General features: G+C 39.9%; 1 protein-coding gene across 4 annotated transcripts; it reads right to left on the bottom strand.

Moving 5' to 3' along the window:
• Positions 1–43,952: 43,952 nt before the first annotated feature.
• spop (speckle type BTB/POZ protein) lies at positions 43,953–140,339 on the bottom strand. Of its 4 annotated transcripts, XM_080300135.1 has the most exons (13): positions 140,208–140,329; positions 125,075–125,158; positions 123,547–123,682; positions 103,994–104,188; positions 93,115–93,318; positions 89,566–89,687; positions 85,672–85,823; positions 75,873–76,000; positions 57,889–58,066; positions 52,120–52,175; positions 49,020–49,142; positions 47,184–47,326; positions 43,953–44,552 (listed from the first exon to the last, which is right to left on the bottom strand). In XM_080300135.1, exons 5-13 carry the CDS (start codon positions 93,199–93,201, stop codon positions 44,408–44,410), a joined length of 1,134 nt encoding a protein of 377 aa, XP_080156261.1. In that variant the 5' UTR covers positions 93,202–93,318; positions 103,994–104,188; positions 123,547–123,682; positions 125,075–125,158; positions 140,208–140,329; the 3' UTR covers positions 43,953–44,407. The 4 variants fall into 4 exon arrangements, with proteins under 4 accessions (XP_080156261.1, XP_026020011.1, XP_026020010.1 ...); XM_026164226.2 differs by lacking the exon at positions 103,994–104,188; XM_026164225.2 differs by lacking the exons at positions 103,994–104,188; positions 125,075–125,158 and having other exon boundaries at positions 140,208–140,339.
• Positions 140,340–144,179: the final 3,840 nt, after the last annotated feature.

Here is a 144,179-nt window from a genome sequence, read left to right as displayed (position 1 = left end):
ATTGCCTAATCGTAGCATCTCCTATTATTAGTAGCACTTAATATATAAATAGAATTAACACTGAGCAGAAATAAGTTCAGCTTCTTGGCCCCAGTTTCTCATGCGCCCCCTGGAAAAAATAATAGCCCACCCCTACTCTAAATGGATTTGTTCAGTGCAAATATAACGTGATGGTCAATTTAGTTCCTCCTTTATTTCACGTTGAGACATCAGTGTAAACCACCTGCAGCACAAAACTTGAATTGAAGCCATTTCAAGTGAACTTTCTGGCTGTGCAGCGCACTGTAATTACATTTCACCTTTTTCTACCCGAACTACTTCAGATTTTATGTGAAATTAGTGCTTGCAAACTATTACTTTAAAAAATACAGTTAAAAAGAACTTACATAAAAGTCTTCGTCTGTGTTGTTTTGAATGTATTTTCCTGCCACCGGCCTTCTGTGGCTTCTGTAGCTTTGCTAGCTCCAATGTTTATCATTGAGGATTTGAAACTACATTACTCTGATATAAATGAGGGAATGTCAGCTTGTCATGGTTGTCTGGCACACCTGGCACTGTCTTTTATTATTGAAGATTGCTTGGTATAGAGCAGGAACAATATCTGGCTAACAACACTCCACTACAATACAGTGAGAGACATACAATGACAGTAGCACAGATGACGACTGAGGTGACAACACAGGTCAACAACAATGGATTCTTTGGTAAGCATCAATCAAGTTGCCGACCCTCTTGGGGTGTGATCGAGTGGTTGTGTGTTGTTGTTGAGAGGCTAGTTGGGGATGGAGGTTGGCGGGGAACTGATAATGGGCTTCAGTGAATCACAAGAGATGAACCCCCGATGAGAGATGGAAGAGGGGGAGGAGATGAGAATGAAGGGGGAGAGCAGCAGGGAAAAGGCAGCAGACAGCAGAAAAGGAAAGGATGAGAAAGAAAGCTCAACTTGGCCGCCTCCTCCAAATATTTTCCCCCAGTCCCCTGCTGGATGACCAACACGCAGACAGCCAGGCACCATGACGGACATTCTCCTCCTCTAATGAGTCCCAGTCACAGCTGAACACACCGCTGTGCTTAACAGCACCAACAGAAGGGCCTGCCACCGTGAAAAAGTGAGTGCCTGCTACAATCACAAACACAACAACAACAAATGCACAATCAAATGAGGTCCTCCTGCACTAGATCTCCAATATAATTAAGTTTGTTTGTGTCGCTGAATGTGGGTAAGGACCTTCTCTTTTCTTTTTTTCACTCTCTCATCATTGCAAGGAACCAGGACACCTGCTGTGTGTTCTCAGCACGCACACACTCTGCTTTGCTTTCGCCTCTTTGCCACCTGTTCTGACTTCTTCCTGAGTGGAGTCATCCAAATGCCTACGCCAGATAGCAGCATATCACATAGGCAGGCTCCTTTGTGCCAGGAAGGGAAAAGAAAAAAAAAGTATCATGGAATGCTCACTCACATTTCACATTTACTAAATCCATTCAGTAATCTTCTTATGCGTGTGACGTGGTGGTATCAGAGGAGGTTGTTGAGGTAACTGTCAGGGAATTTGATGCGAGTTCCCTTGTCACAGTCACTTTGGCTCGCTCCCGTCACTCAGCCTGCTGTGCCCCGCGGGGCCCGCTGACAAGAGCAGTATCAGAAAGCAGACGAATGGCTGTGAAAATGTCCTATAGAGGGCACTTACTCTAGATACCAGAGTCACAATGCAAATCTGCCATTTCAGACAGGAAAGGCATTCGTGCACATTCTGCTCTGGCTTGTGTAAACAGTCTTTGATCAAATAAGTGGCATTGATTTTGTGGATCCGAGTCCTTGTTGCTGTACGTATATTGATTTTGCCCGTCTTTGACAGGTCTGACGGGTGGTGAGCTGTAATGTGAAAAATGACCACCATCTCTGCCAGAAAGCCAATGAGGCAAGGCCAAAACACAACAGGGAACTCTACCATTAAAGAAACACCCTCTGCTCATCCACATTATAGTCTATTATTTTTAAACTGGTGTCTCTTGATGCAGTTGGCACTCACAAAAAAAGGCCGTAGCAACTGCAGCTCTAATTTTTCTCAACACCCTTTACGCCTCAACCCCTAAAACACATAAACACACGTGCACGCATCTGAGTGTGTAAATGTAATCTAGCCTTCACCCAAAGTCTCCTGTGGGTGTCTGTGGTTTGCTGTGCCAGTGAAATGAAAGCAGGCCTCTCTAATAACAGTGAATTTAATACCAGCACTAGTCCCTTAATGAGAGTGCCCTGTGTTTGCTCTAGGCTCATATCCGCAGCACCAGTGGGAGAGAAGGCGAGGAAGGGAGGAAGGAGGGAAATGTAGTTAAAATCTCCCATTAGCATCACCTCCAGGGCAAATATGCGCCCTCCCCAGGCGGCGGTGGGGGCAGCGGTTTGCATGTTGAGCGTGTGGTGGCACAGGGGGGCCACGCGATGCCCCGTCCTCGTCTGTGCACAGCTGGAGCTCGCCCAATGACAGCGTGTGCCACCATTAATAACATACAGAAATTACTGTAGCGCTTATTAGAAAACAGCATGACACTGGAGATCGGATGAAAAACAATCTGCTACAATAAAGAAGAGAAGCCCTCAGAACGGACAGGAGTGATAAATGATGTGAAATGAGGAAATAGCAGATAAATTCAATGGTCCTTCGTGCTATCTGACAGCGGGTGAGGACCTAGGCATAAAAGATCAAAGACGACTGTGGGAGAGTGAAATCATTCTGAGAGCATGCATGTGAGTATTCTTGGTGGGCGTGTGGAACTACATGTAAACAAGCAGGAGGGAAAAACAAATGGGGAACGTGCAGATGAAAGTGTAACATTCCATCAGGTGAAAGAAACGGTTCCATGATGGTCAAACAATTAACGAGCAATGCTTTTGCAATTAGCACGTCGGCCATATCAAGGAGAAAAAAAAACCTAAACAAAAACAAACTATTGCAATCATCTCTGCTTTAATAGTCTTGGTGAGGTCCCCTGAGTGTTTACTGAACAGAGTGATTGCAGTGGAGATTTGAATATTTAATAACAGGAAGAGATTGGAGAGGAGCTGTGTCTGGGGAGAACAACAATCCGTTTGGATTCACTGGGCAAATGAGGGAAACTAGGCTGAGCTCATTGAGTTTGTCCCTGTGGTATTAATGAATTTTAAATGAATTTTAGGGAATAGCCATAAATACACTTCGAAAACAGTGAGTGGAAGTGCTACTCTGCTTCATATGGTGACTGAATAACTGTCTCTTTACATTAGAAACTGGTGCTCTTTACAATGAAGGTGCCCTGCAACTACAGCTCTGGGTATTAGGGAGCAGACAGACATATGTAAGACTTATCAGGATTGGAAAAACTCTCCGAGGTAGATTTGATAGAGACATTTGTTCTCCGCCAGCTACAGTCGAAAAGCCCTCTCCACTGGGGCACACATATTTTCAACTCAATATATTCCTCAATCCAGCACATCCATCATGTTGGCCAGTTACAGGGATCAAACTCACCTACACATGTAAACTGAGTTATAAAAAACACCCCACCAAAAACAAAATATGAAGTTACACAAGTTTTAAGTTCACAGTTCTTTTTGAACTCCTATCAGACCAGCGACAGATCCACGACACCCATTAAAACATCAAAACACCGCCAGTGTATAATGTCTGCAATCGGAGGAGAGCTCTGTACCTTTAACCTCAGTCCAGGGATGTTGCCATAGAAACGGTTTAGATATTTTTTAATTACATGCAAGTGCCTCGCACACAGATCAGCACAAGAAAAGGTCATGCGTCGTTCTATTGTGTTTTCAATTTAAAACTTCTCAGCTTTTAATAAATCACTTTAGAGGGAAAGCATGTTTTGACAGTAATTAAAATCAACTTACAAACATATTTGCACATTATAGTGCTCGAAAACAATCTATTCCATCAGTATTTTTCACATTTTCAAACGCACCTTAATGGTAATGTTATGACATATCAAAGGTGTTGATTTGCATGTACTGTAAACTGGAAGATTTCCCACATAGTCTTAAAGTTGCTTTTAAGTGGATGTGACCAAGTTTGCAGTTATTCATAGTTTTCAAGTGATGTCACATTGTTATACAGAAAGAGAATGCTGTTTTCCCCCACTTTCTTCTTCATTCAGTTTCACAACTTCACGGAAAGAACTTCACAAGAACCCATTGCGCTTAACCCTGACATGCAGGTGCGCACTCAGCTCCTCTACGTCAGCAACTCAATGCCATCAATGCTGGGTCATTTAAACTGATACTAGGTATACATTTGTCATATAACGTATCCCCTGCATTGTACTGGACTGTCACCAGTCCCAGAGTACGGCAAATATAAAATTAACCATCCACGATAGCTAGCTAGCTTTAGCTAATAAGCGCTAACCATTGATTTGATACTAAAGAATATCTTACCGTTTATTTTCCAAAAGGCAAATGTTGTATTTTTGAATGGTTTCTTCTGATGGCAGTGAATGGGGAAGACTCTTAACAATATAAAATATATCCATGGTGAAGTTCAGGCAGGGATTGCTGTTTTCAGTAATCAAAATTCTGCAGAAAGGTTGCATTTGGCTAGCAGGTGCTCAGAACTTGCAGACTGCGACATATCCTTATTTTATTTTTTATTTTTATCTATTTATTTATTTTTTGACGTTATGTAAATACAACCAACTTAAAACAGTTGAAAAATCACCAGAAGCTTGCATTGAGGAGTGAATACAGCTGCTGATCTTCTGTATAAAAAGGTGCTTCTGACATCTAGTTAGAATTCTTCCTGGAGCTTTCCTGTGCACCCCCAACTGGGAGGTCACCCTGGAGTACACCCAAAACTCTCCGTACACATGATATTTTTGTCTGGCCTGGGAATGCCTCAGGATTCCCCAGGGGGAACTGGAAAGTACTGATGAGGGAGGAAGACATTTGGGATACACTGCTTGGCCTGCTGCCCTCATGACCAAACTTCCGATAACCATAAGACAATGGAGGGATTACATAAAATACTACCCTTGAATTATTTCCATTAACAGGGGAGAGCCAGCATTGTTATATATTATCAGTAACCTTTATAAATCATTAGTCATTTCAGTAAATGCTCCAAAATGAAATATATTTATGTTCAGGTGGTAGTAATACCTATGATAGGAGCAAGGAAGGAGGTCAGAGCTCAACGTGACACTATTACAAAGCTATAATGGTCAGGTTAGTAGAGACCAGTGTTTGTTCCCTGTTCAAACCTAATCCACCTGTAGGGTGGATTCATAGTTGATGCACTAGAGTATGGTGACATATAGCTTTTGCGTGGTCCATACGGTAACAATGCATTAGAGGGCTCAAGGATATCCACAGGGAACCTCTCATTCATATTCCCTCAGGTGCTGAATGCATAACACCAGCTCCTATAACCATAAATTAACATTTAGCCAGTGTTTATTACTGCATGATCACGACAGCCCTCTAAGCTTATCAAAGCTCTCCTTTAAACACGTGGAGCATATCTGTTGCTTCCAGAAACTCAGACAGACGTTGACTTTTAAATAACACAGATTCCAGTAAAACACAGTTAAATGTTGGACGTATGAACAGCACACACTGCCATATGTGCACAAACACATACAGACAAATTCCATGCACACACTCACTCACACACAGAGTGAGGCGATTTCTTGCAAGCCCAGTCCAGGTCTATTAGTCAGGCATCAGGCATTCGCTGTGGGCCAGGTCTGGCTGGGCTCCCAGGTTAGAGGACGTCTCCTCCTGGCCCTCTCTTACCATCTGCTCTGTCCAGAAGGCCTGTACCACTGGGGGAGGAGGAGGGAACTGCCCCACCAGATACAACCCAGAGGAGGAGTAGGGAGGGATGGAGGGTGGTGTGAGGAGAGATAGGGATGGAAGTGTTCAAAGGGCTGGAAAAGGGCTTGGAGGTGGTTGGTGGCAAGGCAGGTGGGGCAGGGCAGGGCTCATGTGCCATCAGGGGAGGCACAGGGTCGTCTGTTACCTGTCCACCTCTAACTAAAGCCATCTGCTGCAAGGAGAGGGAGGAGGTAGGGGGCAAGAAGCAGACACCTGGAAAAAACTGGTGAAAAGGTGAAAAAAGGTGCTGATGTGAGATCTAAATTTGTGTTAGGCATTTAGAGTTTAATTGGTATTTCATATTGTTCCCAGCCTTTTCAGCCTTTTCCGTTTTTCTAACAAGGCAGGCTAATTAAAAAACAGAAACGTAATTGAGAACGGGAGGAAATAATATTAATGATGGATTGAGTGGGTGAAGGAGTGAGGGGAGGAACAAGAACGCTATTATTCTTTCTGCATGGATATGAGAGTTTAATTGGACACTGTGCTTTTGACTGGGCAGATGTAGGTGCGGATGCTGACGCAGGGAGTTTTGGAAAAATTGAGTTTGAAACAAGAGGCAAATTTCTTCGCTGAGAGATGGAGTGATATGGGAGAGCTAACACCAGACAAAGAATCAGGCACTGCACTTCATCTGCACATTACTTTCTACCCACGAGCGGATTCCCATTCCAAATTACATGCACAGAAATACACAGAAGTAGCAAAAAAATATGACAGTATTACATACAGGCATCTGATTTCTCATCCACATAATTCACGCTTCAGGAAAATGCCCATCTAAAGAATGTACACCTTACAGCTGTCTTATCCTATTGTCCTGCTCATCTGGGGCACCGTCTAAGTCGATCACAAGGTGATGGTTTAAACTGATACCAAATACGAAGCTGTTGAAGCCGTTTAAAAGCTTTTAAGATCTGCATTGCTGGAATGTGTAGTTATATTCCTGGGAATATATTCCCACCCTCTACTTGGGGTACAGAGCTATGGTGTAAGCTACGCTACAGTTTTAACACAGTATTATAAATCAAGCATTAGAGATTTAGCATTTAGCCACTCATCCATCTAATACTTAATAAGTTGACATTAGAAAAGCATTATGTCCTCTGCAGTGACTGTATTGTCATTAGTGTTTACATAAACTTCCCTTTTATTATTTTAATTTTTTCTTTCAAAAGGCTGATTTCGCAAATACAAGTATGCCACATGTCACACAATTTGTAAAATAAAATAAATAAATACATTAATCAGTCTTGTTCGTCTTCTCTTGGCTGGTCCCTGGTATCTGCCTCCATCTCATCCCTCCTCTAGCATCCTCTTCTGTCACACCAGTCCTCTACATGTCCTGTCATGAATCTTCTCTGTGGTCTTCCTCTTTTCTCCCAGCCTGGCAGCTCCATATTCAACATCCTTTGTCCAATATATTTACTATCTCTCCCCTGCACATGTCCATGCTATCTCAGCCTTGCCTTCCTTTTGTAAATACATTGGCTAATAAAACAAAAATGTCACTGGTAATAGAAATCTGAAGAACAAACATAACAGAATGATAGCAGGAAAGCTATCTAAATTTCTTCAGCAGCTCAGAATGCAAGTATAGCGTTTGTGTGCAGTTCTCATCATGGCTGCAGACATCATCACAGTTTTTTTTTTGTTTTTTTTTTGAGGAGCAGGAAAATTATGTGGCGTGTGTGCCGCTGTCCCTCCAAACCTGATAGACTGGAGTGTGACAGGACTTTCACTCACCAGCCACATTACCACAGGCACTACTTCTACCCATTTCTCTAAAAAATGAACAGACATTGATGATACTCTTTGAAATGAGTCCCAAGAGAGATGTTCGTCATACCATTTATCATCATAGGACAATTTTTGCAAAAAAAAACCCTCAACATGCACAATAGCATTCATGTTGCAGGAGTGACGATCATTTTTAAACAAGTAAACATGATTTATTCTCATTTTTAAAGCATGCAGATTGTTGTTGTTAGTCTGCACCAAAACAATGGCTCTCATTTACTAACACTGCATACGCACAAATCTGTGATTTATCAGTAATTTTGTACTTGAATTTTCTTGCACTGAACTTTACAAGCAAACTCAGAAAGGCCTCTCATTACACATATGAACAAATGAAGACTTGGCTTCTTTTAAATTAAAACTACAGTACTAATAATAAGAAGCTACTTTTGGCTGCACACTTCATTTGCCAGGATTTTTACACTGGATGCTCTTCCTGACACAGCAGAAAGCAATCTGTGGGCGTGGCAGTATGCAGAGTCTATGCAGAATGCCAGGGCCAGTTCAAAATGAGTCTGGTTTAGTAAAACACACACAGTGGTAAGAACAAAACAGGTCATTGCGCACATTTCATAATTCCAACAGTAATTTCGTGTACGCTCTTGTTTGCGCAGGGTAAGAATGTTTCCACGCACATAGTAGTAAATGAGGTCCAATGAGCCTCATTCCCTTGTATTTTGTATGCAAATTGCACGAGCTTGTCCACAGCTTGTGCTCAAGCACAGATTTGTGCCTACACGCTGTTTATGAATGAGGCCTAATGTAGCATGTGTGCAAAACGGGTCACCATGGTCTGTCTTATTTTGAGAGTCTGATGATCTTATTTTACCATGCTGTCATGATTTCTTTTTCATTGATGTCACAGTTCACATACTTATCTGCAAAGAATAGAAACTGACTATATTAAACTGTAGAATAGTCTTGGGGAGCAGCTGGGAAGTCAAAGCTTGAGTCAGCATTCTTCTACATCAGGTAGTTAGAGTGGTTTGGTGGCTGAGTTTTAATTGGCCACTTGAACGCCCTACACAGTGAGCTTTTATCTTCTGAATAAAAGTTTATTAGAGAACAACACAGTGTAGAAGTAGTTTTGTTCATGAAACAATACAATTCTGTGCCAAAGTCTTGAGCTTCTCCTCATTTCTGTAAAAAATGGGAAATAGTTAAATAGTATGAGACTAACAAATAATTACTACTTAATAAGCTGATTTATTAAAGCATCTACAAAAATGTATGGAAATACAGTATATAAGGCAAAAACTGAATTTCTACAATTCTAACCAGCTTGAAAGTTGATATTTAGTACAAGGACCTTTATTTTTCAAGAAATTTCTTTAAGTAGTTCTCAGGAATAGTTCTCTATGATTCTTTAAGGACATTCGAAGCTCCCCTTGAATTGTTGGCTCTTTTTTGTTTGTTTTTTTATTGGCCAAGATGATCCTGCAGTACTGCAATATTGTTAAGGTCCAGGCTCCGGGGAGGCCAATGCATTACTGATGGTGTTCCACTGTGTGTTCGTCCAAGTATGCTTTTACTGCGTTGGCAGTGTGTTTGGAATCACTGTCACGCTGAAACGTGGTGAAAGATGAAATCAAATACATTCCAGATGGTGGTGGATCAAAATCTGATGGTATTTTTCTGCATTCATAATTCCACCAGTTTTAACAGGATCCCCGACACCAAAGCGTGATCGAGCTTCTGTTATGTTTTACAAATGTAGACACTTACTGTTGTACTCTGTTATGACCTCCTCCATAAATACTGATGATAGTTTGAACCATAACATTCAGATTTGGATTCATCATTCCACAACACCTGTTTGACTGAATAATACGGTGGCCCTGAGAGGCCAAATGGACTGCAACTTAAGAAAACACCAGCAATAAGAAAAATGCTGCAAAAGCACACAAAACACAACAGAAATAGGAAAAACGACAATGGAAATAGGAAAAAACGGATTTCCAAAAGCACAAGGGAAGCGTTTCTGGGGAGACAATAACGCGACGGACCAGTTGCATGAACCCAAAACATGGTAGGTGTGTTTTATTATGATTCATATAATACCGATGATGGATTTTTAGGCTAATAGTTAGGCTAACACACTTACCTCTCATCTTTTCCTTTCTCACAAAACCAAAACCTTCTTTTAAGTGTCTCCCAGCGCAATTCTTAGCATATTTTGGTTACTGCAACTGGTCCGTTTTTGTTTTTTCCTATTTCCGTTGTCGTTTGCTTTTTCAGCGTTTTTCTTATTGCTGGTGTTTTCTTAAGTTGCAGTCTTTTTGGCCTCTCAGGGCCACCATAAATTAATTGATTTTCAGTCCAGTTCTAGTGTAACTTGGTGTACCTCAGTCTTTCTCTCTGGTTACCTTCCTTCGAGGGTCTTCTTCACAGCCATTCCTCTATTGAGACCATTTGTAATGAGGCTTCAGCAAGCAGTAGGAGTAGCAACTGAAGGGCCAGATGTATCTCTCAGGTTTTGCATCAGGTCTTTGCTGCATTTTCTTCCTGTTTCTTAAGAAAATGATTTTCAGACACTGTTCCCCTCTTCCAGCCCTTTTGAAAACTTTAAGGACATACTGCACACCACTCCAAGATGTGCTGCTGCAAGTTTTCAGGTAATAGCTCTTTGAGAATCACGTCACAGAAATTTGAACAAATATGTTTCTGCAAAAGCTGTTAATACCAAAGTGCCCAAAGATACAATTAAAAATTGGTTTCTGTTTTGGTTGTTGTTTTTTTATGTACAGACACAACACTACCTTATCCCTTGAATAAGGTGGCTGTTTTTGCTTGAATGAGTCATACTTCATCGTGAAGTGGTTTAAAATTCTTCTTAACGTAGTCTGGTACGAGGTCTGAGCTGACAATGAGTAGAAAAGAAGCCAATTTTGAAAGAAAAACTTTGAAAGCCATTTAAAAAGACTACAGAACTTTTGCTCAAGACCAGTTTAAAAATCTTTGAAAAGTTTGGGGGTTTTGCAGGCTAAATACAGTGGAACCCCGACTTACAAAAGACCCTCGGGAACGAATTAATTTCGTAAGTCGAAAATTTTCGTAAATCGAAGCACCCATCGCGCCTTTTGAGTGAGGCGATGCTGAACGATAGGCTATAGGCTAATTGCTAACTAGAACAACAATACGTCGTTCAAGTGGAACAGCAAAGCGCAAGCACGAAAGCCAAGGGGTTGTCACATGATTCGGAAGGCACTGTGGGCATTGTGGGTTCGGCCAATCAGAGCCAGCAGATTCCGTAACACGGGCATTTTGCCGTAACACGGGCAGAAATATTGCCGTTCAGTCCCTTCGTAACTTGAATTTTTCATTTAACGGGGTATTCGTAAGTCGGGGTTCCACTGTATAAAGAATTTTGCACAGTATTATATATGTGTATGTGAATCTTTTGTTTTAGTTATATATTTTTATTTGACCTTTTCTTTAATATACTGAGATGTTCAGTACCTTGAGTGCTTTTGCATAATGCTGTATTATGTTGGCTGTGTTATTTGTAAAATGTTTACCAGAGGAGGACTCAGCGACTGCAAATTAAATCTACTGATAGGTACAAATAAACCAACTTGAACCTTCAGTTAAGCAAGTGCAAGTACAAATTGGACTGGAGGTGCTCTTAAACTGCTTGAAAGTTTCTTTTTCTGCTTTATTTCCTGGAAGTAGCATTAGTGATTTGTTTGAGATGCACATCTGCTTTAAGTGACTCTAAACTTAGTCTAATATGCCATGTTTCTCACAAAAAATTGCTTCAGAAGAAATATGTTTATGGATTTACTCAAAATATTTAGAAGTTTAGGATGGTCAGGGATGGGAAACGGCACTGAACAGTTAAGCTTTAACATATTCTTCACACTCGTAAAAAAAAGAAGAAGAGAAAAACAGCATGAAAATTGGATTTTACTTCAGCCTTTAAGGTATTCAAAGACTTGATTTTCCTCCTCATTAATCTGTGATGTACATGTTTGATTTAGATTTTTGCATTTTCAAATATCCAAAATTCAGTGGGCAAAGGTGGAGGTCATAAAGAATAATGTGTAGGCAGAGGTCAGGCCTTTTGATACTGCAACTCCCAGTGATCACCAATAGAGGTCAATAACAGGCATATTTCATTTAATGCCCAGTTCAGGGTAAAAATCCATCAAATGAAAAGTTTTTCAAATATTGCACAGGTTAGCACTCTTGAGTTTAAGTTTTATTAAAATGAGCCTGCAAAGAAGTAGTGGTGACCCACACAAATGATTTTTTTAAAGTCAGAGCAACAGAAGACAAGTTACAATATTTAGTTTCAAGAATGCATCAAGGTCGAAAAACAGGGCACTATGAGTCCCACCGTGCAATTTAGAGAACTTTAACTTTCTTTACTAAGCATCACATTCTTAATCAATAGCCATTTTCTCCCATGCATCAAGTTAGCAACACAGTCTGTGGTTCATCTGGACGCCTTCTTGTTTGGTATTTTTGGTAGGTAAATAGAAAGATGGGGGACGTGAGTAGAGTGAAGACCAGAGGTTGACGACCAAAGGTCTACCTTTGACCTTTTTTGTTTATATCTCTGAGCACATTAAGAGGATGTGCAGTGACTTCAATTTCACTTTGGGAAGGCTGCAGGTTGTAAATAATGAAACCAACTTTTCAGCAGTGTTTAGTGTTAAAACTTCTAAGACACTACTTCTGTGACCACAAATCCAAAAAGTCACAGCGAAGTGAGGGAGATTTGATTTTTTTAGTGATTTTCATTGCAAATGTGCAACAGTTTTAGTATGAATTGTCCCTTTAGCCATGATACTTATGTAAACATTGTTTTTCAGGCTGCCTTCCCAAACACACAGAAGTTGAGTCAACTTCCTGATAGATGTAGCTAACAGATGAGGGGCCATGAGCCTCTCAGCCGGCGGGCAGTGGCATTGCCAGGCACGGCTGGTGATATCCAGTTTTTAGCATCTCACCCCTGCCGTGCCACAATTAGCAGTCATTAGTAGCTCTGGGAAACAGGGGGGGGGGGGGGGGGGTGTAGGGGATTGGGGAGCACCGAGGTAGGGGACAAACTCCAACAGCATGACAAGATCTTACAGCGCTAATCAGGTCTGCTTCTCCATCCCTAAATGCTACTCTTTCACGCCCCCACAGCAAACAGTCTTTTGATGTGTGTCTGTGCGGTCATGAATGTCCACAGAGAAGCATATCGCAGGCAGTGCTACACACAAATAACCAAGAATGTACACACACACACACACATACACAGTCTATGTCTGTCATGTAAAGATTGAAGCCAATGAGATTGAGTACTTAACACAGTCTAGAAATCCCACAGGATCAATACTTAGCCAAAGTTATTACTCAGTGTATTACATTTGTAATGGCACCACAGCTTTAAAAAAAAATTACTACCCAAGATGAACCATGTGAAATTGATGTCAAAGGTGACTCCACACCCAAAGAAGCATAAAAAATAATGAGGAACTAAAAGCAAATAAAAGCAGAATGCAGACGACAGGTTAGCATCATCAGTATAACGGAGCAAACATTGATGGCCGTTCTAACAGATAAATACTCATTCGATGGCCATACACAACAAGTGAGACTGTGAAAATGACATTGAATGAAGGTGCAGAAGATGAGTGCCTTCTCTTCCATGGCAAAAGACTGGCAGCTTGTCCTTTTGCTTGGCCCTCCCTGGCTCTCTGAGCGGCGGGACGGCACCATTTCGTCTATCCTGCTGTGATTTGTGCATCCGATCACAGAGGCAGCCACTTTTACAGCTGCTATATTGTCAGGACTAAGCAGGATGTAGCATGTGGAGCCACTGCTGTGTGTATTTCTCCGTGTGTGCCGTGGTTGTGTAGCTATTTGTGAAAGGAGAACATTAATTTGCTGTATCATTTCATGCTGGGACAGTCACCCCCCCTCCTTCTTCCCCACACTTTTTTCTGCTCTAAAGCTATAGCATGGCTGGCCTGTCTGCCATAATAAACAGCTTGTGCTGGAGAACTGAATTTAAACCAGGGCCATATTGCATATTTCTGTACATGAGAGGAGGGGGGCTGAGAGAGAAACACATCAATAAAGATGACACCGTTTAAGAGGCAGACAACCTTTACAAAAGAGCGGCGGGTTTAATGGGCTGGCCGTGTGGCTCATAAACCACAGCCGCATCCAACTGCAACAGAAACCAAGAGCCAGCTTTACTCAAGGCTGCAGCAGAGAAATGGTACCACTCTAGATGCTAGACCAGCTGTTTTTCTATGAGTCAGGCAGCTGGTCACAACTTCAAGCTATCACACAATCAAGACCCAAGTAATACCAAGCTATTAGCCAGGTGAAGCGCTGCAACTGCATGTCTTGTGTGTGCTCAATTCAATTCAGTTTTTACTTATACAGCAGCATAGCTAGATTTGAGGAATTGTGGACAACTTAATACTGTTACCTTACTGCATTTCTACAAGTAGAAATGAGTATAGATTATATCTAAAACATTTAGGCTAAACTTAATCTTCTATGCGTAGCATGCTAAAATCAGCAATAAAAGTCAATGTTTTAGCATTGGAGAAGTTGACATTTAAAATAAAATTTCATCTAAACATTCCTGCTCGGTGTTGCACACGTGGACAGAGAGAACCTTCCAGGCACGCATAAATTTTGAATAACTGCCTTTGCTTGTTCTGTTTTTTGTTTTTGTTCAGGAAACACAAAAACACAAGCACATCAGTACAACGTGACTGCACTCTGCAGGCTGCCTGTGGAGCAAATGACACACATAAATGTTCACGTTCCTTCAGAACTGTATCCTTGTAAATCCACTCACACGGGCAATATTCTGCACACCCGAAAACTGGGATTCAGGATATCCAAGTTTATAGCAGGATACAGATTGTTACACTGCTGGTTTTCTTATTAATCAATCACTACTTGAAGCATGTTTGACGCAGTATGTTAATGTACATCGTAATGTTGTTTTCAGATTTGTGATAGTACATTACTCTAGGACATGTTGGTAAGCTTGTACATCTTTTTATCACTTCTGCTCACCTGGCAGGCTGGCATAAAAAAAGAATACAAGCACATCAGATCAATATAGCTGCACTCAGCAGGCTGTCCATGCACGAAATGATACAGCCCCCCTTAAGCTGCCCCAAGTGCCTCTATAAGAAAATCATAGGTAACCTACTAAAATATTATAGTTGTTATTGGAAGAGGTCAGCAGGAGGCTGTAATGCCAGCAATGATTCCTAAAATTATGTCCCCAAATAATGAAGCTGCATTGCCAGTGGAAACACATTTTGTAAATTATGAAAATGAAGTTTAAATTTAAAATATAACATAACAAAGTGAACACACATTAGCTGTATTATACATTTAGCCAGGGTTTTGTGACTGGCCAGGTGTATGTAGTGTGGGAGGTAGGTAAAATGAGATGAGATTTTGACTGTACTTACTTATCTGCTGCTACCTTGATCTGATGCGCAAAGCAAAATTAATACAGTTTACTGGTTTTACATTCTAAGACCAATACATTATCGTAAAGATCATCGCTGATCATTTACAGCCACTCAAGGTTTATTTCTATAGAGAGGGACATTGCTACATTGGCCAGAGTCATCTGATAAGCCATTTATAAAAGACACAGTGTTTCTCTGTAAGTGACAAAAACAACAAGGGTTTTTACAATTGGGTGATCAGTACATAAATTCAGATAATTGAAAAGGAAACAGTGGCTGCAAAAGAGACAGAAAGCCACTGGAATATCTGCAAGTATATCACATCATTTAGATGTAAATGCATGCAAATACATGCAAAACCAGACACTGACCTCAACTCACCAGACACAAGAGCAGTAAATATCCAAATTTCCAAGTTTTAACCATCTTCTGCTTTGCCACCTGCCAAAAACACTCAACATTTTTTCTCATTAATATGCAAATGTGGGGAATCAGATTTGTGTGTTGGATTGAATTAATCCCCGCCACCCCTTCTGCTTGTGCTGTAATCACAAATTACAGACAGGCGTCTGACGGTAGGCTAAAGCTTTGAATCCTGTCGGAGGGTCTTTTACCTCTGGGGAGAAATCCCAATCAACACAACTGGTCAGACACACAGATACGGCAGCAGCATAGTAATTTGCCACATCCGCTGTCAGTTTCAAAGGGATATTAATTTTCCCTTTTCTCTTTTCCTTATCTCTCTGTTCTTGTAGCGTCATTGTGGTAACAGCTACAGTAGGCCCACGCTGTGGCCAGTTTCCTGACGTGTTAATCAGTGGACAATTTGTTCACATTTAGCAAGGGGGATGTTTGAGGAGATAACATACCACAGGATTCTCAGTGCACTTCCTTAAAATTCAACATTAATAAAGACAGTGCATGTGAAAACTTATCAGATTATAGAGACGTGCATGCTATTCATCCTCCTTCAAAGTTATCCAGACAATCCAGATGCTCTTAATTGTGTGTTTCTCTTATATCACCGGTTGCAAACATATTCATAACATATTTTGATCATTTTGTGAATCCTAATTCAGCTGAACATGTGGATATTGTCTCTCTTTAGGAGTCTCTCTCAGACCCAGATGGTTGCATGATGAAATAATAAATAGACATGAACATCCGCCTGTAAGAAGAGTGTAAGCTGTGCAGACTGCTGAGGCATTCATAAGCAGAGTCACACTGAAGAGTGAAAGTGTGATGTCCCCCGTGAGCAGCATCAGTAGTTACATCTGTGAGAGAGGAGACACAACAAGAGGGAAAATGTAACATGCCTCATTCAGATGACAAAGAGGGACAGACAATGGGTGAACAGGCATTATTTCAACTCCCCTCTGACAGTACTCTAATTTAATGAGGCGCACTGTGAGAGTGTGCAGGTGAATCTCTGTCTCACTTTGTCTGAAGCAAGGTCAATCTGCAAAAGCAAGGGCACGCAGAGGAAATAACAACAAAACAAAGCCAGGCCTTGTAAAGGGAAAAAAAAGGAAAAGTCAGATTACAAACCACCAACAGTGCAAACAAGAAAGCCCGCACTGGCAGCCCAGAATATCCCAATAATTAAACTGTAATAGCAGACATGCTGTAAACAGCGTTTGCTGTGCAGAGAGTGGTAATAGCATTTTACAGAGAAGCGGACTGGGCCAGATTATTAAACAGCGCTGTTCACCTCCCCTGATGTGCTAAAGTGCAACCCTGCAAACACAGCTACCACAGCCGAAGCGACAACAATCTTCCAAACAAACACACGCACAGACTTGGAGAGACTGTAACTCCAGCCTCTTGGCTTCACCACGTCCTTCCTCTCTCCATCTGTCTGTCACCACAGACACGCACGCCATTCTAGGCAGCAGTCGCCTGGCAACATGGCTCAGCCTCTGAACATATTTCCCAGTTCGGGTAAGATATACACTTTCAGCTACAGTGTTATTTCATTAGAACAGAGCATGTGGGTTTGTGTTTCTGCATCTCTGTCTCCAGCCACCTGCTTTTATTGGAGCCTGCCCCCGGAGTGTTTGCTGGGGGAATATTAAAAAGACGACTGCCGTTGAACGGGATATTATAACATAATTAGCAGGGGTTCCGGGCTGGCACACCACACAAAAACAGATGGCCTGCTAATTCTATTAGCAGGGCAAAAATGACCGCATAGCTTTTAGCAGTACTAGAATGCTGTGACCTTCAAGACCCTGGAAGAGGACCAGTGCGCAGAGCCCCAAACCATTACAAGACACTTTCAGTGACCCCAGACACTTCCTATTACACTTTTTTAGAAACTGGCAGTACTTGCGTGGGAAAACCTTTACAGTGAAGAGAATTTGAGGTCACGTGATGTAGTTTTCAAGCTGTGTTATTCATAAAGGTTTATGCAAAGATAACTAATACTTTCTCTAACAGACTAATTCTGCTCCACTGCCACAAAGACCGATAAAGGAAATGTTTCACATGTAAGATAATCTTGTTCCAAATGTTCCAAATAAAGGATAAATAAAGGATTTTTCTTTTCTCACCCTTTAGCAACCTCTTCTTGTTCTTATGGCATCAACTAATGCCATACATACTCTTAAAGCCAGTGGCATCTCACAGATACACACAAGGTGTCACTTGGAAGCTGCGTGTTGTGACAATACCAGACTATGAGAGCAGACAAAACAAAGTTTGCTTAAGGATGCAGGGGATTTGGCAATATCTTAAATCACTTTTCTCCATAGGGTGCCTGGGCTCAGCCTTAAAGATGCGGTAAGGATGTCGGACATCTGGAGAAAGCTTGGAGGAGATGAACTGCTCCTCTGTGTCAGAAAGAGCCAGTTGAGGTGGTTTGGGCATCTGGTTTGGATTCCTCTGGGCACCTCCCACTAGAGGCTTTCTCAGCATGCCCTAATGGGAGGACACCCGAGGGTAGACCCAGAACTTGGTGGAGAGATTACATATCTCATATGGCCTGGGGATGCTCTGAGATCCCCCAGGTGGAACTAGGAAGTGTTACGGAGTAAAAGGACATCTTTCTACTTAGCCTGCTGCCACTGCAACCTGACTTCAGGTAAGAGAATGGATGGATGGATGTGGTTCTGTGTTATGTACGGAACCTTTGTTTTTACATTCACTTTCTGTATATTTTCTTGTGTTATTAAATGTACTGGCTGGTTGCCTGTCATAATATTGATTGGCATCACTGTCACCACTGTAATCCACACAATACTTATTTTCACCTGTCATTAAAGACAAAGCACAGGTGTAACTGAAAGCATGAATGGTGGCTTTGTTCATGTAGTACATGAGATGCAAAATAGAAGTTTGCAGCCAATCACAGGGCTAATGGTATTATTTAGTGCTGCGCGATACTGCACATTTAGGTATTGATCTTTAAAATATTTTGCTTCCAAGGACCCAGATTTTCATGTCATTTTTTTAAGTGTTGTTGAGCAATAGTTCTCCAGACTTTCTGAAAGTCTTTCCGAGTTTTTCTTTGGACACTGGCTGCTTTTCCACTCATTCTCAATCCAGTCCTTGTACCTGACCATTTTCAAAGGATTTTCTTTTCCTCTTTGTTGATAAAGCTACCTAACATTGACCTTTCCGTCCATCAAGCCTTAAAAAAGGCACCGAATCCCAGGGATGAACCAGAATTCCAACTTTAAAGATCAAACTTTAAATTGTGTCTTTAGGCCCTTTTTTAATAGCAGCCTGTTGCAAAAAAATATTTCTTTAGTGAAATCTATAAAAATACCATAAATAAATAATAGACTGTATAAACTCTATTTATATTCATAGCCAGTTCATCACCTATATGTCATTTTCATTTTAGGAAAAGATAAAGAAATGAGTTGTAGCTCAATACTTTATATACTGTTTGTTCTTTGTTTTAAAGTAAAACAATATAAAATGTGAAACAACTGGTTATAGCAATTTGAGCACTTGGATTATATTACAGTAGTTTCTCCTGTCCATTCTCTGACAGGTCAGCACCATCTCCTGACAGTCAGCAGCACAAGATTGTCAAATCAACTTTACCTCCATGAAAGGAGGACGCAGTGATCACAGAAGCTCCTGCTCAGTTAGGATGTGTCATCAAACTGATGCGACACGCCTTCTGGTAATGCTGATAATTTGCTATTTTTATAATGCGGCTTTAAAAAAAAAGTATAATAGGAAAGAGAAAGCACATGGGTTCATCTATTTAGCATAAAAATGAGCAGTGGAATTACATATTGTATATTACCGCTGACATTCCTGCTTCTCAATATATTTAATCATCTTTCTTCACTTTAATATCCCCATTTTGGGTCACAAAAGTATTAAAAGCAGAGCTTTAGAATACTATCAGACCATGAACTATTACATAAAAAATATCATCTTTTATGTTTTTATTAAAAAAAAAAAAAGCGCTGCAGACGACATTCATGTGCATGAATTTTTAGAAACACTGCCTGAGCCTGGTCAAAGCATTTCTGTTTCTATATTCAAAGTACTGAATCACTACAGTGGATCCATGGTTCTAAAGCAGCTGAGCGCCATTTGACTGCCCAGATCCAAACCTCTGCTCTGCCCCGAATACTGAGGAGCTTCAGCCTTCGACTGTCATTCTCACACCCACTCACTTTTCATCTCTACCTCAGACTTAACGTTCTCCCTCCCAGGTTTCAATATGCCGTCCTTCATCCTTCATTTCTCAGAAGATTCCATTTACCTTCTCTATATATTTCACTGACACATTTTCAAGCCCTTTTCGCTTTTTCTTTCAGCCCCCTTCGCCACCCCCTTCGCTGTCCCTCTCCCTCTAAAGCAATCATCCTTCTTCCTTTCTCTCTTTATTTACATGACACCAAGGTTCTCTCTCAGGCAGGTGCGGATGGCAAAAGGCAGGCTTTTACAAAACGGTTCAGGTTTAATATCTTCCCCTTGCTTTTCATCACCACCCAAGAGCTTCATAGCAGAACTAACAGTCCTCTCGTAATCGCATTGTCCTTCTGTAAATATCATGGGCCCAGTCTCATCTTTATTTTATTACCACCTCTATCACTAAAGACCCCCAGTGAGGACCAATATTGTCTAGGCTTGAGGGCCAGTCGACGTCAATCTTATATCATCCACCCCTGCCCTGTATGAAATATTGCATGTGAAACACAGACGACTTCTTCAGTATGGCACGATCTAAAGGAACGGTTATCATTAAAATATCACCCAGATATGAAAATAAATAAAAGTGGTTTGGAGAAAATATTTCCTGTCAACTTTTAGTTTAAAAACATTTGTATTATCTGACAGCTTGTTTGTGACTCAGTGTTTGAATGGTTTAAACAATGCCATTCATTCTTTTTTTGAAATGCACAGCTGAATAATCCCTCAAAACAATTACAGAGTAGAAACATTCTCCTCAGACTACTGCTCAATTTACAAAGAAAAACACAAACACTGTGGGAAGGCATTTTTTTTAATCGTTTATGGCACATTTTGTGAATAGATGGATTGGATGGACTGGGCACTTTGGCTCCACAGGTAGACTGTGCTATCTACTAATTGCACAGTTTTCAGTTTGATTTCCAGCTTCAGATTTCAAAGTATTTTTTTAGCAACTTTAGACACAGAACGCCAACAGCTCTCGATGCTTACACCAGTGCCTTGCATGGCAGAGTATCATTGCATGGATTTTTGAACACTTTAAATGAAACAAAAACATAAATACGGCCCATCAACAGCCTTTTAAACCTCTGAAATTGTATTAGATGTTGATCAAATACGTAGATACATAGGCTACCCTGCATTTGTGAAATGTAATTTTGCTTCTGTATCTTTGTCACATTAAAGAAACAAAAGATAAATGTAGAGCTATATATTGAAATGAAGATGCTTCTTAGAAAAGATTTTTAAAAAAGTTTTCTATTAAATAAGCTTACAGATTGTGTGGTAAAGAAAAAGAAAATCAAATCAGCATCTGGTATTCGTGACCTTTAACTAAAGCAGCACTCATTCTCATACACTTATGCAGATTTTCAAGAAAGTTTGTTCCAACCATCTCGAAGAACTTTACCCTGTTCGCCTGTGGATTACAGCTCGTTCAATATCGTTTCACGTAATCATCAAGTGGTTTGATTAGAGTTGCAGAACTCCTTCTTGTTCTTTATTGCAGATAGTTAGCTCATTAGTTCTCTGGCTTCACTGTTATGTTTTATATTTACATTGTGACATATCAGATGCATCTATTATGGCGAAAATCCAAACCCCTAAAGCACTTACAACTTCTGCATAGCTCCAAGTTTTTATGTTACAGTGTCAATATTGCATCACATTATCTTAATTTTAATGCATAAATATTCAGGCTGTAAATGCCTCAAAGTCAAATATCAGACTTTAACCAAGTCGGGAATGAATGATCTATGGCGTATTGAAGTAGAGCCCAGTTTGACATTAGCTTTTGTAGAGTAGTCACAGTCATTTTCAGTTCCGTTTTTAATTTTTCTGTGAGAACTAAAATGACCATTTCTGTTGGATCAGACACAGGGAGAGTAGCAAGTGGTTCACTCATGCAGAAACTTGGCCTAAACTTTACCTACTGGAGCAGACCATGAAGGTCCCAGTGCACACTTTTTATTCTAAAGGAGGTTTGGGAGTCTGCAGCCATTAAGTCTGCAGAGCGTTGGTGACTTTTGCGTGCTACATGCCTCAGCACTCAGCCACCACTCTGTAACGTTATGTGGTTTGCCACTTCTTGGATCAGTTGGTGTCATTCCTGCTTCCACTTCAGAATAATCATGGAAAACATAGCAGGGAAGAAATTTTACTGAAACTGAAATTTTGTTATCCTATTACAGTACAGTGCTTGAATTCAGTGAGCTCTTTAGAATAACCCATTCTTTTAAAAATGTAAAGACAAAATGCATGGCTACGTATTTGATCTTATACTTCTGTGTTAATGGGGCTGGAAACACCTGAGTGGGGCCCAATATTTTTGTCCATATGCATGTCTGGGTACTGCTGGGGATGAAAGACTGAAAATAACCCATTAAGTTACGATCACAAAGGTCATCTGGATCATGAGTCTTCATATTTTTAAAAAAAAACAAACTTCATTCTGCTGATTGGCTTCAACTCTTTCCCCTATAATGATGACTTTGATACCTTCCCCAGTACCCTTATTGACAGGTTTTGACAGGTTCTTTTAAAGGTAGTCCTAGTACACCGTAAGGCAGACATCACCCTCATTAACTTCTAATGCACACCCAGTCAGTTTGTTCTGGAATGACGCCTTAAATTTGACTGAAACTACTCATTTCTGAAAAAGGAAACAAGGGTTAACTCTACCTGGCATCCAAGGGGGCAAGAGTCAAATAATTATTTAATGTAATAATCATCTGGAGCATTAATAGGGCCACATATGCAAATCCCTGTGCATGTGCCATTCAAAACTAACTTGTAAATAAAAAAACTGCACATGCAACACTCACAAGTTTTATTTCATACTCCTCCTGAACTTCCACAGAGGCTGAACAGATGTTTAGTCCAACAGAGATCTGAGCTACATCTTTTCCTTGACACAGAGGAGAGGAGGAGGAGAAAAAGTTGGAAGAAAGCAGAGAATCCCCATCAGACTCCATGTAAGCTGGCCGTTCTGTAAACAGAAACTACTCACACCCACTACTGGCCATCTAAAACACAGCATGCCATTATAGGTAACTTTTTTCTTTCTGAGAGGATATATATAAAATATCTTTGCCAGTGTGCAGTCATGAGATATGTTTCTGAAGTAGCTTTTGTGAAATCCTTCATTATAATCAACCAGCACAATCTCTCCCCACCGGTTCTGGTTTATAGCGTGTGTCATGTTGTCAGCTGTGTATTAATGGATTCCCACAGGAGCAGCACTGATTGCCGCAGCACAAGAGCGATCCAACCTACTTAACGCACTGACAGAGGCGAGGCTGCCGGACACTGGCGCCACCGGGCCCTCTGACCACCACCAGTAGGCAAACATGGGGTTAGTATCTTGCCCAAGGATATTTGGCATGCAGCCAGGAGGCAGCCTGGGATCGAACCACCGACCTTCTGATTAGTGGCTGACCTGCTCTGCCACCTGAGCTACAGCCACCCCAGAGCGCTGCAGCACATTGTACAAGGCATCATGTTCATAGTCATTAGCTGAAGCGACAGCACAATGATTATTATTATTATCCCCATCATTGCACACATACCTTTGTGGATCTACTGTAATTCATTTATTTTTCTTATTCACTCTGGATTTCTTAATGATGTGGTTCATTAGCAGAACGCAAATCACCATGCATCACGTTTTAAAATAGAGAAAACATCCCACAGAATGACAGGCCATGGAGACATCGTAAACTAAAATGAAAGTTTGCATGAGCACACACCTGCATGGTGGAGAAGTCTTCATTCAAATGAAAAAGAAATTGGAGTTTCTGAGGGAGAGAAGAGTTTGTTTCACCGTCATAATCTGCTGCTTCCATTGGAATGATTTTTATCATGAAGCGCTTTGAAAATTGTTTTCTATGTGAAGCTTATTATCCATGTTTTGACCTAATGAACCTCGACCAAAAAAAGACAAAAACATGCATCTGTCTTTCTGTTTCACATGTAATCAGAAGGAAACAGAAGCACCATGGTATTTTTAAAAGATAATGGAGGTTGTTTATTGGGTAGAACTTTATAATAATGTCACACAGTTAAGCATTACTAAGGTATTAGTAAGTGCTTAATTGATCATTTATAAAGCATTATTCAGCCTTAGTATATAATTTATAAATAAATGTATATATAAATGTTTATTCTTGATTAATGAGCTCATATATAACATACAAGTTTAAATAAGTGATTAACAAAGTATTTAGAAGCACATTATATATAATGATTAAGATATACGGTCAGTGTAGAAGTATTAATATTGTAATTTATGGTTAATTCAGGAAGTTACAAGTTGTTAGTTAAGTATGGATATGTTTGCATCTGCAATAAATATTTGTATATTCTGTATTTGCACTTATTCCTGATCATGCGATGGAAAATGATTAGCTATGTGATCTGCAGTAGAAGGTAAATGAGACGGTCCTAGTGCCAAAATGTAAAACAAAGTTCACAGAAACAGACAGATTGTGTAATTGGGCCAGTGCAGATATGATATTTGGATTTTTCCCACTGAGAAATAACTGCACCCCCGGAGCACTCGTGAGAGAGGGAATGAGTGAGAAACAGAGAAAGACAAACTTGCAAAGCCTTACAAGTCAAGATAATTCTCAAGTGCAGTAGGGGGGAAATTGGCAGATTGAGGAGGTATAAGTGAGAATGGCAAAAATCCTTTGCATTTTAATGAAAACTTTGAAGTGAACGTAAATAAAGGAAGGAATACAGCGGTATATAAACAAAAGAGGAGAAAAAACTCAGGCAAAAACCGCATCAGCTTTGGAGGTTTTGATGGAATTTTTAACCGAGCGGGAGAGTGTGTGTGTGTGTGTGTGTGTGTGTGTGTGTGTGTGTGTGTGTGTGTGTGTGTGTGTGTGTGTGTGTGTGGGGTCGGGGAGTGTTACGCTGTCATGATGAGGAGGACTGACACACAAACTCACCTCACCCAAGTGTGAGGAGAATGTGTGATGACTTCAGCTTGGACCCATCAGCTCACCTGAATGATCGGGGACTTCTGCAGAAGAGGGCAATCGGGTGTTTGAAGAATTCATGAGGTCTCGACAGCAGCTTCTCATAAGCAGCAACTATTTCACAGAGTCAGCTGGACAGAGATATTTTACAACTAATGAAGGGTAATAGCCAAAATGATGGACCAACATTCCTCACAGTGACCTTTCAGGTACACAGAGGCTTGTTTGTGAGGTTGTGTGTATGTGTGCGCGCGCATGCATGCGGGTTTGTGTGTTGAGGGAACAGCAAGCCTGATAAAAGCGGTTAGAGCAAAGCTTCTTGAAGGACGAGTGACCTCATACATCATGCTGGCATTCCTCTGCACAGTGGTGAAATGAGGGATTTTCTGTCCCACTCCCTTCTCTCTTCACATGTGAGCACACTCTCTCACACACTCACACACACACCAAACAGATTCCTCTATACTTGTGGGGATAGTCATTAATACATTCTCCTGCCTGTCACTAGTCTCCCACATGGCTAACCCCAAAACTTTGCTTCAACCCAAAGTGAACCTAACACTGACTCTGAAATCAATTTTACCTTCCTCTTTACTGAATGTCATCCCAGGGCTTTAAATGCTACCACTCAGTCAGATGCTGCCGGCTTCACAGAGATACAGACAAAGTGCACTTTGCCACCAGCACCTTGACACACTGGCCAGGGCAATATTAGACACCAAGAGATCCCAGCCCTCCTTAAAGAGCTGCAGTCAGTGGTTGAAGGCTGGAGGGGTGGAGTAAGTCACAATCTTCCCACCTAATAGAATAAGGTTCATACTCTCTTAAGAATCTCCATTGCTATGTTTTAATTTACTTATATGTTTTAAGTTGCTTTTTACTTTCACTTTTACACACCAGTTTGGTATATATAGAAAAATCTAATTGTTTAGCAAAAGGTTGTGTGTGTTTTTTTCCCCACTTTTCAATGTTACAAACTGGGCGGAACATCCATGCCAAAAAAGATGCACACAGATGCCAATTATGAGAGACAGTTTAAGTTCATCCCTTTCATTTAAAATAAACAAACCATGGTGTGTGTAGTCAGTACAATTAGTGGTATAAATGAGCGCATGGGTGAACAAGTGGTGTAAGCAATGCTGTTTAGTGCGGAAAACAAAGCCAAAAGGGTTTCTTAGAGAGGAGAGCCATGCAGAAACTGATCTCTCGGGGCTTTTAGAGAGCACTGGCACACTGGGCCTGGGTGTGGCCAGTATTAATGATGAGAAATGAGCCACACCACCCCTCCAGCATCTGCAGTTGGGACCTGCCACATAAACTGGCTGAAAGGAAGGCAGGGTGGATTGGGTCATCACACCCAAAATTAAATCTGCGTGGCGTAAAATCATGCTTACCCACCAAGTTTAACTGTGACATCAAGGGGTCCTTTATAAGCATCTATATGGGACTAAAAGACCAGAGGGGTATACTTCGAACAAAGTTCAACACAGCCAACATTTTTATAATAATTGGCTCAATAACTAACACCTAAAACCCCAGACAGAGATAACGGGTATTGTGACGATGGTTATCAACTTTATCTGTTATGCTGGTTTTTGCGCTACAGGCTCTGTGAGTGCTCAAATAAAAAGGGGGCGTTTCAGGGGTCACATGACACTTTCTTGGCACAAAGTGATCCCTATGAGTGCCGCCGACTTCAGAGATGTTATCGGATGACGATCGTTATAAAATGGTGATTAAGAATCTACAGTATAAAGAACATAAAAATAATAACAGTAAAATGCAACACTGTTGCAAATAACAAGAGATGAATGCTTCAGAAAATCGTTAATGCTGAGATTTATTGCACAGAGCTGTAAAAAAAAATAAAATTAAAGTTTATGTATCGCTGAGCGCACTCTCAGTGCTGCTGTTTATTTCTAAAGTGACAGCTGCATGTTAGAGCTCTGAAACTCTGAAAATAGACACCTTTAAACATTAAACGTTACTGTCCTATGGCCTAATAAAGGAGATATGGAAATCCCTTTAGTTGTTGGCAAGTCAAAGTGAAACTACTTAATAGGTATTCTGTATTCTACTTGCAGCAACTCCAGCAGGGTAAAAGAGACTTAGCAGTAAATCAGAATAAAATATTTAAAATAAATTTAAAATAAAAATAAATGACTATTAAATGAATACACAAACATTGCCATGACAATGTGACACACACTTTGCACTTAAGTGGTTTTAGAAAGGTACCACTTAACATCTTGCACATTAGAATTTATAATGCACTTAAAACATGCTGTAAATGAAAGAATCTGTGAAAATGTGCAGCTTCCAGCAGATTTTAAACTGAACTCAGAACATAACCTGCTGCCAACCCGGTTAAGTGTTACCACAGTGATTTAGCCCAGTAAGAAGAAAGCCACTTTCATATCACTGAAAACTCTGACTTTAAGCTCGACGTAGTTTGCCAAGCCATTAATCTTGCTTCGTAGTACACAGTCTGTTGCACTGTTACCTTAACCCAGTGCATTAGATACCAATGACAAATGACACAGCCTAATAAAGGAAACTTAGTACCAGTAATATCATTGTAGAATAAACAAGTCACATTATGAACAATGTTGGGTTTCACTTTAACCTCTTTTTTGTTTGTTAATGCAGGCATATAGAACATTACAGCTACAATTATGTTGTTATTGGCATTACAAAGGATCCTCAATTATCTTCCTGATGGTGAGACAGAGAAAAGAAAGAGAAATTACTTTTCTCTTCCAACACACTTGTGCCCCAATCAGTTGATTTCAGTTCATGTGCAGAGTGAAGGAAAATGGAGTGGACACATTTGAGGGGTGGAGACAGAAAGAACTGCATTATGCTGCCAACACAACTTCAGCTTGTTGCAGATATCTTCACAGACAGATGTTTGCACTAACACAAAGCTAGCAAAGAGCCCAGAGTGATGTTAAAGCTTAGTGTCTGCCCACCACAGCCTAGCATCCAGAGCCTCATCTTCAACAGGTAGTAAAGACAGTGACGAGCAGTCAGACTTCCTATATTGTAGCCTTCATTTTTACCTCTACAGTGGAGTACAGTTTCTTTAGGGCTGGTTTTCAACGTTGCTTTGTGTTGTCAGCTGTGAGTTCAAACCTAAACGCTAAAAGAAAGATTGCATGTGTGTCCTCTTTAGGACAGGGATTTGTGTCAGTGTGTGGGAATGTAGCTTAAGGTTTACACTGCAGGATGCATTTCAGTGCATATTATGGAGAAACCAAAAGCAATGTAAAGAATAGTGTAGGGAATTACTTTCTTCGGGGAATAATTAAGCTACATAATGCATGAAAAGGAAAGAAATGTTTAATATCTCATCTCTTTCCTTTTTTTTTTTTCTGTTACAACCCCACATTGGATAAAGGTAATCCTCGCTCTGGCATAACTGAGCCACCAGATCCCCCACTAAAGAGGCCATGGATTTTTTCCTTTAATCTGTCACCCGTGCGGTATGCTGAAACCTCAGACAATTAAGAGGCCGCTGGTCTCTGCCTGTTTCCATGACACTGCCAACCTGCGGTCTGCCCTCAAACCGACTATATTTCATAAAACCATAAACACGTCCAAATGACTGTGTAAGTAAGTGGACGCACGCACACATACACACAGAGATTAATCTGTTTTGTCTCGTCAATGAAGCTGTGTGACATTAGTGTGCAGTGTTGCTATCTGTCAGTAATCTGGAGATGTAGCAGGCAGCTCAGCAGTACTTCATCTGAGAAAAAACTGCTGATTAGCACTGGAATTATCCCATTAACAGAAATGATTTCACAAGCTTCAGCATACAAATGAGTCACTTACAAAACTTTCATCTGATACAACTGCAAAACTTATTAGATCATTTAATTGTGAGATTAAAGTGGGCTAATTTGACAAACCAGCACTAATCACAAATGACAATAGGACGGCCTCGAGGACTGAGCGGGGAGCGTGCAGCCTTGTGCTTATTTATATATTTCTAATGAGAGTGACTAAAGGGATACAGGGATGTCGGAGAGAAAATGAGGTAAACCAAACAGCTGAAACTGCAACGAGGAAGAGAATGAACAATTAATAAATGCTTAAAGGGAAGAAGAAAAAAAGAGTGTGTTTGGTTGACCAGTTCAGAGCTAAGCTCCGAGACAATCACAATAAAGGCTCAATTGCTGCACGGTGAAGCAGACACACATGCTCAAAACAACGTGAGAGCCAGAGATGGTAACGCTGGAAGTAGCGGACTGTGATTAATCAGTGACAGCTAACCACTAATTACAACCCCCAATCAATTACCTCAACGCTCATTATCTAGTCAACACACCACCTGGAGAGCACTAATGCGCTTTACTTGCTGTGGGCAGAATCAGACTATATACTTGTTTTTTGAAAGCACTGACACTGAAAGTGAAAGCTAGCTTTGCTGAAGAACAACATTTGACAAGTGTGCAGTTGGTGTGTGTAATCCAGTGTGTTCTGGTAGACTCATGCTTGAGTAAGGGACCAAATGCATAATCCCCTATATGTTTTTAGTGCACTGTGTCTTTATAAAAGAAGGTGAATATGCAAACGTGTGTGGTAAAGGGAAAAATCTCTGCTGTGTCCCAAAGCCTCCGGCGTTTGCTTTACATTTTAAGCGAGACTAAAGATTAAAGCTCTTCTCCCGGCAGTTCGCTTATAGAGAACAACCCAATTACACCTCACCAGACCTGCACCTACAACCAAAAGGGGAAGAAAGGCAGAGATGCACAAGAAAGAGAAAAGAGACAATGAAGATGCTGGAGACTACAGGGAGTGATAAGTGAGTTGCAGGGGGGAAAAAAGAAAAAAGGTAGATGACTGTGGAGGGGAAAAGGACACGGGAAAAGATGTAGTTTATGTGAGAGAAGGGCAGTGTTGAAGGAATGAGTGCAATGCAAAGGAAGGTGTTAGAACAGAAAGTGGGAAGGGGGATTGAATAGAGAATATCAGAGGCGAGAGGAAAGCAATGTCAGACGTCTCCTTGGGGGAAAAAATACTGTGTCCAGTTAAAAGCTGGGACTCCGAATGACAGAAAGAGTTAACTACTTGAAACTTCAAGACCTCAAAAAGCATGAATCATGCAACATGACGTCAAGAAGTAGACAGTTTGCTCATGTTTCAAAAGCCAACTGGTCTGTTGGCTTCAGGTCACGGCTTGGAAACGAGAATGGACCCACAAAATGTGCAATGTTCATTTCTTTCAATTCTTTGTAAAGCTGTTTTATGGGTATAACTCTAAAGATGGCAATCTCTGGGTTTTTATTGGATAGATTGTCATGAGGTTTTGTGCAGATATCCAAAGTGCACTGCTAGCATACTAAACAAAAGGTAAAGGTGAGGGAACGGATCGCTATTCAGATCATACAAGCATGGTGATATTGGCATATTATTCAGACAACTGCAGTAGAGCCCTCACACAGCAGGATCGCTCTTCAGTTTTTTTCTGCTCTTCTTTCGAGCTAAACTGTTAAATTGTAAAAATGAACTCTACACTATTTTAGTATACATACAGGGGAGAGACAGAGGCCAGACTTTAAACAGGGCACAGCCTATCTTTCCTTTTTTCGTTGAAAGTATACATTTCAAGAAGCGCCTTTTTACTGCTATTCCAAATTCATCAGTAAGCAATTTATTCTGTGTGCAATTACTTTCTTGACATACACAGCATCTATCAAAACAGCCACGCATAATTTATTTAGCTGCAGTTTATCCAAATCTGATAAACTGTAGCAAGGCTAATTTAGATATTTAGTCTTAATAAATACCACACTTAAATGAAAAATTGCATTAACACAATATTTTGCACTCTTGACAGAAATTCCAGGCTTAGTAAATATTCCCCTTGGTCTTGTTTAGTGGTGCCCCCTGGAAGTCGATGCTTCGAAGCATCAAGTGTAGATCCCACATGGCAAGCGCGCTGTGCTGGGGGGGGGGGGGATTGATTCATGAAAGAAGATAAAATCTAAGGCAGAGTAATACTTACCAACTGAGCCCTTCCCTTTAAGGGACCCATATGAGACATGAATCCAGTGTTGTAAGGAGTGAGTAGTAATGTTACCAGCAGCAGGCCACAGCCTTTGTTAAAGTCAAAAGTTTCCCCCCCAACTGTCACCTAAAACATATTTTTTGCATGAATGGGACCTTTTCTTTCCTGTGTTTGTGTGTGTGTGTGCTTAGGTGTGTTTGTGTTGTAATACAAAGGCTCAAATGAGGTAAAAAGAAGAACACAAGATATTTCTAAAAATGCAATCAGGACAAAGAAAGGAAATCCGTTGCTCAAATGAAGAAAAAACAATTTCCTACTATATCTACATTAGTCACCATTTTCAGCTGAATAAAGCAAGATAACTCTCTTCTCTTTGGTTGGCAAAACATGAAAAAAATATCACTCAGTGAATCAGATGTCAAGAAGGTAGGTCAAAGGAAGGTACCTGAAGTTAAAAGAATTCAATTAAAACATGCAATCATAAAATAGTTTGGATTTCTGATGCTGAGAACATTTTTCCAACTGAATATGAGAGAAACGACACTCGCTGTTTCTAAAGCTAAAATTTCGTGTAGGCAGCATGCTGCAGACTGAATAGACAAGCGTGATTTTATGAAGAAACCCATTTTTGAAAGTGCTTTTTTTACAACACAAATCTCTAAATTCCAATCCAGAAATGACAGAAACCTCCTCTTCACTTTCCCCCCTCTTAACATCCCCCCCAAAAAAATGTTCAGAGTAATTATGCAGGTGATGATTGTAGCTGTCAAAGAGTTTTACACAACAAACCCAAACAGACAGAGAAGAAGTTGAAGAATAGAGATGAAACACGGGGAGAGATTAAAAGTGTGCGTCTGCTGTCTCCAAGCTTTACTTGCTTCTGGTAACAGCTATTCTTTACTCAGAGCCAGCAGAGTTTATCTGGTCTTCTGTAGCTGACTGATGATGTGAGTTTTTAGAAGCCAGCACCAATTTATCCCTAAAGTTGCAAGCTGGCCTTCATGTGTTCCTGTGAGCTGGATGAACATTTGGACCCTGGAACACAAATGGATTGAAATCAGATGCTTTAGAGTTTTTGGGTAATACATGAAAAATGTGTATAATTTAACACACACACACACACACACACACACACACACACAAACATTTCATTGTTGTGATGTGTGATGCAAAAAGAAAAAAAGTTTGTATTTCATACAAATCATCTTCAATTAAAGACTCAGATAAATATATTGCTCGGCATTCCACCTACTGACTGCAAGCAACCTCTTGCAGCCACTCGCCAGTCAGGTTGGGGAATACATAATTTTTCCTAGCAACCGACTGTTACCGGGGGCCACTGAGCTGAGCCACTGACTGGGGCCTTAGCAAACCTCTAGCAACCACTCACAACTGGTCAGAGAATGCAGAGATTTCCCTAGCAACTGGTGGTTGCTAACGGTACAGTCTGCTGCAACTGGAAGCAGTCACAACCCAAAAATAAGGAGCCACTGAAGACGACTGCGTAATTCTTAACGGTTTCCACTGGTTTTCTCACAATCTATAATTCCTTTCACAGCTTTGATTCATTCGATTTATTCTGCAAACAGATATAATACTACTGTGTCTGTCTCATTTCATTTTAAATCATAAATCAGACTTGAATAAAAGTAAAGTAAAGTAGTAAGGATTCATCCTTTTTTTAAACCAAGGAAAAATAATCTCATAGATAATTTGAGGCACCAGTGTGGATCAAAGTGAAGGATCTCACTTTGAGACATGTGGCCAGCAAATATTGATTAGTACAACTTTAAATATTTGTTCAGCTACTGGCATATGAGGCGATTGACTTTCAAATTTAGGTGCGGATAAATCTGACCCCGTGAAGCTCGTCTAGACTTATAGACGACTAAAACCACCATTTTACTGTAAACTGAAGTGTTTTGCTGCATTTGAGTTTGGTCGCTGATTTCTGACTTAATAAATGTAGTGGTCCCAGATCTAGGGGTGAAATTAAAAAAAATCAGAGTATAAAATTAATCAGCGGAAGCTATTTGAATACGGCTTATCAAATAACTTAAAAAAAAAAAAAAGAGAGAGACAGCCATTGCAGAATCAAAGATGGAGGAGGATGCTTGTATTATACATTCAGTGTATGAGAGAATGAATCAAGATTTTCTCTCCTCCCTCTATCTCAGCAGAATCCAAGCTAAAAAGCTAAATAAATAAGGAATGGCAGTGGGGGTCGCCGAGCCGTGACCTTTCGGCCCATTTGCTTTAAGAGTGCAGGAGTGCAGCCTCAGCTAGACGCTCCTCCAAACTCTAGAGGGTAAATTTTAATCAGCGCCGTGCCAACGGCCGAGGCACTGCATCATGCTTAACGAGGCTAGAAGAAGGCTCTCATTTACCCATGCACAGGTAACAAATGGACCAGTGCTCATAAGACAACCCCGTTTCCCCTTTTTCTGTGATGTCCTTCAGCATCTCTCTCCTCTCTCTCTAGTTATGTGCTCACTTTTCCTCACATTCAAAAGGTTCATACTCTGTAACCACACAGTTTGATTTTTCTTCCCCGTATTTTTACCTGAAAACATCTGCTTTAACTCAGATACAATTTTCATTTTATTTTGAGCAAAGCAATTCCGGAGTCTGCCATTGTAAGGATTTATCTGAGCAAATGCTGCATCCATTTCCTACACATTTGTTTTATGTGCGTTTTCCACGTTGTGAGTTACACCCAAAGAAATCTAAAACAACTGCCCTCCAAAAGAAATCCTACCGCCTCAAACTTTATACATAAACTTTATGTATAGTTTGTATTTTTTTTAACAGTAAAACTTTACATTAAAAAACATAAAAACCTGCTTAGTTACTAAAGTGGGAGTGAGAAATTAATATGAAATGACCAGCTCACTGCCTTAAAAACTTCTCGATCTTATATCTCAATATTTGATGGACTGCTGTAACATTTGATAATGGCATTCATGTTGGATAAGCTTGTTTTTTTATTTGTTTTGTTTTTGGGGGTGTGTTTATCTAGTATTCCATTTCTCCAGAACATTGGCTTATGATCAATTCAATTAAATTCAATTTTATTTATATAGCGCCAAATCACAACAAAAGTCGCCTCAAGGCGCTTCATAGATACAGAGAAAAACCCAACAATCATATGACCCCCTATGAGCAAGCACTTTGGCGACAGTGGGAAGGAAAAACTCCCTTTTAACAGGAAGAAACTACGGACAGAACCAGGCTCAGGGAGGGGCGGGGCCATCTGCTGCGACCGGTTGGAGTGAGAGAAGGAAGACAGGATAAAAGACATGCTGTGGAAGAGAGACAGAGGTTAATAACAGATATGATTCAATGCAGAGAGGTCTATTAACACATAGTGAGTGAGAAAGGAGACTGGAAAGGAAAAACTCAATGCATCATGGGAATCCCCGGCAGCCTACGTCTATTGCAGCATAACTAAGGGAGGATTCAGGGTCACCTGGTCCAGCCCTAACTATATGCTTTAGCAAAAAGGAAAGTTTTAAGCCTAATCTTAAAAGTAGAGATAGTGTCTGCCTCCCGAATCCAAACTGGAAGCTGGTTCCACAGAAGAGGAGCCTGAAAACTGAAGGCTCTCCCTCCCATTCTACTTTTAAATACTCTAGGAACAACAAGTAGTTCTGCAGAGCGAGAGCGAAGTGCTCTAATAGGGTGATATGGTACTACAAGGTCATTAAGATAAGATGGGATCACATCAGTATGGTACTGTAGAGCTGTAATTTTTCCACTCTATTCTTTGTATTCACTGTGTAAAAACCGAATGGTTCCTGTGAAACACTAAGGCACTACTCTTCTCACACCCTCTTTTATTTTCACTCATCTCTTCTTCCATTATGCTGTTCATCCTCAGCCTATTTTTACAGGATTAAAAGTCCAGTGGAAGATGGGCAGCAAAACATTGTCCATGCTACTTACGTATTGAGCTGATAATTCTTGGTGGAATTTCAGTTATTGCTAAAGTAGACGATGTAGCTGCAGAGTAGAATTTAGGTGGAAGAATGTTAGCCCACTTACCAGCAAGATTTTAGCTCTCTTGAAAACATGGTGGGTTTAAACTGGTTTGAAACCCCTGATTAAAAATAGATCTGAGTAAATTTAAGGCTTCTGACAGCAAAGATCAGGTTGACAAAAAGTGTAAAAAATACATCGCTTATTAACCTAAGAGTTTTGCACCTATTTTCTTTCATACCATTCAGCTTAAATCTCTCCCTCTCAAAGTCTCCATCACTTTTGGCTCCACAGGTCTCATTAGAGCCAGGCCAGTAGGGGAGATTCTAATGAACAGATGAAGGGGACACACACACACACGCACGCACGCACGCACGCACGCACGCACGCACGCAACCTTGAAAAAGATTACACCAGGGACAAGCACAAAATAAAAACCTTGCACTTGATTATTTCACGTGAAATAAATCACAGCCCTCAGACACACACTCTAACCTCAAAGCAAGAAAAATGGCGATACAATAACATTTGCCATGAGAGCACGAGCAAACATGCAGCTATAGATGACAGCGCTCCTTGTTAAGGAAAAAAATGAATGCATACACACACACACACACACACACGCGCATTCAAACACACCCTTGGATAATGAAACGTATACACCCATGCACCTTCCTCTGTTGCACTGTGCACAATAAGTCTTGCTTCATTAAAGCCAAATCTCATCCACTATCAGTTTACAACCACAGAAGTCGTTTGAACCGCCAGGGAAATACAATTCCATTCCGTTTCAGGGTTATCTTAATATATGAGCTTGTCTCCACCACATTGGTCTGCGGTTATGAGCCGGGCAAACACCCACAGCAATGCAATATTGCACCGACACATTCACACGACAGATTGGAGCACACAAAGCAATTAGCAGCTCATATATATGTGTGTAATTGTGTCCGCGTGTGACTAAACTCCCTTGTCTACTTCTTATTTTACTCTAATTTCTACATCCGGTGTTATGAGCAAACAGTTCATTATGGATTGCAGTTTATTTGTTTGTGTCCTTCCCGTAATCCTGAAGACAACTTTCAGAGCAGAGGATTCACCGAAAAGGGCAACTAGTTACATTATGCAAAACTACACTGCTGCATTGTATCATCAGAGCTTTATGAAATTTAACTCGCCAAGACATGGTTGAAAAGAAGAACCAAGACAAATGGCGTTCAAAGAAGACAAATCTCTCAACGCTGTCAATGTCTGAGGTGCTTTGGCCATCCATCCTCGATCTCTCCTTCATTCGCTATCTGTCTGGCCCTATCCCACCTGTATGACACCCGATCACTCTTCATCCCTCTGTACATCCATTACCCCTGTCACTTCATCCTTCCATTTCTCTGGCCCAAGGCCTGAGCTTCCCTCGCCTGTCACAGATGATACTATCAGTGTGGATTACTTGGGATATCATGAGGAATATATGGTCAAATATCCCCTTGCAGAGGTCATAATATGTTAAATAATGACATTGCTATTTATAGGTAGTGTTGTTTTGTCTATATTTTATAAAGTGACTTAAAAATTCTGAGTACTGACTTACTATAAAAGAAACAGTGAGTGAGTGAGTGAATGATATTTACACTTTTAATAAGCTATTTATAATACATATTAATTATTACCAAATCATTGAGAGCTGCTCAGATACTCAACAGGTCTTTTTTACAGAAGATAAATAATCATATTTTCCATTATATAAATATTACTCATACTTTAATAGCTGCATATACAACCTGATATTTACAATGCAATAGTACAGCTGTCATTGTTTTTTTTAATTTTGTGACTCTGCGCATGTAATCGCAGTAAAATGTGTTTGGGTAATCATGCGCAATCATGCAGTTTTAAGCTCTTGGTCAAGTGTTTGTGCGTCTGTGTTTGTGGACAGACTTTTTCCAAACACTAGCATCAGGGAAGGATCAGCCTGTTGTGTGTGCTTATGCACCATGCAGCAGCTCAGAGCAGTCAGACTTCCCGCAGTCTCGGGTGGCCTCCTGAAAGGATTCCATCTGGGGCACCAGATTTCAGCTGTAGCGATAGGGCGAAGAGCTTCGACATCCAAAACAAGTAGGCAGTAGAGCTGCTGGTACTTTGAGTCAAACACAGCCAGCTGAGTCAAGCTCAGGTGGTTCGGGAATCTGATTAGGATGCTTCTTGGGTCTTTTCTTTCTAAGGCTTTCCTGGCATGTCCAGCTGGGAGAACACCCCAGGGTACGCTCAGAACTTACTTGAGGGATTGCACTGCTCCTCTGACCCAGGAATGCCTCAGGATCCCCCAGGAGGAACCTGGAAACGTAGCTGTAATACCCTGCTTTGAATTAAGGAAAAGAGATAGATGGATGGATGTGTAGCATAAATTCTTCCCCTAGGGTGAGACTGTCAATGAAGACTTTAAAATTCAGTGCAAATAACCTGAACCATGAAGCGTGCCATAGTGCACAGCACACAGTTAATTGAAAATGCATATATTTAGCTCTAGTCATAGACTTGGTTCTCGGCGACTTTGTCCTCTTCCCCAAAATGAAATTGAAGTTGAATGTGTGTGATTTCAATACAGTGGAGGAAACCTACTGATGCAAGTGAAAGTGGTCATGAGAGAATTTAGGAGCAGTCAAATAAAGGCAACCACACTGGAAACTGTGGCGCTACTCAAGGAGATAATGTAGAAGGAGGAAGACTGACCAAATTTAAATAAGTAAAATAATTGTTTTAATAAAAGTCAGTTGAACATCCTATTTTAAAACTGCTGCCATGTGTGTATAAAGTCAAAGGCACTGATAAACAAATAGCTGAGGTTTGAATTCTAGGCCCTTAAACTGAAAAGCCCGACAAGGTCTGACCCCCTACTCGACACTTTACTTTGCTATCTCCTCACTGCTATCCATCCTCCTTCCCCTCCTTCAGGCCAGTGCAGACCAGCAGGCATCAATCTCAGCCTTGATCTTCCTTCTCTTTATTGATGGTGGGGTGACACAGATGCAGAGCTTGTTACAGGCTTTCACAGCACTGACCTGCCACGCCTTGCTCTCCTTTCTCCTATAAAAGGAGTGAATGATGGGGAAGCGAAGGAAGGGGGGGCGACAGACTTATACAGCATGCATAACAACTGAGTACACCTCTCCACATGCATCATGCCATCCATCGCCCCCTGACTGTCTCATCTGAGGCCAATGGAGGTGCACACACACACACATTTACAAAGACACCGAAGGTTGGCTGCAAGCTGCTACCCAAGCTGACTATCAAAGCTAAAAAGAAATCACACCCTGGCGCCTCAAACTCCAGCTCACATGAAGAAGGTCACACTGACAGGCTCGACTCCAGTTAACAAAGGCTTTTCCTATCTCAGGGACATTCCCCAAAAAAGCAAAGTGCTGACATGCACGCCCACTCAGAGAGAACCATATGTCTGCGATGTTCGCACACTCTCAGTCCGACACACATGCGCACACACACCGTGACCTTTGCAGCAAAATTCTCAAACTCTGAAATATTGGCTGGACAGCTTATTCTGAGGGTTATCAGGCAATATAAAGTGTAAACCATCAAGTCTTGTTCTCCACTTTTGGCACGCAGTTTAATTCTATAGTGCTATACACCAGAGGTGTGGACTCGAGTCACATGACTTGGACTCGAGTCAGACTCGAGTCATTAATTTTATGACTTTAGACTTGACTTGAAAAAATGTTCTAAGACTTGTGACTTGACTTGGACTTTTACACCAATGACTTGGGACTTGAATTGGACTTGAACCGGTTTACTTGAAAAGACTTGATATTTTACCCCAAATATAAAATTTAACATGCATATTATATAGAGATTGAAAATGTGACGTCATTCACGGGTAGAACCGCAAAGGATTCTGGGAACTCGTGGCAAGCGGTACTAGCACACGCAGGCTTTCAATTAAAATCAGTTATACAGCGATAAAAAGAAACACAAAAATGTCAAGAAGCTGTTGTATTATTAACTGCAATAGCCGGTCGCATGACAGCCACGGGAAGCCGACGGGTAAAGAGATCAGTTGTTATCGGATTACGTCGTTGAAGAGAAATTGTTCGAGCCATGTTTCCGAAGTAACAACGAGGTGACAGATGGCCTGGATTGCAGCCATTCAAAGACCAATTATAACGTCCCAGAACCCTCCAGCTCACAGGTTAGTCTGCTCCAAGCATTTACACGAAGGTCAGTGTTTTTTAGTAGTTAATACGTCATTTTCATAACATAATTAGTGATATAGGTTACAAGCAAGTCTGGCGCTGAACAGAAATTGTCGCGCTATGCTCCTTTATTTATTGTGCATAAATAGTGAATTGTCCTGACACAATATTGCGTTTCGCTTCTGTTATTATGGTACATTGACAAAAACATATACTTTTATTCACAGGATAAAACAGTTGTTTTGTATCACTAATTGCCCAGTACAATTACAGCATACAGTATTATTGTCACTGCTACATTTCTGTGATGCTACCAGAAATGATTTCCACTGCTAATTAATTACCATTGAGCTCAAAGGTCCTATTAATAAACGGTTAACGAATGTGTATTTATGACGACGATTTGTGAGACTGGTAAACATGTGATACTTACGATGGTCTTTACTTTCTACACGGTGCATTTCAAGGTCCTGCACCCATCCGGCGGTAAACTGTACCTGGGCTTGTTGCAGTGACCTGAAGTTACTAAACTTCATGAGTGTATGCACTCACTCCAAGAAGCGTATAATTATAAATATGCATATAAATATGCTACGATGAGATAGCTGACTTCATCTAACTAGCAAATGTTGTCCAGGCTACGTTGGTGATACAGTTTTTTTAATGTGTATGATATTTTTGTCATGCGATTTTAAAGCCGGTCCTACAACCGCATCCAAGAATAACATGCAGCTTATCTCAGAACTGTCGGTGAAAATTATTCTTGGAGCTAGGTTTAATTGAGCTGCATTTTAAAGAGGTGCAATTTCACAATTTGTGTATATTTTCTAAGTTCACTATTTTGTCATGTGTTGAGAAAAACACAGATTTAAAAATTACATGGTCTAATATTTACATTTAGCATAACTGCAACATTATTTTTTCTTTTTTTTTTTTTTAAAGACTCGAAAGGACTTGAAATTCAAAGTTTCAGACTTGTGACTTGACTCGGACTTTTACACCAGTGACTTGAGACTCGACTCTGACTTGCCTGACATTACTTGAGACTTGACTTGAGACTTGAGGATAAAGACTTGAGACTTACTTGAGACTTGCAAAACAATGACTTGGTCCCACCTCTGCTATACACATACACTGCACCACAGTGGGATAAACACATACTGCCAGGTCTGAGGTTTAAGGTGGCATTCAAACAAAAGGCATGTTCTCCAAGGAATATAAATTTTATAGGAATATTTATTTTATTTCTCCGACTTCAGAACCTTGAATCTGAGAGTTTTGCAGACTCTTGTTATCAGCATTTCTTTAAAAACAGAAATTTCAGATATTATTCCTGGAATTTGCTGGTGCCATTCATTCAGTTTTTCGGTCTAATTGCCCCCGGGAATACTGGACGTTACCTTACACATCTGTTCGAGCTCTTCGTTCAGCATCTGGTGATTCTTCATCTCCTTCCTTCCTTTTGGATGTTACTATCACCTGGGATTGCCACATCTATCACAACTGCCCTCTTCTGCTCCGAGTTACCACCACTATATCCGGTTGGTTAGCCAGCAGCTGTTTGTCAGTCTGGATGCTGCAGTCCCAGAGGATCTTAGCGCCGTTTCTCTCAGCACCTTTAGGAGGTGTGCCTCATGACGACTTCAGATCCATGGGCAGTACAGATATTTGTGAACACTAGCCAGTTATTTTAGTCCCAAAAATATATCTGCATTTGCAAATGTTGTAAATATATTAATATAAAGAACATATCCTTTTTGCCTTAACAAAAACTTGACAGCTTGAGAAATCACACAAAGCACAAAGTGACTGGTTAAATACAATATGCAAATTTAGAAAAAGAAAAAAAAATTGAGTCTATGTTAACTGAAAAAGGCACCCAAATGACCCAGTTGTATAAATTACTTTCTGGAAGTAGGGCTGTGCGATATGACCAAAATCTCAAATCTCAATATAAGACATTTATCGTCCTGACAACGATATAAATACAAAAATTTAATATTTTCTGTAAATTCTGTGAATCTCGGGCAACTCTATTTGCATGAAGTTTTTCCAGCTGGGCGTCCTTTACCTGGAATCGAGTGTTTTAACCACCTGACAGCTCTTTTTTGCTTCTCATCCGTAAACTCTCTGCATGCTCTTTCACGTGATTCGGTTTATTTTGAAAAGTCTCAACAGGATCTTGAGCTTTATTGTGAAAGGTTTACGTGAAAAACAAACGAGCGGCAGCGGAGCCATGGTTTTACGTCATTGTTGCTAACGACAACACGTAAAAACAGGCGCTTGTCCGTCTGTAGTGTAGTTATATTAAATATAAGAGAAAGAGAGAACTTTAAGAAATTAATATAGCCACTACAGTCTCCATCAAAACGATGAAAAAAAAATATTGCCGTAAACAGTTTATTTTATGACACCACGAAACAAACGATAGCGTAATAGGAAACGATAGATGTTTTTATATCGTCATCGGATATCGTTATATTGAACAGCCCTATGTGGAAGTGCTTTTACACACACAGATGACTTTGTTCACTAGTTAAGATCATAACATTTATGCATGTATTTGTCCAGCTCTTCTTCTCAATGCTGGTTTGTACAGATGATGTGTAATAAAAAGCCTGCTAATATAAAAACTGTCCATTTTGAAATTATTGCTAAATAAATATTTTCTTTAGAGAATGACTCACAACACAATAAGAACCACCGAAGGTTCATGCGTGGATTGTCTCCTTACAACTCTTCTCATTTTTATACTCGCACAAACACTACACTCACATAAAAGGCGTAAAATTTGTTCACCATGACTCATAAAACTGTTACATAAACTTGCATCATAACTTGATATCTGATGTATATAGTTGAATCAGTTCTACTCCCATGTGCCCAAACATTAAGCCCCTGTATACTGTCTGTATCACAAATAATAGCCATTTGTGTGTTTGATGAGCGCCAGCACAATGCCAGATTATCCCCAAAGACCGGTGGCCACGGCTGACTGTTTGATGAGGAGTGATTTAAAGGGCTCAGGGAAGAGCTTCCCTAAAGCTCGGAGGGCCTCTACTTTGGTCAACACAAAGAAATCCCTGTTAAAATACAGTCCGAGACAAAGGTCTGAGTCTCTGAAGTGATTACAATCTATCTGTTCTCTAAGCAAGAGACCCAGTCAAAGAAGCCTGAGAGGTAAGTCTGCATGCTACACAACTTGGTATGAGACCCATGTGATCTGCTAAGGTCGACAACATCTGCACAGGAGATTGAACACTGATCACAGCAGGATTACACTTGAAACTAAAATGTGACACTGAAACACAGTGACCTAGCACCAAGCTGAAAGAAGCTGTGCATTAATTAGCCAGTAACCTGTATATGTGGTCAAACTGCATAATTAGAAAGAAAGAAAATATGAAGTATTAGAAAAAAAGACACCAACATGCTGGGAAAAAATTCAAAAATATATGTATTTTACAGTTTTAAAGGGCAAGACGGTGAACAAGTCAAGGGAACACATTAAGGCATGAGATATACTTGATTTTAATTATACACATGATGGTGAGTGTTTGGAGCTTCAGTTGTGAATGTCATCAAAAAATAAAAATATGTGTTTCAAGAAGATTCAAGAAGCACTCCAACGGTAAGTACCAGAGTCTGTATAGGCATGCTGGCATCTCTATGATGTGCTGTTGCCTCTGCACAGAGACAACTACACTTCATTATCAGTGTCATCTTAGGTATATGTAAATTAGACATAGGAACAAACAACTCTGATCGTTTAGTGGTTTGCTTGCCAAGCAAAAGCTCGCTGGTTCAATTCTAGCCAGAGAGACAAATTCCCATTGTGGTTGCATGACGAAAAACATCAAGCACGATCAAACCATCAAAGCCACCCGCTGTGGCGACCCCTGTGACAAGGGAGCAGGGGTAAAACAAAATGAAGACGTTGAGCTTTATCAATTGAAGTCCCACTGAGAATAAATTTCTTAAAAGAAATGGGCTGCCCTGATATTTACTGTTTTAGGTCATGCAAATATGGAAGCCCTCTGGTGGAATCCTCCACTAACACGTGTAGTAGGGAGTCAAGCACATAAAATGTTATATCATCACTGCAAGCGGATGTTTACGTTACTGCATGGTTAAAAAGCAAGTATCTCTTGCCTGAGGTCAACAGGTTAATGTAAAACATGTCATGTTTTGAAACTGGCAGATACCTTCTCTGTTGTGTTAGCTGGCAGCGCTCTCTTTTATTGGCCTTTCCTACATTTCATTTATGCTTATGTATCGTATGGCTCAACTGACCAACAGCAGGAGTGTAACAATAAGCAGCCAATTTTCTCAAGTGACACTTCCAATACAGTCGAAACGAATAAAAAAAATAAAAAAACGAAATAATAGGACTGCAAAACTGTGTTTAAAAAAAAATGACAAAAAAGCATTATTTTGTGCAATTCTACAATGAATGAAAAATAAGAAGACAACATAAAAAGAGCAAATACTCTGTGGCTGTATGGTCTGTCAGCTTTGGAGCACAGTTAATGTCACAAGACAACAAATACTATGCCAATTATATTAAAACACTGCCCACTAGATATTAAAATATTGCCCACTAAAACATGCCCACTATAGATTACAGTGAATACTTTGATCGGACTCTTGTAAAATTACTGTCATGTCCTCAGTCACCCAAGAGCCGTACTGTTATCGATGTTATTATTCAAACAGAGCGACTGCGCCTCGCGCTACTTGCTAAATGACAACAATCTGGCAGAAGTCTGTCACTATTCGGAAAATAGTCAAAATCTGAGCTAAACATCTCGATGTGCCTGCCTGATTTTAATAGTTAAACAGTTTACATTTGTATTCTTTCATGGAAAAAAAATATAAAGACAATTGTTCAAGCCTTAGAAGAACAATAACCTGAACACCATTAAGGTCTCCAATAATGGGAACAACAGTCCTTCACTTTCCTGTTGGTTGATCCTCTTCACTTGTCTCTTCACAAGCACAGTTTGGGTCACAACACTGTAGAAGTCAAGACGTCACAGACAAATATTTTCAGGGACTCAACATTGACTTTTCACTTTCAGACAGGAGATCAGTTCTTTACGTGCCTGACAGGCAGAATAGAGTTGTAGCCTTCCAATATCATTGATGATGGATATGGAATAAGCAAGGCATTGGGCTTGCAATCCTTAAATATCCAGGTCCAGGTCTTATGGTATTCACTCAGTTCATCTTACAGTGATGTGTAGTACCTCCTCTATAGCATTAGTCCAATAATTCTCTGTGCTGCCCAGCTGTATAGCTGCCCTAGCTATATATGTACCCAAGCCCTAGGCGTCAGTTGTGGGCATCTTGGGATGCTATAGGTACAAAAGTAGGATTGGGAGAGAGGAGCAGTGAGGCTGCTGGTACGGGAGGAAGCAGCAGGGTTAGGTCGGGAGAATCGCTCCCGACCACTAGGACTGTTTCAGCCGTTTTCTTGGGGGACCCAGGAAGGGACACTGGGCCGAGGCCAGAGAATGATAGGCCTCCGCAACCAGGTGTGGGTGAGAGATCACCATGGATTTCCATCCTGATGTCTCCATCACATCAGCAGCGTGACTGAGAGAAAAAAGGGAAATGAAATACAAAGGAAACGGAAAGCAGGAAAAGATGTTAAATTAAGAAACTAAACAGATATCCAAACAAAGTACACAAATTAATCTTTTTTCAGAGAGAAAGAGTTTGGGATTATAAAACTCCATCTGTGTGGAGAGCAGCTTTGAGACATTACAGATTTGTCATACCAGCTGGTGAGGCTGTTATTTATTTTATATTTTTAAATATTTAACCTTTGAGGTCATCTTTGTGATAAATAACATCACACAAATAAAAAGGCATCATTAAAGTTGCACAAATATACAGGCATGCGATAAAAAGGTTAAGTCATAATGTTTTTTATATCATATCATGAAATAATTACTTGATTAATCAGCTAATGAACAGGAAATTATTCAGGAAAGATTATGATCATTTGTTTATTTATGAGAGTCGATTTTTAAACAAAAATGTTAAACATTACCTTTTGTTAAGTTTTAATTGTGAGGATTTGCTGCTTTTCTGGGTCTAATGAACTAAATCTTTTGGTTTTTTGGACTCTTTTATACAATACTATTACACAGTACTCTTAACATGTACTATAATTCATATATTATAGTATATATAGTAAGCAGAACACAATATTAACAGATAGATGGTTCATTTTAGAGACCACATGAAAATCTCACTGTGAAAAGCAAAAAAAGGCACACAAATGATGACTAGTTCCCATTTTCAAAGCATTTCACGTTTAGGTTTCATTATTCACACCTGGTATTGTAATGAGGAGAAATAAAGATGGCTAGCATGTGCCTATTTCAGCTGAATTAATTCCATTAACTGTTCATTTGTTTGCTCTTGAAAGATCCTCAGACATTTAAACTAAATTGTTTTTCCTTAGTTGGGAAAAGGGAGGAAAAAGTTGGGAAGGTTTTCTAATTAAGTGCTGATCAGTTTACTTGTGGTTGAGCTTACACCAGCAGACCCTGTGGCAGTCTTCAACCTCCTGACACCCTCAGGGTGCTGGGATGCACTATCACGCACACTGCTGTGTGGCCTTTAATGACATTTTTCATGTTTTATTGTGTGTAAATAAACAACCGCATGCGTGTGCGTGTACACGTGTGTTTATGTTTTGGCGCGTCTGCTCCTGGCTGTTTGTGTGTGTGTCTGCGTGAATGTGTGGTCCTATGGTTTCCACACAGCAGCTCCAGACCTCCAGCCAACCTCTGACCCTATTCTCTGTGGAGGAAGTGAAGCCCTGCTCACAGTAATGGCCAGTACGCTCAAGCTGAGGGCAGTGAAAGGGCACAAGGAGAGCAACCACAGCAGGAGAAGGAGGGGAAGGGATGGACCGATGGAGGGGAGAATAAGACGGCAGCAGTGACAAATAAAGAAAAAGGGAGGTGACAAAGAGTAATCAAACGTCACGGAGGGAGGGAGATAGGGAGAGTGACTGGGAGTAGAGCAGTGATGTGAAGGTAAATCAAACTATAGTCTCCAGTCAGTGGTAATTATAAGTTACCAAAAAAAATCTACTAAAAAGGCATTTTGTCTGTGCTTCACATTACTCGTGTTGTGTTTACATGCTGGTCTAAAAAAAAACTCTGTAAGCTTTTCTGTAAACAAAGTGGATTAGGAGAGTTTAGGTGCCTTTCCTCTCTGCTGCATCCCTGGTGAGGACGAATAAATGAGACAGAGGAAGGATAAAGAGGACTCTTATTGTCTCAACTACATGACTGTAAACTGCTTGTAAGGACTGGTGTGGAAAGAGGTTAAGGTGCTTCTGGGGGTAGGATTATTGGTTTCTCTGTGTCGTCCGTTTTCGATATTTGTCCTCTAAATTGATTTTTGTTTTGCTGCTCTTGTTGCTGTCGATTGTGTCTGCAGGAGCTGAGTTGATAACGCTTTGCTGGCCAGGAGTCCCCTGTGGCCAATTTTCCCACCACCACAACAACGCTGTCGCAAATTAAACTGTCATAACGCCCATAACCACAATTAATGACTGGGATTAGGGGGAGAAATCTGCATTACTGAACACCTTTAGGCACACATGAGCTCTTAAGCACAAAACAGAGGTGGGAGACGGGGAGAAAAGGGGGGAAAGGAAAGGATAATGGGAGTGAATGGAAAAGGGAGGGAGACGAAGCCCAGGCAGGAACAAGGAAAGGACATGAAGCTGTAAAGAGAGGACAGAGGAATGAACAAAGGGATGGAAAATGTGTCTGGCTCTAAGGCACACAGTTTGAACAAACACGGGTAAGGTGATAGGCAATTCAGGTAGCGACTGAGAGAAAGCCTTTTGTTTCAAGTGGGCATTGAAACACTGGATCAATCACCTGTCGGTGGACATAAATAGTAGTCATTGATGCTAATAGGCCACATCGTACCTAAACAGGCTGCACGCAACACGATTAACACCAGCAGCTGAGGTTTATTGCTAAATGGACCAATATGATACAGCAGCAAAATCATCTGATCTGGAGATTAAATTAAATTTCCTCGGGAGACAAAAATTGCTCCCACTGAAAATTAATGACATCCCCTGACAAAAAGCCGAACGCAGAAGCGTGCGTGTGTCGGTGAAAAAAATATTTGCATTAGTGTGGAGGTAGTTCTCAAGATGGATGATCTCAGCGTGAGCGTGTAACTCACTAGTTGATGAAGTCCACAGCCTGCGTCTTGAGCTGATCTGCACTGTGCAGGTCGGCCAGGATAAGGATCTCTGCGGCATTCTCCACAGACAGATTCGTGCAAAGAGCGTCCTCACACATCACCTTCAACCTCTCCAGAGCATACTACAAATGACAGAGAGGGAGGATAAACAGCAGGTAAACTAAATTACTTAAACAGCGCTGCCACCAACAACTGTAGCAGCGGTGTGTAATGATACGGTAACACAGAATTACTCCACCGCAGTCGCAACAAGCATTAAATTGAATAAGAAAAAAATATGGCAAAGAGAAGGGTAAGTGACAGATATGCATACTGAGTTGGAACTGATGATGGAATAGCATTACACGAGAAGCAAAAAATTATTTCCACTGAGTCTGATTACAAAATTACCAGCTACAATAACCTTCTCTCATATTCACACACACTTCAAGATGACTCGTAGAGGTTTAGCGGAGACTACAGTTTAATGTCGCAGTACTTCCTTTTAATTTAACAAGTTACATTCCGTCTATCTACATTCAGTGACATAAAGCAGTCGATTTAAATGATTTGTCATTAAATAAGACTTTTTTAAAACGACAAGTAAGCATGTGGAAAGATTTAAATAGGGCTACTGGTTCATGAAAATCCCAAAACTACCAGTTTATATTTATTGTTGAATGCCAAAAAGACAGGAATTATCCGTCTTGCTCCAAAGACACAAGTTAGGAAACTAGTGACGAGTTAACCGCCTAGGACCTGGCGTCCACACATGTGGACATCACATTTTGGGTTATTTTAGACCAAAATACTCAATTTTGCTCTACTGGGGCCTGATATCCACTTACAAGGACATTATACCTCATATGTGGCTCTTATTTTCCTTAGAAACAAAAATCAGGTAAAAAAAAAAAAAAAAATCTGGTAATTCTTTGTTTTTACATTCATCAGGTCCCAATATGCCCAAATTTCAAAGAGAAATTAAAAATGCATGCCGTGGAAGAGTTCAGGTCTTAGGAGGTTAAATGTTTTTTGGTTGCAAGTGTTTTAAACCCTTTGGCAAAATTTCTACAAAGTCTAAGATCGTGGGAGCAGTGAAGCTATGCTGAGTCACATGGTTCTTTGAGCCAAATTTGCACATTAAGCTACGACTATTAGGAATGTTCGTGATTTCATAATCACGTAAAAAGAAAAAAAAATTAGAGCTAGTAACTAATTAGTAATCTAATTAGTCTCTGATAAAATGATACACATTTACCGACCACTATTTAACAAGCACGGAAAAATAATGCATTAGTGATCTGCGATAACCAAGACGAGTAAAACAAGTTCAACCAAGGTGAATATAGATGACTTGGTATAAATACTAAAAACATACAAAGGTAAACACTACTAAAGCCTTTACACTGCTTGGACTCCTCTGTGAATAAATTAGTTCATACAAAAAGAATCAAACAAAAATGGTATCACATGCAAACTATGCCAGCTAAAGCTCATATATCATAAGTTTACCACAAGATCTTTCCGGTACAGAAGACTCACTCAAAATGTGATTTTACAGAAACAGACAGGAAACACTGAATATCCGGCATGAGTACAAGAATAAACAATGAGGAAAACGATTCATTGGAAGTGTGTGCATGTCTTTACCTTGCACAGTTGGGTCGGCTTTATCCTTTGCTATAAAAGTATGTTTGGATGTGTAAGTATGTGTGTTTAGAGGTTGAGGAGCATTTGGTGCTTCCCAGGTGTATTTTTGGGAACATTATCATGCATACCAGCTTGTGTGTAAATGTACATAGTAGCAGGTGCAATGCACACACACACTCTTTGTACCTTGTCAGCTGCAGCCAGCAGGTCATCAGCCATCTTGTCCAGGTTGGGGGCCTTGCCTGTGTAGATGAAGCACATCATCTCTTTGAAGACATCTGGCTCCACGTCATTTATCTCCACACGGTTCTGAACGGGTAGAGAGGACAGGAGAGGAGAATACACGCAGGGTTTAACAGAATAAAAGAAAAGAGAAGAAAAACAAACGCTTTGACAATCCTTCAAAACTATATATGGCAGCAGTGTCTTTTTTATTTCATGTAAATTTCCCAAAACCCACCTGACTTAAACTCTCTCACCTTGTTTAGTGTACACACACACACACACACACACACACACACACACACACACACACACACACACACACACACACGCAGTGATACAACAAAACATGTTCCAAAATCACAATAGAGAAAGAAAGAAAAAAAACACCTTGAAGAACCTTCTGAGCAGTCAAAACACGTTTCAGCAAAACTACATTCTAGTAAATTTATTTAACTCTTTTCAGCAGATTCAGGAGAATTAATCCTGAGCATTCATTCCTTGACGGTGCCTGCAGCAATCAAAGTAGGCTTTATCGCTCTATGGCACAGTGACGGTAACCTGAACCTTTCCCCTCCACACTGACAAGAAGAACAAAGCAATAAACCAATTATAACAGTGCTTTATCGTCACCACAGTGACCAGCGGCGTTTTAGCAGGGTCAGACTGGGTGTACCAACAGTTTAGTGCATTTGTGTCAACTCTGACCACTCAACACCAACATAATCATACTGAGAAATAATCGAAGCAGAGTCTAAAAGCTTCTGGTCTGAGCCTGCAGTCTGCCATGGTAGCCTTTTGCAGGAATGCACAAATCACACAAACACATGAAGCCGTGAAAAAATTTGTAATTCTAACAGGCAAAATAACATCAATGTGTATAATATCAAAAACAACACACCTATTGTTTCTAAATTAACCTCAAACTCATCAGAATCGTTATATTTCTAATTCCTTTCTATTTTTTCTACACTTAACCAATTTCATTCTGCTAATTTCTAACGTGTGTTGGAGCGTTAATGAAATAAAAAAGACATACTACCACCAAACTACCTTGGAAATCACATGAGAAAAAAACATAACAGGACTTTCTCGCGTAATGAGAAGGCAGTGCCCAACCAGGTCTCATAAATAGACAACTCCTGTAGTTACAGTGTCTGAAGCTCCCCTCTATTCACAGAGCAGTCCTCTATCAGAGTGCTTCTTTATGAGCTCATTTGTCTCTTTTCTATAGAGTGCTGCAGAGGAGTGTTAACCCACCTATCTGTTTTCTCTGAGTCGTATGGGGACGTGGCCCACAATCTCTCCCTCTTTCTGATGAAGACGCCTACTTAAACAGCAATTAAGATGCATTTCCTGGCTCTGTGCTTTATAATTTCCCCATTTGAGCTCTGCAGGCATCAATATTCCGCTGACATGACGGCTAAATCACCACAGTTGAATCTCACCACCTCCTATCAGATCAACACAACCAACTGTGGCAGAGAGACTCAGTGCATCACACATGTACAAGCACACACAGACACAAACACTGTTTTGTTTCCATCACGTCAGACCTAAACTTAACCCTATTTACACTAATTTCGTGACCAAGCCTCACTAAACCATGAACTAATTTAATTATTTGTATTATGAGGACTGGAAGGGGAATGGCATCAGAGACATTATATTTATGGGATTTATGGGAGAATTCTGAAATGCTCCCAAAGAGCAAATCAACAACAGAAACAGGAAACAAATGAGCCAATCATGCTGTTACACTGACACACGAGAGGTTCACGACCCTTTTAGTTTTCTGGTGGCAGATGCATCTTTCTGCTCATTATTGTAGCGAGGGAGTAGCTACTTTTTAGCTCCTGTATCCCTAATGTGCATTAGAATGGAAAAAAGCAGAGACACTGATGGTGCCACCACCCTGTTATAAAACTGAGGGGGGGGGGGGCAAAAGCCTTTATAGCTTATTCTGGGACAGGAAATAACTGCAATGATTCATTCCAGGATGGCTGTTGAGTTGCGACACTTGCCTCAAGAGGAACTTGGATTGCATTTACCTAACTTTACATAAATTTGCACATAAATCTTCAACGTTTTTTCCATCTCTTAAAAGTATTATCAAGCTACTCGCATGCAGAACTGTAGCAACAGGAAGCTTGAATCCACACCGTCAACCTGCTAATAACACTAATCAGTCACAATAGCTCTCAGAACTATTCATACCTCCACAGTACTTACACTTTAGTTTTACATAATTAAATAAGAAGTTATAGGAGAGGCAGAAAGTTATCACAACTAGCATCATCTTTCCATCATCTCCACTGTAAATAGGACGACGTCAGACAGGTTATTTAAAATACACCCTTATGACACCGACTCCTGCCTTATAACTGTCTGCAAACCACTTCCCTCTTTGGAGCAGTTAATATTCCCACTAGACTCTCTCTACTTTCCTTTAAAGGTCAGTACTGTCAAGACATTTTGCTACTGATCAATGGCACCTATGCATGTGTTAAAGTTCACTAAAGTCAGAACTTATAAAAAAAATAACAAATTGAGTAGATTTACTGTGCCCATTTCATTAAATTAATGAATTTTGATGTGAGGTATGAACATTTTGAGCAGCAGCAACACCAGGCACAAACTGCAGCACAAAAAAATGGCAAAAAGATATGTATATTAAAAAGATTAAAAAGAGATATCAAAAGGAAAACCAATTCCCTCATGACATTGTAATTGAGTTCCAGGAACAGAGTGATCATACTGAAAGCAACAGAGACTTCAGTCATTTTGTCTGATACAGTCTTGTTAAGTCTACAAATAACACGCTTTATGCCATCAAAGAAATATCAAAGATTATACAAGTGATAATGATATAATCACTTAAGGATTTTTTCCCATATAGTAGCTGTGATGACACCATATAATAGTCAGCAAGACATGAAGGAACATGTGCAGCCACACTTGTTTAAAGAGGCAAGTGCTTCCTGATGCAACAGAAGGAAAGATTGAAATTTAAACATTTGACTCACCATGCACTGAGGGAGCAGGAGCGACAGAGTCAACTCACCTTCTTACTCTCTTCCATCTCGTGCTCAAACATGGCACTGAACACCGGCGAGCGAGCTGGGACAGAGAGAAACAAAAGGCCGAGACAGAGAAAAGAGGGTTTGTTATTGAGTGTAATGTTGATACACGGTGAGGTCTCTGATATCCGTTAACAGCTTGCCACAGGGCCGGAGGAGAGCAAGGACATGACTGACAGCAGTGACAGCAGTAGAGGCATCATGTGGAAAAAGTCAGCTCCTTTCTGCTGACAGACTCTTGACAGCCTTTCTCGTTTGTTTAGCCAGTATTCAGCGTTGATGGGCCGACTTGAGTGTTGCTTATCTCATATATTATGCCCTAATAAAGATCTGTTTTCCTCTTTTAGTTGCACTTTCACTTGCTACCACTCAACTGCTATTTCTTTTTTTTTTTTTCCTTTCCTAGATATGGTTTTTCACACGGCTTTTGCATCACAGCACAGTCTACAAATCCTCTCAAGGAAAGTTCAGACTATTCTTCCATTTATAGAAAGTGATAAGCCGTGAGAGAGAAACAATGTAAAAGAGCTGCTGGTTATTTGCCAAGTCACAACAAGAAACAAAGAGGGTTTGCAATGAAAAATGTATTCTTATAATCTAAGTTCACACAGATTTTATATTGTATATTTTGCTAAAGACATTTTTGCACATTTTGACAATCTCCAAAATAACAAAGATAAAGTCTAGTAGGAAAAAAAGAAGCAAAAGCAATGACCCAATGGCTATAAAATGGAAATATTAATGTATTTAATGTTTTGCGTATTTAGTGAAAGCTTAAGCACAGTGTTTTTCACTGTTGTTATCCCAGACGTGACCCCAGCTGGAGAGGTCATGCTTAATCTCCAGTACAGGCAGAACATGACGGCCCAAACAGAGCTCTTTAAAATTTCAAATTACTGCTGTCTAATAATTCTGCAGGCTTAAAATAATCACCGCATCTTGTCCCTCTAGTTCTGCTTAAGGCAACAACACTGTATTTTCTCTCTTGTCGTCCCAGTGGTGACAGTGGTTAGTTTTGGCACAGAATAAAGCACAGCCTCACAGATGGAGCTTAGCCTGTACTTGATTTCCAGCTACTGTTATTACTAGTAGAGTAAGAATGTGTTCCTACAAAGGTAGACCTTGGCCTTTTACTCAGAGTCGCATATATACTATAGCCACGCTTTTCTGACATGGTTCGCTTAGTTTGATTATGCACTGAAAGGGTAACAGTTCACATTATTATTCAGAAGTGAATGCCTTATTAGCTAGTCATTAAAATCTAACAAATGTTGTAACACATTATTAAGTATGTGTCAAAGTCAGTGATATAATAATTAATTCAGACACTTAATAATGAGTTATTAACGCAAAGCTATCTAACCATTTAATTACTCATTGGGTTACACGGTCTCATCCATTAAAACTGCCAAAGCCACAAATAGCTATAATACTGTATAACTGAATAAGCATTAACAATGGACACTGAGGCTATAAGGTCAGAAACTCACTCGCTACAGGAGAATCTCAAATCCACTAAATAAAAATGGCTAACACTAAGTCTCTTAACATTTTCATACATGTTACTTACGACACGTTTAGAGTTTTAGCAAAGGTGGGACATTGGAAATAAATGGTGTTCATTTTAGTTACTTAAGTTGTCACAGTCATTTTACTATAGTAGAGAAGATAATTTGATGAGAAACAGACAAAATCTTAATCTTTGAAGTCCCATTGCCACAGGTTTATAAAAAAAATAATAAAAAATCAAGCACCAAGCACTTATTTTGTAAGCGTATGGGGCATTCTTTAATAATAATGCAAGTCAGTTTTCAAATTCAAATTCAAAGCTTCGTTTAACATCAGCACAAAAACTGCAACAGGAGTTTCATGGCATGTGTTTCTGGGGCTGAATGAGTAGGCGGTCCAGAACTTCGTCTGATACAGTGTAAAAGTTTGTTCAATATCAAAGGAATTGCTCGTGTTCTCACACCAGTGAAAATGTTGAAACATTAAATAAATGATGGATAGCATCTTAACTATCAAGCTTGTTTAGTTGATAATGGAAATTCACATAACCTTCAAATATTCCTATTCTCCCGTCTCTTAGGAAGGATACTTCTTTTGTGTATATATGAGGTAAGACAAGCTAGCCACAAAATGTTTTTTGAGAAAATTAAGTTTTAAGAGAGTCTTGCTGTCCACAGGATATTAAGAAGTGCCATGTTAAAGACTTCAGCATACTTTATCCATTATGTATATGGATCCATAACTGAAGACGTAGTACTAATATCAGTACTCTTAGATGAAGTTAGAAAGTTTGGTCCTGTTACGCTTCAATGACTTGATCGGGAGTCCGCCTAGCCTAGACATTCTCTCTGTCTTAATGTCTGCATGGAAACTAAGCTTTGCACTGAATGGCCTGGTAGGACTCTGGGAACAAATCTACACCAAGTCTGTCTGGTGCAGCTGGTGAGCTCATACTGCAGTAGCAAATCGAAGGGGTGGGTGAGAGAGAGAAAGAATAAGGAAGAGGTCACAGTAAAGAAAGCATGGAGAGGAGAAAGGAAGGAAGGAAGAAGAGGGATGGACATGGGGAGAAAGCGGAACTGAGCACAATTTAAGAGGAGAGAAAAGCATGAAAACCACTGGGAAGACATTTAACAATCAGAAAGGCGCAGATAAAAGACAGGGAAAAGGAGATAAGAAAAGAATACAGTCAAAGGAAGATAATAAAGAATAAAAAAGGAGCAAAAAATAAAAAGCCTGAGTGAAAGAGAAAGAAGAAAAGTAAGAAATGTAGAAGCGGGTATAAAATTAAGGTAAGCGACGGGAAGAGAGTGAGTTGTACAAAGATCACATGGCCAATGCACAGCCAATTTGAGTTACTCTCCCTACGCCGTTTGATCCCACTCTGTCCGTCTCCACGGCGATTAACGGACAGCAGAGTTGTCACGGGAACAGCCTAGAGGGGGAGTAACGCGGAGGAGGTACGTCATCTGGACTGAGCGGAGAGAGAAAGCACGGTAGCAAGAGAGAAAGGGGAAGACCCCAAACCACAGCAGCACATAATTAAAATGGCTCCTCACACACACATTTCAACAAATCCAATAATGAACAGCCTCCCCTCGTCTCCGCAGAGACACACAGTTCACCAGTTTCTTCAAACTTTTCACTAGCTGATGCTGGCTGTCATCAAAGTGCCAATATCTGAAACAAGTTTATGCTTGTCTGCATGAGAGTGTGAGAAACTTTATTTTCATCAATATGGATTCCTGAAGGCCAATGAAGACACACAGGTGCTGAAGGTGTCAATAGCGAATACGGATATTCAATGTATTCAAATTTAATCATCCCCGTGGCGAGCAAAATTATTCATCAAAATTAAAAATTTGATGAAGTATTTCCCCCAGAATTTAGTTCTCGTCACAGTGGAAAAGCCTCTGTAACAGCATTCACACCGAAACGAAAACTCTCCAGTGAAGCCTAGAATAATGACAGACTCCTCTATGAATAATAACAAACTCCACCACCCTCATAAAACTTTGAATTCAAAGTATTTTAATATAAACGGTGGATTAGAGTGCAATGTCAATGAACTACTTTTTCATCCAATTTTAATATTTCAATTCAATCTAAATACAGACCAATTTTAACAAAGGCATAAGGTGTTATATTCTTTACCATCAGAGTAAATAAAATAATAAAAGAAACAAGGTATATATAAAATAAAACAGACCTTACTTAAATGAGGCCCTTTTCCCCATTCGAGGCCACTTCTTTGTGTACCAATGGACCACTTTACATTTGGTTCTGACTATTTGCACTTGTGCATCTGCAATCTCACCACTGAATTCAAACCTGCTTAGACAGCAAACCTGAACTTCTGTGTCAAACTGACCTAGCATATATTGAGGGGCAGCAGTATGGCTTCATGCCGAGAAAGAGCACTACAAGCGCGATGTTTGCTTTGAGAGTGTTGATGAAGAAGTATAGAGAAGGTCAGAAAGAGCTCCACGGGGTCTCTGTAGGCATTGAGGAAGCATATGATAGGGTGCCAAGAGAGGAACTATGGTACTGCATTAGAAAGTCAACAGCAGCAGAGAAGTATGTGAGGGTGGTGCAGGACATGTATGAGTCAAGCAAGCCACTGGTGAGGTGTGCAGTAGAAGTGTTAAATATGGAGCTGCCAGACAGAAGTAAAAGAGGAAGACCACAGAGAGGAATCATGAAGTAGGACATGCGAGGTTGGTAAAACACATATGACATGCTAGGGCCATGGTGAGATGGAGGCAGATGAGCTACTGTGGCTCCAAATAAAGGGAGAAACTAAAGAAACGGAAGCAGCAGCAGACTGGTGATCATGGCAGGTTTGTGGCTGAGACCAAGAGACCAAACAGCAGTAAGTCTGAAGGGAGAACTCAAGTCACAAGTCATTAGTTGACCTGAAACATGGTTCTTGTAGTCCATAATAACCTAAGGCATGGCAAAAATTTACCATAGCGCACCTACACCAGGCTTACCAAAAAGGCTGATTTGTGGGGGGCTACAACAACAACAGGGTATTAGACCCCCATTTATATCAATGCAACTTCATCCTCTTCTCTAAAATTAAATTCAACTCGGGGGTGACCATCTTCATACAAAGAGGAAAAGAAGGCAAGCACCACAAACGTGATAAATGGTCAGAACTTCCAGGAAAGAATTTAAAAGGACACGTTGAAAGTGGTAGAGAGCTGCCCAAGTAAATAATCTTGAAGGAAGCATCATGAATTTAAATCGGATGTGTTTTTTGGACTGCATGTGCGACCATCAAACAAAACAAAAAAAAAGAGAATCCTAAAATGAATTTAATGCATCAGTGTTTAATGTGAAGTACTGTGCACAAAAACACATTGTCAAAAAGAAAAGACAAGTATACTCCTGGGAACAATCAACCAAATGTTGCCACTAGTCTAACAACACTAGCTGTTAGGATTAAAACAAACATTGCAAAGAAAGTTTGCCCATCGTTTGCCTATGGCATATCACTGTGTACTTTAGACAATGGTGTGATTGTTTTCTCAGCCCCCGCTGATTCCAAAGTCATATTGATGCAAAGTTTGATTAAAACAAGTCACTTGAATGTTCATAAAATGAACATGGCAGCTCCAGGCAACAATCAGTCATGTTTTATCTAACGGAAACCTCAGCGCTGTCAAATGAAGCCAACGTGTTGCAGTTTCTTAAAGGGGCACTTGTGGCTGGTTTAAAAAACAAAAATAAACAGTTTGTAATACAATTATCTGACAGACGATCCAAGATCATTCTTCATGGGTTTCCATCAGGGTTTTTTGCCATTGCTTGGCAACTCAGTTTCAGCAAGTTTCAGCTCTGTCAATTAATTTTCTATAGGACTGAGGTCTGGAGACCGTAATGTGCTTCTTCTTTAGGCTCCACTCTCCCTCTTTTTCAGAATTATTGTCTGACAATCTTAACTGATAATTTGTCTCTCACCAATAAATGAAACTACTATAAAAACTATACACGTGAAATAATTACTTCCCCTAATGTATTATTGCAAAGAAGACATTAAAGTTGGACCACAAAAATTCTAAATGTCTTAATTTATTTATCAATCATAAACTTCATTAAAAGCATTTTATCTTCACAGACAACACAAAGCAGTAAGTGTATTGCTTTAAACAACGTTTCCAGCTGGGTTTTAGCACCTGAAGGCTAAATATAAAGCTGTAGCAATAACCTCTTACACATGTGACAAAGGATATTCTCACCTGCCAATATGGCTTTGTGTGCCTGGAATTTCTGGCCAGCAACACACAGGGAGCAGTCGGTGAATCTGGAGCTTGCCCACAGATCTCCAAGTTCTTCCGCCAGCCTGCAGTCAGGAACCCTCACCATGTTCATGGTGTTCTGGCCTGAGATATTCACAGAGTCTTGCACTACGCTCACCTGAAAAGACACACACACGTTTACAGATTACCCCCCCATGTCGTAAATTTTGTGCCCTTTTTATTGTGTAAATCGGAATAACTTGTTTTAGAGTGAATAGTTCCTTTAGCACACTGACTGGTTCACACAGAGGCAAATAAACAGCATGCAATGTTCATAAAAGGAAAATAAATCGGTAAATCAAACATGCTGTGAATGCTTAATGTGGGTTCACTGTCTCTGTAATCAATACATCAGCCACTCAGTATGGAAGTAATTTGAAGAAAACCTATTGTTCCTTCTTTATCAAAGACTGGCTACACTCCCAAACAATCCAAAAAACCCGCATTGAAGTCAAATTGGGAGTGCCAGTATGTGTGTGTGTGCATGAGAGTTGTCTGTATGTCTTCCCTGCTGACTTCACCACCTGTTCCAGACAATGTCAACCAGACTCATTTATCTCTCAACAGGACTCACTGCAAACACACACAAACAAGCAGGCTCATGAGCACAAACACACCCACATATTCACACACACACTAATTACTAAGTAATTTCCAACAGACTGGATTGACTGACTTGCAGTTTTTCACCTGCCTGGAGTGCAATCTAATCAAAGAGAAAAATTAGCTAGCTATAGCCTGGTTTGGAACATTCTGTAGTTAGTTAATTAATTAGTTAGTTGTCTGGCTTTCGATTCATGACAGATTAGTCTAGTAATGACGAAGTCCAGAGTCATTCTAGCTAGCATCCGCGGAGTGAGGGTTAAACGGTGAAGGATTATTAACTGAGTTCCAATAATAAACTAAAACTAATGGTCTAGTTAATTTTGTTGAAATTATTGGAAGATGTCCTATTCTGATTGGATTAATATAATCTTGTAACGATTGAGTTTTTAGTAGAAGACAAAGACTGCATTGACAAAGTTACCAAGGCTACAACTTTGGTGTCAAAGAATTAATTTCAAAGAATAAAGAATATGGCTCATATTACCAATTATGATAAATTGTCAGTGTTCAACAAAGTCTCCTTTAGTTCACAACTTGTAAATTAATGTGTTTTAAATTGTCTAGCCGAGGGCTCAGTAAATTGTCAAATTAAGATTTTGCTAGTTTTCTGTTATTATAAGACATTAAGGCCATACTCCCCAACTGGGTTGCTTTCTTTTTCCTTTAAATTAGGCCTTTTAGGGTCAGGTAAGTTTACGGACACTGTAACGACACTATATTATGATTTTTTGAAAAGAAGTGATCCCACTCGTAGTTTTTTATACTTGTAACCATTTGATTAAAGAAAAGCTGAATCGTATTATTATTACTATTACTGTATTATTTTCTAAAATGGCACAATGGAACAGTGGTTAGCACAGTCACCTCATAGCAAGAAAATCCTGGGTTTGAATCCAGCCTGAGGCCGTTCTCTGCAGAGCCTGCATGGGTTCTCTCCAGTTAATCTGACGTCTTTCCACAGTCCAAAGAATGTATGGGGTTGGGTTAACTGGTCATTCTGAACTGGCTAAAGATGTAAAGTAAGCATAAAAGATTGTCTATGTCTTTGTGTTAGCCCTGTGATAGATTGGTGACCTGTCCAGGGTGTACCATGGACGGGTGCCCTATGACATCTGGCACAGCCAAAACTCTGGATGGATAGATTCTAAACATGATTTCATTAGAATATTATTGATTTTCAGGCTAATCACTCTTGCATTCAACAAAACACTATTCAAAGACTTCTGACATGTTTTTTCTATCAACTTAAATAAATGTATTTTGTCATAGCTGGCAGTATTGGTGGTGGATGGAAAATGAAATTTGCAGGACTTGGTTTTCAGTTACATTTAACACCACAATTAAGAGCTACAGGGCACCTGACACCTGATAAATCAAAGGACGCTTGTTCTCCTGTTTTTCTCGCTGACACCTTCGAATAGCTTTCAGTAAACTATTGTCAAGAACAAGGCCAAAAATCCCAAAACATCCCACAAAGTGACCTTGCTGTTAAAGCATCAGCAACTGAGTCTGACACCCAAAAATCCATAAAAAAAAATAAATAAAAAAAAAAATAAACTAAATTACAGCCCGGTTCCCTTCTCATCCATCCCCATTCAACCATCAGCCCACCTATTCGTCCAATGCCACATCCATCCACCTATTCAAAGAACACAAAAAGAGTCCTAGAAAAGGAGGAAAAGTGCATACAATAGAGAAGTACATGGCAAGCAGGAAATTGAATGTCAAGGAGCCTTGTTTGCTCCTGATGGAGGTTTGAGGGTTAGCCTGAAGGGGACAGAAAGACAGACTGATAATAAAACAGAAGAGTAAGAAAAGCAGGAGATTGGGGGGGAGGGGGAGATATGGAGATAATAAAAGTGGAGAGAATACAGATGCAGAGATACCAAAAGACAGACAGACAGAATAGAGAGAAGCCATCACACACAAAAGAGCTAGGAGTGAGTGAGCCATTGGTGGGATCTACAGTTGAAGATGACCTCTCATAGTAGCAGCTCATTCCTGGTACAGAAATGACAGGGACAGTGTGAAGAAAATGTGACTATTCTGAAGAAGGAGAATTCAAAGCATTCCTGTGTGTGAGACAGTCTGGTTTCCACAGCTGGGCCTATTATTCACACTCCTAGGAGATGCAGGTTTGACTGACATATGTACATCTCAACACACTGACAGATGGGAACTAAAAATAAAGCCACATTCACACGAGAAAGAGACATTCCTGTGCACAGACTTTGGCATTCATAAAACACTGATTAGTAATACAGAAGGCCTGGTAGATAGGGATTTGCTGCGTATAAGGGAGGAACAGGAGGAAAAACAGAAGAGAGAGACAGACGCACAGGCAAAGACAAAGAGGGCGGAGGACAGAAGTTCACTGAGCTCAAGCTGGAATGAAAAATGGCTTTAGGAGGAGAAGAGGAGGAGAGAGGGGAGAGTCCAGAGCTGTGTCCTGAGTACCCACTGAATAAAATAAACAAGTGCTGAAAAGCGAATTGGAAGGGAAGCCTGGAAGCTTGGTCCGTGCGTTTCGGTATAAATAGCCCAATTAGTATGGTGGAGCCGTCGTTGGGCTTTTAGATGCAGTGTGGCAGAGCCGGTCTAATTACTGGCTAACTTGACCAATTATTTCACTGTTTAACCAGGCAGAAACTAAATCGCAGCACCTGGTTATTTAGATACACTGGCTGCCCAGACAGTCTTCACACCATTAGCTGTCATCTTCAGTCATTGTCAGCTTCCTCCTGCTTGCATTTTCCCCACTCGAAAACAATTCTCATAGTGATCGAGCAGACAACATTCCTAACCATGTATACACTTGATCTTAATTCAGTCTTACAATAAGTATACTTTGTCATCTTAAGTCTTCACTTATTTTAGTAGAGATGGGTGAATGCTTTGTGATGAGTTATTTGTCACCTGACAACAAAAATGTAAGTCCTCCCAAGAAAAAGGCATTAGTGTTCAACATCTTAATAAATGTCAAAAACGCATATACAGACTGTGTGACTCTTTCGCATCGAGATTTCCTCAGTGAAATTATAAACTCCACTAACAGACGGTATATAAAGATGAACGTAGCCTCCAGGTCTGTGAAGCCAATGCATTAGTGAATTAAATCCTCATCGTTTCCAAGCAGGGGGTGAGTCCCTTTATAGAAGTCTAAGGACACAATCGTGCTGCTTGCGTGATTTATGGGTTTTATTGTTAGTTTCTAGTTTTTTTTCTTAGTACAGCATCACATTAATTGTCTAAGTTGTGCTCCCCACCTAGCAGTTGACAAGTACCAACTGTATGAAAGCTCTCAGTCACATCACATCCGGCTTCAGCAAAGCAAAAGCTCAGGTGCAGGCTTCAAAACAGCTGGATGATGTCACACTAGTTGTTTTATATGTTTTTATATGAAGTCCAACTTATTATAAGAGAGTCACAGTCATGATACCCTCCCATCCTCATATCGTTTTTAATTAATATTAGATTGTTCAGGAAGACGTGTGGAGGCATCCCGGGTAAATGTAGTTTTCTTTAAAGATACCTCAGTAATGGAGTGTTAACTGAATGTTGGTCAATATCACAATTTTAATATCGACTTTGATTCTAAACTTTGAGTTTTGGTGTCAACGAGGTCAATAAGAATGATCCCTCAGAGGAAAACTCCATAGTAACTCTGCCAGCAGTGCAATTCAATGCAATGAAAGAACTGAATTAACCAACCAACCAACTAAATGATTGACTGATTTGTATTTATTACCCAGTAGTTATACTGATGATTATCATGATGATGATGACGACAGAAACCACTTATGTATACAACCTTAGGTAAGAAAATAACAGTAATGAAGAATCATTGCAGCTATATCACCACAATCATCATTTGTTTTGGTAATTAAGTTCCAGAGATAAGTACTTACTAAAGCGCTTGCCTCCCAGTTAGTTCCTCAGACATCAAGATGAATCTCATTGTAAATCCTCCAGGCAACGCAGAGTTAATATTGAGTTTCAGCACCCAGATGATTTATTCATAATGCATCAATCTTTTTCTGCCTGTTTATGTGTTTGTTTATGGATTTACAGTGTTTTGCCATGCGTGAAATAGTTCGAAAAAGGAAAAAAAAGAGATTCAAATCAAATGAAATTCATTAAGTTCTGGAACACTTGTTCCTTTACCTGCCAAGACTCATTTTCTCGGTGCAGTCCTTTGCATTCACAAACACGTAAACACGGGCCGAGATGACAGACGAAGCAGACGGACATATGGACAGATGCATGCATACATACACTCACCTCAGCAAACTACACACTTTCTCACACATATGACAGGACACTACTTGCTGCTGATGTATTATTTTTTAAAAAAAAGTGTAATTTCCTTCTGTTATTTTTTACCATAGATAATTTGCATAAATATTATTTGACTTTCCACACAACATAGTTTTAATGACCTGCTTTGAGTGAAGGCAAACTTCTAACCTAGTCTGGCTTCCGTCCTCTGCATAGCACCGAAACTGCTCTTATAAAAATAACAAACGACCTTCTTATGGCAGCTGATTCTGGTCTCCTCTCCATCCTTATTCTCCTTGATCTGAGTGCAGCGTTTGACACCATCTCTCATCCCATTCTTCTTAGCAGATTAGCTTCTATTGGTCTCTCTCATATTCCATTAGCCTGGTTTAAATCATACCTGTCTGACCGCACTCAGTTCATTCAATTAAAATCCTTCACTTCTCAGCCTTCTCCTCTATCTACTGGGGTGCCCCAGGGATCTGTCCTCGGGCCCCTTCTTTTCATCATTTACCTTCTTCCACTCGGACATATTTTTCGTAAATATAATATTCAGTTCCACTGCTATGCCGATGACACCCAGCTTTACCTCTCTACCAAACCTGATTCTACTCTTCCTCCACCCTCCCTTATCCTCTGCTTAGCTGAACTCAATTCCTGGTTCTCCTCCAACTTTCTTAAACTCAACAGCAATAAATCAGAACTTCTCCTGGTCGGCACTAAACGATTGCTATCCAGAATTAACAATTTCTCTCTTACCATCAATAATTCGCTGGTGCCTATCTCTCCCTTGTCATTCTTGATAGCACATTATCCTTTAATTCACATATCAATAATGTCACACGTGCAGCATATTTCCAACTCCGTAACATCAATCGCCTCCGCCCTTTCCTCACTCCTCATGCCACTGCCATTCTCGTCCATAATCTTGTTATCTCTCGAATTGACTACTGTAACTCACTATTATTTGGCCTCACACAAAAATCTATTAACAAGCTCCAACGTGTCCAGAACTCTGCTGCCCGTATTATTACTAGGACTTCCTCTACCCACCACATCTCCCCAATCCTGAAGCAGCTTCACTGGCTCCCGGTTAAATGTCGCATCCATTTTAAAATAATCCTCTATACATTTAAGGCTACTCATTCTCTCTCTCCACCATACCTCTCCGATTTAGTACAGATGAACTTCCCATCCCGGTGCCTCAGATCTTCATCTTCTCTTTCTCTCTCTGTTCCTTCCGCTCGTCTGATTACAATGGGGGGCAGGGCTTTTAGTTGCTCTGCCCCTCGACTTTGGAATTCCTTACCCCCTGACCTCAGAAATATTAGTTCATTCCCTCTTTTTAAGTCCACCCTCAAAACTCATCTGTTTAAAATTGCTTATGTTTAAACCTCTGTATGCTCTAACTTTTATCTGTTATTCTTATTATTGTGTATATTTCCAGTTTCTGTGTTTTTATCTGTTGTAGTGTCCTTTGGTGCTTTGAAAGGCGCTATTTTTAAATAAAATGTATTATTATTATTAACCTGAAAAGGTGCTATCTAGACAGACAGCACTCAGGATGAGAATAAATATCCACTAGTTCTATGCAAAATAGAATTCCTTTATGCTGCTTTCTCCCAGACGTCCTCACCACACATTTTCATGACTGTCCTTCCGATTCTTTCAAACTCTTTACTTCTGAGATCATTAAGGATGTCATTCGATAAACATAACAAGTCTTAAAATTAAGAGTATTTGTTATGTGGTATGTTAAACAATAACCTGTTAAAGGAGGATGTTTTTCACAATTATTCAACAGCTTAAATTTGTTAACTTTTTGGGTCATTCTTCTAAGAAAAAAAACCTAATGAACATAATGGGAAAAACAAATTCTGTCCATCTCTGCAGGCAGAAGCAAAGTCTGACAGTAAATGGTTCAGAAATGGTTGCCAGGTTGGCAACGAGCCGCTGCCAAAATGGTAGCCTTATTTTAATTGTTTGGAATTGGAACAATTATGTCCATATTTCGAAAATAAAACCTGATACCAAGATCATCTGAAAGCAATTTACATAACACAGATGTTATTTTTTAATCGTCTGTACACACATACAGAGGAAATGTTACCATTGTGCCTTATTAATTATGCAAATTAAAAATATCAGTGTGAGGCTGAATGCATTTGAAATCACACATTTGCAAGTTTTGGGTCATTTGCCGCCACTGAGGGGGAAAAAAGGAAGATAACAGTTCCACATTTGAAAAACTGCATTAAATTAAACCAGAAACTGATTTACTGCATGTTTTCCATCCTTCTCTATTTATTAGATCAGTGTTGCTCCCAATCAGTCTGTCTTTTAGTATCAGTACAATGATACACTTTATTTTTCTTTAAGTATAAAGTCAGTTCTGTTGAGTGTTATTTATTGTTTTATTCAATCGTTTCACTGTTTTATTGCACACCTCACTTTTGCCTTTAGATGTGACAGTGTGATGTAATGCAGCTCTAGCACACTCATTTGCCTTGACAAAGATTATACACTGAAAGCACTGAATAGACATGAAAAGTGCTTCCTACAGTGGCAACCACACCATACTAAATGGCTGACAGTGATCCAAATGTGGCTGCCTGGGGCCACTAAAAACCTACTATTGATCTCTCTGGAGGTAACTACAGAAGCATTAACAAATTAAATCAGACAAACATCTTTTACAGCATTACCCACATTATATCACTGCTGTGTTTCAAATCAAACACACTGCTAGTCTGAGGATTCACTACTAGTTGTGTTTCTACTGCTTCAGTGGAACAAATGTGTTTAAATAAATCATTACAAATGTATTACGAGTTAGTTCAAGGAAAAGCACAGCCACACTTCAGAATTTCATTTATCTGTTATTTACATTTTTAATGGAAATTTGATTGCAATTGAACCTGAATCAAATGTCAGGGGAAAATATTGCATTTTATAATAGATTTTTAAGACGCAACAACAAGGTGAGTGCATGCTATCTGAGGAATAAATCTAATAACAAAGTGCATGCAATTCCACTATTTTTCGATAAACAACATAAATACACACTCATGATGTACACCTACTCATTTCATCGACAAACTCTCAAAAGATCTGTGATCTTTGAAATTGTCATTTCAACCCTTAAACACAAAAATTCATCACCATCTTTTTATAATGTACAACTTGCTCTCCACTCTCTAGCCAGCTAGAGTAAACAGGCTTGATGTCACAGACGCGCTCTGCAGCTCTCTTACTCATTCCCTGCATCTACTTTTAGATTTTATTGCTCACAAAAATCAAAAAAACAAAGCGCAATGACAGGATGTTGGAGTTTGGAGACAGTCTAATACACGGGTCTGAGTTAGTGGCCCTCTGGCAGCTGCAACAGGTGACACAACTGATTAAACCGGAGAATAATAGAGGAATCTGATTTAGTCCTGACACCATTAAACAAACATAGCCCTAAATCCCAGAGCTATTAAACAAAAGTCAGAAATAAACACTGTTCACAGGAAGGCGACAGCTAAAACCGCCACCTTCTTTAATTAAAGGCTATTCACTTCCTCCCAGCTGATCATTGTTTTTTAACCTCCTTATTCCACCCATAAGGATTTAATGGAAGCTCTTATATTTCCAGTGTTTGCTCGGTCTTCCCTTTGGTGAACAAAGTAATTAATTTTATTTCTGTTTTGTTTGCAGAAAACTTAGGAAAAAAAAAAGAACCAACCACTAAATACTGGATGACTAGTCTGAGCAGCTATAGACACGAGCCCCAATCAGACAAAGAACACTGCTGCATAACAACAAAAACACCACTATAGCGGTTTTTGATATAGCTTGTGTTTACTCCTACTATGCAAGACCATAGTGCTATAAGATTGTTAGCAGTAGAAACCACACTTTCGTTAAAGGTGACCTATTATGTCATTTATTATTCTTGGAGATACGATACTAGAGCAGCTTTAAACGATTCACAGTTTAAAATATACCTTATCTATTTTATACCAACTCCTGCTGCAGCCAGTCAGTTCATCTTCTGTCTGAAATAGGCCATTTCATTTCCTTCCCCACCCTCCCTTTATGATACCTTTCTTCTGAACCAGCTGCCCCTCACAAACAAAAGATTTCAACAGCGTATGAGTGGGGCTTTGTGCGGAAAAGTCATGTTAGAGATATCTCCTCTCACTGACACTGTACATAGCTAAGAAAAGACAGTCAGACAGTGTTTGGAGCTTTTAGCTAACAGGGATCACATGCACATAAAGTAGATTAAACAAAGATTCAAATATTGAGGTTAATGTGTATGTTAACACGTATATTAATATCTTTAATATTAGTTTACACACTCACCGACCACTTAATTAAATACACCTGTTCAACTGCTAATTAACACAAATATCTAATCAGTCATTCACATTGTAGTAACTCAATGCATTTAAGGCTGCACACCTGGTCAAGACAACAAGCTATAGTTCAAACAAAGCAAAAAAAAAAAAAAAAAAATGGGGAAGAAAGGTGAGCTCAGTGGCTCTGAATGTGGCAAGTTTCTTGGTGCCACACTGGCTAGTCGGAGTTTTTCAGAAATTGCTGATCTACTGAGATTTTCTTTCCAACCAGCTCTAGAGTTTACAAAGACTGATCCAAAGAGGTGAAAATACCCAGTTCTCAGGGTGAAAATGCTGGAGTATAGGCAGACTGTTGGAGCTGAAACGAAGGCAATAGTAACTCAAATACCCACCAAAGCTGAGGATCTCTGAATGCACAACGCGTCAACCCTTAAAGCAGATTGTCTACGGCAGCAGAAGACCTTAGAGCAGACAACTGAGGCTAAAATTGGCACAGGCTCAGCAAAACTGGACAATCAAAGAGAGGAACATTTCTGCTTTTATATGGTTAGAATTTGGCAAAAAAACCCAAAACAAAACATGCAAGCATAAATCCATTCTGCCGTGTATCAATGGTTCATGCTGGGGGTAGTGTTGTATGGGTGTGGGGGATATTTTGTTTGGGCCCTTTAGTGTCAACTGAGGATCATGATAGTGCTGACTATGTGCATCCCCTTTCATTAAAGTGCATGCGTCTTCTGGTGGTTACTTTCAAATTACCTCTATAGTTAATAAATATCAATCTAAGACCACACTTTCAGGATGTGGTAGAACAGCACATTGCATCATGCCATCATGTCAATATGGACCAAACTCTCTGAGAAAGTTTCCAGCAAGTTGTTGTCTCTATGCCAAGAAGAACTAAACCAATTATGATGGCAAAAGAATCCAAACAAGTACAAGCCTAATACAGTGGCTACTGAGGGGGCATAAAAAAATAAATAAATAAAACACACACACACAGACTACCCAACAGTCCACTGAAAGCTCAGGGCATATTTCCATCAACAACATGATAACAAAATATCAATATATTTGGACATTTCTGAGTTTATTTCTAAATGTTACAAAAATATACTGAACACTCATTATCACATTTACTAAAGGAAATGTGGGAAAATGAGGAAAACTACTTTGCCAGGTGTAGCACGAAATGAGAATGCTGTTGCTAATTGCATAATGGGAAAAGCTGGATTATTGATAGCAGTTTTAATTCAAGGTAAGAATAATTAGTTTTTGGCCAAACACAACAGTAGCTCTTCTTTTCCAATTCCGACCAACAGCACACTACAAAGTTAAGCCAAGAAAGTTAAAGTTTTCACAAAATATTAACTATAGGTATCCATCCTGGTCTTACAGTGGTCACTTCACTGGCTGTGTGCAGGGATCCAGCTGTGTGAATTTCTGAGACTCTGCTCATAGACATACCTACTGCCCTGCCACTGACATGGTGGTATTTTGGTGAATCTACACAGACAGAGGCATATTTCATGCATGGTTTGAAGTCAAGCTGTTGAACGAGTATCATGGCTCAGGTCCTGATTCACAGCCAAGTATGCTGAGCCAAGCCAACTTTGTTCTTACACATACAGGCACACACAGACAGACACACACTCAGACGCAGTTCCTCTACACACATGCACGCACAGACAGACACACACATATAATCAACACACGCTCAGTAACACCACTAGCTGCGAGCATGAGCCTCTGCTTTCAGTCTATGAGAACCAGCCATTTGGGTCTCCTTTTAAGTAGCTTTGTTTTCTCTGCTGGAAGATCACAGACACCAAAGTGATAGCTTTGAGACTCTGATGCCCGATCTAAGAAGCTTGAAGGAAATGTTTGGACAAAGAAAATAAATAAACAGGCAAAAGTTGCCTGTTTGTTCAATTTTCTGCAGTCTTTACTCTGGGAGAAGCAAAGTGCTTTTGATGGGAAATGAAAGAATATTTGTGCTGTTGGTGCGAAAGCACTGCAAAGATAGTATCTATTAAAGGATCCACTGTGGCTCAAGTCACATTGTGAGACAGAGGGGGGTCAAGCTTGCACTCTGTTTGCTTTGTTGTTTCACCTTCAATCAGCAGTTTTACATATCCGTCTTTGATTAAATCCAAATTTACACCATTTAGCTACTACAAAACACAGAACTACACAAATATATTTCACCTCATTTCCCTTTTGCCTAACAAAAACCAAATCTCTCTGTGCATCCTTTCTCCCACGCCCCTTCTTCCTTGTGTCTCCCACCGCTGCCTCTTCCCTGAACCAAGTGCTGCTCATGTGTGTGAGTGTGTGCATGCCCGTCTTGTTCAGTGTGCAGGGAGAGAGCAGCTGGAGCATCTGCAGTCGTCTCCTCTGACAGCAGCACAGCATATGGCAGGGCCCTGTGAAGGATGGGTGCTGTCACCCGGCAAAGTGCTTACCCACCGATGGGAGAGGCGAACCGCGCTAACACCATGAGGAAGAGGAGGAAACAGCTGAACATCAGCACCCCACTCATTTATTCTCCCACCCTAGGAGAGGTGTACTGGAGGAGCCTTGAAGAAAGGGCTTTTACTCTAGCTATGGCCAAAGTCACAAAATATTAATATACTGTAAATCGCATCAAAAATAGTTATTCTGCAGGAGTTAAAGTTTCAAGAGAAAAAAAAGAAAAAGAACAGACAACCAGGTAACACATGCAAGTGCTGAGCTTCATGAACTCATTACAGTTTTATGACTCACACAGAAGTGCATGAAATTTTGTGCAAAGTTGCATGTATAGTTTTGTAAATGATGATAATAATAATTATTATCATTACAATAACAGTATTATTATACTATTATGCTACTACTATTACTACTACTAGACACTTAACCTTTAGATTTTAAAAATTATTTCAGCCTAGGTCTTTCCTGCTTCTAAGCCTCTGCCCTTTTGCTTGAGTATCTTTCCCATTAATGTTGCTTTTGTGGCTTTAAGTCTCAAAAGTTAAAAGTTTGAGCATAAATCTGAAGAAACTTGTTCATTGGACATGTAGTAACAAACTAGATAAAATGGTTCATTTCTGCATGGGAAGAAAATCTTCTTTTCGTAGCTTTTCATGCTAGCACTGGCTATGAGAAATCATACGCAGGTCATTATATTTCTATTTGTAAGTCATTAGTTGCTCTCTGGACTTTTTTCCTTTTCATTTTGGCTTTGTAATAAAATATAAACCTTTTCCATCAGGTTGCACCACAAGGAGAGCTGAGTGCTCAGTCAATCCAGTCAGAACATTTATCAAAGCTGATGATTCATTTTTAGTGTCTCAATCATTCAGGAACACCAAGATTCTCCGATTCTGGCCTCATCGGAGCCCAGTCTGACTGTGACTGCTTTTGTTTTCTTCCTAACGTGGAAATACTGAGCACAGAAACAAGGTTTTGATGATGCTTTGTTTTCTAGGCATTCCTGTTGTTTTTCTGCCTCTGTCGCCATCTTCCAGTTCTCTGGATCCAACAATGTGACCAAGTGTCAAGCTTAATCAAACTTTAATCCTGTTAATGATCCATGAATTTTGTTCTGCCCATTGTATTTAGATAAGTCTCCTCAGCATATAGTAAAGACTGATACACTGACCACAGCAACAGTCAAACTCTAGCATGCAAGTAGACTGCTGTGCGCACACAAACCTGTCATTCCTTGAACCTTCACAATAGAGGTTAAATATACAAAGTCACATGACCACAGTAATTAGAAGTACATGAAGTTGAAATAAACTGAAATTGTCATTTTGAACATGTCTAGTAAACATCTTAGGTGGCCATGAATAAATGTATCCAATTATGGAATGCTCTACCCAACATGCAACACATGAGCCATCTTCACCGCTAGCTTGAAGACCACGGCAGCCAGAACTGTACTATCATATTATGAAGGGTGTTTTGGGTTTTCATTTGGAAAAACTGTTCCAATTTTCAAAAACTGTGGTTATAGCCTGTTTTACTAATTTAATTTTCCTCTTCTGGATCAAACAGTGTGGTTTGGCTATGCTCTTCCTCAACTCCTTTTCACTTCTTATCTCTCTGCAGCTTTCTTCTATGCTATATTTACTAAGCAGCCCACATTTATGATTTAGAATCTTCTTATAATTAAAACCACCTCCATACATATTCTGTTTCAGTTTGAACTACGTCACTCCACTGCTGATAAAGAAGCTCTAACTTATTAAACAAACCTTGCTTTTTCTCTTTTCTCTGTGGCACTTTCCAGTGATGTTTACAGAACCTGAAAAAATGTCCCCATCTGAAAACTTCATCTCCAGCTTAGCGGTTAATTTCTGTCTAAATCAGACAGCCGCCAAATATGAAGTAGTTCTCAAGTTTACGAGTGTTTGGTGCTTGAATGGGAAGTAAAATCAATGCCAATCCAGGTTTTATCAACAGTCATTTTCCCTCTGCATACTCCCCAGTGAATTGAAGTGATTGTTGCAGGGGCAAAATACAAACCCTGATTGTGGATGGGGAAAAAAAGGAATCAACAGGTTCCAGTTTGGTTCTCACACCTGAATCCTGTTTTTCACACGTTTTCCTTTCTAAAATTATATTTGTCTTTTTAAGATTTGACATTTTGACCACAATGTTAGCAATAAAGAAATTTGTGTGTGTACAACAAAAAAAGGCCAAAAATATTACATACTGGCATCTCTATCCAAGGTTAAGACCGAGAAAATGTAGTTTCTGCATGGTGGAAACAGATGCTGTTGTGGTTCATCCTGGCACCATTTCAGGAAGCTGGTATAAGCTAACAAATCTGAATTTGTTAATCTTGACACGACAAAACTCCACTTTTCTGCTTCAGAAAGAGTTAACCTAAATTCTGAGCTGGTTACTGAGTTAACAGACTCTGAACTTAACCTGCTTGCTGGCAAGTTTTCTACAACAAACTGAGTTTGACTACTCTCCTCCTGCGGTACCTGAACCAACTGATTGTGGTTTCAATTCCTCATTCATAAAGTCGCTGTCAAAGCTCGATGCAGAGCAAATCAACTGCAGAAGTTTTTATTTTCACAAACTTGAAAATCCCAGTACTTAACATAAGTGCTAATCAGTAAGATGCTAATTTAAGGATGAAGTCAACTATTACGTCAGATTTTACATTTTAACACTTATTGAAACCTATTAAACATTTACTTAATATTTAAAAAATGTTATTTATATAATTTTATAACTGCCTGAGGTTGGATGCACCCCAGAGTTTATTTCTATCTGGATAACTAATGTCACGGGTCAATTAGTAAACTGTCTTATCTGTTTCTCTGTCATTTTTTTCCACTTGCATTTTGTCCCCGGCAGGTTGAAATTTGAAACAGGGATTCCAGCTTCTATTGAAAATTCAAGTTGTGACCAGTATTAAAAGAATTATTGTTTTTGTATCAAACTTTTATTCTGTCTATGTTTATGGTAGAGCTATACAAGCTAAGTCTCATGCACACTCTTTTGGTCCGATGGATTAAAATGGAGGTCAGATGATGGCTTTCTTTCTCTGCTTAACTCAGGAAAAAAAATACTCAGAGCTGTCGAAACTTACTCTGACCCACCATACTGGAGCAGGACACTCAGAGTTGCTGAACTTTGAGTTTAAAAATAAACTCAGAGTTTGTTGAATACACTTCCTGGAATAAGGCCCTGAAGCCACAGCACACAGGACAGGAGGAGAAATAAACCATATCTGTGCAGCAACGTTAGTTCTGTGACTCTAGTTCTTATGGAGTAAAAGGGGACCACTGTGCCTCTGCTTTTCAGTGGCCAATTTACAATGACTGACAGGTACGTTTCACTACAAACTTTCCAAAACAACCTCTTCTTTCCCCTTTAGTCAATCAAAACAGACTTTCTGATTAACTCTTACATTGTCAGTCAACACGACTCTTCCAGCAGGCAAATAACAGCAGCCCAAAGTTGTTGGGTTTCTTTTTTTGAGGAGCCACTGGTCCTCCCGAGTGAGTCTGGCATTACTCTAAAATTTCTCTTAAGCATCTGCATTACCTGTAGCATGAACAATAGGATAAGCAGTGGTTTGACCTTAGAGCTAGAGGTTACCTGTGTTGCTGACAGGGGAGGAGAAGGTCAGTTACAGAGAGAGAGGGTTTAACCTCCCTTACCTCAGCATCGCATTAAAGGAGGAGGAAGCAAAATGAAGGTAAAAAAAACAAAAAAAAACAACTCCAAATCCAATCTTGGCCTTTTGTTTTTGTCCTTTATCGTCTTTATTTTTCCATCTTCATCTGTTCTTTACCCCTGCGGCTTGATGCCACCCATTGTGCCCACATTCGCAAGAAGGCTTTTCCTTCAGTCTCTTCTCTCTGTGCCTTCTTCCCCTCCTTTTTATCTCCCCCTGTCCCTCATGCTCTCTTTTGACAGCCAACGCAGCACCTTTAATGGGAGCCATCTCCTCATTAAATACCTGCAAGGTGTCTGCAGTGGTTTGGCAGGGATAGAAAGACAAAAAGAGATGGAGACAAAGGAAGAGACAGAGAGAAAACACATCAGCTATTGTTTAGGCACTTTCTGACATGACACATAGACAGACATAGACAGATTTCACTGTGTTAAATTTGAATTACTAATGTCTCTGGAGGCAACTGAACCGAACAGAAAGACCAGGGGGTCAGGAGGAGCGGCTGAGTCAGTTCCCCCCCTCCAACCTTAATCTGGCTTCTTTTCATAGCCTTTTTTCCTCTGACACTCTACTAGAAATACTAAAAGAGGAAGAATTAAGGGAGGGAAAAGAGGAAGGAAGTAAAAGTAGAAGCTCAGCAGACGGGTGAGGCAAGGGATACGAAGCAGAGGTGAAGGTAGAATGAGGAGAAAAAAGTAAGAAACTGTGATGCTCCAAGTGGGAGGCAGCAAGACATGAAAGGAAAAGGGAAAGGAGGAGGAGGAGATTGGGTCTGAATGAGAGATAAGATGGAGGGGAAAAAGAGGAAGGAGAAGAGATGAGAGAAGAGAGAAGAGGGAGCGGGCTGGGCTCTGGGGCGATGGGGCTCTCTCAGATGCAGGATGGGACCATCTGGACAAAAGTGGAGCCAGGTCTCTGACAGTAAACACTGGGCATCACTTTCACATGGAAAAAGACCAGGAAAAGAGATTCAAACACCCGTCCACACTTTCTTACCACCATCAACCCACTATGCTCCACCCAGTAGCTAACTCTGCCAACCATTCTTCACACATGTTGGTGAAAAATACTGCCACTCCCCTCAATATTGGCAATTTCATCACTACCACACAAAACACCCCACTTCCAGACTGCCTTTTTTCTCGAATAACACTCCTTTGCAGTATTTTTTTCTTTCAGAATTGATTCTAAAAAACACTGCTGCCCGTCTATATATCACATCTGACTTTCTCTGAGAAAATAAACTCTGTGTGCCCCTCAGGTCACTTAAGGCCATTCCTCCAAATGTTTCTAGAGTTTAAAAAAATGGTTGCTGTTATGCTGATGAAAACTTCCAATGTCTCCATCTTCCATTTATCTAATTTTCATATATAGCACTTTTTCTCTCTAAAATGTGCTATATAAATTTCCGCCGTCCTGCTTGTTCATCAGCGGAGCTGGCTAATTACAGCAGCAACAGATATTTACAGGGGAGGAAGTGGCCACTGAGGACTTGAACCAGCAACCCCATCTCTTTCCTTTCAGGACACACACACACACACACACACACACACACACACACACACACACACACACACACACACACACACACACACACACACACACACACAATATGTATACGATATCACACGCACACACTCAATTCTACCCCCTCCCTCATGGCTCTGGAGAAGCACAACTGCCCCTCCTACCCCTCTGTCGATAAGCCCGGTTTGGAAACACTTTAAACAGACTTGCACACTGCACCGCTACAAAAAGGGAAAACTTCAAGACATGCTCCCCTCCATACCCGCAGGGTTAATTAGAATTGTTTTAAACAGCCACTGCCATGCTTTTTAAAGATTTATGGGGTGCATGCATTACAAGTAAGGCATTAACATATCCGGAAAGTTTAACCTCTTCTCTGCTCCCTGGCTCCATTACGAGTAGCAGAGGGGAACGAGAGAGAGGACAGTTGACCTCTGCTGCCCCCTGTGTTACAGCTGAAAAACAACAAGGGAATTTTCAATGAGGAGCAGCAGCCAGATTTGGATCAGAGGAATCGGAGCCAAGCCACCATGCAGGATGAATGACAATCAGCTTGTATGTTAGTGATGAAAGAGAGAAACCCAGAGAGTATGTAGTACCAATAAAAACATACATTATTAACTAAGAGGGACATAGAATAAGTAGTAGTGACAAAAAAACAACTCAGTGAAATAGGAGTTGTGATCACTTGTGGGCAAAACCACCAAAACACAGGAAATGTAGGTATTTCAGCAAAATTTAATAATTATAGGTTGGACTTAATAAAAATGATATATTCTGGGTTAATCCAAATAGCTCAACTAATAGAAACACAGCTCAGAATATGATGTCAATGTTGAAATATCCCATTTCATGAACAATCATTTTGATAAGGATTTTCATTTTTGGAGGTGCAGCCTGTACTGTGAATGCTTAAAAATGAAGACACAGTGAAATTAGTTCAACAAACAACATGAGTTTTAACGAACAGTTCCACCTCTTACCTCACAGAAAAGAGTTAGTTTGTCATCAGGCAGCAGACCGTTGGCCTCATCCAACAGGAAGTCCCTCCTTATGAACTTCTTGAAACCCCAGTCCTTCCCCTGGACAAAGCGATACGCCCTCTGGCTCTCTGGAAAAGAAGACACACGGACAAACAAGGAGAAACAAGATTACTTGAAGACTTTCACAACGTGATTAAGCTCTGCGTGTGTGAATGTGTGTGCGAAAGAGAAAGTTTGTTATGAGTCATGGCCATAAGCAGCAGAGAAACAATGGCAAAAGAGGCTGGATGCATGAAGTAATGCCTGCAGGGAGCTTTTAACACTTCAGAAGAAAACAGAATCTTTCTCTCTCCCCCGTTTCACTCTCTCTATCCTCTCGCTGCCACATAAAGACTAGTGGTAAACATGAGACAGAACTGCTGTGCCTCTTTGGCCAAGAAGTGAGAAATTGCAGGGATCAAAGCAGTCCAATTATCATGTGTTTATGGAGTGCCAATTATCTCTAACAGTGGCAGGAAGGATTCTGTAACACTCAGTTGCACTACAAAGACACAGGAAAGGTGGTGGAGTTCTTGTGTGTACAACAGGCACACTGTGGAGGCGGTCACAGTCACCTAACAGTCACAAATACTCACATACAAGGTCAAAACATTAATGGCTTTGAACTGCGGCAGCTACAGAGATCACAGCAAATTAAAGCTAATTGCAGATAGAATAAGGCCAGCCGCTAACACATAAATTTTGCAAGTAACTGAAGCTCTGTTGGAAGAATAAGACACCATTCTTTGGAGAAATTACATCATTCACCATTTTGCTAATGAGAAGAAAATTGCTTCCTTGAGCACTGTTCTGGGATTACTGAGCTTAAGCGACAGACCCTTTTTGTGCATGGAGCCATCACTGTCCATTCCTGTAAGCGCAGACATAACTATATGACATGATACGGTACGGTAATAAATTAAGGTTTTATAGCTGTTTTTTTGCGCGCCTGTAAAGGATTAGATGACGCTACAGGAAAAAGCTCCACAAGCTACAATGAGAGTCAATAGAAATCAGTTTATTTGCCAAGTCCTTGTCATTTCTTCCCCATTAAGATCTTTCCAAGGATGCTCTGTAAGACACAATAAAAATGTAATCATCCATGCTTGAATTGTGCTGGCACTAAGCAGAAACAAGAAGAAAATTTAGTAAGGACACACGGATAAACAAATTGGCAAATTACCAGATGAAATTGTGCAATGCTTGGTCATACTGACAAGAGTATAAAAGCAACGTGTCCCCAGTCTCATTATAGTATATTAGAGCCACGCAGTTTTTGGGCAGTAGCAGTGAGAATTATTTCTTTTAATAAATCATAAACTTTTTTTACGTCTTCTATTAATATTTGTTATGACAACCCATTTTGCCTTCAAATTGCCAGCAATTCTCCTGGGTACACTTGTGCATAATTTTTCAAGATAATTGGCATATAGTTTGTTCAAAGTATCTTCTGTGCATTCAGATTGTTTCAGTGACTTCTTCCTCTTCATGTAACCCAGACTCACTCCACAATACTGAGATGAAGGCTTGGTGGAGTCTCTGTGGAGACTATTACAGGAATCCTTTTCTTTTTTCGTGTCACTGAAGATAGTTCTTTATGACTCTGGCTACGGAGATGTACTTGTTATCATGCAACAGAACGAACACAGGACAGCCAGAACGCTCCCTGATGGTATTGGATGAAATACCACCAGGTATTGCAAAGTGCAAGAGTGTTTTACATGAACCTAAATAGACACATAGATTGTATAATCCCCCAAATTGCTTTGATAGATGTTAGTTTTGCACCGTACAGTCAGAGTATGTTCAGTTCATTATGACCCAATCTGCCAAGAGCTGTGCATTGTCACAAACTAACAAGATATTTAGCTGGGGGTAGTTTCTAACAGGACAGGTGCAGCTTGTTAATTGTAAAACGCATAGAAATGTAGGTCATACACATCTATGTTAATTGTAGGCCTACAGTTGCAGTCTGGTAGAGAGTTGTTATAATGCACACAGGATTCAGGAACTGACAGGCAGGACTGTAAACCAGCCGACAATAGTTCAACATTGAATTCTTTCGCATTCTTCTAAAAAAATAAATTACATCACTTTAAACTGGAAATGCCTGACTGACAAACATTTATTTCTATACAGGTGTAAAAAAAAATTTCCACTGGATTTGTTTAGTATGGTCGACCACTCAAACAGCCATGTGCTAGAGCACAGCTTATGGGAACATGGTGAAAAATGTATGCACTGTCCATGATCCTGAAATTGGTTCATTTAATACAGTGGTCCCTCGCTATAACGCGGTTCACCTTTTGAGGTCTCGAGAATTTCTTTTTTTTTTTGTGCAATTTTGCGTTGTGTTCTGCCTCCTGATTGGCTGTAGACCATCGTCACTCGATCTCCTCCGTGCCGTGTCTCCTGTACAGTACAGAATGCGTTCAGCTTGTCAAATTTACATAAATCCTTGATCGCTAGCAGTGTGACTCTGAAAAGTGTTGTACTGTATGTTGGTAAGTTTTCTCCCCAACAAACACAACAATGCCGATGAAACATTTTGCAACGTCAAAGGCACCTGTGGTAGCATCTAAAAGGCAGAGGAAGATGCTAACCATCGCACAAAAAGTTGGACTTTACCTTATTTTTCAGACCATAAGGCACATTGCATTATAAGGCGCATTAAGCAAAACAAAACAGTCAGATAAATTTTTCTCAACTCATTCCTCATCGATGTTGGATTCTCTCGCAGCTGCTCAATTTCCCCATGTTCTGGACCTGAAAACAGGGTTCGATCTTTGGTTTCATTCTATAATACTGGACTTTCTGCAACGGTTTGAACTTTGAGAGTGTTTAAACAGGAGAGAAAGTGTGAAAAGGTTCATGCCTGTCTGAGAAAAGTGTATAAAGTGTGTTGTGATGAGTTTTACAGCCTTAAAATATCTATAATAATTGTAAAAGAAATAACGCTGGCTACTTCGCAGATTTCACCGGTCACGGGTTATTTTTAGAACTCCCGCACTAAATGAGGGACCGCTGTATTTTGCTCCAAACTTTCGGACCAGTTCAAAACATCAATATGAAACATGGGTCACTATAAAAACTTCCCATGCTTGACATCCATCCAAGGCCTTATTATTTTCAGGATCGGGTCCAAAGTTAACATTGTCATCCCTCTGTTCTCCTCATTCTTCAGCCACTTTGAACCCCACAGCACAGCCTGTGGAATTCTTGCCACAGAAGCCCCAGCATGTTTAAAAGAACCAGACATAAAATCTGGCCCAGTGTTGGCAAACCTAACAAATAACTTTAAGTTGTATGAGTTGAGAGGTGGACCTGTGGCACTTCCAACACCTCTTTATCAGACTCTGTTGGTAGGAAACCACCACTACTAACCAGGATCTACCCTCAAGCTTTTGCTCTTTCAGGCATGCTCTGACACAGCTGGTAGACAATAAAAACCTGACCCTAGCGAAAGTCGTAAAGCTTTTTATACCAACAATGAGAACCATCAGCATCTATTGTCCAGACCTGGCCATGCATTTTCATTAACTTATCTGCGAACAGGTCACAGGGGCAGCAGATTAAGCAAGAACGCCCAGACCATCCACCTCCTCCAGCTTATCTGAGGGGACACTGAGGTGTACCCAGGCAAGCCAAGAGACACAATCTCTCCAGTGTGCCGTGGGTCTGCCCCGGGGCCTCCTTCCAGTGACCTGGACATATTGCATACAATGTTGATTTTTAAGAAAAACAGAGTCAGAAAATAGTGAACAGAATCCACCTACGCTTGAGTTCTTACAAAACAACTTCACAAATGTTTTTAATCTCAATCCAACTAATTTATTCAGTACTTTAAAAGGGTTCAGGTCATCACTGACATTTCAGACTTCTGTTGAACTTCCAGGCATATTACATCCACTTAAAGTCAACATTAAATTTAACTTTTAATGCAGATGACAAAATGTGCTAAAAATAACCACTGTGTCACTGAGACCTGGTAAAACAGCACAGTGAAAGTCTCGTGTTGATTCCAGCTGACTATAAGATACACAATTGGTTTTTTAGGCGTGGGTTGCAGCCCTAAACAATTCCAAATATTAGTCGAGCTGCATGTAAAATCAAATGTTCAAATCTGTCTTTTCCCTCACAACTGCCCACTGCAAAGTATGTTTGATGTCCGGTCGAGCCATGAGTAGGTATCATCATCCTGTATTCTGCATCCACAGTCAGAATCTCTTTTGCTGATGTTAAAAAGCCTAATTCCAGCTTCATGTCCAGCCAGACTCTCCCAACAATGTCCAGAGGTAAATGTGAAAAAGGCTACAGCCACCCCATAAAAGATCATGTCTAAGGCTCATACATCTGCAGGGTGTGTAAACTTAATGTGTATACACTTGCCACTTCAAACAGACTCCTCTCTAGCCTACTCTTGCATAGAAACCCCAATAGGAGATCTGCTGACAGTTCACAGTAGGAAGCACTAGGATGAAGTGTCAATGCTACTGTAAGATCCTGTGTCTAATCCCCTGTTTGGATCTGAGAGAGCAGGCAGCCAAAGAGGGGATTGGCGGGGGAGTGCAGTGCATATGCAGTTATTCCCACCACTGCTCATGCAGGGGGTCCTTCACTGTAATCCTCTGCCTCTGGAGGCTGTGTACGCAAAAGAAACTGACAGGAATCCACATGCAAACCGATACACAAATAAGCTTGACTGAAAGTCAATTCACAAAATGTATTTATGCACTTTACAAAGCTACTTTATTCATTGTTCTCCCAGCTGAACAGTTACTCTAAAATCGACTGAGGTTTTTTTTTTTAAGCCAACGGTATCTCCAGCAAAGTCTAGCAGGTTTGAAAACTGTGTCAAACTTTTGCTACACTGTACCTTTTGTGGCTGGGCTGAGACAAAGAATTAAACTTAATGCAGGTATCTTTCACAGGCTCTCAGTAAAATCTTCTTTCTTTAGTGACTTTCACCCACTCTTATGTCCTTTAAACATGTCTGATGGCTCTAGCATGTGTGACCCAGATGAAGCCCCAAAGCACAGAAGCTACTTGTGAAGTTGTGTTATTTGGGTAAGTAACAAGACCAGTGACGAGTGAATAGTTCCCCAGTGGCAGTATCTAAAGCTAATCTAGGGGGTGAGGAGAAAGGCTGGCAGCAGGAAGAGATTTGGGGGGGGGGGAGAAGTGAAGAGAGGTGAGAGGGAATGCTGGAAAGAAGCCCCAGCAGACTCAGTGAAAAGAGAAAGAGAAGTGTGATTTCTTCAGTGTTCAGCTGTGACAGTGAGATGACTGTGGGTGCATGTGTGGATGTGTGCATGCATACAGGCACCAATGATGACGGCTTTGTGTGTGCTGAGCTCAGCTAATGCCATGCTATCATCTCCACTGGGGCATCAGAACACTGCACTGGCAGAGAATCAACTGCAGGTCAGATCGCTGGCGCTCACTCTTTCAGTGAGCTGGCCAAGGTGGTGGGAGTGCAGCCACTCTGCCAGAATACCAAAAAGAGCAGGGCAGCGGTGGAGGGAGGGGGGTAGGTAGGTGCAGCTGAGAGATCCGTACACATTTAGTGGAGCTACACATACCTCTTAATGTTCGGGGAAATTATAATGAACTTGTATGAAAAAACAAAAAAACAAAAACACACTTTTAACAAGTATGAATCAGCAACAAGTGGAGATAATTGTCAAGTTTTTAACAACGCCGCAGTTGCACTTCGATATTTCACTACCACTGAAATTTCTCACCCTGCCAAAAGAGAATCTAAGGTGATGCTGAAGGTGAGAAAAATGATGTCTAAACTGGCGACAGCGAGAGAAAGACTAAAGGGGAAGCCAAGCCAGAGTATTTAGGTGTGCAGGACATCCATATTCAGGCAGAAAACTCAAGGGTACGATTGGCACACAGAAAGAGAAGGTCGCCAGAAGACAAGCTGGCATGTAGAAAAATAGCAGCTGACAGAGCAGCCAGAGTCAACATCTCTCTTGGTGTCTGTCACTTTTCTGGACTTACTTTTTACCACTCAATTTTAGCAAAATCCCACTAACCACAACTTATAATTAACAACAGACTATACTGATCCATTGTTCATGCATTGACTGTTCAAGGACAATTAGTCTAGTCTTCAGTTAGCAGTAATGGGCATTCTACTAGCTTTTATAAAAAGCTGAAAAATCGAATGTAAAACGTTGCTCCCATTTACACACTGATTCAAACTGGCTGGCATAAAGAGATATAAACGTGACAGCTGTTCACACAAGAAAATCTAACCTCTACTAAAGATCGAGCTCTATAAGCTAATGTCAGCACAAACTTGTCTATTGACATTCTTGCTAGCAATGTCAATACAACCTGATTATATAAAGACTGACCAATAACTTCTACTCTATTACACGGTGCTCCACTCCCCCCACACAGAATGCCTGATCGCCTCTATCAGTCACTGAGGGCAACAGACTCTGACAAGTTCACATCCACAGCTTCAGTTAAATGAAACCAACATTTCTCATTCTTAAATTACAATATAAAGCAGACCACAGCCAACACACATGAGCTCACTTAGCCTTTGGCTACAACACAACAAAACCATTGTCTGTAGGGGAGATTTAACATGGAGACCATTTGAATACAAAACAGCTTGCGGCAATGGTTGAGAACTTTCCATCTCTCCTCTCTGAGCTGTCAGAACAGGAGTCTGCAGGGGGGCAGCTGTTTTCTCTGGCAAAAGGAGGAGGGGGGAGGACGGAGTGTGTGTGTGTGTTGGGGAGAGGGGGGAGTGGGGTCAAAAGACAACTTACAATCCACCCAGTAGCCTCAGAGGGGAGAACCAGCACATTAAGCAAGAGAGAGAAATGATGTGGCCATGTGGGGGGGGGGGGGGGGGGGGGGGTCTGCAGCTGATGTTTGAATCCATCTCCATTATTAAGTACAGACCATCAGAGGATCCACAGACAAACACCCTCTCTAGTGAGAAGCTCAAGGGCTGACTGATGCAGATCGGGTGTTTCATTAGATAATGTCAAGCAAATCCGTCATAGTATATCCTACACCCTCCTGTTATGTACTGCAGGAATATTCATATTTTCCATATAAACAAACCCAAAACATGGGAATGAATACATCTGTAAAAATGGAAAATATAAATATGTCTTTACTTCTCCAGTAAGCTAAAAAAATATATATATAAATGGAAGCAAAGTTAAGATACTGGACTTACTCTACTTTAAGTTCTCACTAGTTTTTCTAACCATTTCTTCCTTCTATTCAACTATCCACATTAAAAGAAATATAACCCAATAACTATTATATTAAATATGGTCCCTACAGGAACACAGTATAGAGGCAGACAAATCACTGTCCTGCCACAAACAGTCCACAGCCGCTCAGCTTTCTTAATTAAGCCAATTTGTTTTTATTTGACTTTTTTTTTTCCTAGAGGCCTGGATTAAATTGGATTCTAAATGATCCAGAACCAATAGAGCAATCTTTACTACCATATTCTTAGACACAGTGCTTGCTAAAGTGTCACAAATATGCTGGCAGTTGGGTAATTTTCTCCATTGACAATGCAAGTGCAGTGGAGAGCCTAGGTTTCCCCAGGGGGAATGTGGGAAGATTGTAGGAGGGCATATGGCAAGAATGGGATGGGGTGTGCACCATGGAGCATACCATTTATTACAGAAAGCCCCTTGAGACAAAAAGAGAGCAAGAGAGTCAGAAAAAGAAGATTCTTTTTTACTTCACTTGGCATTCCCAAAATTCAGGTTTTCTCTGGCGATTTAAGGGAGCAATATTACCAAAATTGTAAGGCCTTGAAATTATACATCTCCACAGTCTAATTATTACTTCTACCAAAGAAAAATCCTCCATGCAAAACTAAACTATAGATCACAAAATACCTAATATCCAGTATAAGCACTACAAGAGAAACTCTTCTTCAGTCGGCCACTCAGAATTAAGATTTAGTTTTCAAATAGTGATGGAATTAAAAAGGATAAAAGAGAAAGAAAACGAATTTGTGAGTGAGAAAAATGACAAAGGTCTAAGTGAGCAAATGAGGTACCTAAGTTCACATGGGGGAATGTTTCTCAGCAGGAAAAATGATTTCCCTTTCTACACAACCTGCACCGCAGGGTGTTGTACACAACTTCACTGCATATGCCTCTCATTCAAACATATTTCCGCCTCCCACCTCTTCTCGTCTCTCTACCTCCCTACCCACCCGCCCCGTCTTCCCTCCTCCATGCTTCCTGTACAGTGAGCTGCAGGGTACTGGGAGAGAGGGAGGCAGCCAAAAAGCCTGATAACCAGGAAGCGGTCACATCTGGCCCTCACTAATTCAATTCCACACAAGTTTGCTTTTCCTCCCCATAACATAACCTAATTAAAAATAAAAAAAAAAGGAATTGGAGGTGCATTCACTTCCAATTTATCAACAGGGAGTGAGGCTGTCGAAGACTTCTAAAAAGGTTGGGTCTTTTTTAATTAAAATCAAAATTGCCCCACGCTACTTTGAATTATATATTTACCAGAAATGAATCCAACCGGCAGTGATTACACAAGCCCATATGGCTATCAATACCTTACGTTATTAGACACACTTGGGGTATTAGACACACTCTCCACCTTCTACATTACAAATTTCAGTGCCCCAAAGACACAGGTGTGACAAGAGTTTTTCATTTTGAAACTCTTAAACTTTGAGATATCCCTGGCTTTGTGCTGAATATAAAGTCTATGTGGACAGCTTAGGTTTCAGTAATGAATTTGAATATATTTTTCAGTGTCAATTAGAACAAGTTAGGATTTCAGAAAATAAAACTGGACTCCCATGTATTTTTAAATGCTTGTTAGTCTTAACTTCTTGTGCCGGTGAGGGGGGGTCATGTGTTTATTATCATGTCAAAGCTCCTCATATAAAACATAATGTTACCATCTTGATCACCTGTATTATAAATATGTTTTCTTTCATCAGTGTGTGCAATGAACTTGCAATCTTGTTGCTTTTCAAATAGTTGCTTCGAGGACAGGGTCTACGATTCACATGCAGACAGTTGGTGTCTTTAAAATAATTTGACTGTGTCAGCTATTAGTCTCAGTTTGCGATTGAATGGGGTCAAGCATCAATGGCATTTAATGGTGAGCAATTAGATCAGTGAAAATTGCAAATATGTTGCCATCTACATACACAGAAATTCACACTAACAACTTAAATTGAGAGTATAGCCAGAACCTCATTCAGAAATCCCTCCACAAATACTGACATAGTTGCTAGAGATTGGCCATTTAACTGCAGACTATGCTTTTATAGGAATATAACCAAAATGCAACCAGTTGGCAAAACTGGTGTCTTATTGCAAAGAGATGCATCGCAGATGAGTTGAGCCCAGGTAGACTAGCTCAGATTGATTGCAATGTGTTGCAATCTGTCTGTGTTTATGAATTAAAAAGGAATTCCATGCTCTTCGTAAATCTGTCTGAATGTGGCTGCAGTCAGACTGTGACTGTTTGGAGACAGGTTTTCTTCTACAAAGTGATCTGTGCAATCACCTTGTGACCTAAAACTTGAGGATGTTGCACACTCAATCTCTGGTAAGCCAACAGGTCGTCACGCCTACTTGAAATCAGTCACCAAATTTGAAAACATTCACAAATCAACGATTTTTTTTTCCAGTCCAAGGAGGTTTTCCTATTTTGACTGAGCCATAAGGCTATATAAATAAAACTGACTGCCACTGTTTAGGGCCTGGTGATTCTGACTTACCCATGGCTTTGGTCTCCTCTCCCTTGGCATTGAGGATAGAAAACTTAAACTTGGCACGCACTTCACTTTTTGGGCAGCTAACCAAGAGGAGGTAAAGTGATAAATAGTCTTTGCTCTCCTCATCCAGACCTTTAGGATTCACACGCAAACACCTAGGGGAAAGAAAGGGAAGAAACACACTAGTGAGACCAAAAAAAGAAGAAGAGAAAAAAAAGGACAAGGGGGAGTATCAGTTCCTGGAAGTATCTGTAATATTTGTAAGTGACAATCTGATTATTCTTAGATGAAAAGTATTGGAAATTATTGACAATGATTTTTACTTTTCATCTGATATGTACTTTAAACGGTCGCTTCTATGCTCCACTTCAGCTTTTAAATGTGTTTTATAATGGCACAAAAATGTCTTCCTCATCAAACACAATCAATTACTTAATCAAATTATGTTTTAGCCAGTATGAAGCAATTTCTCTTGATTTCACAAATTCTCAAACAAGTTGTTAAAAATCGAATAATGTCCTTATTCATAAAGCAACATTTAATTGAAGCTTTAGACTACATCAAAGCACAGAAACCACAGCAGTTAAGGCTACTAAAGATCTGCTTAGCAGCAGTCTCAGACTACTCTTCATGTCCAAAGCTATTGTCACCAAAACCCTCCAGTATCAAAGGAAATGATGCTCAAAAGTGAACCTATAATCTGTCTGGTGCACTATTATGTTACTCTGACAATAAGCCAGACAGACTCACACTTGTAACATGGTTTCAGGGACAGTGAGACAATACCACTGTGAGGTAACCCACTGCTGTGCCATGGTTGGTTAATGATCCCATACACTTAAACAAAGCCACAGCAGCAATAACGCAGTATTATAACTCATAAGGATCAGGATCCGTCACAATTTGCAGGTTATTGCAGGTAAAATGCCAAGCACAGTTTGGATGAAGACCTGTTAGGTGATCACCGTGTCTATGTTTGATTCGATTCTGACCAGGAGGAGTAGCGATTCTTGTGACATGTGGCTGTATGGGAAGACTGACAAATCTCCAGAGGCGCTGTCACGGCATAAATTCATCAGATAAGCTAAAAACATATTTTGACATTATGAAACTTGTGAATAAATAAAATACATAGGATTTAATATATTTCCTAGTCACTAATTAACCACGGTATGCATTAAAGTGGAAGATATAGCCATTAAAAGGGTATTTTTTTAACAAAGTAGGAAGCAAAACCAATATAAAGTTTCACTGTACTCACAAAAACCCAATAAACAACACCTGATTCTAATACTCCCAATCTCCCCTCAAAGTCTTCTTCTTTGCTTCCAGCGAAGCTACTTTTATTACAATGCACCTGAAAAGTCATGTTCCAACACCTCACACGTGTGCATCAGGAGTTCCACCTTTGATCTCAAACTTGTGCAGACTTCTGTGTCAAGCTGACCCAACCTTTATGTCAAGGATTGTCACTACTAATATGAGCCATTTTCAGTAGAAGTACACAGTGTCCATGGTGAGATCCGTGATCAGCAGTAAGCTCTTTGGGGTATTTTCGTTTTTTGTTAGTTTTTTTTGTTTGTTTTGGGGGGTTTCCCTTCCCCCTGTGCTTTTGGGTGGTTTGGGGTTTTTGTTTTTTGGGGGTTTTTTTTAGGGGGACATTTAACCCAAGATCAGACCGACTGTTGAGGGCTTCAGCAGTAATTGAATAAGGAGCCTGAGGGAGAGCATTCAGTGCAAAGTCATGACCTGTGGTGCGTGTCAATTGTACACCAATGCACACAAACTGAACTTTGGCCACAAGCACAGTTATCACTCATCACCCGCCATACTTGTCAGATCTAGATCCTTTCGATTCTCCTCTTCCACAAAAACAAATGCAAGTTGAAGATCTAGAATCCTTCACAGACGTGAAATTGGTCTGAACAGCAAGAGCATCCTCGAAAAAGTAGTGTTATAGGCGCTGCCGAATTTCACAAGCAGACTGGAATCGGCCAAATTGAAATGAGGGTAAATCCAGCAGAGTTTTATAGTCAGTAGTGGTACAACGTAGTTGAGCAAAGAGTCTGAGCTTTCCTAATATTTCAATATGAAACCGCAATAATTATAAATAAACATCAGAAATCTAAAATAAATCACAGGAAAAAAGGGTCCTCAGCAATGCAACAGAAACCAGTTTCACAAAAGAATCATAGCTTTGTGTTTGCAACATATGGATTGTTTGTTGCACAGCCTGTTACAGTTTAAGTAGCATCAAACACTTTACCATGGCCATATGGACTGTTAAGCATCTGGAAACTAATTCTGGAAATTATTTAATAATATTTTACGACATTATATGAATTACTGTAATAATCCTGGCATCACGTCATAGTCAGCTGCCAAGTAAGTCTTACATTTTTCAAATTAAATAACCTCTACTTAAAAAGTATTATAAGGTAAAAGAAAATGAAAAGAAAAGCGAACCTGGCCTGAATTCTTAACAAGTTCTTATTAATTCATTTATGTTTGTCTCTAGTTTTTATTGTACAACTTGGGGGGCTGATCTGCAGTGCAGTGCACTGGAAAAAGATGCAACTGAAAAAGAGTTATGCTACAGATGGTTAAAATAAAAATAAATAAATAACAGAATCGTTCACCCGGAAACAAAAGACTAATTAAGTCATCATTCTTTAACATGACACAGTTTGCATCCAATTTAAACAAGCAACTTACATAACCCAATGTGACTACTGCATTGTTTTATCCCAGGACATAATCATTGCCTTCATCCCCCTAAAATATCTTTGGCCACTACATAAATGCATGAGATTTTAAATGAGTGACCCTGACTTATGTGGAAATGAAATCACTGGCATGTCATACTTAACACAAATCTTTGATGATGTGGATCCAAAAAGTACTCATCAGTTCAGCCATCTACGGAAGTCAAAGCATGACAGCCCAGTAGCTGTTCACTTAGCCAGTTTGTACAGCTGCACTCTCGGCAATTAGGTACATTTCCAACACCGGATGGAATAAGTCTGTCAAGTCATTTCAGGGCAAACTAGTACAAAATCAAATCATATTACTGCCTTCAAAAATTTAGCTTTGACAAGGATGGATAAGCACTGTAGCACCTTAAACATAACAGTTTTTTCTTTGAACATTTTTTGCCACACTTTGCAGGAATCAAACAAAGTCCAAAGCTACGATCTGGAAAATTCAGCATACATTTATCCATTTTCCCCTGGTCAGACTGTGAATATTAGCGGACGAAGAATTATAGAGCAATTTTCTGTGTACCTAGCCACATCCTCCACATCCCTCAGTTCTTCCTGGGGAGTTGCCAAGATGTTTCAAGGAAAGATGGGAGGTGTGAACTGCTCAAACTCAACCTATAATTTTAAACACGACAAGCAGGAGGGTGCTCATCTCAGAGCAAAGTCCCCTCATCTCAGAGTAAAGTAATCCAATTTAAATGTGGGTTTAACCTCAGATCAATTCATGCATACTAACGTGTCATGCAAGAAGGTTAATTTTAATTTCAAAACATATGCTAATAAACACTGCAAACACAGACACGTTAAAAGGCACAGAGCAATGATTGATACTCCACGTGTAGAAGCACGTAGATCACGTAAATGGTAAATGGCCTGCATTTGTATAGCGCTTTTCTAGTCCATAGGACCCCAAAGCCCTTTACACTACATTCAGTCATTCACCCATTCACACACACATTCACACACTGGCGATAGCAAGCTACATTGTAGCCACAGCTGCCCTGGGGCGCACTGACAGAGATCTAAGTTGAAAATCCTTAAGACGACTTCTTGAAAGGACATTCTCCAAAAGCACTCTTAGAGCAGGAATGCTGTACTTTATATGTGTTAGCTAGAATGATGAGACTTTACTAACCATTTGAGTTTGTCATTGGCTCCTGAGGAAAAAGTGGAGCTTTTGATGACCTCTCCCATCTCCTCACGACAGAAGCTGAAGTTGTTGATAGTCCACATGTAGGAGAACTTCACCACTTTGATCTGCATAGAAAAAGCACAGGATGGGCTGAAACCAGATCTCCTTTTTTATATATTTATCTATTCTATATGGGTAAGTGGTCTTTGGTCAGCCAGGACTTCAAAACCGCACATCAAAACTGCCTTTCATCTTAATAAACACTGACAACAAACGAAGGGAAAGAAGAAAGGATAATGGAAAAGTAGCCACGGAAAAAAAAAAAAAAAAAAAAACAATTTTGCAAGGACGTAGCAGAGATGAAAAAACAGACATCATCAATGACATACTTTATCTAGCTTTGCTCTTATCAGGAAAGTGTTATCTGAGCTAGTAAAGCCTACACTGCAATAACTATAACAAATACAATTTCATAGAACAGATAACCATTAAACAAAGAAAACATGTAAAATGACATCAATTTTTATTTAAAAAAATAAAAAAATAAAAAAAATAAAAAAATTGGCTGGTAATGTAGAAGCCATCAGGGAAAAAGCATATCAGCAAGCTAGATTTAATATTGCACAAATACCAAAAAAGTTAAAAAAAAAAAAGATTCACCATTAAAGATTAGCAAAAGCTGCACCAGGCTGATTAAAGCAAAAGATACATATTGTGTAACACTGTTCAAGAACACCTTTATGGCTGAAGTACTCCTCCAATTTAACACTGCACCTTGTAAGTTTAGAGAACTTTTTTTAACATTCAAAATTGATGCAGCAGAAACAGCGATATCGCCACCTTGTTAAAACACAGAACCTAGTTCACCCGCAATATAGCTCAACGTCTGACAGTTTATCTAGTAATCTGGGTGTAAATTATAGTAGTAACTGCTAATATAGCCTTGAGCCTCTAGCCTCAAGCAGAAATAAGAAGCAGGCAACAAAAAATCTCTTACCAACAAACCAACAATGTTTGAAGAAGCTTGAAGCAATTTGTCAGACTGTGCATAGCCAATTCTAAAGCAAAGATTGTACTTTATAAATGATGAAGATAATTTTGCTTGCATGAATCAAACTGACATTTGATAATCTACGGGCAGAAAACAACAAAAGGAGGAACCGAAAAAAAAAAGAGTATCTCAACCTCCTGACTGCATGAAAGCATCCAACAAAAGGGACCGATTACCAAGTAATTACCAAATTACTAAATTCAGAGTTCTTCTGGGGTAGAATTAGATTGTTTTGCTAAATCCAGCCAGGTAGTGCATATGGTACTGTGCAAAAGTCTTGAGTCAGGCCTCATTTTGTTATATTTTGCCTCCAAGGAACCAAACGTTCTTCTAATTTTTAACGTGGTCTTGAGCAGTAGTTCTCCTGGCTAGTTAATCATAGTTTCATTTAAAAATTAGCTGCTTTTTAACTTATTTTCAGACCAGAAAATATGAACATTTTCACCTGCATTTTTTTTTTTGGTTTGTTTGTTTAGTAAGTCACTTAACTTGACTCATTCAAGCATAAAAAAGGAACTTAACAAAAGTGATAAAGCAGTGTTGTATCTACACATAACAGGAAAAAATGGCAACAAAGGGTTTTTAAAGGTGCTATGTAGCAAACGGTCAGGAAAGTTAAACCTGTAAAAAATGCAGCAAAAAACAAACAAACATTGTTTTATAATGTTTTTGCAACACCAAGTTGATTCCCAAAGAGCTATTGGCCATAAAAGTGGCCAGTCTAAAACCCACTTGCAGCCACCACTGCTAACCCTCAGCCTCCTAGTGGAAACACCTATGGTATCAATTTCAAAAGTGACTGCATTCAGAATTTGCCCTGTGACCTTAAGATAAAGGTCACCGGGATTCAAACCTGTCTGAGAATTTTAGCAGCTACACCTATTGGTACCAAAACTCCTACGCTACCTCGTTATGTAATCACATTTTAAAAAAGCTGCTTGTCCACGTTGCCTGCCCGTCTAGTGGGGATATAATAACAATAACTAAAAGTCGTGTTATTCAGCAAACACCAGACACAGGACCTGAGAAATGTATTTGGTCCATCAGTTGATTGATCTACTGTTTGCTGAACCCTTATCAGAAACAGTCTCAGTGCAAATGTGGCTGTCAGAAAGCAATTTTTAAGGAAGCGAAATGAGAAGAAAAAGCTGAGGTTTGCCAAATTACACAAGAACTGGGCTGAAAATCAGTAGCAAAAAGGTCTTAATGAGTGCTAAATCCAAATTTCTAATTTTTATATCAAATCATTTTCAAAATGTATTAAAGAAGTCAGAGGAGAGGTACAACACAACACAGAGGTTCTGTCATCCTTTGGTGCTGCATTTCAGCCAGTGATCTCGTCAGAAACGATGGAATAATGAAAAAAGAAAATATTGTCAGATTTTGATTCATCATGCAATACCATCTGGAAACTGTCTGATTGGCAACAGCTTCATTTTTCAGCATAACAATGATTCCAAAAACACTGCCAATGCAAAAAAAATAAAAAAATAAAAAAAGCACCTGGATGGAAGAACACACAATGGAACACACAACTATCAGGCATGGATTCACATCCCCAGAGACTGGACTTCAAAATTATCTAAACAGTTTGGGATCATCTGGAAAGTGAACAAAAGGCAGATGACATCCAAAGAAGATGTCTGGAATTTCCTGAAGAACTATTCCTTATAACTACTTAAAGACATTACGAGGAAGCTTGCCGAAGTGAGTTCGGGCTGGTTAAAGACAAAATCTTATAAATCCTCTAACATCTTTAAAGACCACAAATTAAATAACCTCAGCATTTACAAGGGGTGAAATTAAAATTATGGTTACAAAAGCAGTCCAGTAAAATATACCCCATTTCTTATTTCTCAGTTTGTACACCTTCATTTCCTTTTTTCGCATTTTACCAGAGTATCAAATGAAGGAGGTGATAAAGAGATATGAGGAGAGAAGAGCTGAGGCAACAGGCGTTGAACAAAATTAAAAATCACTGCTTCAGAGCCTCATTTAAAATTGATTTCTAGCGAAAACAACTATTGCCACAGGTGTGTCATAAATTGCTTTGTTATATCCCAACTACAGCTGTATTTGTTTCATCTCAGATGGTCAACGGTTTTGCAAATCAGCAAAATATTATCTATTAAGTCTACTTTTTAATTAAATTAAAAACGTGGTGCAATGTGATCAGATATACTTCTTTTGTTAAATCACACACACACACACACACACACACACACACACACACACACACACACACCATTTTTACTTCAGATGCATTTTAGGAATTGAGACATCCTTCAGCATTGTGTGCTGAGATTAATTTCCAGGCAAAAGGACAGGAGACACAGGAGACTGGTTAATGGCACTGGTTAGTGGTTACCATCTTAAGTAATGCCTGACAATCTAACTATAATATTTCAAGATGCATTCTGGCCTGATTACGGTTCAGTTTAGTAAAACACAAGGAAGTGAAAAAGTGAAACACAAAATATAAAAAGTCATGCATTACTCACCTGAGTATAACACCAGCTCTCAGCCACAGGACTGCTGGACATTTCTGCCGGTGGTGGGGGACTTGGTACTCTGGACATTGCCAGCATTGATGCTGAGAGCACAGAGTTGGGCAGTGGCAGCAGCCAGATGTGGGATGAGGTGGTATGAGGTGTATGAGGTAGGAAAGGTCCAATAATCAGTCAAGCTGGCTGCCTCTTAAACCCCTGCCATACAGAGAACAGCAGAAAGTTGAATTCAGTACAACAGACTCTAAAATAGCTACAGGCTCCCTGTAGTGTCACAGAAATACAGCCATTAAAACAGTTTGACTTTTAAAGCAACAAAACCGATAACTAAGAAATCTGCGACCTTGTGCATCCCATGTGTGTATGTGCCTCTCTTTGTACATGTCATGGCAATTCTTAATTAAATGTTTGGAATAATTGAGTGGTATTTCCCAGTAAGTAGGAAGCAAGGGCTCTGGATTTATTTGTTTTGGGGGAGGGATAGCTCAGTAGGTAAAGTGGTCACCCCATGATCGGAAGGTCGGGGGTTCGAATCCACTTAACGGCTACCCTGAGGTACCCCTGAGCAAGGTACCGTCCCAACACACTGCTCCCCGGGCGCCTGCTTAGTGGCTACCCACTGCTTCACTGAGTGAATGGGTCAAATGCAGAGAAAAACAAGTAATTTCCCCATGGGGATCAATAAAGTATCCATTATTATTATTATTATTATTATTATTATTATTATTATTATTATTTAAAAGAGTCTTTGGCAGTCAAAGCACAGCAGCAGCGTGCACTCGGCTTCACTAAGGGAACCCTTCCTTTATCTGCGCGTGGTTTCGTCTTTGTTTTGCTTTGAGATGAACAGAGTGCTGTGCCAGCCACGTGATTCCAGCCAGGCTGCATCCCATCCGCTGTGGCTGTAAGTGAAGGGCAGGACTTAAGACTTTCATCTCAAGCAGCCAGTCTGTACTCACAACACACACAAGGTCACACTTTACTTTCAAACGACTAAGAAAGGTCAAAGTTTTGTTTGATAAGCACCTGTTCCAAGGCTGTTTTTATTCCAGAATACTGCGGTACAGATTTAGACTGTAACGGCTACATCACCTCTCCGCTTCCATTTGAAGCAAAGCGGAGTTTCCTCATTATTTTCCTATTCTAATTTTTGGTCCGTTCTATACTAGCAGTCTCAAATGCCTGAACATCTTACTGAAAAATAAAAAGGAATATGCACGGTTTGGTTTCAAAGTGTAATTTCTCTGCTGTCTAAATCTCTCATTTCCTCTCGTCTCATTCCCTTACGCTCCTTTCAAGTTCCTCTCCACAAATTTCATACCTAAGTCATCAAGGTCTCAAGATCTGGCTTTTCTCACTCAACCTGCAAGTCCCCCTGATCTCCTGCCAGAGAAACCTTTCCACTCCATTGCTTAATTAGTGTCTGATTGAAAGACAAGTTTAGGACCTAAGAAAACTTGGCAGAAACAGTACTGGACCAAGAATCCAGAGAGACAAAAAAAGGGAAGGAAAGGGGTAAAAAGGTAAGAGGAACCTCTGTCTCTTGGTGAGTGGATTGGAAACAGAAGAGGCGACACGCGGACCTCACCGGCTCTGGAACCAGACAACTTAATTAATGTTTAGAGCTAACGCCTGAATCTGATCATCTCAATTCGGTGCCCCCTTTTCTTCTTTTGTGCCACTTGTATCTGATGAAAACACTGGTGGCATTTTCGCTCAGTAAAACAATAAAATATTAATCAAAAAAAAAGTCGGGAGAAAAGAAAGCTGTACTCATTTGCAATTTAAATTACCTGAGACTTCCTGGCAATTAATTACAGTCTATACGAGTGAGCGAGGGTGATTTTTTACATGCATGTGCTTCCTCGTGTCATCATTCTGGTATTGTATCACAGTGTATTCAAGGCACAATTTACCAAGTGGCTTTCTTGTATCGTGTCCCTTAAAGAACACAATGAATGCCTAGTAATCACAGGAAATCAATTTAAGAAAACATGACAACACTGGCAGCACTGCTAACAGCCTCACAGCTTTCTAAATACACCCAGATGACACTTAACCAGAAAAAAGCTTGGGATGTTTTTTTTCCTTGTTTTTCATGACAAACATCAAGAGCAAAGCAGTAGGAGAAAAGCAACAATAACAACTGAGAGACAGAGGAGATGCGTGCTAATCATAGGACTCCCTCAGGAGAAATGTCTTCAGACAGTTCATTTGTCACAGGAATCTGAAGATGACGGTGTGAACGAAAGGAATGGCTAATAGGTGATAATGCATATGATGTAGGGAAAATAAATATTGTCACATTACAGTGTATGGCAGGCACAAAGACTGTGCTCTCCCAAAGGCAATTAAAAGACAAAGGAAAGAGGTAATCGAGGTGCTGTGGTTCAGATAAGGACTGAAGAATTTTTTGCAGCTACTTGGTAGCCATCAGCACTTCTAAGGTTGGATAAAAAGCAGTGAAAATTAGGATGAGGATAAGAAGTGCTTAGAAAGAGAGAGAGCAATGCAGAAGAACAGCAAACAAGTTCAGATTCTGCAGAGTATACATCAAAATTTCTCTGCCTGCAAATACAGCAAACTAAAGAACTAGACAACAGTTTACTCTTCTGTAACAAAAGCATACAAACGCTGTGCTAGGGATGCTGCATTGTGAAGACTAAATGACCTGTCCTTCTTTACCACTACAATTTTTGAGGGCTATTGTTGTATTGAACACCACTAAAGTAAGAGGTTCTATTTTTAAATCTGAAAAACTAATGTCACAAGCTCACCAAAGTATTTTCTGCATGGTTTTCACATGCAATTTACAGGCCATATAAAAATGAATTGAGTCACAAAGATGTCACCATCTGGTTTGTAAACTGCCATTTCGAAGACTCTGTTTTAGCATTGTGGCATTGGCTCTCCTTTTTTGTTTGTTTGGGGTTTTTTTGTAACTGTTAAGTTACAAGATAAAACTACAGAGCCTGGTTAACAGTGCTGCGATGGACTGATGGACAACATCACACAGTCACAGAAACCTGCTAACGCTAGGCGACTGTTAGTCATGACAAAATAATGCTAAAAGGTTAAATGTTCACAAAAATGTGTACAGGGGAGTTATTTAAAAGTTTGCCCCCAAACAGCTGTTGCAAAAAATTTTCATTTCTGCTGGGCATTTTAGCACAGAAGTCCATGGGGACTCATCTTCAGAGCAATTTGTCATCATTTGAGTAACTGGAAATGAAGAACCGTTTCTGGCACTTCTGCATGAGCCTTATTATAGTCTTGGATGTTGCCACTCTGGTTTTAACCCATTCTGCACTTACAATAATTACAGTTTAATCAAAAACAAAGTGCACGGTAGAAAAGAGAAAATGTTCTGCACTCCTGTCCTTCAACATCGGTTTTTGCACATCTTTATTGAAAATGTCATTATCACAAAATCTTGACTGACAAGACACATCATTCCTGATTTTCTGCACAACAACCTCAGCACTAAAACCTCTTGCAACCATTCATTTTTTAACCTATGGTTCATTTCAAGAAGTCATGTTTTAACAAATGTTCTTACTTTACATTCACATAAGTGTCAAAATGGTTTATGTCTCTCCACACACTTACACTTAATGTCTCTCAACACACACTTAATCTTAAATGATATACAACAATTTATCAGCTCTTTGACATTAGAATTTCCTCAGTTTTTTACATTTCAGGACTACAGACAGTGAATAATTAGAAAAAGAAATAGTTTACAAACTACATAAGCAGAATAAATGTACCCTACAGATCAGAATTCAGTGCTATGTTGAGTTATAAGTGTAACTTGTGGGCTTCCTTAGGGCACGTCGTCATTTTTTACCTTTTACCTTGCAGAAGATTATGTTCAAGATGCCCCTTTCAAATGACACCTTAAAACCAAAATGCAGCCGGCAAAAAAAAGCATGGCACAAAACAAGTTTGATCTTCTGTTTTCTGTATGTATAATGCAGAAGGTGTGACTGTGTAGCAAAAGGAGTATAGGAGGATGGGCCAACTTCAATCCACATTCTCATCCCATGTCTGCTTTCAGAAAGGTAGGCCAGATGAGGAGAGTGAGACCTGGAGCCCATTTATATTCATTACAGAAAGACAGTCTGCTCTCACTCTACCAGTCCAGTCACCATCTCTCTCCATCTCTCTGTCACATACTTCAACACGCCAGGGAAGAGACTCTGACAAACCAAAAGACAGATAGATTCAACTTCTTCTGCATAAACAAGAGGTAAGCGAGGTGATGCTGCGTCTGCCTCTGCCATCAGGATGAGAGCTAGAGGCCACCAGCTGTCCAGACTGTTACAGCCCCACGGTATACCGGTACCACATCACTAACATGTTACACACTAAGTGAATACATGACACTCGGCTCATGGTGTAATAATTCCTGTGCTGCGATATTCACTCCATCTGTAAATTTTACGTGGTGATAGCATATTCTGTGCATATGTTACCTCCATCTGCAAATCTGATATTGTGAAGAGCTTACAATGCATATTTACACTCGAGGACACATTTCTGTTCATTTGTTTTTCCATCTGTGCTTGTGACAATCTGAATAGCTGGTGATGCACATCGCTTGCACAGCCTTCCCAACCTCAGTGTCAGTGAGAACAATGCATATTTAGCTTGTTTACTTTCAATATGTCTAGCTGTTGGAGTATTATCTTTACTTCATTGCAGGATAAAAGTATTTATTGGCCCTTCTAAAGAAAAATAATAATAATCTTAACAGGATCAAAGAAATGCCAAGTTTGCCAGACATTTGATATTTAAAACATTTCCAATCATTTAACTAGACTTGCTTGGGTTTGCCAGATAAAACGTGTAGATCACCAATAAGATTTCCATGCAGGATCCGTTGGTGCACAGGTTAACAACCATGGTGTAGATAGGAAGAGAAATGGAGAAAGGATCATGTGAACAATGTTGTAGAGGTGAGGAGAATATCAGCCAGGATCATGAGTTTGAAGGTAGAAACTGAAGCGTTGATGCTGAATGTTCTTCGATGAAGAAATGCAAGTAAAAAGGAACAGGTGTGATGAGGTGGTGTTAGAGAGATATAGTGTTAAAAAGAGAAAAGCACAGATGGCAGAGAAAAGGATGGATGAGGTGAACATGCATTTCAGGAAGAGGCAGGAACATAGGGTGACAAAAGGTGGGGAGGACTGGGAAAGTACAGCTGAAGTGGTAATTTGCTAAGAAGGTGTACCCTGTGGACAGAGAAAAGGAGACTTGGCTTTGAATGAGGAGGTACAGGAAAGCATTCAAAAGGGTTAGCAAAGAAACAAGAGGGATAGTCAGGAGGACGAGTAAAGAAGACAGAGCATTGGGAGGCTAGGTGGCAAAGAGAAAGGAAAAGGTGTGTAGTGATTTCTATGTGAGGCTGGAAAGGAGCTGAAAGATGTTGAATATGGAGCTGCCAAGTAGGAGGAAAAGAGGAAGACGACAGAGAAGATTCATGGATGTGGTCAAGGAGGATATTCAGAAGGTTGATGTGACAGAGGAGGATGCTCGGGATAGGGTGAGATGGAGGCAGATGAACCACCGCAGTGACCCCTAAAGGGAGCAGCCGAAAGCAGAAGCTCATGCATAGAAATGCTGGAGAGTGCACATTGTTAAGCTGCTGGGCTGACAGAGCATACATCAGTTGTAATTTTCTCTGAATTGTTAGCCTGACTTCTCCCAGATTGTGTTCTTTTAGACCAACTAAAATTCAAACAAAAAACATCTTTGACAAATAACATTTGCTCATATTGTTTCCTCAATTAGACTGAACAGTAGTGATGTGCGGATCGATCCTGAAATATCGATTCCTCCGATACCAATCATTTATGTTCTAGAATCGATTCTCACATTAAAATATCGATATTTTAGTAATTTAGAGTAAATTTGTAGTTTATCATTAACAGGAACACAGTGGAAAGAAACTATAACATTCGGATTGCCTACATTCAAAGGAACTACTTCCTCTTCCGCCTTTCATAGTCATGTGCGAAATACGGCTGTATAAATGTCTCGCAGCCCCTTGGCGTGCGCACTCACAACAATGGCTGAGCGTAAGTGTGCGGATGTATTTTACCTCCACAAACAGCTGAGACGTGGTTTGCAATAAATGTGGCAAAAAAAGTGAGGTGTTGTGGCCATACTTGCCAACCTTGAGACCTCAGAATTAGGGAGACATTCAAAAGGGCTGTTTGGGCGGATAAATATATTTTACAGGGTTTATTTATCGGATAAAATACGTTAAATGTCACCGTTATTATTGGCCGGCCCGGAAACAGCGGGGGTGTCCAAATTCAGAGGCTGCTTCCACCTGAGGACCGGCCTTCGCGGTCTAAAGAAAGCCGGGTAGTACGTCACGAGCTCCCTCGGTGGAGTGAAACTCTGCCGTCTGCTCCTTGCTGTCTAAAATATAACCGGACACTGACGTAAACTCTTCTGTTTAATCAGTTTTCTGTTTGACGTTTATTCAGCTGTGTGAAAACCCCGGAGGAACCCTCCCGAGGGAATAATAAAGTTTAATTTAATTTAATCTAATCTAATAACTTTAATCTCAGCCAAACCGATTTACTCACGAACAAATAAAACACTGAAAAAGCCAAACAAGAACATTTTTAAGTTATCAAAGTGACTTGTACATCATGTTTAACCCGAGTGGTGAAAGACCGCGGGGGTTTGAAGACGATGTGTCGGTCGGCTCAGATATTTGAAGTTTACACAGCTACATCCTCACCTGAAAATATGTTAAACGTTTTTTTGCGACCCAGAAAGAGAAATAAGAGTGATATTAAAACTAAGTCGCTGCCGTCATTGTTGGAAACTGGAATTGGCTGGGCCGCGCTATGAATTCTGCGATATGGTTTTTCAACTTTGTTGTCCGGGTGGAAAATCTGGAGAAAGGTGGGATTCTCCCGGAAAAATCGGGAGGGTTGGCATGTATGGTTGTGGCAACATCACTAACCTTGTCAAACACCTCAGAGTAAATCATATCACAAAATATGACGAGCGTATGTTGAGGCGAACTGAAGAGGAGGAGAGGGACAGGTGCTGCTAGGGTGAGAGTCTCTCACGGAGTCCTTTAGTCCTCCAGGCAGGCAAGGTGTTCAAATAGCACACAACTTTAGTTTTTTTATTTCTATATGATGAACTCTGCATTATTAAGTGATAAGAAGAAGGTATTCTGATGTCCTGTAATCATTATGACGCTATAATTTGAGATACAATAAATAAAATCCGTTTTGTACAAAGTATCGGTATTGGATCAGTATCGTCGATACCACCCTGAATATTACTTGGTATCGGATCGGAAAGGAAATCAGTGGTATCGCACATCACTACTGAACAGCCATAATGCTAAAACCACTGAAAGTGTAATTTTCTGGGAATCTTCAGATCCTGATATTTACTTGGATGTTATTTGACATGAGGCACCCCCTAAACATCCTTGCAAATGATCACATTCCCATAGCAATGTCACTGGCAATGGCCTGCAGTACAATGCACCGTACCACACTGGACGGGGGAGAAAAAAAAAAAGAAAGAAAGAAAGAGAGAAAGAAACAGAAGAAAATGAGTCAACAAACATGACACAGTGTTGACTTGGTCTCCAAATTCCTGAGATTCTAATCCGATCTAGTACCTGCAGGCTTTGTCAAAACAAAACTGGTCAATGCCTTATAACCCACAAGACCCAAAAATCTGATTCTAACATCCTGGTTGCAAATACCACATGGCACCTAAGAGGTAACATATTCATACCATGGTGGGAGCTGCAGGAGGTGAACCTGTATAATATTCAGCAGGTTGGATCATCAGCCTATAATATCTTCACAGATCAATAATTTGCAATTATGCCAGTGACTGTGGCTACAGAGCCAGTCGTCCTAACATAACATTCTTGGCAGTCCATTAGGGTACCTGTTTCAGTGTAATACTTCACCTAATTAACTGATAGTTACAGCCAGGGACCACTGCTGCATTGCACATTTTCTCTTTATGCTGCTTCTGCTGTCATGGCTAAATAGTAGCAAAAACACATGCAGAAAAAATATTTAGCTTTACTATCCCTACATATAAAATGTCGCTGTTGAAAAATTACAATCTACATTTACCATCACCACGAGTTTTTGGATTATGAACACAAGTGTAGGTGGTGTTCATATTCTAAAATTAATACTTGTTCCAACATAATCTAATGTCACCTACTCTAACTTTACAATAAATTGCCATTCTAAAGACAAACGGATCCTATTGTGGTTACATAAGTTATGTAGAGTTATAGCAATGTTTTTGTATGAAAAGGTTAAGTTTATCCAATAAATCCTTCAGTATGACCATATGGCAGGGACTTCAAGCAACCTGGTCTACTGTGAAATAGGAGTGACAGAACAAAACAACAAAAAGCCTTCTGGAATTCATTACAGCTATCGCAGAGTCTCAAAAACAGAAAATATATTCATTATACAAAAGAAAAGGAAAAACACATTCTACATGCAAGCACACAAACACACATCAATACACAATTAGCCTGTCACTATCTTAATTCCCTTTACACGGAAAATAAAATGGAAATGTCAAAAATATTAAGTTACCTACTATCCTCTCCCTCAGAGAAACAGGTGGGAAGGTGCTGAGACATCGCCACCAGGTGGACAGGGGGTGGAGGTGCGTAATTTGGCCGCTACAAAGAAAAGCCAGAATCACAGCAGGGATCCTGGAGTGTTTAGAGGGTCACCTTGTGCAACAACAGGCACAGAGCAAACCTGTGAGGTACACAGGCGGGCTGCAGAGTTGAGAGGGACAGACTACAAACACTGAAAACCTGCCAGAAAACTGAGGTTAAGTGACAAAGTGCTGCAGACTTCAAAGTATGTGTGACGCATTTCTGAACGTAAATCAAATGCCCACATGCTAGCTCATCTTTTCACAGCCTAGAGCCAGGCCATGTTCTTCTATCACCACCACCACAATTCTCTTTCCTCCAGCTCTGGTGAGCAGTCTGACAGAGGGTTAATCAAGCCTGTTCATTATAACGTCAGATTTCATAAAAAGCTTAGGCAGTATGTGCAGATCCATCTGGGGGGTTAGCAAGATTGATCAAGTAAAGTAGCCGACCCTCATTTCTAAAACTCACAGATGGCTGGAGGTGCACATCCTGTCAAATAAGTACATGCACATGGATCATAAAAAAGGAAGATATCCCAAATATTCGTTATGAGAGATTCTGGATTTGTAGCAGAAATTAAGGGCAAGAACACTGAAAATATTTGAGCTTGCTGCAGGAGACACTGGCAGGCAAAACATGAAAAGGGAAGGGGAAAAGCCTCTCAGTGTTGAGAGAAAGAACAAGTCTAGATGTGGAGCATGTATAAAAACACTGTAAAACAGTGTCTGTCCATCTTGCCCGAGGCAGTGCTGATAGCCCTGACATTCACTCAGAGAAAGAAAAAGAGTGAAAACAGGGATAAGAGAAGGCCAGGAACAGTGGGCACACATGCATGACAGAGCTGAGCATAAATTCGTCAGCGGGTTGGGAAGACGCTGTAGTGTGTCGGATCCAGGACCGCAGGAGGTGTGATGGATTAAGAGGCACTGGCAGAGACAGAGGTCCTCCCTGAACCGTGGAGCAAACTCCAGCGAAACACCATCACTATCCCTCTCCGTATCACCAGTCATCTTCTCTCACTCTCCATTTCTCACAGCTTCCTTCTCTCTCCCCTTTTTAAAATCACCTAAACTCTCCGTTTTCACTTCTCTTAATCCTTCTCAAGACTGCTATAAAACTGAGCAACCATGCCTTACTACATACCTTGCTTTAGATCTACTAATTCACGTGGCATTTTCTACTTTAGATGATTTCAAACGAGAAAGGTATTACTTGCAGCTAAGATAACAAAACTACTATAATGCTAGCAAATAAAACAAGACAGCTTAGCTCAAAATATATCCCCAGCTGTACTGCAACACATAACATACCGATGCAAGTACTGTATGTACTGCATGTACTGTAAGTACGTCACAGTGTTTGCTATAGTCATACCAAGAAATAATTACATTTTCAATACAGTAAGTGAAGTCAAATCTTCCAAACTGGAGGAGTTCCAAACCTCCTCTGGCATCAACATCAGCACAAAAAACATTTGCTTGGAGCTTCATGTCATGGGTTTCCATGGCTGAGCAGCTCCTGTCGGTGTAATATACAAGTAGCCCAGTACGTCTGTGCATCTAATGTAATAGTAAGGCTGAAAAGACAAGAAAAGAATATTTTGGCAGCATTTGCCCTTTTCCATCATCCTCTCTTAAATCCTCCCACTTCTCCGTCATATTCTGATCTTTACCAAATCTCTCCATTGCTCTTCTGTTGCAGAGCAGACCAGCTGCTACATGACTCAAGTGCACATAAAGGTTATATAAAGAGCAGCTTGTACACAATTTAAACTACAGTTAAAACGACTTGAGAAGTTTTAACACAATGCAATGCAGTCCAGAATTTACACATGAATTACAGGTCGGGCAAACCTGTAGGTGAGAATGTAAACATCTGATTCAGTTGGAAAAGTTATTAGATGGTTTTTACCCTCTCAGCTCCCTAGTATAAAGTGTACATTGTGTTTCCTGCATCCTATATACTCTAGAAAAGTAGCAAACCTTGTCTAAATCAAACAGAGTAGTTCAAATCGATAGCCAACTATCTCATGCTATACAGTGTAGCGCAAACATGTTAAACCACTCGTCTTTTGTTTATTTTTTGTAGGAAATTTTGAAAAATGTGCAGTCAATGATTGAAACACATCCAAACATACATAGAAATATATTCTATAAGGGAAAAACAGACTGGTATGTCCACCTTTGTTTTTCAGCACAGCCTGATCTCTCTTAGCCAAGCTTTCTTCTAATTTCTTTAAGTGGTCTTCAGGAATAGTTCTCCAGACTTCTTGGAGGACATTGCAAAAGTGCTTCTTTGCATACCAACTGCCTTTTGTTCCATTCTCTGTCAAGATGATCCCACGCCGCTTCAATGTTGCGTGCTCATGTCCAGGCTCTGAGGAGGCAAAACCATGACTGATTGAAACATGTCACTTCATAAGACCAGTTGCCACCAATTTTCAAATAAATTCTTGTGTAATTTGGCATACCTCAGTTTTCTACCCATTTCCCACCTTTAAAAATGAAAGAAAAACTGGAGAACACAAGACTACTTTACGAGTGGTGGCTCAAGATTTTTTGCACAGTATTATATGTGAGAATGGGAAACCTCCCCAACACTATTCAAATTGTGTGTGTCAAAACACCTGCAGTCTGTTCAAAGTTTTTTCCCCACACAAAGATGCAATGTGTGAATAAATATATGAAAGTGAATGGCTTGGTATACTTCCTTACACATGCCAACTGCTTTTCTGCCTTTTAGGATTAGAAAAATGCAAATTAATCTGTTTGCATACTGGCAATATTCTTTTCCCATATTTTGCAAACTCCGATAGAAACCATTCCAATGTAACATTTTTATCAGTCAAATCTGCAGGAAAGATAAAGGACTTCTCTCACATATGGGGTACCTTTTGCAAGTGGTACGGAAATACAACCCCTGTAAATAATGTGCCATGCTATGCTGGATTTTTGTGGGCCACATCTCAAGCCTCTCAGTCTGCATTCACACAGTTTGTCCTTGTACACTTCTCCAGTGTGATCAATTAGCTCTATATAATTACTGACAACACAAGTGACAAACTAATACTCCTAAGCGTAGACACACACAAACAAACACACACAAAGACACACAGCAGAAACAGTCAAACCTGCTGAGAAAATTTGCAGCCCTGAAAAAATAAAAATTATTATATACTCTGAGACAGACATCAAATCATAGTGGGCCCATGTTGCCAAGATAACAGAGAAAAGCTTTTTAAATGACAAAATGATATTGGCTGCAGCAAGTCCAGAGGTTTTTCACTGTCTTCTTTTCCAGTGCCCAAAGCAAAGTCTGTCTTACTATCGAAACAAAAATCTTCTTTTAGCAATGTATTTCTTCTAAACTAAACTGATACAAACATCATTTGTATAACGTTTTCATACACTCACTGAGGCAAGGCTTCATTCAGCTTCACCAACTGTTCTCTTACATATAACTCTCCCTCTTTAATTTCTGCCCAGCAGAGGCTCTCCGCACGAAGTTTCAGTCTCGTGAAGTGAGCTGAGCTTGAAGCAAATGGGAGGAGTGAATGGAGAGAGGCAGAGTTGTTTTGTTACCGCACTCGGTGCAATGATGCAATTTATAATTAAAATGCAAATGGAACGACAGGGAGTCTCTCTTCACCTTGTTTTCACTTTACTCCAACATTCTCAGGGGAGGCTGATCTCTGCCCGGGATCTATGTATCCAAGTCAGTAAATCAATTTTATATGAAGCACCGAAATCAATTTGAGACTTAGGCTATACAAAAACTCAAGTACAAGACACTGTTTAGCTGAGAAAAAAAAACTTGAGATGCATAGATGGACACATCCAGCCTGTGGCTATAAAAACAGTCTTTTGCTTTGCTATGATGATGTGAGGGATTTTAAAAAGCTCAAATCCCTAAATTGAAAACTAAAAGCAATTATTCAGCAACAAGAAAACACAGACCTGTCTGACACGTCCACCACTGACCTGTCTCCGTTTTGACTATAGCTTATCACAAAAGGTGGTTCAAGCATCCCCTAAGCTTTAATCTCAACAAACAACAAAGATAAACACTGTGGAATGAATCATTTGAGAAAGTTTTATATCAAAAGTGTGCCTGACAGAGAAAACGATGGAGAGGAGGCCTTTTTTAGTGGTTGTCCTTCAGCATGACTTTGTCATGTAACACATTTCCAGCTCAATTATCTGCATCCAGTGGATTTCAAACACATTTAGCAAGGACCAGAGAGCTTGGTAATTAGCAGGATCCCTGGCTCATAAGGGGACCAAAAACAAAGCCTGTCTTTAGCTCTATCTTTATCCCCTTCGTTTGTCTAATCTCTTCTTATCCTTCTCTTTTCACAAAGGGTGTTGGACATCATGTATGCACTCTGTCAGTTTCTTTGTATGCCAACAGGTTTCAGCTTTTCTGGACCAAAGCATTATGCAAAATGAGAAACTTGGAGTAGGCCTGAAAATTAGTAAACGGGGACTATTAAATTGTATCCCACATAAAACAAATTCAATTTAAAAAAAAAAAATAAAAAAAAAAAACCTATATATTGAATTACTCTCCACTTCGTTGTTAGGTACACTTTACAAATACTGGACCCCTTTTGCCTTAACAGGTTCCCTAACTATTTATGGCACAGATTCAACAAGATGCTAGAAGCATTCCTCAGAGATTTTGGTACATATTAACACAATAGCTTATAAAGATTTGTCAGCTACACATCCATGATCCAAATCTCCAATTACCAGTACGATCTATGAACTGTGGAGGCCATCACGGTCATATTCAAGAAACCAGTTTGAGCCATTTGCACCCATCAGAAGATGGTTACACTCGGGTCATAAAGGGATGGAGATGGTCAGCAACAATACTCAAGACAGACTGTAGCATTTAAACGATGCTCAATTGGTACTAACAGCCCCAAAGCCTGTCATCAAAAATATCCCACTGAACCACTGATGGAAGGCAGGATTGATCCATGATGATGTTTACAGCATTTTCTGACCCTACCACCAAAAATCTGAGACCTTTGCATTCTTCTATTGTCCAATTTTGGCGAGTCTATGCAAATTTAGCCTGTTTTCCTGTTGTTAGCTGGCAGGAATGGCACCCAGTGTGGTCTCCTGGTGCTGTAGTCCATGTGTTTCAAGGGTTGATATCTTGTGCATTCAGACACACTCTTCTGCATACCTTGGGGGTGATGAGTGAGTTTGTGAGTGACAGAGTCTGTCTCAAGTTCAGAGGAGAGTGGCCAAACTACCTTTCTCCTGTGAACTCTGATGTCAAACAGGCATTTTGATCCAGAGAACTATTGCCCACAGTATATTTTCTCAATTTCATACCCTTCTCTGTAAACCGTAGAGAATGTTGTGTGGAAACTTCCCAGGAGATCAGCATTTTCTGAAATACTCTGCCAGTCTGCCACCAATAACCATGAGACATTCAAAGTCACTTAAATCACTTTGTCCTCCATTCTGATGCTCGGTTTAGACTTCCCTAGGTTGTCTGAATCATGTCTACACGCTGTTGGTGACTGGTCGATCAGTTATTTAAGTAAAAGAGCAATTTAAAAAGGTGCAACTAATAAAGTGGCAGGTGACTATATACTCACGGGACCCTGTAGCATAGCACAAAATGTCATGTACAATGAAACAAAACTTAACAGACCTCCTTGTGTAAACTACAAGGAGTATTGAATATCTGATAAAATATACAGCCTGAACTATTCCTACAAACTTGATAAAGTACCAATTACTACTGTGCAATTCTGATTTACAGATTTCATGACATTGTTAAAACTCAAGGTATTAAAGTTAAGACCATAGCACACCCACTTTCCATTTTTTGTTTCCCTTTTAATTATGGCTTGAAATCCAAGCAACTTTGTGCATCTCCAAACATTCATAAGATTTAATTTCAGCAAGGAATAATTTCATTATCCTTAACAATGTTCACTATGGTGCTCTGTCTAGAATGGCTGCCTATGCTTGCATTTAGTAGCTTTGAGTTTGAATTCAGTGACAATTATACTTTTAAGTACCATAAAGCTACAAATAATCCTCTTTCAGGGGAAGGGGGAAAGAAAAAAAATAAAATAAAAGCAGATTCAGGGTTTTGCTAGCGATTTTAAGATAACAGTGGTGGGCTACATATACAGTAATGATTCCAAAATCTCACAGTAAACTACCGAGAGCTTAAAATATTTACTATGTAGAAACAGTGGTGTAGGAAGGAAGCAATTTCAGGCACAATGAGATTTTCTGCCATTTTTTCCATTTATTTCCTCCTTACCATTCCCTCCTTACTCTCCAACAATTATAATGACGAACTGTGCCGGCAGCAGTACAAGTTACTGAATTTGTGGGATGTCATCCTCAACAGAGCCGTGTGTCTGCAGAGTAAAAGAACAATGACAACACATGTGAATCCACTGATATTGGATTGGGGGGGGAAAAAGAAAATATTGTAGAATTTTGAAAGCATGTCTTCAAATACCAAGTGCCATTGACCATTCACCAATTTATCTTTTCTTCTTGTATTGCTCTCACACGGAAAAAAAAAAATAAAATAAAAAAATCTGTGAAAACCATCAATGAACCAAATATTAATGTAAAGTATGAACGTCTTTTTGTAAAGTACATCGATCCCTACTGCTGTCTTTCCATTAGCATTACAAAGGACATAAATCCCAGTTGGATACACACCCACACACAAGGAGCCAATTAGGTTCAACTGTTCGCTTAATGTGTCATACTGTCACATCACTGTGCAGCAATATTGGGATCAAGGGTGCTCTAATGTCATCGATGGTCAACGCTGGGATTCTCTCACACTACCACTCGTCTTTACCTTGGGGAACAATATTCCTGCTTCTTACCAGATGTCAACAAGAACAATTATCAAGAATAATTCAACAAATGTTAACAAGAACTGTCCAAGACTGTGTAGCTCAACCAAGGCTAAAAACTACTGCCAAACCATGAATGATTTGAGTCCCGGAAAGATATCTGGATGACTTGTGTTTCAATTTTCTTTAAAACAACAAAAAACAACACGCGTCTTCTAATCTTTCCTGTATCAATTTGATGTGATCCAATATGACTAATTTTATCTCATCCCTAAAGATTTCTTCCCAAAAATTCCTAGATTCAAATCCAAATATGGATCAACTCCAAAAGTAGATCAATACATGAAACTAATAACAAAACCTGGAAAATGAAATGGGGGAATTAAAACAAACAGCACAGCATTTCTCTCGATTTCTCCAACTGTATTTCTAGTTACTTACTAGTAACTAGTAATACTTTCTCTTGTGACTCTTAATCACAGTAGTATAACATCACAAAACATATTTTTTCTCCAATAGTGACTTTTTGGATCGTCAGTGATACAATTCCCTGCTGATTGGGCATCTCAGAAGTATCATTTTACATTGTTAAAGTGAGCAAAATGACTCAGACAAGTAAGAAATACCACACAGAGACTCAAGTCACTTGCAGCTTAGGTTATGTTTTGAATTTGCCCAAGTCTGTATTAGTGAGCTTGACCAAATAAACTGGCTTCCTGAATCCAAAAAAAAAAAAAAAAAAAAAAACTAGCATCAACAAGAAGAGTTAATTCTTAAGAAATAGCCGAAGCAAGTCGTGAGGCTGTATTTTAAAGTACCTACAGATGAGAACAAAGAAATAGACTTAGTACTAATGTACTTCCTAAATTTATACAATCAGAGGTACTTTATATCCAATATGAGAATACATCTGAATGCATGATTTAATATAAACTGTCAACAAAGTAATTCTAGGAGATGAATGAACCATTTAAGAAAGTTCATTCCTCTCTTTATTTAATAGAGCTACAGAATTCACAAAAACATACTGAAACCAGGCAGTCTCACAGACCATTGATGAGATTTGGAGACAGATGCAGTGCTCTCTGTCTTATTGCTTTGCTGTTGCTCTTTTCAGTAAAAGAAAGGAAAAGGTAGTTGTGCTAATAAGTTCAGTTCCATCCATCGGTTACACATGGTACGACAAGGGTTGCTCCTTTGTGTGCCCCAACGTCACTCTGCTTCCCAATTACGACGCTTACACACATACCCACACCGACACCCACACATGCATACACTCATTTATATTCAGGAAGAATTTTAAATGCTCTTCATTAAATTACTAAAAGATGGACCAACTCTTAAATCCAAAAGTGATCTTCTCACCTTTTACACATTGTTATCTATACATTAAAGAGCACAGATATTATACAGCGAGGGCTGAAAATTACCCATCTCACTCGGTAAAGTGCCAAACCGCAGCCCTGATAATAAGAATGGAAATGCAGGTAGCACTAACAGATAAAAACACTGTTGGTCAGACTAAGCATTAACAGCAAGGATACATAAACCTTTAAAAGAGAAATGTCAGAGAAATAAAGGACAGGTAAACAAGCATCGGTCTATTCTTTCAAACTATATTCGCTCTCATTTTTAGATCATTTGCATAAAAGTTGAATGTTTCATTTGTAACAAGTATGGTTTGTTAATGTAGCTTCAATAAATTTTATGGCGTTTTCTCTTTCAAAAAAAAGATATGACATTCAAAACGCTAAAATTTCAAAAGTTTCAACTTAAATGTAATTTTGAGCTGACATTTTCAGTATTTACTTGGAGGAACCCCAGTCGAGATAGTGGTGGGCGCTGGGTGCCTGCAGACGAACATCTCTGTTTGTCTCCTGACACCTAAATGCCAACCTCTATCCTTGCACCACTGAAGTGGAAGAGACTGCAAAGTTGCAGCCAAAAGCTGATACCACCCAGCTGGAAATGTGTCATATCATCTATATTAATCAGCCAGCATCCTGATTTGAGATCAGTTCATTACCTGCACAAGGGAGCTCACGGAAAGTTGGCACTGGCAGAATCAAATCCAAATTCCCATGAAACTATTAAGATAACAGCTGCAAAATAACTGCTGGTGTTAGTAAAGGTGACAAAACCTTGTGAGTCACCCTCCAAATCTAAGCCTTTCTAATTTGTGTTAAGGTTACAAGTGTTCCCCTTAGTATTCTCTGCAGCACTGAGCCTTTTGGAGGGTCATCAGATGTTGCTTGGTACCACAGTCAGTTCTGAAAACAGGAAATGCCAGGCAGATAAAGCTGCTAGACTACCACAAACACACATTCACATACAAACACACTCTCTCACACACAGACACACACACACACACAGTGACATTTCAGATCTTCACAGTAAATCTGGGACCGTAACCAACAGTTATGCTCTGAATTGAAGCTTCCCTAATTCATCTCCTTCTCTTTCACTATCTCTGAGAACACTCCTGCCACTATCAAACTTTTAGCACTAAAACTCAGCTTCCTCGCCTGTTCTGCCATTTGAAATTACTCACGTTAACCATTTCAAATGTTTTGTCTTTTGTCTAAATGGCCTTTGTTGAAGAATGCCTTTGGTGAAGACCCCCTCTGAGATTATCACTCTCTCTAATGAAGTCATTTGTGTCAGGCAGGCACATTCCAATCTCTAAACAGCCAATCAAAAGCACCAGAGAGACTTTCTCTGCTCTGGCAGATGCCAGGATGGTGGCAACAGTAGACAGCGATGGACTTAGAGATGGAGGCAGATAAAAAAAGAAAAAAGAAAAAAAAAGAATGACAAGCCTAAAAAACAACATAAGACAGCACCCATTAAAGAAAGAAAGAAAGAAAAACGTTAAATATATAAACATAATAAATATGTAAAAAGTTATTTAAGATGGTAATGAATGGGGAAAGAGATGGATATAAATGGAAGCATACATGCAGACACAAAATGAGTAAGGGAGAAAGAAAGCAAGGAATGTCTTTAAAGACAAAAACTAACACAAACACAAAATCCAGATGTCAAAACAAATTAGATTTCAGTCTCTGTAACTTTGGATAAGCAGGCTGGACATGTCTGGATGAGCCATTTTCTTCATATTTGCAAAAAGAATTTTCAAACACAAATATTTCATTGCAGTTTTCACAGTGAGATCTCATTAACTACATAACTAGAGCCATGATGATTCCCACAAGAGTTGCTACCAAAGTAAAATAAAAATTAAAAAGTACTCTGGTTTCTAGTCCGGTCACTTTTTGTCGATAAAATATCTCGAACAACTTTTGTGCCCTTACCCAGAGATATCTGTGAAAGGAACAAAATCAGACACAGTGAAGAATGAAAGATGTAACAATAGAAGAAAAAGGAAAGTGGTGCTGGACAATAAACAAGCATGAACCAGTCCAGTCATACAGTATGTGAACAGTATTGTACTGGTTGGTATTAAAGTGAACTGGGCTATCTGTTGGTATGCAGTCAGTCAGATCATTGGCATCTTACCATTTGCCAGTCAGTACACTAATTAGATAGGCTGAAGTTTTTTTCGTAGTTATATTCAAGTACATTTTGCTGATTGTTAACTTTAACAAGTAGTAAGATTTAGCTGAGATCAAAAAAAGAACAACACACTAGGACAATTTAATCTTCTATATTTGAGTTGAAGTAATGTGTAATCATCTCCAAGCAAGCAGAAAACAGGACTTCAGTGGGTATACAAATATATATCAAGCATTAAAGATATATCAGTGAAGTACACTGGTAAACTGCAAAAAGCATATTTGAAGAAAAAATAAAAAATACTGGAGACCACCAATGCTACGCTTCAGCCTCCAATCAGGCAGACCTATTGATTTCATCAATCTTAAGCTCCTACATCTCTTTGTTCTCACATTCAAACTTAATTGTCCATGGCACCCACCCAGCATGGTGACGACAATACCCCATTGGCCTTGGTTTTGACCATTTTCAAGTCAATGACTGTAAGTCCCATTCCAATCAAGTGCACATGCTCAGAGAGTACACGTCACGTTCTGTATCATACAGACCAAAATTTATGTCAAGGATCATCACTGGTGATAAGATCTAGGTCTTCAGGGATGACTCAGAAATCAAACACCAGTAGTTTAGTAAAACAGACCACATCACCCAAGCCTGAAGGATGCACATCAGCTCAAGCAGTGCAGCAAGGAGCATGCTGTGCTACAGTTAGACTGTCAATGGGGAGTTCTACTTTAAACATCCTGAGGTGTGTGAGTGAGGACATTTGGTGAAAACAACCTGAACTGCTTGGCTTGATACTGTGCCATCATAACATTGTGAAAGTTTTCTAGCCACCCTAGCACAACAGCTGCTCACCACCTCCCCTACTCAGCATATCTTGCTGCCTTTCCATTCTTTCCCTAGTCTATAAAGAAACTCAAATGAAGAGGTCAGTATTTCAACATAGCAGAAAAAACTCCATATGCTCAGCAAATGCCAACATGCATAAGTGTATCAAAAAAAGTAAATGAAAAATACAGTAGTGGCTCAAATGCGCAAGAAAAATACAGCTATTACTGGATATCTTAAAAAAATAAAAAAATATTATGGAGTGAATATCATGCACCCATACCAGTTACAGGTATTAGTTCTCATCTGTTTCGGGAGGTTTCTTTGAACTCCAATCATGAACTGAGAGTTCAACGAAACTCTGTTTGCATTTATGTAGATCAAGTTTAAACAATCATACAAGGCACACTGAGCAAATTAGTTTGCATCAGAGTACAGCACTGCATTAGCAGTGAGAGTCCACCTCGTGTCTCTGAGAGATGGTTTTCTTGCACGACTGACAGCTAACTGTTATGAGAAAAACAAGAAAACACAAGACAGCCAGCTACAAATCAAAAAAGGAAGGAAAATAAAGGGCAAGAAAGAAAGCAAACGAGTAAGCGAGAAAGAAATAAAATGAAGATACAGGACATACTATAAAGCCAGGCTTATTCAAGAGTCAAGGCATGCGTGCCCTATCAAAAGGAACCCTACCGGAGGAAAAATATAAATAAAACACAATCATTAACCAGCTCTGCCACACTTAACAAGGAGCTCAGAGAGATGAGGGAGGAGGCATAAGTGTAGGGAGCCGCAGGGTTACCGCAGCAACTGAAATTAGAACCTAGGATAACAAGAGAAATGAGAATGTGTGGGATGACCCAGGTGAGGCAGACCAAGAGGGGGAACAGACAGAAGATGAGAGGCAAAGAAAGAAAAAGATTTAGAGACAGAATAACAGATCCACCTTCATTTTGTTGAGCAACCCTTACATAACAATATAATAAATTAAATGCTGGTAGGTGTTGTCATTTAAAATCTTAAAGCGATGTCAGCACCTTATTCCTCTGATGCATCAGACAACGATAAATATGCTCTCCTGTAGTGTGACGTTATCATCATTTTTTTCATAATTGTACATGTTTACATATAGCTGAAGAGTTATATAACTGTGTGGAAACTGATGCTATAAATAGCGTATGATAAATTATTATAACTTTGTCTTCCAGTTATTAATTAAGTCAGTTTTATTTGTATGGCCCATAGTCACAATGATTCTCAAAGGATTTCTCAATACCCACACTATAAAAATGCATTAAAAAATGCCTTAAAAACTCAGGCCCTCATTGGAAATGAGGCAAATCTCCAACCAACACGAGAAAACTGGCAGCAAAGGTGACACTAAGAGGATCACAAGGGGCCACAGCCACCAGTTTCTCACTGGCTGTGCTCACGGCTAATGTGAAACTGATGCTGGCTGGTGACATTCATTCACTAAAATCTCAAACTTGACAGTCCAAGTGCTAGACGCTCTGCCCCAGAAACAGCATCACCAGCCCATTCCTAGACCAAAAAAAAAATAATTAATTTGTGACAGTGTATACCAGATAATCAAGTGAATGGTTACAGAGTAATGTTATCTGAGTAAACGGTAACGTACAATCTTGACACATTATGGCAGTTATCACAATATGTACAGTAAGTTTAAACCAAGTTAGGAGAAACATCAATACGAAATAACGCTCTCCTATTACAGTTCACTGGGAGCACTGGGAGAAAGAAGCACTCCGATCTTCCTCTTCATTTGACAACAGCAACAATGCAATTTTAAATATGTATACGATAAAAAACACACACACACACACACACACACACACACACACACACACACACACACACACACACACACACACACACACACACACACACACACACACACACACACACACACACACACACACACACACACACACACACACACACACACACACTTTATATCTATCTACCTACAAAAACAATGACTGTGATAAATGTACATAAAAGAATCAAAGGCAGTGAATTGTAAAATCACTTTGTTTTGTTTTTTTCAAAAGCACGTATGCTCATTTGAAATTTGATACCAGCAATGTGATGCAAAAAAGTTGGTACAGAAGCATGTTTGCCACTATGTTGCATCATCTTTCCTTTTACCGAGACTGTTAGACTGTTGGGAAGTGAGGAGACCACTTGGGAAAGCAAGATGTTTTCCCATTGTTGTTTGAGTCAGAATTCAGCTGCTCACCAGTCTGGCGCCTTCTTTGTTGTAGTTTCCATTTCATAATGAGCTAAAATGTATTCGATGAGTAACAAGTCTGGACTGCAGGGATGGCTGCAACGTGGCTGAGCAGCAACTACAGGGCATTAATGCAGAATATCGTTTGGCCTTGTCATGCTAAAAAAGCTAATTATTTTGACGTGGAAGCTGGATCACAGCATGTGCTGCTGTAGAACCTGCATAATATTTATATTATATATACACTCAGCATTAATGGTGCCTTCACAAATGTGAAAGTTATAAGCATATATTTTTTCCATTTTTTTTTTTTTTACCTGTGATTTGTTCTTTTCACAATAGTTTTACTTTGCCTGTAGAGGCAACAATGTGTTCCCAAACATATTGTTTTTAACATTCCTGTCTTGCCCATGCACAGATTTTCACAACAGAACAGAGTCAGATTTTAATGCAGCATTGTCTGGGGGCCCAAGAAACATGCTTATTCAGCATTGGCTTTCATCCTTGTCCTATAGCATACAGAGATTTCTCTTGCTCTTCTGGATCTTTTAAATTTCAATTCTAATTTTATTTACCTAGCACCAACTCAAAACAACAGCTACTCCGAGGTGCTTTAAATTGCAAGACTCTACAATATTAGAAAGCAAACCCCTCAACAATCACACAACCCAATTGCTACACACTTAGCAACAGTGGGAAGGACGAACTCCCCAAGAGGAAAAAGCAAGTTCGGGGAGGAGTCTTAATCTTTCAAAACTGATGGGGGTGAGGGGAAAGATTAAAGAAGAAGAGGAAGGAGAAAAAAAAGGTAGAGAAAATTTGATGGCATTCAATAAATGAAATGTCATGCAGTAGAATAATAAAGAAATGCTCAGTGCATCAATCATTTAATTATATTACATGCAGCAGATGAACTAACCTCCATTTTTAGTAACTTTACAGAGTGTATAAATGAAAAGGGTACATCGGTATACAATTCCAGTATTGATGTAGTTTTCAGCAAAGCTATATACATAATCAAGGCATAACAGAATTACTTTAATTCAGTGATATATTTTGATTTCAGTGTGCCACCATGAGATTTTTAGAGCCCCCTTGTGAAGCATTAAAACATTTCTAGAGTCAACACTGCTTACAGGAGATACTTGCCTCTAAACAAATATGCAACATAATGATCTGTATAATACTGATAGAATTTAAGGAAATCATCTAAGCACAACTGACAGTTATGAATTTAGCTGTGAGCCTTTATCTAGCACCTTTGTTAGTCTGCTTGGAAGTTGCCAAGAGACTGATAATGCCAACTGGAGGCTGGCAGTTTATAAGGTCTGAGTGTTAAGACCTTAAATGCCAATATTTGTCCCAAGGGACGGAATAATTAAGGCGTAAAGATTTAAAAGGCTTGTCACATATGGCTGGCCAGCTGTCACATCTGTCTATTCATATTCATACCGGTAACAACTGGGCCTATACTAAAGCAGCAACAGAGGATGTAATGGCTGAGCATTAAATGTCAGCAGACTGAGCTACAGTATAACTAAAGACTTCCACAAGAAAGCACCCTGAATGAGTAGAAGCCTGGCATTTAAAACAATTCACAAGCCCCACTTCTCATTTTAGACATTCACTCCCAAGTGGAGTGTTTCAAAAAGATCTATTCCCTATGGCTATACTGCACACATTCCCAGTTTTCAGTGTTACGGGAAGCAGCACTTCAGAACCAGCAGAGGGGGCACATTATTGCAGCCTCAAGTAACTCAGTAGCAAGATGTAAGAGATTGGCAAGTTTCACTTTTTACAGCATCAGCCAGACAATCTCTCAACTGAGTGATTTCTAGGTGCAAATACCTGAAAAATATCTGCAACGCCATAAACCACTGAGCTTGCTTGTCCCAGCAGCACACTTTCAGCTATTAAATTAAACCATGTAAATGCACCCTTTTTTTGCATGCAACCTCTTGCTTCGACTTCCTACCTTCATCATGGTTTCTTCCAAAGATAACCATAAACTTAAAAAAGTAATCTTACTTGAATTGTATAAACTATCATAGTCTTTCATTTATCGTTACCGTGCAGGACGAATCTGAAACCTTCTTTGCCGTTTAGGTATGATTTCTTGCTAGTCAGACATCAAACTGCATGCTGAGGCAAGAGAAAAAGAGAATTTCTATGTCTGGATGATGAAGGCGTGACTTTATGGCCTTTATGAACTTCAGACAGCTTGTTTTGGTCCAAATCATAGAACAAGTTGTTTCTTTGTTGCATTTATAGAATGGTTACTTTATGATAACCATAGATAATTTTCAATTCAGCCATAATTTATCAACAAAAGCCATGTGGGAGGAAAATTATTCAAAACAAATCCAATTCTAGTCCATGTCACTTTAGCTGAGCTTTGTGGGCTTGAAGTCTTGGATCTCTGTTTATACTGAGTTTTAACACTTTTCTTGTGCTCTTTCAGAGTTTAGAAATACCCATGAATTGGAAAAGGCCTTTTATTGCATCTCCAGTCCACATTTGCCCTTTTTTCATTTTGTTATGCTTGGCTTTTCAAGCATGAGTAAGTACAGGCTATCAGATGGCAACATTCTCCTTATAGCTATAGAACTGCAGTTCAGGGTCACGTCTTGTAAATGAAGGTCCAACTCTTGAAAATCTGTGTTTCTGCTCACTTGAAGTCTATTTTCAGGCCTCTTGGTATGTTTGTAACGCTTTCACTTGACTTTAAAATATTTTGAAAAATGAACAAAAGAAGTTTGCAATAAGTTGCATAAATGGTGCAATCATAAAATTCTGAGACTCCATCATACCAGAATAAAATCTTTCCACTCTCCCCTTCAAGATTAAGATCTTCTAGTCTGAATCCAGCTCCAATGCTAATTTTAGATTCCTATGTTGCAGTTCCCTTGTACATCTCCGATTTCAATTTGGACCCAAATAAGCCCAAATTTGACTGAGGCTCATCAATGCTGATAAGAGAGGAATTTTACATTGGGTTTGGAAGCTGTACACCTCAACGGTGGAACTTCCAGTCAGAAGCATAACCAGGACCACTTCACTAAGTTTTTGAACCACGAACTTTTCTCACTTTGCCTTTACATTATTATCTACATATAATTTCAGTCAGTCTGCAGCTATGAGTGCAACTCGTCTGCTCATCGAAAAGTAACAAACACACAAACCTGAGTTACTAATGTTTGTAGCAGACAGTTTACTCTAAAATGTGCTAAATTTAACACCAAAACCCATATCTTACATAACTTGCTGAAAAACCTAGAGTGATGTGTGGTTTAACGGACATGGCACACTAATAGTATCTTCACAAAGACATGGATGGCTCGGAATCTCACATGAATAATGTTTTGTGTTCCTTTGTACATTTCAGCTATTTCAGCAATAATTACAATATTATATGTAATAAAAACACACTCTGGATAAATCATGCACTCTACCCGAGTCCCACACCACAGGACTGCATACAGTGCTCAGCAATTTCTAGCAGAAGAGTTCACCCTTGTGTCATAAACGTATTGATTCTTATGCAGTTTCTTTTAATTTATCTGAACAGTTTTCAGATAAAAGCAATGTCTAGAACCTGTAGTACTTTTAGTACGTTATTCACAATCTCAGTTTTGAGCAATAAATTTGCACTGCTCTTGGTCATTAATGGAATTAACTAGCTCTGTTTGTTTATAAATGTCTAGATTGTAAACTTATACATTTATTTCGTATTTTGAGATTCTGCATGGTCTGCTGGTGGTGAGTTCCCCACTGGCTCCTATACAGCACTACAGGTCTGTAGTAGATAGATTTGCAACAGATATCACATTTATCACAGCTAGTCTCTATATCAAGCCTGTTCAAATGGCGGCCCAGAAGCAACCTGAGAGTGGCCCTGCCTGTGGTCCTGGCAGAAACAGAGAAAACGCAAAAAATTAATCAATTAATTTTAAAAAATTAAAAATTCCTACAGCGTAGTGTAGACTGAATGTTGCTAGTAGCCTAGCAATATTTAACCCACAATGCACCGTAATGTAAATATATTCAACTATCATTGTACTGCATGACGCGACAACAGCATGTCTTTCTCAGTCCAAAAGCGTAAATTGACAATGAAAACCGTCGGTTTAACCCTGGCTGGACTGACAAATCCAAATGCCAAACCAATGTGTTTAGTTTGGAGTGAGTGTGTTGCAGTACTTACGAAGGCACCACAATGACAAACACCAGACTTTCTACACAAACTTTCCAGAGCGATCTCAGGAGAGGGCTGCAAAAGTACAGTTTAATTGCGAGTTTAATAATCTTACAACCGGAGTTGTACTACCATGGTGAGGGTCCTGTACAGCCCAAGAGAGAGCTGCAGCAGCTTCCCTTCGTGTTTGCTTCTTGGCAAAGAAGAACAGCCTTTCACAGATTCTGAAACAGTGAAATACTGCATGCTGGCCGTGGTGGATGCGGTGATAAGTGACAAAAAAATTAAAGTAAGTGTGACATCGGCTATTAAAAACGTACACCTGTCAGACAGTTCAAATATTCGTCGAGTTGAAGTTCTGTGAAGTTCTGGCGTCAGACGAGTTTGAAATGCTGTTAGATGACCTGAAGAAAACTGATTTAATGTCTATAGCAGGAGATGGGTTCACAGACAGAACTGATAATGCACAGTTGTGCCTATATGTCCGTTTTTTGGATGGAAAATTGCTCTGCTTACTACTGTTAGAGGGACACACAGCTGGCGAAATAATGTTTGAGAAGATTTCAGCTCTTTTTGAGGAAAATGGTCTGGATATGAAGCGTGTCTGTATACTTGTGACAGATGGGGCTCCATTCATGGCAGGAAAAGTGAGTGGTCAGCAAAAGATTTATTTTAATTTGAAAGGGAAATATCAAAATGTTTTAGTATTATCATTATTAATATTATTATTATTTCAAATGTGCAAAAAAATAGTTTATAGCTCCCTTTTTTTAAATAAATGGACCTTTCGGTGTGCATTCTTGAGAGGTCACCACATTTACAGGGGGAAAAGGAATAAAAAAATTACTTGTTTTTCAATACAGTTGTGTGGGTTTGAAATTGATCATGATCTGCTGCTTACTGGCTGCAAAAAAAATCTGGCCCAACTAACTTCTTAGTTGAATAGCCATGCTCTATATTATTGTAAATAGACTGAAGGAATCAAAAACAGATGCAACTGAAAATCAATAGCAGATTAAACTGATGAAACAGCAATGAGACAGTCAAAGAAGGCAACTGACTATAAGTGGATCCAGAACTGCTCCCTGCCTTTGAAGCGACCATTTAAAGACAAGGACATGACAAGGTGCTTGCACATGGTCAAAAAAAAGCTTTGGTCGCACCATGGTCAGCTACTGCAGCCCAATAGAGCCATTTAGTGTAATTAATTCAAACGATGGCACATGATAGCATTTTCACATGCTAGTATGTCATCATACTAGCTCACCATTGTATATAGCCAGAGAAATAGAAAACACAGGAGCCTTTTGGCTAGACTAACATTTCTTTAACCCAACTCACCACATAAGCCTTCGTTTTAATCCTCTTCACTTGAATAACATTAAAATGTTGTGTGCATCACAGAAACACAAGTAGTGGCCATAAAGAGACTACCAGAAGGAACCTTAAAATAACAAAAATAAAAAGCAGCAATGCTGAAGGTATGAAACACATGAGTAGATGAACTCTAAGGGGAGATCAGCTAAATTTAACTTTAGAAAGGTGTTTTATACTCATGGGCAAAGTCCCAGACCTTTATGATGGCACCTGATACAATACAACAGACCTCAGCTGTTTTCACACATAAACTCAAATGCTGGGAGAATTGGTTCATGGCTTTGTTTAAATTTGCCTTTTCCAATATGTACTAGACAACATGTTATGTGCCACATATTGTAGTACATTCTCACTACATTTGCTCTAGCCAGAATGCTTCTGATGCATTCTCACTACAGGAAATACTCAAATTTGTGTGACAGAGATGCCACGATATAAATCACTTGATGTAAATTTGAGACAATTATGTGGTTTTTCTAACAAGATCCATCAAACAGACATTGTACTAAGGAGCTGGCAAGTTAAGTCTGTTTACTCCAAGATCCCAATATGTTGGACATTTGCACCTGTCAATTTCCAGTGAAGTGGGGTTTTTTGTTTTGTTTTTTTAAGGTAACTGTGTACTAAGTATATTCCCGGGATCTTTGTTATATCCTGGGTTTGTAGACGATCATGTGTTGGAAAAAGCTTGTGGGTGGCAGGAAGCTGCTGACAGAAGTGAGTGACAGGTCAGGTGAGTGCTGTGGTCTGTTCAGGCATGCAGATCCAGCTCCTCTGAGTGATCTGAAGTGGCTTCAATTAACTGAAGCAGCCAAGTGTAAGGAAGGGGACTGGGGAGCATGGGCCCCAGACAAGCCTCCTGACAGATTTGGGAGGGGGGGTGGGGATAAGATGAGTGGAGGCTTCTGACAGGTCCTCTAATACCCCACGAATTCCAACCTTTCTCCATCTCCTCTTAGCTAATTACTAAGTATCCATATGGAGACACTTGTCACTGTGATCACAGCAAATTGGCTGTAACTACAGGGTCAGCAAAGACCGTTATTCACTTATATATAAACACAAGAATACACACAGAATCCAACCATCTAATTTTGCAAGAAAACCGAACACACACAATACTTTTCTTCATCTCCAATACTAAAACTATTTTTAGTTTCATGGGAGAACTGAAGTTACCACCGAGAAATCTAATATCACCGGCACTGCTTCATAACCATCTGAAAAACCACATTCATGTTGATTTTTCATGATGCTCTTTCTATGTGATAATACAGAAAGGAGGTGATTAAAATATCCCAGCATTTCTCAACAAATCCTACACAGAGATTTAATTTTCATGGGTATACACAGCAACACTGATGTCAAGAGACACTGCCAAATGAAATGTTAAATAAAAAAAAAATACTCTGAAATTCACTTCTGAATGTATGAAAGTAAACCACACACCAAACATGTGGGAAGAAAGATAAAAGGTTTGAACTGTATCTTGGAATTTCTTTTGTATTAATGTCAACACCAACCTTTGCTTTGAGTTTAAACCCAAAGTAAAAAAATAAATAAACGTCTTATCTTATATGTGATGAAGGAGTGGAGAAGCAGACTGATCTGTACACTAGTAGGGCAAATTAATGTATTTATCATTTACCATTTCGTCATCTCAGCAAATACAAAACAAATATCTCATAGCCTCTAAATGGAAAGAGACTGCTACTTTACACTATTTTCACCAAGCTTTTCCCCCCCCTTCCTTTCTTCCCGTCTTGCTGTTCTTGCTAGTTTTACACTACCTAATTAAGAAGTTTGGTGGGGGAAGCATGAAACACACAGGACCACATACTTTACCCTCAAGGATTTATTTTATTGTTCCTCTGTTTTTTTTGGTCTCCAATGTTGGCACATCCTCTATACCTCCACCCTTATTTTCCCTTCTAAAAACCCAAGCTTTTCCTTTTTTCACCTTTTCGGTCTTTTATTAGAACTGGGTCCAAATTCTGCTTATAAATGACAGATGAATACTACCTGAAATGTCTTATCGAGCTGCCATTTATATGATCAAGTGTCTGCTGCTGTCTCTATTCTCTTGCTATTTGGTATTCCTTCACTGGCAGCCTTTAGATCTTCTTTCACCTTCATGCTTTTTGAAGGTTTGTGTTTTCTATCCAAACCAAGCTTATTTCTTATGCTGGACCATCCACTTCCTCTTACCCATAATTTGATTCAAAGTTAGCCTTATGAGAATACTGTAGGTGTTGGTTTCTTAAACAGCTAAACAAATGTAGCTTACTTTAGAAGAAATGACTAATTTTTTTCAAGCTAAAACCTGTTTGGAGGGAAAAAATAAAAAATAAAAACACGCTTGAAGACAACTGAAGTTGTTCAGAAGTCAAAAAGGCAGCATTTCAAACTTAAATGAATGTGAAATTGTCTGCTTTGAAAAATGAGTACAGAACACATGAACACAAAGACTCCAATACTTAAACAGTTGTTAAAAGTTAGCTAAAAACACTTGGTTTAATAGTGCTGTCATCAGCTTGAGATCAAAAGTGGTCATTTTAATGTTTTATCGTCATAGACTAAAATTGCCTCTAACAATCGCTCTTCTCCACTTCTCCTCTCCCCACCCACGGCAGATTTGCAATTTCCCAATATTGGTACAGACCGATGCCCCCCCTTCCCTCCCCCAGATCCACACCTCATTTGGTACTCACCTAGATCAAAGTACCTCGCACATCTGTTCCGCTTGCAACTGCCATAACTAGCCAGCTGGACTCTCTCCGTCAGGTCTTGCTGTCTGTAGGTGTGTCAGTACTGCTCGTCTGTCCAAAGCCAGAGCTTCTTGGCAAGCTGCAAACACAAACAGCGAAAAGAATCAACAAGACTGTAGTTGTGAGAGTGAGCGTGGGTGTGAGCCAGTGCCTTATCATAGTCTTGCAAGAGACTCCTTGTCAAGTTGACTGTTTGTGTGTGCATCTGTTATGTAGGAGACTTGAATGCAGAGTATTCCTGAGATAGAGCGAGTGTGTGTGTGTGTGTGTGTGTGTGACAAGATATTACAAAAACACATGTTTTACAGAGACTGTAGTAAGGTTTACACAGCGAGGCGGAACAAAGCGGGACAGGGGCCCACCTTCCACAATTACACGCAGCTTTAAAATACTAATCCAAGCACAAACTGTATCTGGACTGTATCCAAACAGCAAACCAAAAAGCCACAGGTGTAAACAGAGCAATAAAGCAATGCAATCTCAATCCCACAAATGAAATAGTGCTGCTTATAGCAATAGCATTCAAAGCAGGATCACAGCAAAGCAGGCTTAATGCTTCCCTGATACTTTTTATGCTATATTTACAGTGGCCCATAAAAGTGGATAAAAATCTTTGTAGATAAAATTCACCACGTTAATGTGATGCATAAAGGGCCCACACAGAGCCCGATAGCAAAACAATCATCTGACAGAACAGACCCACGGTGGCTTCAACTCTGCAGTGTCATTAAAATCCTCCAAGTCTAATTCTCTTTCAAATACCACCTCTACCTAAATAAACATGACCAAGGACGCTTACTCATACTTCACATGCCTGCCAACCACAGATGAACAGGATTTCACAGAGCAGACTGGGTGTGTTTTGCCAACCATTACTGCAGAAAGGTCTGCAGATTGTGACAAAATGTCTCAAGCTAAACAGCCACAGTGATGCACTTTGTTCTCATAATAAAGCCAATCCATAAAGATGTCTGACATTTAACATGCAACTAGAGAAAGCTGTGTGATTTAAGTCAATTTACTTTGACACTTGGATCATAAAGAATAAAACAGGATTTTAAAACAGGCGTTGAATGACTTCAAACTACGGCAATCCAGGGAGTGACAAGTTGCCTCAGAGGTGTAATAAACTGCAACTCTAAGGCTAAACACTGACTTATATTTGGCTCAGAAATACTGCACCGAGAGTGTTACTTTTTATATTTTGGTGCTTTGTATTCACGACCGGTATTCAAACTGCCTGTGGGCTTTTACCTCAGAGAGAGAAAAGATGATCTGCATGAATGAATGAAATATCTTAAGATCCCTGTGTTTACACATATATACCAAGGAAATGTCAATCAGATGCAAAATACAAAGGTTGAGCCCTGAAAGAAATGTCAAAAAGGTAGACTGGCTCTGTGATGTGTGAATGGGACCAGCACCATTTGATCAATAGCTCACCTGAAATGAATACAAGATTCGTTCTTACCGACTCAAAACAGCAGATGTGGACTCCAACTCCATTTGTCACAAACTTGGATGAAACAGTTTCAGCTGATGAAGTGGAGATTGCCTAAGATAACACATTTTTAAATATTTGTTATTGGTTGCTTTCCATTTGTGATGTTTATTTGAGGCTCTTCAGAAGTGTTATGCTGAGTTGTTACCACAGGAAATTACATGAAGTATAACCTGAAACAACCCTGTCAGGAGTATGAACAAACATAACGTTATGTGCCCTTCATGTTCTTCCTGGTTTTTTTGGTCTTGTATCATTTACCCTGCTCAAGTCAAGTGGTCAGCTCAAACAGGAAGCGATAACAATAGGCAATACAACCAGCCATGCCACCAAGACATGTCAAGCTGACCCCAGCAATGCTGGGACGCCATGAGACAGCAAGGGCTGTCTCAAAAAAAGAAAAAGAAAAGACTGAGGAGGGAGCTGACAGATGAGGAGGTGGAAAACAAAAAAATACAAGACGGGAGAATAGAAAGCAAAAAAAAAAAAAAAAAAGTCGTCGACAAGACAGAAGAGGGAGAGGCAGGATGAAAGATAGGTCGATGTACCACAGGCTGATGAAATAGAGCGAGAAAGGCAAAGAGAGAAAGAAGCGGAACAGCAAGTCAGACAATAGTCAAACAGAGGAACAAAAAAAAGACACTAAAGGAATAGGAGACAAATTAAGGAGAGGGCATGGGGGGGGATGGGCAGAGACAGGGGGAGCCCAAATATAAAGACAATGTCAGTTTCAATACTTCTCTTAAACGAGAGAAGAATTAAGGAGGAAGGAGAAAGAGTGGCTGTTCTATATCTCGCTGCTCCTGAAACCTGAAAAGACCAATACGTAGAAAGGAACAAAACACGGGGGGGGGTTAGATCAAGCGCTTGACTGCATTCAAAAGAGCCACAGAGGGAGTATAAGTGACACAATTAAGAGCATAACTGTCATTACAGCCAATCAACCCAGTGCCACCCACATGGCCACTGAGCAACAGAACCATCATGAAGAGGGATGAAGGACTGCTTATTCCCCTTAGTAATGCAGCAACGACTGTTAATACTGACTAGCACACATACCTAAAAGCCCTAAAGGCCATTGCATCGTAATGCAACAGCAACACAAGACACGTGTACAAAATCGTTCCATCAAAACATGTTCTTGTCTCATTTGCATCTTGAGAGAAGAGCTGACATTTAAATATAATCCTGCTGACATGCAAACTAAGTGCAGCCAATTCCATAGCCCGCGTGTGCATTAGAAAAGGAAAAAAGAAACGACGTGTGAATCTGAAACCAATCACAGTTTGATGTATACTCTCACTCAATAAAATAAAAACCAAATTTAATGAGCTTTCAAGCTCCTCCACAGTGACATTTCCTCTCCCAATTCTCCATCTTTTACAACCATCATTCACCTTACCTCCATTTCTCTTTATCCCTGCTACCGCTTGCCTTTCCTCAACCCTCCCTCACTTAGTTTTTCATTTTAAACCCACTACTTTGCCTCCATCTTCTTCTCTCTCCATCCAAAACAACGGCCATTCCAGAAAGAGGGCCATCAATCTTCTTCAATGAGACCAGAGTGCGAGAGAGTGCCAAGGCTACAGCAGATTACTATCTCTGCTTACCTCCGCTCAACACTGGATAACATATAGAAGGAGAGAAAGGGCAAATGGAGAGTCAGGGAGGGTCGAGAGTGAGTCAAAGAAACCATGTTAGATAGAAGATGGACATTAGATCTTAAAAGCCTCAAAAAGATTTAAAATAATAATAAAAACCAACTTCCACTCCTGTCACCAGCAGAGGCTTGTCAAGAAAAGACACCCAGCAGCTGAAATTAAAACCTCTAATCCTAAGTGGCAACTCCAAACCTGATCCTTGATTTACTTCCACAGAGAGCTCTGCTTATGGAGAGACATGAGATACAGGTCTTCTGTTAGACTGAACATGAATCATACTCTGCATCCAAAACAGAGTTACAAATTTAGAATCAAAATATGTACTGTTACTGTAACTAATTTAGTTGTTAACTACGGTACCAACAGGTCATTACCGTTCAGTTTGAACGGGGAAGAAAAAGTGACGGTGCATGTATAGAAAGGAGGTGGGGGAACATGATGGAGCAAGCGCTGCTTAATTACTTAAACACTACACAGAAATTGTTGTTAGTGCATATGCGAATATTTCTGTGTGTTTCACAAAGTCCTGTAAGCCAATTATCCCGCCTGATGAGAATTCTGAAAGCAATGTGCGAATGTTTGTTTGACAAAGAACTGACACAATGGTGGAAAAGCCAGAGCTGTGACCTTGCAGCAGAGAGGGGTTTTTAACAAGCTGCCTCACTGCCCTGTGTGGTGCAGTGGCAATAATCTGCACACACACTGTGCATCACAGGTAAATCCAAGGCTGAGGACGTCCTTCTGAGGAAACCTTATGTGAGAAAAAGATTGGTTACATGGCAAAGTAGAGTTTTTGCATAGAAAATTCTGGGTATTTTTGTTGTTTTTTGTAATGCAGTGCAGCAAACGCTCAGTGAACTCTTATATTTATAAAACATGGCCTTCTCAAGCAGTCTGCAACCAAGGACGCAAGACCACCAGGCCAGCTCTGACAGCTAGATCCACAATTGAGCATGATAGGGCTAATCGCTATGCAGCTTTCTCACTGAGGAAAAACCTACGTGGGGGGAGTTTTGTCAGGCATAATAAACTCTCCCTGCATTGTCACACCACTGTTGAGGAGGAAGGTTAAACTTAGAGCTGTCTGTAAAGCTGTCCCTCTGCAGCAGCAGTGCTCTGACTGGGGATCAGCATAGTGTGGCTTCTGTGGGCCACACAGCAACGAGTGGGAGGAGGCAGCAATGGGGCTCAGCCGGGCGCTAAAGACTTTGACACTAACATAATCACTGATAATTGATTCTGCTGGTGAGGAAGGTTTAACATTAAAGGATAAAAAACAGCAACGGCGGTGGCAGCACGGCGCTCTGGCTTAATATGAGCTGATGGGACTGACGCCACCTGTCACACACCATCTAATCACACGAAGACAAGATTCTCTAGACGAACACATATCATCAAATCACTACCGGCCTTGGACACGCTCAGCACCCTCAAAGCAGCTTTGATCAGCAGTGGGTCGAGAAAATCGAGGGGGCACAGAGGCTAAGGGCGGCGGAGGAAGAGGAGGATGAGGAGGACAGACAGACAAATAAGACAAACGTCCTTCACTATTGCAGGACAACAGCCCTGAGATATCACATGACACGACAGAATAAAAGCACAGTGTTTCAAAGAGATATATAGAAGAAGAAAAAAAACTGCGCACTAAACCAAATGCAGTTATTACAAGCAGTGTGAAACATTTGTTCCATACTCGCGGTAATGGCAATTGAGCTGCAGTCAGCTGACATTGCAGTTATAATTCGGCTAATGTTATTCTCATTAGCTTATAATAAAGTGACTACTATTATACTATAATAATCTTCCAACTGCCTTTTATTGTAAACTGCCAGCCTGTGGGAAACACTAATAAATCTGAGGCAATAAACCCATTTTAACCCGTTTCACCTGTGATCTGAGCAGACTGTTTTTTAAGATGGCTAACCACAGAACACTATTTCTAGTCAGCCTCACAGATTTGTTGTTAAAGTATAATGGAGACACACGAGCTAAGTCTAGTAGCAGTGACTGGGGTGTGCCTATTTGCTGAGTGAACTGATGAAGACGGAGGGCTCCCTGTAGCCTTACAGTCAGAACACTGATAAATTGGCCAGCATCCACCCTTTCCCCAACTGCAAGAAGGATATGTGTGCATGAGAATAAGTATGAACACCTGCTAGACTGGAACTGACAACATAAAGTGGCAATGCAACTGATTTCATGAACAACACAGGAGCACAAAGGAAAAGGAAGACCTCCATTATGTCACTAGCAGACGTGTCACCACGAAGGAGACAGTCGGACTATCGGTCCTCCAACCTAGCAATGGCAGACTCACCTTCTTAAATTAAAGGGTGCTTAATACAAAGCATGTCCCAGACAGACAAACACAAATTTCCACCTTGGGCTGCAGACATAAACACACATCACTTCATGTCGAAAATGACTGTTTGGAGATCAAAGGTTTAAAATATGCGAGGGTCAGATATCTTGCAGGGAAATAAAGGAGGAAAGATTGAGGCTGAGAGGGGAAAAGGTAGCATCGGCAAATAAGAGATGGAAAGGGGACCAGAGAAAGCCCCAGGCTGATGGCAGCGGGGAGAGAAGAGGCAGACTGGATGATGAGCTAGTGAGAAAATGTAAATGAGAATCTGTCATGCAAAAAAAGGAAAAGAGGGGAAGAAAACGTGAGAGATTACTATAGGAACTGTTCGAGGAGAAACTGAAGAGCAGAACAAAGCTCAAAAGAGGAAAAAAGGGGGTGGGCAGTGCACAGGAGGAAACAGCAATCCAAGAGACATGACAAGCATGCACTACACAGCCTTTTGCTGTTAAAATGGGCCACATAGTTTCTAATATGTCCTTCAACATGTGGTGAAATCAGTTTTAGTCACCACAGAAAGAAAATGCAAAAAACACAAAAGATAAGAAAGGTAGCAACAAATAGTGAGAGGTAAAATAAGAAGACAGAGATGGCCCCTGAAGAGGTGACTCATGGCATCCCTTTGTCACAAGTCAAGACCACAGGGAGGAAGAGTAGGAGGAGTGTAGGCAGTAAAAAGGCAGCTCTTTTTCTCAGTCTTTCACTCCCTGGCTATCCTCCACCAGCAGCTGGAGGCTAAACTTAAGCTCCAGCAGCCACGAGGGAGAGAGGAACGGCCTTGGGAATAGGTCATCCACAACCACAGACCAAAACAAAACTCAAGCATCTGCATCATTAGCAAAGGAGCCCAGAGTCCCCTGGTGTCTACCCACTGCACAACAGATCCCTCAGAAATGTGGCCACAACAATCCCCATGCACACAATCATCCGCTGCACAATCGCCATACAGCGATGTCAGCCTCCTCTTCATGAATATTCATCTGCCTCATTAACACTCAAGTGGGGAAACACAGCATATTGCAAGAGACTCCCGTTACTTGGAGAGAATGAAAGTTAAAGGCGGAGAGGAAAGGGGAAGTAGAGATGGGACACATGGTGACTGCAAAGGAAGGAAAGGGGAAGAAAAAGAGTAAGAGGCAAAGGCTTTGTTTCTTTGCCTTCAAACTTTTTTGAATCTCAGGAGAAGAGGGGAGGAAAAATGTCCTATATTGTTCCGGGAGCTGATACCCTCCAGTCGCTTTTCCTTATGAAGCCAGATAGGGCAGTATGAAAGCAGCGTCAGCAGCAGGGACATCGCAGCGGGAGCACAGGCTAAGAATTACAGACCGTTTTACCCTGTAAATCCTACTCCAATAAAGGCTTTAAAACAGCTGCAATTTCACCACTAATGTCTGGCTGCTCGCAGTAACTGCTAAACTGTGGGGGATATGTGTGAATACACCTCAACGCAAGCTGCAGCTGAGCAGACACTCATGTGACTCCCCCTCCCTCTGTTCAGTAACAAAACACACTTACAGACGTAAGAAGCCAGTCTATATCGTACACAAAGTCTGTCAGTCCACTCGGCCACACGCTTTCTCTCAGAGCCACTTGCCAATAGAAAGACACACAAGCGCGCACGCACACACGCGTGCACAGACACACGAAGAGAAAGGATTATTTTCTCTTCATGTTGTAATGCTAGTGAATCTCTTAACAGGAACTGCCAACAGGGGAAATCTTCCATCCTGCAGCTGTGTCCTCAGAGAGACTCTGGAAACTGTAGAAATTTCCTTGACTCTTTTCTCGTCGTGGCTTTGGTTGCAAAAACAGCTTGGCCATTCGGGTATGAGGAGATGAGGCAGAGTCAGGTGCTTTTCTATAACGTTGCCCCACCAGAGTCGCTCTAGTCCTTTAAAAAGGGCAGCGGGAGAAAAAAAAAAAAAAAAAAACTTGTGGTACCAAAATTGGACCAGGTCTGTGGAAATCAATACTGCTGCTTACATGAGGGGCCTCCACTAAGGCTATTTCATATTTCACCATATATACACAGTTTCTGAGGAGAAAGAAAAAAAAAAAGAAAAAAAACAAAAAAAAAACACAACCCCTCAATTTCAGAACAGTATGAACTATCGATTTCACAGTCACGATTCTTACTCTTTCTCTGCCCATTTCTGTCCTCTCTCTTTTCCATTCCCCACCTTTGATGTGGAACTCCTTCCCCCCACCCCCCAAACTTCTGTTAAATGAAAACTGTTTATTATTAGGCTTCTCGCGACGGAGAGGTCGTTACCGTCACATTTTTACATCTTTCACATTTCTCCTAAAAGAAATGTTTTTTCCATTGACATCACGAATCGATCGATCTGTAAGGTGAAACAGAAAAGCTATTTCTTGACAAAAGTGAATACCACTGCCCTTACCTTGTACACTTTTGAGATATTAAAAGGTGGGCCTCACAGAGTAACTTCCAATGGCACACCGTAACAATGCACTGCCTATTATAATGACTATATCGTGACTTGAGATGCATCACGACATCTATTTATTCACTGCTGAGGCCTGTACTGTGTACTATGGGCTTAGTGAGGTAACTTGAGATTTAACCCTGGGTTTATTTAGTGCTACAGAGGTGGTTCACTCTTATCCTGGAACACCAACATGATAACTTAGATACATTTTTTAAAACGTCCCTGAACTGTTTTATTTGAACCAGTCTTCTCTTAATTTCTTTTAACATTTCACCTACAAGTGATATGAATTTTAAATGCCAAACACTGTTGGAGCTTTAAAAAAGTTGGATCTGATGTTCAGAGTATTTGGATGGGTCGCTGTTTTCCCACAATCTAATGCCAGTGTATCAGCAAAACTGAATCTGACTTTTGGGCAATGGCGCTTTTAACCAACTGTGTTGTCATTCATTTATATTCATACAGCTTTCCTGGGTCATGTGTTTTGCTGAGCAGTCTGGCAGAGACCGGGGACCTGGCCAGTTCAAATCACAGGTCCAAAGTCAGCATGCATGCATGATTTAAATACATCTATATGGCAGATGGTGAGAGACCTGGCTGGGATCTGGCTTCAAGACAGAAGCAGTAATGCAGGAGAAGCAAAGGGATTAGAGTGAGGAATGACTTGGCTTGTCTTTAAGATTACTTTTCCTCTTAAAACATTCACTTCATCTGTGTCACTTCTGCTCTCTACTTGTTATTGGAAAATAGCTTCATGCAAGAGAGGTGGAAAACCATTCGATGCCGGCTCTGTCTGCATCAGTCACACACTGACACGCACATACACAAAGAAATACATTTCATCCTCCATATCCGAAACAGCCAAAGCACTGGCAGGCATTTGCGACCCCAATCCATATTTCAATTTCCCTCCTCTCATGCAAACTAATTCAATACTTGTTGCCTTCCCTCACAAGCGATCAGCAATATGAGAAATGAGCTTCTTCGCATGTTGCATCTAAAAAAGGTCCAATCTGAGACATTTTTGAATGCCTATATCAATTATGTCTTAGTAGTGCCGTGCATATGCAAATTGTCCTTAGGAGTAGCATTGCAGGATAGAAAATCTAAACTACAACCAAAAGGAAATTTTTTTTAATCAAATGGCGTGCCATTTGAAACTCGTACATTACACCACTGCCTGTGTTTATATCAACAACTTCATGTTTTCAAAACATTTAAATAAACATTAAGCTAACAGCATCGAATGAGTCAACCGAATGAGTAATTTGAATATGATGTTCATATATGGATTTCATTACCTTAGTTTTTCCTTTAAAAGAAATCACTTCAGCTTTTCACGAAGCCAGAACAAGAAGTATCAAAGCTGTATGCTGTGATGTGATCAGCCAATACTTTTTGAAATCGATCCAGCGACACAGCTCAGAAGACTGGACAGTATGGGCCTGGTTTTAGAGGAATTTGTGAATGTTCTTTTAATCAGGCTCATTAGTGGGATAAAATCTTCAATTCTGACATATTAAAGATTTTCAGTAACACCCAATTTCCTTACCGACTAGTATTGATGTACTGACCGGTGTAGCATTTTACACTGTTACACTCCAAACAAATTCACACATCTTGACATCTCCCACTGCTGCACACACCAAGAAAGGAATTCTCAGAAGAGCAAATAAAAATACAAATCTGAAAACATAGGATACAGTCTGAGCCTGATGGAGAAATGGTGCAGTGCTGAAACATTTGTTTGTTAAGGTCCACCACATTCTGCAGTAATTCACTTTTTACTTGACATTATATAGTGGATAGTATATCATTGATCCATTTTTCAATGCGCTCTGCATTTGACCCTGAAAATACACAAGCATGTGCGCACACACCGACGTACTCATTTGGTGTTGAAATGAGCAAAGATGAGTAACAACATCGTCTCAAACTCAGGAACACGGGTGCACTCTTTGCCCATGTAAAGAGAGAGGCAAGCAGGTAATAGCGACAAATTTAGGGGCTTAAACAGCGACAGCTTTACGATGCCTGAGCGGCCTCTATGACTCCATTCCTGTCAGATTCTATTAGCCTGGCCTCCACCGTGTGCTTCGATTGGCTCTTGGCCTATTCCCAGCAGTTACAGAAGCACCACCCGTAAATAAACCAAATGGCTGCATCTTGTAGTATATGAAGGGGCGGGGGGCTCTTTGCAGCTGGGCGCTTGTGTGTAAAGAACATCTAACAGAGTGGTTGAATAGTTTAATATACAGCAGCGAGCTGAATGGACACAGTCAACTAGAGGGAGAGCGCGACACATCACTGTAAGAGTTTAAATTTGAGGAATACGAGAAGCCAGAAAGGCACTTTTAAATCAAGACAAGTGGTCTCAGTCCACACACACACACACACAGCTAGATACAAAAGGAAAAAGTGTGCCTATCTGCCAGCTGCCAGGTGGAAGTCTATGGAAAGGCCACCTGTCTAATAACCACTTTTGATGCATACAGCTCAGCAATATGAAACACAGCATCTGGCCTGTCCCCTCCAAACTGATCTTGTTAACAGCCTGATCCGTGTTCCTCTTACATAGAATTTATTTGGGCAGTTCACTCAGATTTAAAAAAAAAAAAAAAAAAAAAAAAAAAACCCCCACACACACACACACACACACACACAAACAAGAAACACAAAAACATAAGTTTGTGTTTATAAATTCAACCACTGCAGGTTTTAGGGTTTTTTTGTTTGTTTTTTTAAATGGCTTTTGAAGAACTGTGGAAAAATAATAAATTTCCTAGTACAGATTTAAAAAATAAATAAAAAATAAAAACAACTGCTGGCCTAAAAGTGAAGAAAGACTGACGCTGGCACAACAAAGTCACAATTACCTATATGTTTAAATTAACAGTCATTATATCCTATTATATCATGCATACTAGTGGAAAAAATATAAAAAGAACATTTACAATAGTAATAACATAATGATCTCAACCAAATGCTAGCTTCATTGCATGCATATATTCACTGAGCATTCACAGCTAACTATAAGAAAAGGTATAATTAAAACAATTTTTATAACCCAAAACCATGTGACTAAGGAACCTATTTGGTTTTCTTTTGTTGTTTTGGGTTTTTTTTTTTGTTTAGACTCAAAAACATTACTAATTATTTGTAATTAAAATAAAAGTATATTTATGCTACCGATTCATACAGTAAAGCTCTAGCATCACATTTGAGTGAACTGTATGATTACTGTAATAAAGTGCTTTAATCAGTCAATGTAACTGGAAAACAGAGTGCTTGTCTTCAAAGAAATAAATCATAGGATTATTGTGTTTATTGCAACTTGGGAAATATCTGTTATACCTTCAAAACTCTGAAAAGCTGCTCCTCTGTGCCTGTCTGTGGCAAAGTGGCCTTCAGCATTAACAGGCTATTACTTGTGAAATGTAACCAATCAAATTGGAAAGGACATTGCTCAAGACCACAGAGTGGTGGCTAAAGACAGACTGAGGCCGCTGCACCACAGTGAAAGCAAAACTTTTTTTGTTTGGTTTTTTTTGTTTTTGTTTGGTTTGTTTTTTTTAAATGGGACACATGAAATAAAAAAAATGTTTTACTTTATTTATTTTAATCAAAATGGTTTTATTTTAATTGAAATTGGTTTAAAAAGTTACAACAAAAAAATATTTATGACTAAAGGGCCATTAAACTAGCAAAGAAATTGGACTGGACACCTGGTTGATTTCATTTATACATCTAATGCTTTCCTTATATGTCATATTGAAATATCTACCAAAACTACACTGTTAGTTTCATTAGTCCTGTTCTTAAACAGTAGATTAGTTCACCTGCATTCAGAATATGAACCGAAAGTTTACCAGTTTGTATCCACTTCCTTTTCTGACAGACACAACAATGTCCGGAGAGTGAACAAAACACTTCCATACCAACACAATAAAAACAATGATGTGACATCACATCTTTTACAGTCACAGCTAGACAACTGTGACTTAAGTGCCAACAGCTGTTACACAAAACTGACTGGATGTTGAAATTCAGATCCTGAATCTGCATAGTTCGACCGTATTGTAAGCTTGAGGAACGAAGTCAGTATTTTATTTTGTGCAATGAGCTGCAGTTTAATAAAAAATTCAATTTCCCTGCACACCAAAACAAGTCACGAACTTGTACATCAAGAATCTGTCTTTACCAACAGATATGTGAAGAATGTGTGGATGTGTCACGGTTTAAGAAGATAAAATGAGAAAAATGCTAAGCCAGTCAAAGAGTTATCTTTTGGGATTCAAATTTGTTCACCATGGAATCTTCTGAATCAATCCAAACTCCCATTCAGAGCATTTCTGAACTCCCACATGCCCTTTGCTCATGCATACAATCGCAGCACAGCTGAGCAGAAAACTCTGTGGGACAAACCAGCTGAATTTTTAGCAAGCACTTAGCAGATCTTTTACTAGGAAATTCAGCTTTGCAAAAAAGTGTTCCACCAACTTTTGTCACATCACTAATAGAAAATACGAAATGAGACATGTTTACCTGCCCTTTCAGATGGCCACCTAATTATTTTAAGGATGCACTGTTAGATCTGGTCATTTATTCCAGCATGATGTGTAAAAAACAGCTTTTGGTGTCCTTATAGCCACAATAGTGAGTTTTGGGTTTTAAAACATGAATCCAGCAAGGAGAAGGGCCTTTACAAGGCAACAGGATGAGAAACCCTTAAGCCTCTTAATAGAAACAAATGATCAGGGTCCACAACCACACATTTTGGTCTAGATCTCAAAGGTGAATTGACATTTAGCACCAATTTAAGTCCAGTGTCACTTAGCACAGTAACTGTCTTGTTTTGTTCCATTGGGAACATGGTGCAACAAGAATTTTACTTCTTCTTTTGGCTGCTCCCTTTATGAGTTGTCATAGTAGATCATCTGCATCCATCTCACCCAATCCCTAGTATTCTACTCTGTCACCAACCCTCTGCATGTCCTCCTTCACTTCATCCATAAATGATCTCTGTGGTCTTCCTGGCAACTACATCTTGAACATCCTTTTTCAAATACATCCCCGATCTCTCTTCTGCATAGAGCTGGGCGATATGAGATTTTTTCATATCACGATATGTTTTTTTCATTTCAGGCGATAACGATATCTATCACGATATAAGCCAAATAACTATATTTGTAAGATTTAAATGTGCCGTTGCTCACAAGTAAAATGTGAAATAATCAGCAGCTTGTTTTTATTTAAATATTTATTTCCCATAATAAGTTCAACAGGGTAGATGTACTTAAGGAACATGAGACTTTTTCAGATAGATAAAGGCAAATATTGCAAACTACACAAAAGGCAGCCGCTAAAGCGTTTAAGTTTCAAAATAGAACAAACGAAACAGACTAAATTGTCAATTCCACTTAGAAACAAAATATTAATTCTAAAAATAAATCTTAGCTTGTGTTACAGAAGAACAGACAAAACTGACTAACTTTTGTCAATATCAAATAAACTGAGAACTAAAAGGAAATTCTCAATCTCTCCTTGTTGTATAGCTTAGCTTTTCAAACAGTTTTAACAGTTACTTTAGTCTGACAAAAGCCAAATGACGAATTAGCGCTTCCAGTCAGAGACTGAGGCTACGTCCACACGTACACGGGTATTTTTGAAAACGGAGATTTTCCGTTTTCGTTTTAAAAATAATCCCGTCCACACATAAAGGCAGAAATGAAGGAAAACGCTGCTATGAACATGCTAAAGCAGCAGGTGGCGCTAGATTCCTAACCGTGCAGAAATGTTGGCCAATCAGAAGTCTAGAAGCCTCGGTGGGAAAAAGTAAACAAAGCTGGGGCACAGAAGCAGAACCGAGTCGTATGTGTGGAGGGACAGTAACTGTGTGTATATGTAAGCATTTAAACACTGCAGAGAGTAGAATTAACAGTAACAGTATTGTAGAAATTCATTTCACCGAAACAATAACGTGGCGCAGTGTGACGCATGCACCAGTTTATTGTATTTCCAGACTTGCTTTCGGCACATTTACAGTGCACGCTACTCTGTTTTTTGTCAGACTTGAAATAGCCGAAATACCTTCACACTACGGAACTTCTATGGCTCTTCTGTTCGACAATCTCTCCGGCATTGGAACCATCATCTGTTTTCTCTTCGGTCACGCTCGGTTGATTTTTCTAGTCGGCACACTCATTTCCTCCATTACGCGCTGGCTCCATTACCCGCTGGCTGCTTCCCAAACACAAACACGTGTGGCTTGGCACTTGTGCTGTACGTAACAAGTCACGCGACGTGACGCTGCGGCTGTGATTGGTTCGGCTCTGCGCTACTTAATTTGGATTGGCTGACCTTTTTTTTTTTTTTTTTTTTTTAAAGAGGACAAGAGCGGCGAAGTCTATCGCGATAGCTTAATTTCTCTATCGAGTAAAAGTTATATCGCGATACATATCGTTATCGTTCTATCGCCCAGCTCTACTTCTGCACATGTTCAAACCATCTTAGCATTGCCTCTCTGACTTTGTCTCCAAAGAGCTCAACCTGAGCTGTCCCTCTGAAGTAATTATTTCGAGTCCTGTCCATCCTGGGTACTCCCAGTGAAAATCTGAGTTTCATCAACTCTGCCACCCTTTCTTTCACTTTTGCTGACGTCCTTCTGTCACAAATCACCTCAGGCACCCATTTAAACTCTTCCACCTTCACCGATATACCTGTGTCCTTCTCATTCATACACATTCTGTCGTGCTTCTACTGACTTTCATTCCTCTTCTCTTCAGTGCATACCTCCACCTCGCCAGGTTCGCTACCACATGCACACTACTCTCACAACAGACTTCTTACTCCCAGATTCTACAGGAGAATCTTAATATAAAACATACATAAATATAATACACCATAATGCACTACACCCACATTATCAGAGCCCAAGGAGCTAAACTTGGCACACTAGTAAATCTTGAGCAATTTGCATCACTTTGAAGCCGACTGCTCGTCCCTGACAGACATTCCAGGCTCTAGTTGCCTAGGTAACCCACTAATGTATTTACCACCAGGTCATATGCCAGTCAAAGGTATCCTCTGCTCTTTTTGATAATGCTGTCCGTCGCTCGCCTAGAACTCCAGAAAAGTTGAAACCAGGTTATTTTGCCTGTAGTCACTAAAGTTGCAAAATTTCCTTCCCTTTCTATGGTCTCTAGTCATCACAACGCTTCCAGTATGGACACAGCTTTGGACCCCTGAAGGCTCTTACCTTTATCAGATATCACAAGGTTGCCTAGCAACCACCAAGCAACGGACTTAAATGTCCTGTTTTTAGCAGGTATGCACCTATGAAACGCTATGAAAGCATTTGATCATGTTTATTTCACAGCGATAATATCTATTAACTCATATTTCAATTATGTACGAGATATTATGATGCCAAACACTGAGCAATGGGCTAAAATTACCTGTTTCTTGCCTTTCTGCAGCCCAAACAATACTGTAGCACTGGCATGTACTAGCGTCAGCACAAATCCATCTGGTAGTTCCTATTAGTACTTGGTTTCAATGGAGCTGCACAAGTTAATAATTATGAAAGAAGCAGGCTACTAAATTAAATAACAAAATTCACAAAAAAAGAAAAGAATCCCCGCCTTCCTCCAATGGCAATGGACTTGGCCAATTAGCAGTAGATATTTGTTCAGTCATCCAACTCTAATGACTGCAACAGTTATTGCTATTACTGATTAATCTGATCATTATTTTTTAATTAAACTTGGTCTATATGTATCAGCTAAACTAAAAAAAAAAAAAAAAAAAAAACATTAAATTGAACAAAGCAAAAGATAAAGTCTTCTCTCATTTTAATAAAAGCCAAATTCCCCCTAGGGGTTTCTATAAGGTCTACTGAAATCTTAAAGACGTTTTCTGATTTTTTTATTTATTTTTTCATAAACCAACAAACTACTAGTTTTTGTAGCTCCAGTACCAAATGTTTGCCATTCCATATTTCATTTAAATAGTTGTGGGTTAGATCCTTTAATTTGGATATCACAAAAAAAGTTATTCATAGAACTTTGAGTTCATTACTTTATCTAAAAGTCACCAGTTTTTTCCCCAGCCACCGTGCAGAGGTACTACAGCCTGCATTGCAGTAGCCTTTCTGCTTGACTCTCTCTTTTCAGATGCTTTCTGGCAGACTGAAACCTGCAGCTGTCCTGCACTGCGCATTGGGAAGCAACAGAGGGGAGAAGCCGTGGTCACTATTTGGCAGGATACTGAGGCATGATGAAGCATAACATGTTTTTTTTCTAACATGGGTCTCATTATTTTGCATATCCATGTGGAAACGTTCAGACTGATAACTCTTGCCGTGACAACCCAGACGTGACAGTCATGGCATAAAATTGCACAAAACAATCCGCGGAAAAGTGAATCAGAAACGGAAACAGTATAAATAAGTCCCGAGCCGCTACCTACCTGCTAACAATAGCCAGCTAGCGGCTAATATTGAAGCTCTGTAAAAGTGCTTCCAGCGTTAAATTACGGCCAAACTTTAAACGCACTTTACCATAAAGGAATCAATAAAATTCGTAAATAACAGGCATATGAAGAGCTCATTTTACATCTTTAAAACTCACCTTTGTTTCGCACTTGAACGAAAGAGATGAAGGATTTTTGACAAGAGCTGTCACTGCACTTCCGGGTTAGACTGTGACGTGTCCGAACGCCCAATAAGCGACTGGCCATGCTGGGATTGTTTTGGTTTTGACTCTGGGTGTTACGGGAATATACAAATTTCCTATTTAATTACGAGCAGCTGTCTGTCATCAAAATCAGTAGACTAGCACATTTACTATCACTCGTAGACAAACTACATTTTCTTTATTTTGTTTGGTTTAGCTGTAGGAATTTCTTTTCGTTTTTTAAGATAAGAATTAAAAGAAAGCAAAGGGCACATAATAAGAATAAGCCTCAGATAAGAAATTCACTGAGTTATGGTAAAAGGTTTGTAGTCTGAGTTGCTCTAAATTCAAAGTATTTCAAACAAGGAGCTTTTCCCTTGACCTCAAAATAATTTAGTGGCCCTTAATTATAACCAGAATAAGAAAAGAAGAGAGGATATTTTAAAATAATTGTTAATTGAGAAACCAGAGATTGCTGAATCAAACCATCAAGGATTGTAATCCTTTATCTCCAGATTATTATTAAACCATCAGGCAGAAACCATGAGTGCATTTTGAGACAACAAGCTCTTTTGTCCTCACACGTTATATCATTGCTATAGCTAATATTTTCTGTGTAGTATATATAAATACTTATAGTCACATTAGATTAAGTTTCTATGGATGTCATATATTTTATATGCACTGATGTGTGAGATTCATTATATTATTAGTTGTAAAATCAAAAAATAATAAAAAAAAAATGTAAAAGATTTGTGATATTATGTGTGAAATTCCAAAAACTTAACACAATATGACAAAACCCTTTAAGTATTTCAGAAGTCACATTCTGTACAACAAATATACATAACGATATGTTTTATATATATATATATATATATATATATATATATAACATATCTTCAGCTACTGCAACCCTTCAGCTTATTATCCACAATACATTTTGATCATCATACAATTATATATAATTGATGCTACATCTTTCTGTCTTTGCACCTTTTGCTAATTTTATAAAAAGCTAAACACTATCAGACATGCCGCCTTCACTTACCCAGAACTTAAAATGAAAGGGAGCTACCATACAGTAAACAGCACCAAGTATCATCTCAGACTTCTTATTGCATTGTCTGGATGGGTATACAGGCTGTTATTATGAAGGAAGTTTATTTTTAACAGGCCTCCAGTCTGTCCTGCTTTAGCAGCTCTAAAACATATTCTCAATTACCATATGCTGTAAATAAAAAATGGTCATAGCTTCCAGATATAAAAGGAGAAGAAAAAACAAGAGTGTCTAATAGCTGTCTAATAGCATCAGGTGGCGTCTCCTCTGGTTGCAAAAAGACATTTGGCTATAGAAACTGGTACTTGGCTCCCACGATTCATGACCTCAGCAACACTTTCCTGAGGAGTCATCCTCAGTAAAACACAACATTCATTTTATAAATGATAGTCCGATTAAAGTAAAAGAGCAGGATAATTTGGTATGCTTTACTGTATGACTGACAACTTGATACAGTCTGAGTATGCAGCATCCCTTTGTTTCTCTGTCCGATCCACCCCTTACATATCACAATGTGTTCAAAACATTTGAACAGCAAAAACACTCTGCTTCAGTGCCATTCTGTAAGGACAAGCAAGGCAAGCAGTGCTTCTTTGTCTACCTTTAACAATGACTTGAGGTGAGCAAGCTAAGAGGCCAGTAGCCGTTTTCTGGTTTAGGAAAAAAGGCTGATCTTTCATTGTAAACTGATGGGAGACCAGCGTGCGAGGCAAGCTGCCGCTGGCTCCACTTTCACTGCTCTGAGACTAATTACAATCTGCACTTTGTGTGGAAACCCAGCTAGCATTAGCAAAGTTGTTAATAACTCATTTAATACACTAGTGAGGAAAGCAGATGATGATGGAGAGGGGACAGCAGCTCTAACTATGTCTGGCCTAATAGAACAGGGAAGCTGAGCAGGTGCAAGTTCAGTAGCACTTTCAGATTAGCATCTATGAGAATGTCTGATTGTAGTACGTTTAACCAGCTGCTTTGCCAACACTTCATTTTCCATTCATATTTTAATAGCCCCTGTAGATATTTACAGTTAACTGTGTGACAGACTGCTCAGGCCTTTTAGTTCAGCTGATTTATTTTCATTTTTGTTGTTTTTACTATACTATTTTAATATACTTTTTAAAAATAAATATATAGGCATGTGTTTTGGAGCTCATGAAAACCTTTTTTCTTACAAAATATGTGGTCCTCATCGGACAGGACAGCCAGTAGAAACAAAAGATTTCAAGATTATGCTTTGCATTAAACCAGGGGTGTCCAACTCCAGGCCTCAAGGGCCAGTGTCCTGCAGGTTTCAGATGTGTCCTTGATCCAACACATCCGATTTAAATGTTACCTCTTCAACATGTCTTGAAGTGCTCCAGAGGTCTGGTAATGAAATAATCATTTGATTCAGGTGTCCTGACCCAGGGTGATATCTAAAACCTGCAGGACACCTGCCCTTGAGGCCTGGAGTTGGACATCCCCGCATTAAACAGAATATAAAGTATTTAAAATGAGCTCAACCTTAAATATATACAGCAGTAATATTAATATGTTTAGCACAAATTCTTTCCTTAAAAACAACAGAATCAGTGACAAAGCAATCCAACTCCCACAGGAAATAAGTCTGACTTACTGCTGGCAAACCCAAGCTTTTGCATCAGTTGTACAGGGACCACATGGCCCGTAGAAATGGACCAGGCAGCCCATACTGAAGGGTGGCTGGCCTCTCTGTTAGAGATAGGGTGAGGAGTTCAGTCATTTGAGAGTCATGTCAGAGTAGAGGCGCTAATCCTTCACGTTGAAAGGAGCCAGTTCAGGTGGTTCAAGCATCTGATCAGAATGCCCCCTGGCCGCCTCCTGGCTAAGGTGTTCCAGGCATGTCCCATTGGAAGGAAGCCCCAGGCCAGACCCAGGACGTATTCAAGAGATCATGTCTCTCAGCTGGCCTGGGATTGCCTCAGTGTTCCCCCAATAAGCTGTAGGAGGTGGCTGGGGAAAGGGGAGCTCTGGGCCTCTCTGCTTAGACTGCCTCTACGACCTATTCCCAGATAAGCAGAAGAAAATGCATAGATGGTTGGATGGATGAACTTTGGGTGCACAATTTTCCAATATAGCTTTAATTGTACTGTTTTGGTTTGAAAAAGTCTTCAAAATTGTTTTTTTTCTTTTGGGGGGGGGGGGGGGTAATATAATAGATCTGCGGGACATTGGGGACCTGTCCAGGGTGTGCCCAACTGGGATAGTCTCCAGCCCACCCGTGACCTTGTCAAGGATAAGCGGAAGAGAATGGACGGATGGATATAGTACATATTTATTTAACTATAGAAGTGTTATGATCCAATGTTGTCAGTGTTTGTTTTATGTGTGACTCCTCCCACCAGAGGATGGCTGTGGGTTTTTTCCCCTTTCTCTCTTAGGAGGTGGACACCCAGGCGTGCCTGCTGAGTAGCTGGATGGAGTCTCTTCCTGTCCTGGGATTGGATAATTGGTTGATCACCTCCAGTACTTAACTACCGGATGACAGCCCTCTCTCTACTAGCCTCCACCATCCAACAAAGAGCATGTGTTTTTGAGTCGTTGTTTCATAGAGTGTCTTTGCCCATTGATTTGCAAGTATAACCGTGTGTGTGACTTGTGTTAGTATCTTAGTTTTGTAAATAGCTGTAAATAGATTTGTAAAGTAGCAATTGTGTATTTTGTTCACCTTGTGTATATTCTTCACTGCAGCAGCCTAGTAGGTGTGAGAAGCCATTTTTGTTTAGGTTTTCTCCTGTTTTTCATTCAGGAAGTTGGGTAAGTGAATTGTCTTTTGGTTGGTTTTTCATTTGTGTAGGAAAGCACAGGGACCGTTATTTTTTGGCACTGCTCACTGCTGAAGAAAATAA

Source organism: Astatotilapia calliptera, chromosome 4, assembly GCF_964374335.1.
Source record: "Astatotilapia calliptera chromosome 4, fAstCal68.1, whole genome shotgun sequence".
NCBI classification, from domain to species: Eukaryota; Metazoa; Chordata; class Actinopteri; order Cichliformes; family Cichlidae; genus Astatotilapia; species Astatotilapia calliptera.
The sequence above is the reverse complement of the archived record's forward strand: the minus strand, read 5'-3'. Positions and strand labels throughout refer to the sequence as shown.

Bases quoted from the DNA above. Each gene is read 5' to 3' on its own strand.
- spop (XM_026164225.2), bottom strand. From the start codon at position 93,201: ATGCTGGCAATGTCCAGAGTACCAAGTCCCCCACCACCGGCAGAAATG. The intron at 85,824-89,565 runs GTTAGTAAAGTC...TCTTTCCCCTAG, and splicing joins GCCAATGACAAACTCAAATG to GTGTTTGCGTGTGAATCCTA. The intron at 58,067-75,872 runs GTAAGAGGTGGA...GTGTCTTTTCAG, and splicing joins AACTAACTCTTTTCTGTGAG to GTGAGCGTAGTGCAAGACTC.